At 42.3% G+C, this 144,179-nt stretch overlaps 1 protein-coding gene across 3 annotated transcripts; it reads left to right on the forward strand.

Annotated features, from left to right (window-relative positions):
- The first annotated feature begins 4,716 nt into the window (after window positions 1–4,716).
- SLC1A3 (solute carrier family 1 member 3) lies at window positions 4,717–82,693 on the forward strand. Of its 3 annotated transcripts, XM_055325119.1 has the most exons (10): window positions 4,717–4,822; window positions 6,540–6,812; window positions 25,927–26,064; window positions 65,062–65,266; window positions 67,996–68,038; window positions 71,524–71,816; window positions 74,305–74,538; window positions 75,093–75,287; window positions 78,471–78,605; window positions 80,427–82,693. In XM_055325119.1, exons 2-10 carry the CDS (start codon window positions 6,632–6,634, stop codon window positions 80,629–80,631), a joined length of 1,629 nt encoding a protein of 542 aa, XP_055181094.1. In that variant the 5' UTR covers window positions 4,717–4,822; window positions 6,540–6,631; the 3' UTR covers window positions 80,632–82,693. The 3 variants fall into 3 exon arrangements, with proteins under 3 accessions (XP_055181094.1, XP_055181095.1, XP_055181096.1); XM_055325120.1 differs by lacking the exons at window positions 4,717–4,822; window positions 6,540–6,812; window positions 25,927–26,064 and adding an exon at window positions 26,430–26,508; XM_055325121.1 differs by lacking the exons at window positions 4,717–4,822; window positions 6,540–6,812; window positions 25,927–26,064 and adding an exon at window positions 62,992–64,360.
- Window positions 82,694–144,179: the final 61,486 nt, after the last annotated feature.

A 144,179-nucleotide genomic window follows, 5' to 3' on the forward strand; every position in this document is an offset into this window, starting at 1 on the left:
TACTTTCTTCTCTGTGCATCTTTAATAAAAGCTACCAGGAACTCCTTTTGGAAAAAAAAGAGAAACCAGAGTTCTTTTCTTTCTTTTTTAAAAAGATAACATTTTTAAAGTAGGCTCCACATCTAACCTGGGGCTCAAACTCATGATCCCAAGATCAAGAGTTGCATGCTCTACCAACTGAGCCAGCCAGCCACCCCAAGAAACTAAAGTTTTCAGAATTGTGAACCCTTGTCACTTGCTGACTGTAATAATGGGCAAACTGCTTAATCCCTATGAAACTCCATATCAACAGCTGGATATACAGAACTAGTGATCATAGAATGTACCTTAAAGCTTGGTCACAAAGATTAAATTAGATAACATGTGTGAAAAATCCTTATAAAACTATAAAGCACTATATAAATGTTCACTGTTATTCTTACTAGCACTTAGCTAAAGACTCTAATTCCAACTAACTTACATGATTTTTCTCAACTAAACCAAGATTTTGGTCTTTCGGAGGTTTGGCAACTGGGAGCAACTGGGAAAAAAAGCCATTTCACAATATGTCACAATTAACAGCAATGGCAGTCATGAAATCTTCACTAAAAAGTGGGTTGTCTTTAGTTTGAGGATGAAGAAAATGTATTCAATTTCTTAAACCACCATTATATCCAGTCCTTAGCTACCTTGTGATTAAATGGTTGGTATCATTTCTCACTGTTTGGGGATCTATTTTAAGGGCTCCTCTTTTTCTTATTTCCCCTTAGGTTGGGATTCTCCAGGCCTCTGCTCAACCCACTTGCTAAGATCAAAACCTCAGAGTATGTTTAAGGAAACTAAAACAAGTGGACAGGCCAGTGACATGGGTAGTACACACCTCATCTGATGCAGGTGGTCTCACTCGAGGCCAGCCTATCCCTCAATATTGTGAGATGGTATTTTTCAACAGAAAATGTTCTTTTTAATGTGAGTGTGAGCTATGCCAATTGCTAAATTCTCCTCTGCCCCCTCCACTTCCTAACTCAAGTCCTCTTCACTTAAAGGATTTGCATCAACCCAAAATTTAAAATCATTCCTGTGCTTAAATCCTGTGCCACTGTCCTGCTTGGGAGTAGAGTTCAGGTTCTTTAATTTGGTGTTTTGGATCCTCTGTATATACAAATGTGAAGCCAGGGGACACCTGGGTGGCTCAGTGGTTGAGGATCTGCTTTGGCTCAGGGCGTGATCCTGGGGTCCTGGGATCAAGTCCCACATCAGGCTCCCCACAGGGAGCCTGCTTCTCCCTCTGCCCATGTCTCTGGCTCTCTCTGTGTGTCTCTTATGAATAAATAAATAAAATCTTAAAAAAAAAAAAAGAAACAAAAAACAAGTCTGAAGCCAGGCATAGCTCCTTCAAGGAGCTCTCAGTCTCATAGAGAGACCTGGTAAACTGGCCCCAGTACAGAGTTCCCATAACTCTCTGTAGGGTTCTCCCCTTACCCACTGCATAATAATTACAAATGTGTGTTTGTGAGCTCCTTGAGGAAAGGGACTGGCATTTGGAGCACAATGCTTGCTCAAGGTTTGTTGAATGAATGAATGAATATGATAAAAGTTCATTATCATCTACCCCTAGAGCTGGGTTTTTCAGGCTTCATCTGGGTTTAAAATAAACCCAGTCGGTTAAAAAAATCCAACCAACCAGAATTCACTACAGATTTTTGCTGTTATTGTTCTGTTTTTTACATTCAAGCTTGAGAAAAAAAATTCAAGACAAAATGAAAGACCAACCACCATAAGTTTTACTTCTTACTACATCTCTAGCATTTCCACCCAGGTTAAATCAGTTCCTGTTCATGTCCTCACATTCTATAATTTCCAAATTATAAAAGAGTTGACACTCCACATGATGATCCTAAAATGTGAGCTATTTGAATAAAGAATAACAAAATCTCTCATGAAACATGAAATTAAAAATGAAAGTAGAAGACATTTGGTAAAGGTTAAAATATTTTCTAATCCATTTTCTTCTTCTAATTCCAGATGGCCTTATCTTGAATGCTGAAATTTAACTGTTCCGTATTATGTTCTAGCACTTACTCGTTAATCACAATCCTTCATACTTCAGACTAATGAATGGCAACAGTCCATTTAAGAATAGGTTAGATTTGGTAGTTGTTACAGTGACATTTTTTTCTCAAAAAATACAAAAGAATGTATGTACGGCATTCTTTATAATAATATGTTCATAGAAGAGTCTTGGAAGATTTTTCAAAAGGAGAAGCATTTGCCCCACGTGGTTTTTGGTTTTGTTTTTGTTTTTTCACTCTGGCTTACCAGAATTAATATGATTGCCTGGCTCTGTGTCTCCTCCCCAGAGTAGCTTTAAATGCAATCCGGCCTCTAGAGGCCTGTTCATAACGTCTTGATCTTTCACTTATTTTGTATTTCTATGAAGGAAAAAATGTTTTAACGCTTAAGGGTCTTATTTATGAAGTAAGGGAAAAGGTAGAAATGTGTGTTGAGTAAACCTAGGTTGCCCCAAGGGCATTATGTTATAGCTTTCCCAAAGACAAAGTGGTCCTTGAAAAAAGGAATTCCCAATATTTCCTCCCAGACTAAAACCTTGTAATTCAGATGAACTCTGAACTGAGACTCTTTGCATCTCATTTTCTTATTAGGTTTTATTACAGCCAACAAAACTTTTAGTGGTGAATTAGTTCCATTCTCAAGGGTACCCCAGACTCCCATAATGTCTGTGCAAACTAAAATAATGAAATGGTTTTTAACCAAGCCCTTGGGATTAGAAAAAGGAAAAAAGAAAGGCCGGGGTGGGGGTGGGGGGGCCTTCTCATCTCTATGCTAACCAACATGTGGTTTTCTAGTCCTTTCTCTTGCCTGTGAAAAAACAGAATTTAAAAACGGAAATGCCACTTGGCTTGAAACTCCATTTAAAATCATTTAAAGATTTCTCTCTTAAGCTCTCATAAAATACAACTCACTTCCACAAGAAATATGGACAAATTAGTCTTAAGCCCATGGCTCAGATAGGATTTAGGGGAGTAAATAGATGCTTTCAAAGGTCCTCATGGTGTTAAGAAATGACATCTGCTCCACACACCTAGGTCAGAAGCACCAACATAAAAACAAATAGTTTTAACACAGAAGGGTGAAAAGCATTCTGTTTCATACTTTTATATTACGCCATTCATTTATAAGGGCTACTTAATGTCTACTACGTATCAGGCATAGGACTGGCTCTTGCCCTCAAAGAACTTATAATTCAGTCGAGAAGCCAAAACTTAACATGATTTTGAAAAGACAGGATTAGCAGAAGACAGAGTGTAATTAAGTGTGAAACGATGTGGCACAGATGCTAAGTGACCTAGCAGATCACAGAAAGAGAAAGATCGCTGAGGGCTGGGACTGTCAAGAGTAAATATTTTCAACAAACTCTTAAATACACCAAATTTTAAGGTTGGTATGATTTGTTAAACAAATGCTGCTCGTTTGTAATTTTAAATCATTTTGGTGATTCGCCATTCCTCTCCAACCAGTTGGGAAGGGCAGACACCAAACAGCTGAGGCTGGCAGGAGACCTACATCTTTAGACTCTCCCTGGGTTTGCTAATGAGGAAAGAAATATACTGTCTTGTTGGATGACAGAGAGAAGAGCTAAACAGATTTTGCATGGAGAATAGGAATTTAATGAACAGGAAATACAGAATTCTGGCTGTAACTTTTGGTATGGGTTTTTGTTTCCATCCAACTTACCTCTTCATGCTAAGCAAGTTCTAAGTTTTGAAGCGGAGTCAGGCTTTTTAAAAAAAAATTTTTTTTCTTTCATTTTTAAAAATCTATGTTCACCATCTATTTTCCTTTATAAGAAAAGTGGACTAAAAAGAGCAGTGAGAAGTTTCTAATTCCTAAAAAACGATGGTGTGGGGGCTGCGGGGGGGGCGATATTTAGCATCCTTTAAAGCTGCAGCGTCTCTCTGTACAGCAACTTCTCTTTTGAAATCGCAAACCTTCGACTGTGCAGTTACCCTCTTGATCTTAAAATGCGTTTCTACTTTATAGCTCAGCCAAGATCCCGGTGTCTGTGTGTGTCTTACCTTTCTAGTCTTTACGGTGAAGGCGCTTGGAGCCCAGTGAGATTTGTTCTAAGAGTTTGAGCTGCTAACACAGAGGGCATGTCTCATCTTGTGTTTTGAGTAACTTTGGGCAAAGTTTGGGGAGTTGTAGTAAGCGTTCCTTTTTCTCCATACTTGTTGCGTTCTGAGTCTTCCCCCCTCAAAAAAAAAAAAAAAGTCACTGAACCACCCTCCCCACACCCCCCCACCCCAAGCCCCCAATTCTAAAGAGCAGGATTCCTTCTAGCAGCTGTACAACCGGCCAAAAGAGCACACTCTGGTGTTTCCCCGCAATAACGTGAGATCGTTAAATCTAGTCTTAGAAAGGTCTCCTTTGAGACGTCCTCATCAAGACTTCCAGCTTTCTGGGGGTGCGTGCGCTTAATATTTTGCCACTTCTGCCTTCCCGATGAAAGTGGACCGACAAAGCGTGGAAGCGGTCTCTAAGGAGCAAAACACAAAGCCTGCAAGCGCGCTCCCGGCGAGCCGAGGTTCATCAATATTCCGGAGGCCTCGGGTTCGCCCCCTCCCGCCCCGCGGGGGTTTCGCGTCTCCCCACGCCCCCTTTCCCGGGCGCAGGCTCCGCCCCTTTCCTTAAGCCGCGCGGGCGGCAGGTCGCGGGTGCAGAGCGCTTGCACGGCCCGAGGGCGGCGGGGCCCGGCCGTCCCTGCAGCGCGGCGTCCGCCTCGCACCGCCGGGGCCCGAACACCGGGGCACAGTCGGGGAAGGTGAGTCTGACGCGCTGCGTGCCCGCGGGGCTGCCCCGCCCGCTGCGCCTGTCCGCCAAGTGGGGGTGCGGGGGCCGGGGGGGGGGGTCCCTGGGCGAGCCGAGGGGTGGCGGGAGCGAAAAGCTATAGCCGCGTGGCTGAAGTCCCCGTCGGTGACCCGAGGCGGCGAGCGCGCGGTGTCTGTGCCGCGTCCGCTCTGCGCTCGGGGTGGAGTCGTTGAGGCTGGATGCGGGGTAGGTGGTGTGGTTCCGGAGCCCGCAAGGAACCGAGGCTGAGCGGTTTTAAAAAGTGACTGGAAAGGGACCCAGAGGTCAGTGAAAAAGAAAACAGAAAAAGAACCAAAAAAAAAAAAAAAAAATCTGGTCTCTCGTGTCACTCCTCCTTCACCCCCTCCCCCCCACTCCAAGCTTCTAATCTGCGGGGAAGTCTTAAGCAAGCTGTGGGTCGTGTGGTCGCTGACACCCCCCCCCCACACACACACACACACAACCTGCAAGTTTATCGGAGTCGGAACTGCTAAGATGAGTGTTGTTTTCCACCCTTGGACTCGTCTTCTGCTTCGCAGTTGCCTCCCCCGCAGACGCACACGCTGGCTGCTGGCGCTGCCATCCACACGCGTCCACAGGCATCACTGACTTTTACTTGGATTGATCACGGGAAAGATTATGGATCACGAATCTTATTAAAACGGGAGGAATCCTTTGGCTTTTTTTTTTTTTTTTTTTCAGAACAACTCCTCTCCCCCAAGGAGAGATAGACGTAGTAGAGTAACCTAGGAGGACTTTAAAGAAACTAGAGACCCCACACTGTAATGTTTGGAATGAAAATTGGATTCATCTCATCGGTTGTAGAGCAACATCCTAAATTTCGCAAAGTCCTAAACTTTGAAATAGCCAGAAAGTCGCTGATGGTTTCTTCAGAAGGCTCTGATGCGGTTGCCACAAAGACGAGTACTTACTTTCTACTTGTAATAAAAATGGGGATGAATTACAATCCGGATAATGTATAGATGGGCTCGGGGGAACTTTGCTTATTTCAGGGAAAACCATTTACAAGGGACCCTGCCAGGTAATCAAATATATTTCCGAAGCCCTGTGCATATATTCTTCTCATTGCACTCTTTTCACGACTATACTTATTAACGGATATTACCATGTCTTTTCCTTAATGAGGAAAATCATTACTTTACTATTATATAACAGAAAGCACTGACGGTGAAATATCAATATCTTAATTCATTTTATTGACCTGGTTAATGCCTTCACCATGTACACGACACAAGCCATCAAGTAATTATTGAGCGCTTCCTGTGCATTCAATTCAATTAGACATTTATTGAGAGTGAACATTGTGCAAAAAGCACTTGGCTAGATTCGGGGGAAACGAGGGGGTGGGAGCTGCTCAGTCACGCTGGGCTCTGATGAACCCTTTTATAGGCTCCTTGGAATGGGAAAGGCAAATTTTTTTAAATAGAACACACGTTTCTGCTCGTAGATTCTTTTTTTAATTGCTCATATATTCTGAATTTATGCACACTTTTCACACATGGTCCAGTAAAATGTGCACATCCCGGCCTTGAAACCTGGCATTGCGGGCTCTCTAGCCCTTGAGTCCTACTCAGGTTATGCAGTGTGCCAACAGCTCGCCCTGCTGTGGGGCAGCACGGACTTCTCACCCCTGCAGGCTGTAATTCTTGTCTCTTCTCTCTCTGTCCTAGTTGTGTTCTCTAACACCAAAGACATCTGGCTTTCCGGGGGTGATTCCGAGACATAGAAGTGCAAAGAAGAGACTCTCCCAGAGAAATAAAATATGACTAAAAGTAATGAAGAAGAGCCCAGGACGGGGGGCAGGATGGAGAGGTTCCAGCGAGGAGTTCGTAAGCGCACACTCTTGGCCAAGAGGAAGGTGCAGAACATCACAAAGGAGGATGTTAAAAGTTACCTATTTCGGAATGCTTTTGTGCTGCTCACTGTCACTGCAGTCATTGTGGGTAAGTCACTTGATAACAACCAAAAAAAAAAAAAAAAAGAGTCTTGTTTTCTCTGGGGCATCTGACTGCCTAGGCATATTATCAGATGGACTGATTGTAGTATTCAAAATAACAGTCCCGGCTTTCATCTGAAGTGGAAGATTCTTTCCTCCCATTAAATGACAGTCTGTTGGCATGTTTGAAGCAATATATACGGTAAACACATGGGAATCTGAAAGAAGCATCATTAGGCATTATGCAAATCAATTGTGCGGAGAAGGGAAGCAAATCAAATGTTATCTTGTCTGGAGTAAGGATAAAAGAGTGATAATTTAATCATTAGGCCTGAGCAGTTAAGTAACAGTAAAAACAAGCAGGCATGCTAGATTTGGCCCAAATGTAATCATTATGCGATGTCACTTTTACTTAAAACTAATTTATACAATTAGTACATCCAAAATGAGGTACAGGTTCCTAATAGTAATGTTGAAGTTGAACATCATGCCAGAGGAAGAGGCTGAGCCTTTTATATGTTTGCACTCCCCCACCCAGTGACTAGGAAAGGTAAATTGAGAAAAATGTTGACACAGATCTTTTTCATTCATTTCTTGCCATAAATAGCTACCCCTTTTCCTGAAACTTTTCAGCCTCTTACAAATGTAGCATTGTTAACAGCAATCTGTACTAATAAAACATTGTTTTGTTTGATTTATTGGTATCTGAAATCATCGTTTATTACCTATGGGTGGCATTAATCCTACTTTAAAATATAGCTGAAGAAACTACTTACTTGCAATTTTTTACTGAACCAATATAGAAACCATTAGGCCAATAAACGTATAAGCAAGCCAATGCCATGTTCTAAAAATTGTCTAACTTAACTTTCCAGTAATGTGACCCAAAAGGGGAAGGGGGGGCATTTGTGTACAGTTTGAATTTGGAATTTGCCAAGATCTCCATCAAATATAAAGAGGTAATAACAATAAAAACTAAGAAAATTTTGTAGCCCATAACTATAATAACTTTATCCGAAAAACAATAGGGTTCCTAAAGTGTAGGCAAATAGAAATACAACAGGAGAATAGTTTGTCACAGGACTTTAAACATATTCCATTTCAACATCTTTTGCTCCTTTTTAGTAATTGTTGGTGATTGATGATTGCTCAACTAATTTTACAGATGTTCAAAGAGAAAAGGTTCTGATTGACTCAGAGAAGCAACGGGCTTTTTTAGTAGGTTCCCAGGTTGGCTTTTTTTTTTTTTAAGATTTTATTTATTTGTGAGAGAGGAGAGAGAGAGAGAGAAAGTGCACGTTTTAAAGATTTTATTTATTTAAGAGAGAGAGAGAAAGTGCACATGCAGGTTGGGGGAGAGGCAGAGGAAGAAGCTGACTCCCCACTGAGCAGCGAGCTCTTGCAGGGCTCAATCCCAGGCTCAATCCCAGGACCCCAGGATCATGACCTGAGCCAAAGGCAGATGCTTAACCAACTGAGCCACCCAGGCACCCCAGATTCCCAGGTTTAAATACATTCCTGGGAAAAGTATTTCAGTGCTGTGTCATTGTCTTGGAAGTTGATATAAAATGCTTGGATGACCGTCAAGCCAAACAGTAGCTGCTGCCACATAATAATAGCAAATATTTATATAGTACTATTCCAACTACTTTCTAGGTGTTTTGCCTATATTAGTTTACTTAATCCTCAGGCCTGTGCGTGAGTGGGTAGATATGATTCATACGATCTTAATTTTATGTCTGAGAATAGTGAACATGGAGAGATCAAGCAACTTGTCCAAAGTCATGCAGATAGTAAATGTTACAGCTGAAAGTCAACTCAGGCTATCCAGGCCAGAGGCCATTCTCTTAACCAATTTGCCATCCTGTCTTTCTGCTCTGTGAACTAGTTGGCATCTTCTGAGAGGTACCAGGAAGAGAAATGCTGCGTCTTGGTAGAGGCCAATTAGTAAGCAATGCTAGATGCATTCACATAGCATTGTAATTTTACTATATGATTTACCTAGTTAAATAAGCAGAAAACTTATAATTCTCCTACAAATGATTAAGCCACATCCCTCTCATTCATTTGACAAATACTCATTTATTCTGCAGTCCTACCCCCATAATAATAGAGCTCAGTGCTCCTAGAGTATGTTTGGAAAAGATGCCGAAACGCTTATTCAAGATGGTGTTCTAAACACAAGAAGAGTTCCATTTCTAGAACAGAAATGTTTCAAAGAATAGAGGAAGGGGAAGTAATGAAACCTGCACATGGGAGGCAAACTGATGGAGAAGCAAGCTCTTAAGTGATTACAAAGACATCTCTAATAGAAGGAAGATAACGCCAAGATTTAATAGTCCATTTTCTCTATGAGTTCTGAGATCATTTCCTAGCCCAGTGAGGACTTTCCTAACATTTGAGAGAACTGCAGTGAGTTGGCTGAGCCGGGGTAGATAACTTGGCCGGATGTCCTCATGGTTGGCTTTACTAATGGAAACTGAAGAGGTAGAAGTAACAAGAAGTCACTAACAAAGAAGCACATAAAAAGAGCTCATTGACAGTCAGGGAGACCACTGCGTCTACACCAAAGACTTGGAATGGCAAATAGACAACTCAGGAACAGACTGAGAGAAAGAAGAACCCTCCAGTTATCTCTTGATAGGTCTTCCATTGAGGGCCCAATGGAAACAAAGGCCCCATTTAGCTTGTCACTGGGTACCGTGTCTACATTAGCCCTAAAAGAATAATAAGAACATGTCTGGACTTCACCTCTCAAATCTGTTTGCTGCAGCATAGGAAAAAAGCTGAAAAAATTCTAGCAATGAAGGAGAAAAGTTAGTTTCCCCAAAAAGGAACTGAGAAGAACCAAATTCTTAGGTTGTAATCTCTTTTAATAAAAAATATATATAAGTAAAAAAAAAACTATATATTGGGTGGATTTTTGGTTCAATCTGTTGTTTGGTCTCTTTGAAATAAAATCAATGTGCGTTTAGTATGTGGAAGTAGAAACTAGAAAAGTATTACAGAGGAGGAGTAGAAACACATGAATCCATATATTCAGATTAAAGTAGAGAACTGTAAATATTTCAGTACCAATTCCTCTTCAAGCACAGGCCTGGAGCCACTTGTGCAATTTGATGTCAGTTTCGTGACATTCTAATGTCATGTGTAAGCAAAGTCAAAGTCTGAATGTGCCATGCTGTGACAAAGCCACCTAACGGGGGCAAATTAGCAACCTAAGAGAAAGCATGGCCAAGTGTTAAGTCCCTTTAAGAGGGTTCATTATTAAAGCCGTTAGATAAAGTGTCTCCCAGGGCTGTTGGAGGCATCTGTCTGACAAAAACCACACTGGGGAGAGTAGTTACTATCTTTCTCCCTCCAGGAAGCACTTTCTCGTTTCAGACTGTGGTAAGTGGGATGAGGGTGACCTTAGACATGTCGCTGAAAGAAAGGGAAAGTCCTTCATCGTGGTCAAGTCACAGAATGCCCATCTTTCCATATCCAGGAAACAAATTGCACAATAAAATGAAAAATGAAATCTCAGGCTAAAAATTTTTGAAGAAATGGGTCATAAGACCAGCTGCAAGGGGAAGGAAACTACAAAGCATTGCGATAGAATTATTGATGGAGTTCACAAACACTGCAACTAGCATCTCTCTCTGCTGTGTGTCTACACACACACACACACAACTTTTATGTTTGGGCTGTCCTTTATATGAGTTTGAGAAAAATTGGTGACTTCTCAGAAAGGAAAACATAGCAACTGGGGCACCTGGTGGCTCAGTGCTTGAGCATCTGCCTTTGGCTCAGGTCATGATCCCGGGGTCCTGGGATCGAGTCTTGAGTCAGGCTCCCCTGCAGGGAGCCTGCTTCTCCCTCTGCCTATGTCTCTGCCTCTCTGTGTGTGTCTTTCGTGAATAAATAAATAAAATATTTAAGAAGAAAGAAAGAAAGCATACTGACAACATGTGTATAAGGCATTTCCCATCATTCCCTAATACTCTTCAGCAATGAATGTAAATTGTGCTATAATATAATGCATTCAACAACATGAAGGAGATACGAGAAAGTGGCCACTGTGGCTGCCCCTGGGATAGGAGCTGGGGATCTGGTAATGGGATAGAAGGAATATGACTTTCCTCTAAATAAAGTTTTTATATGGTTTGAAGGCTTTTTACCACATTCATATATTACCTACTATTATCTATTGTCTGCTCAATAAATGTGTGGTTTTATTTAAAGATTCAGTGCTATTCAGCAGTTTAACAAATACTAAATGTTGGGTGTCTGGCCTGTGCTCTGCAACGGGGAGTCTCTGCCCTCAGGTAGTTTTTAGTAGGAAAGATGAATAAAATGAGATGACAAGGGAGTAGACAAGGTTCAGAATAGACAAATGGTAATAGGGAGTTTCTAAATTATCTCTAACCTTTTTTAAGTGAGATCATATTATCCATACTGTTCTATATAATATACGATTTTTGTGTTGATACTTTAGAAGTTCTGCTTTCTTAACAGCCATGTGGGCCCTAGATGTACCATGTGGGGAAAAAAGAGTGTGGCTTCTGACAAAGGGTAGACGTGGATTTATATGCCAACCATATGATTTAATAGCGGTGTGCTCCTGGAGGAGGCGTTTAACTGCTCTGAGCCTCGGTCTTCTCATCTATCATTACACATATAATATACATTACAAACACTTAGACTGTGTGCCAAGCACTGTTGTAAGTGTTGTTAACACATTAGCCTTATTTAATTCTTGGAACAAGCCAGGGAGAGAGGTATTCTTATTCTCATTTCACAGATAAGGAACCAGCTCAGATACTTACCTACATCTGATGCATATTGACTGGGATTCAAATCCACCATTCTGGCCCTATGTTTATTCTCTCACCCACTGCACTCTTCCGAGTGCTGGTTCCTGCCCTCGGGGCATATCCATTCCCGTTTTATGACATCAATTAGCTAAGGGTGTACACTGACCCAACAACAGGAGTGATGGAAAGGAGGCGTGAAGTTGAGACCTCAGTACCAGAAGTACTCCTGCACCCTGACAATTGATTGCATGTGAGCATTAGCAGAAGAGCTGGACTGCAGGCCGCCGGTCCAGTTTCTGACTCGGGTGCCTGCGGGTGGAGGTGCTATGGGTAAAGGTACAAAAGAAGAAGAAGATTGGGACAAGAATGGGAGGTGTGATTTCCGTTTTCTGGATGTGTTGATTTTGAGATGCAAATGCTACAACAGAGCTAGAGTGCAAGAGGCTCACTGTACATATCTTGAAGGTATTTGGATGTTTAGACTGAACAATAATCAATGAATCAGATTATCCTCCTGCATAAGCTACTCTGTAAGTAGACTATTCTCAGAACGCTTTTAACTCTAGGCCCTTCTTTATGCATGAAGCAAGGCCATAGTGGTATTCTGTGCCTTGCACACATACACAGTATCTAGCTGAGTCAGTTCAGTCAAGAAGTTTATTGATGTGGTTAGCCATCGGCTGCTGCACTGAAATGATTGGCCATGGGACCAAAGGAGCCAATGGCTTGCGTTGGTGGTGCGGGCACTGTGTGCACCCATGCGGGCGGCTTCTCAGCTAACCAAGAGATGGGCATCTCACCCGTTGGACAACAGGAATCCAAAGAATGGTGAACAATTTCCACACTGGGATTTACGGTTTCTTCAGCACTTCCCAGAAATGAGAAGAGAGAGGGAGCTTCAGGAAGCTATGAGAAAAGGTGGCTTCTGGGATAGGCCCTCCCCTGGTGCTGTGGAGCTCAGCTCTTCAGAGAGGCTTCTGGAGACAGAGAGCTGGGAGGGAAGGGATGAGGCCTAATGAGCTCAGAAACAGTGGATTCACCATGCCCTGCTCTGGAGAAGGGACACAGAGGTAGGATGTAGGGACTAGTGACTTTCCTCTGCTTTGTCTTCACCCCCGCAGGGAGCAGAAATACAGAAAAATTGTCAGGGACAGCAGTCACTACTACCTGATGTGTGCTCACAGCCCACTTGGATCCTGGCCCTCAATTTCATTCTCCAAAAGCATTCCAGGGAGCTGCCTCCTACTGTGGGGATTTCGTCCAGTACAGTATTGGGGAGTGGATCAGAGGTATAGATTCTGGAAGCAGGCATTTTAGGTTTTATGTCCCAGTTCTGGAACTGAACCTCTGTTCCTCCATGTGTAAAATAGAATAATTGTAACACCTCTCTGCCAAGACTTATATCCCAGTTCTGCCGCTTACAACCATGTAACTTTTAATAGTTTCCTTAAGGGCTTGGCAGGTAGGATATCCATAGACCCTATATACCCCTCGTCTTTTGCTTGCGTCTTTGCTGGGGGCACCAAACGAAAATACACACTGATTTGATGATGCTGTCTGCTAGAGAATGGAGACCCAGGGATGTGGGGAGGCCAGGCCAGGAAGGGGAGAAGATGGTCACCTGGTTTAGGTCTAGGGTTTCGTTGGCTAGAGAAGAGAGCCAAGAAGACTTGTAGGAAGAGATTTAGTGGTTGTAAAGGGCTTTGAGAGGCAGAGATGAAAGGCTCCGAGTAAGAGATACCGTCATTATCTGTCCCTCACCCACCTGGCCTCCTGAGCCGAAGCAGAAAGTAATCCCCCAGCGCAGCCCTTATCTCAATCCAGAATGCTCAATGGAGGGTGCGCCTGACGGGAGACATCTCTCTTGGGCAGAGGGTTGCTGAGAAAATGTTGTCAATAAATGTTTTAACCTGCTCACTAGTGCATTTTTGTTTATACCATGTGGGGCCAATCTGAGTTTGCAACCTCCCTGGTTTCTCCTTTTCTCCAGCATTTTGGGCTCTACTGCCCATTACCTGCCGGAGGGGTTCTGGAAACCTAGGAGGAGTGCTGCTGGTTTCTAAGAGAGTTGAAGCCCAGGTAGAGGGCTTGAGGTATGGGGTACATCAAATACAGGGTAGAGGCTTGATATCATTCTAAGATGATCTCTGGATTTTATTTTGCTGTTTTCCTCCTGTTCATTCAGATAATGAGAAAAGTAAGCAGGCAACTCCAAATTTGTTTCTCTTTTGAGTAGGTTATCAAATCAGCAGGTGTGTTTGGAACAACGACCTGCAGTAATAATACCTTCCCGTGTTGCCCTGTTCCGGTTCACAGAGCCTTTGCCCGCCCAGTGCACTCTCTAGCAATGCGAGTCCAGGGCCAGCCAGCCCTCCTTCTGAGTAGGATCCGCACATATCTGGAGTGCAGCTGAGAAAGCCCTGAGAGTCTAAAGGTCCTGGTTATAGACCCAGCTCTGCCATCAACTCACTTTATGATTCAGGACAAATGTCTGGGCCTCAACATTTCCTCATGAGCAAATCACATTTGGACTAATGTCTGCTTCCACCTCCAAAATTCTATCATTTGAAGTCTGATTTGCCTTTCCCCTAAAGCAGAATGTATGGAATAAAACACACTAGTGTTTTCTTTCTACCCCTTGACACAGTACAATTGCAGGCACCTTTATCCTATACAGTTAATCCAACCCATTCTAGCCAGGCTTTCCCATCAACAAGCAGCCACCTTCTCTCACATTCAATTCTTGAGGACCATCGTGTTCCCAAACTCTGGGTGCGATCGCCAGTGTTGGAGCATACAAATGAGGCATGCCTCTGCAGAAGCCACCTCCGCCCTGCAGCCTTCTGCCCATCTCTCATAAATCTGAGGAGGAAAGCTGTGAGTCTCTGTTTTTGCTATAGAGCCAACAAGGCAGCGAAGAGCCTACATTTTCTGGAAAAGGCAACTGGAATTTAAGCACTGTCTTTTCCAAGTTGTGCATTCCAGGTGTTAGAGTACTTGATATTTATGGAACACTGGGGTGCTATCATTCATCAACTATTTGGTCTGGCAGCGAGGTGAGCTGTGTCATTGCTGTGAGGTGAGGAAACACACGGAGCATTTCAGGGCACAAAGTTTAGCCACCGTGTGTCTGCCGAGTATAAAAATGAAGAGCTGTAGGTCAAAGCTTCAGTGCTATCGGAGTTGCTCAGCACTTACTCCCCAACCCCAGAATGTTTCCATCACTATGCCCAATCAGGAAAGGTCCCTGAGTGGTTTTGAACCCCAAAAAGAGAAGAATAAAACCCCCCAAAACTAGATAAAGGAAGATATGCCCTAGACAAATTAAGACAAGAGGGAGTAAGGCACTCCTTTTTTCCCTTCTGTGTATCATATCAAGGAGTCAAAGGTAAATTTAGGAGCAGCAAGTTAAAAGGCACCCTTAAGTTTTGAGTTTCAAGACTGAGTGCCTATCTCCAGAAACGGCAGCTCCATTCTTCTTGTGCCCAAAGAGACTTCTCCGGTTCTCCGACAATGATTCCAGGCCACGGACTGCTTCTGCTTCCCAGAGAGAAAACAATGGGCTATTAGCGAGAGACTTTCTATTCAGGATCTTGTAAGATGAAGCTCATTTGTCCCTAATGAGAGATGGACAATCGCTGCCCTTCTCATCGTGAAAAGACGGCCCCTGCTTTGAGACGCATCCCATCCCTTGAAATTTCATCTTAAAAGCAAGTGAGCCAAAACCCCAGGGATACATGTGCTTGCTGGTGCCTTCAGCTTGTTGATGAACGATGAATCAGGAAGGAAATTGTGAGTCTTTTAACAAAACCGCCTATGATCAGGGCTGTCTTCTTCTTCTTCTTCTTTCTTCTTCTTCTTCTTCTTCTTCTTCTTCTTCTTCTTCTTCTTCTTCTTCTTCTTCAATCTATTTTTGTCCTCTTGAGTTTGCTTTTTTTAAGGCAAATGAAACAGTCGTATGAAAAAGCTGTGATTCCATAAACTTCCCAGGGCTTTGTCAGTTCTGCCTTTGCGATGCTTTACGCAGTATGATGGATGATGGAAGAGCATGTTACCCTTGCCTAGAGGTTTACAAGGTGGCTTCGGCGCTTTGGTGCACTGGTAACCCCAGAGGCTGATGCGTTGAAGCATATGTGATCCTATAATGATTGAGTTCAGAGTTTTTTCAGATTCACTTCCTTGTCTCCAGAAAAAAGAGAGGGGTTTGGTGAGAAAGTGATCCACTCACTAGAAATCTGAGCACGACTAGTGACTTTCCCCTCCATGACCCAAATTAAGTAAACTTATTGTTAAAGCAAATCAAAGCAAGACTGAGGAGAAACTAACCCAGACCCAAGGGGACTTTTTAGAAAGATCTAAGCATCTAGCAGAAATAATGTGGATGGGAATTCAGTCAGATTTTTTTTTCAAGTTTTATTTTTATTTATTTAAGTAATTTCTACACCCATCGTGGGGCTTGAATTCACAACCCGGAGACCAAGAGTCACACACTCTTCTGACTGAGCCAGCCAGGCGCCCCAAATTCAGTCAGACTTAAAAAAAAAAAGTGAGTCCTTTTTTTTTTTTTTGCTTTATTTTATTTTATTTTTGAAGTACATTTACATTGCCCAAAATTTTAAAAAGTACTAAAGGATATTGTTGTCAGTTTCTTGTGTGCCTTGAGAATTATTTTATGAGTATAAAATAAATACATGTCTATCCCTTTTTATGCCTTTTGTATATAAATGCTGGCCTAGTCTGTATAACCTGCTTTACACCTTACCTTTTTAACTTTACGATAAACCTTAGACATCATTCCTTATTACCACATAAAGAGCCTCCTCGTTCTCTCTTGAGGGTACAGTATATGGGTGTACCATCATCTACTGAAGCAATTCCCAATTGAAGGGCACATAGATTGTTTCCGACTTTTAGATATATTTGTTAAACAGTATAATGAATAATCCTGTGTGAAAGTTATTTCCCCTAGGTAAAGTGTATCTGTGGGATACATCCCCAGAATTGAAACTGCATTGACAGTTTCTACTCAATCATACAATATTTTATTTTTTACCAGAAAGGAATGCAACAGGTGCTAATGATTTTAGTAGAATATTTTTTAAATGACAATGGATTGGACATTGAAAAGATTAAATTTGCCAATTTAATTGCCATCCCGCATAGCTTACACTAGTAGTGCAGTCTTAAGAAGAAAGCACCAGGCTTTTCAGAACTCCTAGGGTTCTTCTGATAGAGTTGTCTCCCAGAGTTGCATGCCATGTGGACTGGTTTGCATCAGTTACCCAGGGCTGGTTCTTCTGGGCACCACTGGTGGAAGGAGACTGGAGCAGGTATTTCCCACCTCCAGCAACAGGAAATACCAAAGGACAAAAGAGTGAGCCAAGCCAGGGCCCAAATCTCTGAAGGATGTGGGAACAGAGGAGTGGGGGAGGGTTGAAAGATCGCCTCACACAGTAGCTTCTCACCAGGAAATGCCTGGAAGTTTGGGGTGAAACCAAAGGGCAGGAGCAGCAGACCCCTTGGGCAGGTAAATTCACCATAACGCCTTGCCCTTCTTGTAAAAATAAACTAATGGAACTTATGTCCACCGGCTTCATCAGGCTTGCATGAGACAGACTTATGACTTCTCCAACTTGGGCTACAAGCTAGCCAAGTTCTAAAATAGAAACTTGTATTTGATCTCTCAAATAATTATGTATTGCCTACCTGCCGTAATAACTGTAATGGCCAAGTTGACGTATTAAAAATGCTTTCATATGCCTTATCAAGGACTTTAGAATTCATGAGAAGAAACAAGATGAATTCATAATAAAGCAGCTAAGATTTATAATGCTTTGGGTTTACATGGTTCTTTTAAACTCAGAACCTTTAGGCAAGAACATTAAAGTTCAAGAGGATTTTAGATATTCCCCATTCTGATCTATATCTTCCATTTTGTGGACCGAAAAAAGAAAAGAAGAAAAGAAAGAAAAGAAAAGAAGAAAAGAAAGAAAAGAAAAGAAAAAAGAAAAGAGTCCCAAAGAAATTATATGATTTGAAGACGTGTGCTGTGGAAATGGGCAGACCTCGGTTTGAAACCCCATTCCACCAACATCAGTCACTGGCCCTGTCACCTGGAAAAAGTGGCTTCCTCTTTCAAGGGTTCATCCTCCTCATCTGTAAGATGGTGATATTAAATCCTGTAGGTTTGATATGAAGATTCAGTCTTTAAGTAAAGTACCTACTGGCATCATTTGCTGGCAACGTCAGACCCAGAACCTCATCTTGGAAATTTTGTTCCATGATCTTTCTATAGCCTCACACCCACTGTCCCTCATACTCAAAAAAAATCAAGCCTTCTGGGAGAAACAGGAAATCAGGAGCTATCACTTCTAGTCTGGGAATCTAAAAGGCTAAGCAGTATGAGAAATCGTAGTTCAGTTGAGATCCAGCTTCACAGATCAGGAGAGAGAAATCAGGGTTTGGAAGAAGGGGTGTTCCTGGGGGTAAGCTGCTGTGCTCACAGAACACGGTGGGGAACAGGATTTACTGTCAAGCACAGAGCAAAGTGATTCCTCCATTTGGTAAATGGGTAAATGTGTTCAACAGCAGCGGGGGGCCAGGCACTGCTGGGCACGGGTCATCTGAAAGAGAATTCACTCATTCTGTTTGGTCACTCATTCAGCAATATACTGAGCACCTACTATGTGTCAGGAACAATTTCTGGGGCTTAATACATATCAACAACAAAAAAAAAAACACCTCAGGAAAAAAAAAGTCTTCATCTCCTGGAACTTTTATTTGAGGAGGCAAAGACAACAATAAACAGCAAGCACAAGAAATTAGAAAATTATGTTGTATTTTGGAAGGTGATAAGAACTCCTGAAACAAAGCCAGCTAAGGGAGAAGAAGTTCAAGGTAGGTTTCAATAAGAAGATGACATTTGAGCTAAGCCTGGAAGGAAACCTGGGCATCTCTGGGAAGAGTGTCCCAGGCAGAAAGCAGAGCCAGCACCAGGACCATAAAGCGGGGTCATGTCTGATGGTGAAATAACATCAAGGAGGCAAATATTGAAACAGAGCAGATGGCGGAGTAGGGGGTAAGTTCGAAATATGGTGAGGCTAGGGAAGCAGGCCAGGTGCAGCCCTCACGTGACTTTGGGCTTTTGCTCCAGGTGACATGAAGAGCTGTGAGGGGTCAGAGAAGAACAACACTCTGGGTTTTTTTAAAGTGCCCCTCTGGGTATCATGTCGGGAGGAGGCTGTAGGTTACGGCAAAGTAGAATCAGGGAAACCAGTAGGAAGACCATGCAAAAGGCCCAGGGTGACATAATGAATGTTCGAGCAGCCTTCCTTTATAAATTAGCAGAAAAAAAAAATAGTGAGGCATAGGAAAGGTCATATGAAGAGTTCAAGGCAGGGCTAGGACTACAATCCCAACACCATTCATTTGCCAAACATCTACAGAGCATCTTCTCTATGCATGTGTCTTCACCGCACTAGAAGCAGCTTGATAAAGAGGCCTAGAGACCTTTGCATGTTAGACCCCAGCTGCCCAGCGCAGCTCACTTGTTGAGTGTGAGTGGGACCCGTGACCTGCTTCTAACCAATAGAATGTGGCAAAGGCAGTGGATTCATTCCTGTGATTTTGTTGCCTAATTGGATCATTGTAGCCTTGAGACAAAGTAGTGTTGGTCTTTTATTGTCATTATTGTTGCTACATAAATGAAAAGATCATACCTGGGAAATAGTATTTTGTCAAGTAAAACCAGTATATGCTGTCAATGAAAATTTTGAAATCATTGTTTTCTTTGAGCCATCTTGCATATGAGTAGACAGCATGGTACCCTTTCTAGCTAAAGATGTGCAGGCCAAGCTCATTCTGGGTAGGAGTTTGAATGTCCTCTGACTGGTTTGCAGTGTCAATGTTTGCAGAGCTAGTTGGCTCATCCTGGTGGACGTTGGTGGTCCCAAAATGTAAAGTTTTCCTTTCAAGACCAGTGCCACTATTACTCTTAGATTCCCTCTTGGCATCTGAGCATTTTGGGGGCATGATCTCCCTTTCTGGAGAATTTTGCATTGTGAGTAATAATTCTAGAAAGCTTTGGTCTGCATATCTGTTCATGACAGTTTGGAGAGAGGGTGGGGAACTTGGGTAAAATTTTACTATTTCAAACTCCTAACATTTATCAAAAGTCCAAATTTTACTTCAACTTGTACTTCATTTTTCTACTTTTAAATATTTTCTGGCTTCTTGATATTTTCCATAATTTTATCAGATTAAATATGGGCCAAATTCTCAAAATAGGTCTTTAGCTTTTAACTTGCTACGCATGTCTGGCTTTCAAAAGGAAGCCTTTGGTGGTGTGTTCTTACTGAGGCCCTAGTGTACAAGTTGTGTCTTCGTCTAGAAAAGCGAAGTGATATTTAATCTTCCAAAGAAGTGTTTGTTGTATAGACTCTCTAGGGGAAACAGTGAACCCTGAAGGACTCATTTCTTGAGCTTTTTGTACTAGGAGAAAGTCTTTAAACAAAAATGCATCTTTGTTTATAGCATTCAACACAGTTCATTTTGATCACTTTAAATGTTCTAGCTAAAATATTTCCTAGATTCCAAAAATCCTGTAAAATACCAAAACAGGAATGATTTAAGACTGTTGGCTTAGACTGAACAATCCAGATTGAATCGTGACATCTGTGTATCATATAATGTCACCGAGATGCAAACTACAAAGTTTGCTTCAACTGTAACAAACCCCATGGGGAGGTTATTCTGATTTTTATCGCTGTTTTTGCAGAGTAATCAGTAATAAAAGATCTGTTCTTTTGCATTAAAGATCTGGTGGCCATAAAGCCACCAGATCTTTTTTATTAGCTCTAGGAACCTCAATCAATGCGCATCAAGAACATGCAGAGTCCTCAGCTCTGCAGAGCTCCTGAGTGAGCAGCTTTACCAACAGTGAAGAAGGCCACCCCCCGCCCTGTTGCCTCTAATGGGTCTGAAGGGCAGAGTAGAGGGCTCTGAGATGTGAGGATGTTTCAGGGAACACTGTTTTCATTGCTGGGCTGTGTAATCAGAAACCTGAACTGCTTACCCCAAAAAAGCAGTCTTCGCATTCAGAGCATTTGCTCCTCTTGATTTGACACTGACAGCTGGCTGACCTTACCACACTGGCCTCACCTCTAATGCTGTCTGGCAGAGCAAAAGCCAAAGAAAAATGTCTCTTGTTTATTCATTCAACAAATGAATTGGAAAGAAAAGCTGGATATTGACTTCATTAAGTAAAATCAACAAAACCTTTGCCCCACTCAGACTCTATATTAAACTAATTCGAAATGGAATGAACAGGTAGGCAAAATATAGTATATTGACTTGGGATCTTCAGATTAGTACCATGACTGTTGAGAGGCCAGAAGTACAGCATAGGAGGTGAGGGTCCAGGCTCTGGAGCTGGACAGCCTGAGTGTGAAGTCGACCTCAGCCATTCACCAGGCATTAAGGGAAGCGGCTTGACCCTTCTCTGCATTGACCGTGGCCACAACCTGTACCAAGCTGTGACGTTTTGGCACACCTGGTACCTACCTACTTTTTCAATGATTCCGGTTCTTCATCTCTGAGATGTAGGCGATACTAGTCCTGGCTTCCATGGTTCTGTGAGGCAATGTGCTCATGAGGCCTTAGCATCTTGCGAATACTCAATGACTGCTGGCTATTGTCATTAAACATGAGAACCTGAAGCATATTTTCCCTTAATGTCCTTTCTGGCTTTGCTACTGATTGTTTCCAAGGATTAAAACGTGTGAAGTGGGGTGAAGAGGCAAGCTATTTTAATTGATAAGTTTTGTTTAAGTTTAGGTAAGTCATTCCATCAGAAGGGAATTGGTGGAACCGTTTTTAAACAGTGACTTAGGACTATGATAAACATATTGTGAGATCCTCAACAAGTAAAGGAACCTGTGAGGGGTTCCAACATTGATGGGTGCCTCTAGGACATCTCTAGAAGATCCAAGATTATTACTCAAGTGCTTCCAGAGTTCAGGGGTTAAATATGCTGAAGACTCAGGAGCCTAGTTTATTTGAGAACTGTCCTCAGGCCCAGACAACAAGGCCATGTCTGTGTTTGAGACACATTAGAATGTGGTAGAAAGAGCTCTGGGTTTTCTTTAAAATTCCCAACTCAACTCCTTACTAATTCTGTAGATTTGAGCAAGTTAACTAGCTTCTGAGCATCCATCAGTGTATTAGTTTTTTAAAATAGACATGGTAATATCTACCTCATAAAGTAGTGATAAGGATCATGCCACCATTTAGCCCATTAAAGGCTCAATAAATATTCCCCTTCCCAACATAATTTCCTCTGTCCTAGTAGTAGAAATGGCTTACTTGGTAAACCCAGAGAAAGGAAAGAGACCGAAGCTTCATCAGGGGCAAAACTGATTCAAAGAGTAGTTGCAATGTGCTATCCCTCTAAATAACTCTTCCCTTCAAAGCTTTTGATCTGAAACTATACCTTATGAAGAAATAAATGACTCCTGTCTACTGTTCTACTATAAAGAATAGTTTTAAGAAAATGTGGGCTCCATATTGGAGAATGTAAAGAAACTGAGACATTCTAGAGTAGCTGATGCCAGGATTATGCTTCCAAGCAAGAAGCTTGTTGACTGGAAAAAAAACGAAGAAAACTATCACCACCTGTTTAGACTTTGCCTCCTGGCTGTTTTTCTGCTGCTCTGTTAGACATCTACCTGGTGAACTGGAATCAAGAGACATCACTCACTACTAGGCTGGCCCACTTACCTTCCTAAGACCTAGATGAAAATTGGTGGCACTTAGTAAATAAGGGATTTGATGGAGGGAGAGGAGATACATGGAGCTCCCAAAGAGAGTCTGGATACAGCTGTGTGGCTGTAGAGAGAAGAACAAAGTCAGTGTTGGCAAGGATTAGACTTTGGGAAACGGGATCTAATGCACCTAGTATTTAGAAAGAACAATCCCTTCCTTCATATACACTGGCTTGTCTCTTGCTCCTAGAACCTGTATCATTGGATGAGCAGCTATTCTACCTTTTTTTAAATGATAACTTAAATAATTTAAATATCTTAAACAACTTAAGAAATTTAATTAACAAATAGCTTCTGAACTACCCAGGATCCCACCCATCCTTGGAAACAGTGTTGTATTTGAGTAAATACATTTTTATCAACAAACAACCATCTTAGAAATGAACTCTTGAAACCAAGCCTGGTCTTAAATTGTTATTTGGGAGATATCTAAAATTCCCAATATCTTGATATGGTCAAATTCCAGATGGCCAAAATTAGTTTCTTGTGTTTATTGTACACATTTTATTTTGTAATTGAATGATAAGTATTTAAATACATTTAAATAAAGATCAGAAGACAATTCCAGTGAAATTATATTTGATTAGTAGTAAGGTTTATAATTATTTATTTACTTACTCATTATAAGATGAAGCAGTTATTTCAGTTGGGACTTGGCCTTTATACAACAAGCAAGAAAGAACTAGATATTACCAGCACCTTTTATAATTCCCATGTGCTGAGGATGATGCTGTGTTGAATAATGCACACTGAAAATTAGAATTAAATGCCTTCCAGCAAGATTAAAGCTTCAGTATTTTAAAACAAAACAAGCAAAGAAAGAAAAATGAATTAAAGATGTATCAAACTTGGGAGGAGGAGGGAAATTAAAGTTTATAACTTAAAGAAATCGCCTAATAAAAAAAGAGGCGCAGACCTTATTTTATAAAAATGCAAAACACCTATATATTTTAGAGTACTAACATATGGCCAGAAAATTAGAAAAATAGAGCAACTATTTTACTTATAGGCAAAGGGTAATTATCTTTATTATGCAAAGAATTTATAACCAAATACATACCCCCCCACACACACACACACATAAACTCTTCAAATTATTAGGAGGTAGTAAATGCTTGGAGAGTATACAATTAGCAGAAATGGTCAACATCATTAGATGTTAAGTAAATTGAAAGAAATAAAAAATACGCACTATTAACTCATCACATTCACAGATTGTTTTAACGATTTTTTATGTTAATTCTCTCAGGTCCTAGAGGTAGAGAGAATACTAAAGCCTTCTCATCCACTAACAAAGCATTAAATTGAGGGGCCAAACCACTGGGAAGACAATTTAATAGCATCAATCATGGTAGTCAGAGTCTTCAATGCACTAGTTTCCTTTCTCTAAATTGGACTAAAAAAATATTCCTAGTTATAAAACAACCTTCATACATTCATCATGGTGTTCATCATGAAAGTGAAAAAATGCTAACCAACCTAACTGTTCAAGAATAAAGGAAGTGGAAAAAAAAGAATAAAGGAAGTGTTCAGTAAATTGGTACAATCATTGGATCTGATATCATGAGGCTAAAAGTAATGCTTATGGAGAAATTTGGAAATATGGAAATATGGAAAAGTATATTCTGGGCGATTTCCGTGTGTTTAGCTCTGCGTGAGAACATTCTGAAAAGAAACTCACAGAAGCGCTCACAGTGGTTGGCCTGGCTCTACTGGAGAGGTAGGAAGTTTGTGAGATCCTCAAGAATGTGAGCTCTGAGCCTAAATGCCTAGGTTTAAATCCCAGCTCCGTCACTCGAGTTGCTTTTTGACTGTGGTGTTTGAATAGTTGCTGGAATCTGGCAAGTTCGAAGTTCACCGTAATTAGATTTCTCCATCAGTACATTGTGGTAAAATAGTACGTACCTCCAGGGGGTTTTGTGAGGATTAAATATACCAACACAAGTAAAGCACTGACAAGGCTTGGCATATGATAAGAGCTCAGTAAGCATTAGCTATTTGCTGTTTAAGTGATAAAACCAATAGAGGCAGGCTCTTGCCTCTTTTCTGTGTTTTCCAAATCACCTTTTCTCTCGAGCATAGTATTGTTGCATTGGAGAAAAGCGATAAATATTTTCCTAAAGGTCCTAAAAACTGGATCAGCCAGATTTTCTAGTCACATAGATTCAGGCTCTTAGTTTGAATATCACAGTATATAATCAAAGAATGGATACTTCATGGTTACTGAGACCTAAGATATGAAATTGGGTTTGCTGTGACAACTGACATGAACTTTGTGTCTCATTTCCTAAGAGAAGAAACCTATTTCATGAGAAGTTAGGCTACTCGGTTTTCTTAAAGAACTGCTTGGGATCCCTGGGTGGCACAGCGGTTTAGCGCCTGCCTTTGGCCCAGGGCGCGATCCCGGAGACCCGGGATCAAATCCCACGTCGGGCTCTTCTCCCTCTGCCTATGTCTCTGCCTCTCTCTCTCTCTGTGTGTGACTATCATAAAAAAAAAAAAAAATACCTGCTTGCTTCCTCTGGAAAAAGTTATGTCTACCCAGCATTCTCTCCCTCTTCCCCAAACTCTAGCTTCTAAATAGCTCAGTATTTCTCTCTTAACTTCTTAACTCACGTGTTTTAAGTAATAGCGGAGGTAGAAATTTTGAAAATATTTACAGTAATGTAATAAGTAAATTTTCTTGGGCAAGGAAAGCAAATTAGGGAAAGGAAAGAAGGAGTCTGTTTATTTAATATTTTTGTTGGCTGCCAAACACTCCAAAAGCTATCGTGCATAATTTAATTTATACATGAAGTTATTTTTTAAAATATATTTTAAAGTTCCAGGAGCAGGAGGAAAATTAAGAGGGGAAAAATTTTTGGTAAAAAAAGTCTCTGCTCCTCTTGGAGTCTTCTTTTGCCAGCAACTAACAAGTCTGTACAATACAGTTGCCAAGGTAATATCAAGACCATGTAGACAGAACACATGGTGTGCAGACAGGGGGATGATGAAAATGGATTAACAATGTGAGCAAGAGGAATTTTTTTAATAGGAAAAAAATAAAATTACGCTCCCTGAATAAGTGGTTATGCTAGTAGTCCTAATATCTGTTGTTACAAAGGAAATCCATTACAATAAGAATGGTTTTTTTTTTCTATCTTGTCTTGCTCGTGGAGACATGATTTGTCTCCTAGGTGTGCCCCTATCTTTATAACTCTGTACTGAGCCATGTCAGAATGGGTTCTACTGCTTTCAAGTTAGACACAGAAAATTTTCATTTGCTGAAGCCAGTAAGGTTTTTTTCTGAGTCCTTCTGAAAGCCCTGATTCAATCAGACCCTTCCAGACAATGACCAAAGTGAGACGCACACCCCTTTGCTCCTAAAGCAGCACAAATATTTGCTGCTTAAATAAATATACTCATGTCAGGCAGGAGAGACTACCCGCCAAATACTTCTTCATTTTCCTAGGATTATTCAGTCTTTAAAAAGACTCCATTTCTCTCCTTTTTGTTCTCCCTTCAGGTACAATCCTTGGATTTACCCTCCGACCATACAAAATGAGCTACCGGGAGGTCAAGTACTTCTCTTTTCCTGGGGAACTCCTGATGAGGATGTTACAGATGCTGGTGTTACCACTTATCATCTCCAGTCTTGTTACAGGTACCACATGCAGATGGGTTTTTTTTAATGTGTGCTTATTGCAAAAGATCGCTTAGAAAAGCAAATGCTTTAGGTTTCTGCTGGATGCATGCTCTGTTCTAGAAAAAAAAAAGTCTCTTCAAAATGATGGAAAGGAGGCTTTAGTAATGCATGAATGATTATGACTCTCATATTTGACCAATCACAAGAGGAAACGGATTTAAACCGCCACGTAATCTGGTCTGCCTCACTACGAAAGAGGCACTCTGCTAAACACTACACAACCAGCCTTCTCTGACCACAGCGATACAGTTGACAACAGCGTACAACAGGTCTGTTTTCTCACCCTCTTATCCCACCCAGATAACATCTGGTTGGACAGCCTATTAGCTATTGATGCAAGAATGCTTGTTCTCAGAGCCACCAGGACTTGAGCGGGAGCCTTCCTGGAAGCCTCAGCAAGAGGTAATGCCCACAACACACTCACCAACTCTGCTGCCACCAACACTTTATCTTTTCCTGGTGAACCCGCATGACTTCATTTCCTTCTCCAGTTGTCCCCCACCCCCGTTACCTTTTACGCTGGTGGGAAAAGGGGGAGGGGGAGGGGGATTTCCCCATCTGGATATTTTGTCAGTTGACACTTGGATTCTCAACGAGCGGAAGCTTTGCAGGGTAGGATCTATTTTCTGTGACAGTAAGGTTGCAGTTGACTCCTGCCCGGGGAAATGCTTCAGGAGTCCTTGGTACATGTGACTGGTGAATACAAATGGAGCCAAGAAGTTGCAAAAAATAAAAACATTTAAAAAGTTACTATACCTTCCTTCCTGCCCACTCTTCTCTTTCCCGACAGCACACCTCTGACATGAAGGAAGAATGTCCATAGACACTGTCCCAGCAGGATGGTTTCTGGGTTTGTAGCTAAAGCCCAGAATTCAGGTACTACTGACCCTGTTCTTTTTCCAGCCTTGTCTCAGTGTCCCTCCTTGGACACATCACTCCACCTCTATGGGAGCTGGCTCTGAGCATCTTTTCCCCTCCCAGGGAGTTCTCAAGGATACTTATAATCTCTTTGCAAGATCTCTGTGTAGTAAGAACTTCATAGCACAACTCAAAAGTCATGGGGCAAGATTCTGACTACTGCATGCCTGGGTGGGGTGGGTAGCCTTACCTGGACAGGAACTATTTCAGCCTTTCCCTCCAATGCCTTGCGGATCTCTACTGGCTTCCACTTGTTCAGGTCTTTAAACAAGTGATTGCCTGCACACGAGTCTCCCATTGGAGGAGGAATTACCCATAAAACCATCATGTAGGCAGGATGATTGGGGTGCTTGTTTCTGAAGTGTCCTGGCCGATTGCTGACCAGGGGTAATCATAGCAGCCCCAGCTCTTATCACAGAAGCTAGGTTAATGCTGATGTGAGCTTACATTCTCATTTTATTATCCTCATGTTAACATTTTTCTGGGAAGCAAATTCTTGCAATAGCTCTGAGAGGACAGAACTGACGCCCATGCGCCATTTTATTTAGTGGGGCAGGACAGCCCTCATCCCCATCCCTACTGGCTGGCATTTGACTTGAGCCACTGCAGTCTTCCCTGGGAAGAAACTTGAGGGGTTCTGGATTCATTTATACTGTCTCTTCAAGGGTGGCAGGGGTTAGGTTTCTGCCTCCTGGGAATTGTGCTAAAAACCCACCGTGTCACTCTTTCTAAGAGGAAAGCCCTCATTTGGTACAATTAGAGAAAATATTACTTCCCCCTAATACTTACTTGACAATTACTTCAACATCAGGCTTTTCATGATGTTTTCTAATACTTAGTACACCAACTATTTTGAAGGAAAACAAGCTTTCATTGAATAATTTTGCAGGAAAAAAAAAACCACTATCCCTTCTCATGGTTGAAAAGAAATTTGTGGGTAAACTGTGGGAAAACTAGCAATATTTACAATATTGAAAGGAATTATAAGCTGCAAGCAACCAATATAAAATGAACTTTTAAAATGTCACCTAATTACAAGTTGGGGATGCTGCCGCTTAGGACCATGAAAAGAGTCTCAGCCCTTTCCCGGGACTGTGTTGAGACAAGGGGCATCATTTAGTTTGCCAAAGATCTTGGTGTTGATCTCAAAGGAGTGATTTCCAAGTTACAAGGTAATTTGGATACTTGTGATCAATAACAATGAATGATTGATTTGATAAGACTTTCCTTTAGGCTTTTAAATACAATGAATCCAAACCAATAAGGGGCCAGGGGTATGAGCCAAAGGGAATGAGGAGAGGGAACCTCTGCAGATTACATACATCCCTGGAGGACCTCCATGTGCGTTGGGAGATGTTAGAGGATGTGGAGAACGCATTGGAGAATGTGTTGCCTAGGGAGGGAACAAAGTTAGGTCCATTATTTTAGAATGGAAAGGCAAACTCAAATACCTCTTGTGGCCAGGCAAGTGATGGTGATACATGAAGCTGCCCTTTCACGCTATTTGTTGTTTTCTTACTTTGATAGAGGTGTGGATACAGAGAAATAGTTTTCTTTTTTTTTTAAGAGATTTTATTTATTTATTTATTTATTTATTTATTTATTTATTTATTTATTTATTCATGAGAGACACAGAGAGATAGAAAGAGAGGCAGGGACACAGGCAGAGGGAGAAGCAGGCTCCAAGCAGGGAGCCTGACGTGGGACTCGATCCTGGGTGTCCAGGATCAGGCCCCGAGCTGAAGGCGGCGATAAACCATTGAGCCACCCAGGCTGCCCAAGAAATAGTTTTTTTTGACGAGAGAAGTAACAGGAAGAAGTGTGATGATAGGTGGAAAGTGACCCAGCTACAGAGCAGTGTAGACAAGAGACGCAATTTTTGCCATGTGTCCATGAGGCCTAAATCTGATGTTTCAAGAGAGTCCAGGAACCTAAAAATTTTCAAGAACCTCAGGGCTCTTCAATGTTGTTACAATTGGCTGAGCAAAACACTACAAGCCAGACAAAGCTGATCTGTAGACCAGGAGGGCTACCAACATAGGAACACAGGTTTGAATGTGGGTGCTATTAATTGTAAGGGACGCACGGCCAACTAGGTCCACCCATAGAGCTATCACTGGGTTCCCCTTTTGGCCTATTCAAATGTTGACAGCTCCATGCATGCCAAAAGCCCACTCAGCATGATATTACTGAACACCACATTTATTGCCACTTAAGCAAATAGCCATTGGAAACTTCTCTCCATCTTCTGGACCACACTGTGTCATAGCTGTGCTGATCTTTCCTGCACCCGATGGGAACACGAGCATCAGAACTCTGGGGTCATGCTCCCCTAGAAATAGTTCTCAGTGGGAAAATATTTGACAGGCTTAATGCTTTTAAGGCAGAAGGCCCAGAATTTCTACAGACAGAAAACTGAAATGCCTGAAGCCCTTTGTGCATTTGTTGGGTGAGGTATTTTGTTTTAAAAGATTCTGTACATTTAATTGTATTAAAGTCATATTTAAACTCAGAAATCTGAGGCACCTGGGTGGCTCAGGTCGTGATCCTAGGGTCCTGGGATTGAGTCTCCCATCAGGCTCCTCGCAGGGAACTTGCTTTTCCCTCTGCCTATGCCTCTGCCTCTTTCTCTGTGTGTCTCTCATAAACAAATAAATGAATAAAATCTTTTAAAAACTAAAAATAAAGTTCAGAAATCTAAGTTAGGTTTTCTTCCTTGAAACATCCACGTTTGTGAATTGTGGCTTTAAAGCTCCAATAAGCCGTGTCTCCTCTTCCCAAATTTGATAATTCCAATCTTTCCAAATATCCTTGGTGTGTATTAGCATTCCAGAGCTGCCAGAGAGAAGCTGGGAGCAAGCCTAATGGCTGGATTTGTACTCAAGTACCTGCGTTTTTGAACAAGAAGAGCAAGTCTGTGCCAACACACCACACAATAAAATAAAGGTTTGGCGCCAATTTCTATTGATTTGGTCAGCATAGGCAGCCAAACTAGATATTTCATGCCAGAAATATGAGTTGGTTTGGCTGGCTTAGCCTGATTAAGTTCACTAGATAATAATTAAACTCCATTTCAGGTTGTGCTTTGTAGACATAACTATCACGTCCCCCTTCATCTTTTCAGAAAACTAGTACTTTCTTCTTTTCTCATCTAACTGTGCATTCCTCCTCAATCGCTTACCTCAAACTGTGTCTCCTGGTTTCTGAAAGTGGGGAGCATCACTTTACAAATGATCTCTGTGGAGTTGAGTATAGTGTAAATAAAAGGGGAGTGGTGAGGGAATGTCAACAGCAAGAAAGTGGCATCAGTGTGTAAGGCCTATGGTAGAGCACGCTCGAGCTGAATCATAAAATGGATGAAGTTTATCTTCTAACATTCATTTATTCATTAACAGCTATTTTTGAGCTCTTGCTTTGTCAGACACTGAGCTAGGCACAAGAGATACATGAATGCAAAGATATGGCCCTCAAGAAGATGTATATTGTGTAGAGAGAAAGAGCTTCCCTGCATCTCTGAAATCACACAATATTTTAAGCAAATCCTAATTCCAATGATGAGAGAGTAAGGCTGGCCCTCTGTTCGGTGACCTCTTGTTAGATGACCACAGGCTGAACTCCTCTGGGCCAATGGTTTGTTGCAGTTAATACAATAGCTGGCCCAAATCCAGCCAGTAGGAGCAGAGCATTGGGTCCAGGTCACTGTTCATACCCTGTCATATGACATCTGGGGGACTGGGTTCAATTCTGGGAGTGGGGTACAAGGAAGGGCATGATTTCACATCTGACTTTTCAACTCATGGCATCTCCATCCCAAAGTTATATGGATACTGCCCCATTCTCATTTACTTAGAATGTTCTTGAAATCAACATACTTTTCTTCCAATGCTTTAAATCATTACGAAAGTTCCTGTTACTTGTCTGGTGAAGGAGATAATAAATCACAATGTAATAAAATTCTGGATTGCTACTATTGCCTGGGAAAGGTTTTGAGAGCCTGAGACCTGTGCTGTCATTTAGAAAGGTGCCTAATTGGGGGGGACAGGGTGTTAGTGAGGTGTTAAATGCATTTTAGTACCATAGTAAGACTTATCTTTCCTGTAATACAAGAACTGAAAGAGAATTGAAGAGAATGACTTTCTCGCTCTGTGACTTAATATTAATTGAGAAGCGGCATCTGTCCCACCAGAATAAGTAAATACCACTGTATTGACCCCACTTTGGAAACACTGCTCTGCTCCAATTAGCCTTACAATTTCTCCTCCAAGTCATCGTCTAGCTTCTACCTAAACATTCCCAAGGGCAAAAGATCTTTGGATGCCATCTGTCCTTGAAAAACTAACAATTCTTTCTGTATCCAAAATCAATCAAACAATTGTTTTTAAACCCAGAAACATAACATTACCTGCCTCCTCCATGTGACAAGCTCTGTGACACGCCCCATATTCTTTAGGCAGCTTCCTTCCAAATCTGTTGGCCAATGTATTTGGTGGGATGTAGAACTTGACTATAGTTAAAGCCAGTAAGCTGCCATCACCAACAAGGGGTCTTTTGCCTGAGAAAATAAAAACGATAAATGTTGTACCTTGAAGTATATCCCTTTGGCTTCAGGAAATGGCAGTTACAATAAGAATAATCTAAAGTTTTGTCATTTCTTTTAACATGAAAAGGCAAAAATGAGCTAGGCAATTCCTAATCAATTACTTGGACATGTGAAGGGCTTATTAAGGGCTTGCAAAAATGAAAGCCAAAATCACTTAAGAAAATTTTAATATTTTTGGACGCCTGGGTGGCTCAGCAGTTGAGTGTCTGCCTTTGGCCCAGGGCATGATCCTGGAGTCCTGGGATGGAGTCCCACATCTGGTTCCCTGCATGGAGCCTGCTTCTCCGCCTATGTCTCTGCCTCTCTCTCTCAATCTGCGTCTCTCATGAATAAATAAAATCTTTTAAAACTTTTTTTTTAATATTTTAAGCTATTGATTGTCATGGCTCTGGGGTATAGCTAAGGCCTATTTGAAATACTCCAGGCATTTATGTATGATAAAAGGGACTACAGATTTTCCCCTTTACCCCATGCATACATTTTATAGAAGAAACATAAGTATCTATCTTAGAGGGGGAGGAGGTTTTCTGGGCCTCCCTTCCATTGTCTGTAAAATGAAGGTGATACATATGTTGTGAGGCTATATGCCTGGCACATAGCATGTGCTCAATTAGTGGAAGCTTCGTGCAGTAACGTAACATCAGTAAGAGCTGTCCTGGTGATCCACTCTGTATAAAGCAGAGTTCTAGAGCGAGAGGAGACAGCTTCAGTTCAGAGGTATGGCACTAAGCCTCCAGATTGCCCCTGTCTCGTGTGTCTGTGATCCTCGAAGCGATCACTTTTCCTATCAAAGGTAAATTTAAGAAACCATGAAGTTAATCAAATGACAACATGGGAGCCAAAGAGAATTCCTTCCTTACCACTGGAGGGGATTGGTTTCTTCCCCTGGAGCATGGGATGGGATTACCTTATCACAGCTGCATATTTCTAAATATTTTCCTTGGTTATACAACTCCACAGCCTTTCCTGAGAAACTCAGGCCCAGTGTGTGGGACCCTGGAATCCCCAAGGCTGCGGATTCCACGGGCTGTTAGCAGAGCCTTTCCCGCAACCAAAACTTTAGACAAACACAGTCTGTCTCAACACGCAGTCTTCATGGTGGCCTGGAAACAAGCCAGCCAGAAAGAAGTTTCAACCCCGCTCATTTGAAGCCAATAGGCTGGTCCTGCTTTATTTTCTCTCTCAAGCTGCTCAGAAACATGGAAAGGGAGGCAAGTTATGTCCATCTGGGGAAGGAGGTGGAAGGATATACTGGGAAGACCCATCTATGGGGTAGAGATCACCTGGCTTTTCTTTTTTTACTTCTCTCTCTCTCTCTCTCTCTCTTTTATCATATTGAAAGAAAATCTGGGTAATGTTTGTTTTTTATTATTTAAAAAAAATTTTAGCGGATTTTGGGTTTTGTTGACATGTAGACAAAATCTTTTAAATCTAGCTACCTCAAAGTCTGCCTTTCTGTTACAGACAACTTCATTCAGGAAATATTTGTAGAGACTTTTCATGGGCCAGCCACTTTTCTAGGAGCTGAGGACACCACAGTGAGGAAGACAAGAACCCCTGACCTCAAGGAATTCCAAGTCTGATTGGCAGAAAGGCCTGTGACTGCAGTAGGACAGAGTAGTGGTGACCCAGGCAGGATGAGCCCAGTGGGAAACAAAATATGCAAGGAGCGATGTGACCGTCCCTCTTCCGGACCCTCCAGTGTTCAGGAAACTAGTGCTCCCTAGCAGGAAACAGCTCTATTAGCAGGATAGAAGGAGCATCTGTTGTGGTTGTTCCTCATTGTTTTCCTCACACCTGACTCTTTCCCTGTTAAATGCAGTAAGAGCCAGCCCAGGGGTAGGGCCCTGTGAGTTTCCCAGCAAAAATCACACACACACACACACACACACACACACACACACACACACACACCAGGAAATATAGCCTCACAGATGGGAAGTCTGAGAGAAGAGTCTCCTGAGAAGGTTTCCCACCATGGAAACTTCCACTTTCACAAAGAGAGCGAGGACAAGACTTGAGGCTCTCCTAGCTGGAAAGCACGCAGAGGTGAAACAGTGCAGCCTGGCACCCACAGCAGGAACCCCTCCCTCCACACCCCTGGAAGGTGACTGCCACCTGAAGACATTCCACTCTGGGATGGCCCAAACTGTTGAGAAGTTTGTCTTCCGGCAAGGCCCTACCAGTGATCCTAATTGTGCCATCTGGAGCAAAGGAGGATGATGGTTTTTCCAGAGATTCAAAAGACACCTAAACACAAGCTAAGTGTCCCCATTCTTCTGGGCCCCTCACCACCCTGATTGCCCTCCCTTGCACCGCACTCCCAGAACTGAACCCAGTGCTCCAAATGTCACATGATGGGATAGGGACAGTGATCTGGACCCAACTCTCTACTCACACTGGCTGGGTTTGGGCCAGCTGTTGTATCAGCTACAACAAACCATCGGCCCAGAGGAATTCAGCCCATGGTCACCTAACCCCTCGGAAGTGAATGTTTGTGAAAACATGTTTGTGGTAAAAATGGAACAGTTCTTGAGCTGAAAGATCAGAGGCCACAATCTCAAGGATCTCTGTCAGATGCAACTTTCCAAAAGGGTTGGGCCTGCACGAGTTGGGAACTCTTATCTGTAAATTGCAGAAGCTTCAAGTTAGCCTGCCTGTGGTTTTGATCAGTTCTGGTTTGTAGGAAATTTTTGAAAGTTCCATTTTAAAAAAAAAAAATTAAAGAAAGAAATTTTAAAGTCTTCCTTAAAAATTAAATCATTCACTCAGAAAGATAAATCCCTCCCCCCTTAGACTACCAATTTGATAATTTCCTTCAAACCACTGTGGAACTATAGGTCTGAGGGAGGTGTTGGGAATAGAGGGTTTTTTTATGTTGATGCCATAATAGCTTCCAGGAGAGTAAGTTACCTGATGAATTCTGACTGGAGGTTTATGCTCAAGGACTGGGTGCAGGCTGAGGGTAGAGGGTGCTTCTACAGTGAGATACCATCTTATGCACCTCTCACTTCTGGAGTTCACATTGTGAGAGTCTGTACTGTCCCATTCATGTTAATTACATGACATGGGACATAGTGCTGAGGCATCACCTCTCCTCCCCCCTCCCTAAATTCTTCAGTCAATTGGTCCGAAATGGGGGCTTAGGAATTGATGTTTCTCTGTAGTTCTCCAGGTGATTTTACTGTGCACCAAGGTTAAGGACCACCACCTTACAGTTTTTCTAGAATCGTTCTTTGGTCAGATCCTTATTAGTTCAGATACCTCCTCTTCCAGAAAGCTTTCTCTGGCTTTTCCCTCACCCCTACTAATACATACTCTCGAAGGCATAGCATTATTTATTCCACATGATTTTAGTAAAAATCATTAAAAAAAATGAATGCTTACCATTTGTATGAGCAAAACAATATAGAAATATGTAGAGCAAAACATGAGTGCACCCAGTCTATTGATTCTGATTTGAATGGACTTCTGCTAGGAGAACCACTTACCCTGAAAATGATTGGGAACCTGTAGCCATTAGAAAACATTTGTCTGGGAATGCCTGTGTGGCTCAGTCAGTTAAGCATCCAACTCTTGATTTTGGCTCGGGTCATGATCTCAGGGTCATGAGATCAAGCCCCATGTGGGGCTCCATGCTGGGCGTGGAGTCTGCTTGTCCCTCTTCTTCCGCTCCTCCCCTCGCTCTCACTCGCTCTTGCCCTCTCTAAACAAATAAGTAAATAAAACGAGTTTTACCAACAGAAAGCCTCATACATGTACACATACACACATACTTAGAGAAAGGGAGAGTTTCTATAGCCAGACAAGGCTTTCTGTGACAAGGCATGGATTGTATGTCCCCAGGGCATACTGAGTATCCCGTCATCCCTCTGCTCAGTGTTTAGAGAGCATCTCATGATAAGCAGAAGGGAGGTTTTGGGGTGGTATTACTTTCTGTTGGAGGACTGACCTGCTGGGAAATCCAGCGACTTCTGAATCTGGGTAGAATCTAGGTTTTTAGGTTTTAAACTTCTTTTTAGCTTCCTCCTGAAGAAGATGTTTGTATCATGTCAGATCCCCAGGCTACCAGCCAGTGCACTACCCATGATGCACTTATTTTATGAACCCATCAATATCTACAATACCAGTGTAACACTGTTTTCAAATGTTCATTTTTAAAACTTCCTTATGTGGGGAAACCTCATGTGGTTTTGCCATCTGTGTATCATGTATGTATGTATGTGTTTACATATTTACTTATTTATTTTAAACAATTGCTTGAGTTTCTACCTGAGTTTTTCTCAGAGAAAATTCCCTTAAATTACTAAGGGGTTTACCTTTCATAAGGTGTTGGAGGAAAGGTGGCCAGTGTCTGAGTTCTTTGATTCTGGAGATAAGCAAACAAGTCAGAAAGGATTATTGGCTAATGTTTTAGGAAGTATTTCATAAGACAATCAAGATGACTGTAGGTCTCTTAGATCCAGCCTGCTAAAACATCCATATTACCAGAACTTATCAGTACTTTCCAGCAAAAATATCTGTATATATACACACACATAGTCTTGTTTCATCTGTAGTATCTCTACGCTGCCTCCCTGACCTACACTCTGTCCCACTACTGGATTATTTTGAGGCAAATGCCAGATACTTCATTATATTTCTAAAGGCAAAGGAAACATAAGAGAGGTATAATATTTTAAATGATTTTGACATATTTTATGTTTCTTTAATGTCCTATGCCACCTACCAACACATACACACATACCCCAAGAGCTGTCAATTACTTGAAGAAAGTTTTGTCAACCAAGCTCTTTACTTTATTTCCATTTATGGTACAAACTTCTCTATCTGTGCTTTTACATTGATTACTGAAGCTCTTCCGTAGCTAGAGCATGGTATGTCTTTAATAGGAGATGATGCAATAGATGTTTATGCTATGAAATTTGGGGGCACAATTTTCATGATAGCATAATATGAGTGCGTGTATGTGCACACATAGCTCTGTTTGTTTATTCTTTTTTTCAAGGTCCTTCTACCTCAGAAAAGTCTGTTAGTGCCACAACTGTTGGTAACTCTTTTAATTTACAACTTTTCCAGAATTTGCTTCTATTCTGGATTATTTCTAGGTAAGCTGTAATATGAATGCAATGTTCTCAAGGGTGTTTGTGCTAAGAGGCAAAGTTTCATTATTTTAAAGCTATCTACCAAAAAGTATGTCATAGAATTTTCCCCAGTTATAACATAGGGTTACATACAAGAAAAAACATCCTTCATATCAGGAGACCTAACCTACACACTAAGTATTTAAGAAAAAAATGGAAGCATTAGCAGCTTCTATACTGGAATCTTGGCATTTATTTTTTTAATTTTAGAATTGAATTTGGGAGTCTTTTCTTGGGATGTATGCTTAATATCTGCAAGCATTCGTTTGGCATGGTCCCCGAACACATTTTTAGAGCCAGGCAATGTAGTAGTTCTTAGTCATATTTAGAAATAACAAAACAAAAATTCTTAACACTTTTATGGGTACGTTAAAAAATGTGTACATATTAAATTATGTATGATATAGGAGCACATTTACTATAGGACAATATGGCTCTCATGCAGTGTAAAGGCAAAACTAGAAACATATTTCCATGTATAAGCTATTAACCTAAGCATGATTGGCGATTTTAAGTTCTCTAATATCATTTAGGTATAGTGCAAGCCTACTTATCTGCTAGCATTCAGATCAGTATTAGTTTAAGAAGTTTCTTAAAAGGCCTTAAGAAAAATTTATAGTGGAGACATCTGGGTGCTTTAGTCAGTTAAGTGTCCAACTCTCAATTTCAGCTCAGGTCATGATCTCAGGGTCATGAGATCAAGTCCCACATGGGGCTCTGTGCTGGGCATAGAGCCTGCTTTAAGATTCTCTCTCCCTTTCCCTCCACCCCTACCCCTACCCCACGTGCACTCTCTTAAAAAAAATTATGATGGAAAATTTTTAAATTGAGAGAATTCAATCTGTTGACTTCATTCATTGCTTTTCCCTCTGAATTGAGCAGCCAGTATCATTTGATTTTAGCAGTAAACATTTGGGTTTGGGTTTAGCTTACAGAACACACATGTTCAATGGGAACATGGCTTGAAGTCTGTATATAACTTCCTATTAAATAAGCATCTCAACAGTAGCTTAACAACTACCAAGTGAGATCAAGTGTCTGGGAAGGGCTGCACACATCACAAAAGCATGCTTTCCTTATGTGAAAGAGTGTTATGTAACAACATATATCAGACTTTCAACTGCTAGAGACCCTTGCTGAAAAACGTGGCCATCCACCACTTTGTTCCTTAGAATGATAGACATCAGGGGCCCCTGATTGGCTCAGTTGTTCAGTTGGTGGAGTATGCAACTCTTGATCTTGGGATCATGAGTTTGAGCCCCACTTTGGGTACAGGGATTCATAAATAAATAAATAAATAAATAATAAATAAATAAATAAAATTATAGAAGCCATTTTACTGTAGAGGGAGGGGTTATTTTATTTCTATGAAGCCTCTAAAATTATTCATTGGTATTGATAGATTTAGGTTTATTTCAAGATAGCACCTTTTTTTAAGATTTTATCAAGTAATTTCTTTAATTTTTTAGGTAATTTCTACACCCACCATGGGGTTCAAACTCACAAACCCAAGATCAGCAGGCACATGTTTTACTGACTGAGCCAGCCAGGCACCCTTATAAAGGTGGTTTGTTTTGATTTACTGGGATTTTCTGTTTATTTGTTTCTAAGTAAACTCTATACCCGACACAGGGCTTGAACTCATGACCCCCAAGATCAAGAGTCACTACCAACTGAGCCAGCCAGGTACCCCCTTCAAGAAGGCACTTATTTTTTAATAGTTTTATTGAGATATAATTGACATGCATGCAATTTACCCATATTATATGCATAATTCAATGGCTTTTGGTGCATTCAGAGTTGTGCATCCACCACCACAATCCATTTTAAAACATTTCACCGCCCCAGGAAGAAACCCAAGACTCCTTTGCGATCATTCCCTAATTACCTCATTTCCCTAGTCCTAGGAAACATCAATCTATTTTCTTTCTCTATAATCTGTCTATGCAAGACATTTCATATACTGGAATTTTACAATATATGGTCCTTTGTGACAGGTTTCTCTCACTTGGCATGTTTTCAAGGTTCATCCATGTTGTCATACATCTTAGTATTTCATTCCCTTTTAATGGCCATGTAATATTCCATCATATGGATATACCACTTTGTATTTATCCATTTATTAGTTGGTGGATATTTGAGTTGTTCACTTTTTTTTGCTATAATGAGTAATTTTGCTATGAAAATTTATGGGAATATGTTTTTTATCTTTCTCGGGTACATACCTTGAAGCGGAATTGTTGAATCATATGGTAACTCTGCTTAATCTTTTGAAGAACTACCAGACTGCTTCCCGGAGTAGTTGCACTATTTTAAAGCCCCTCCAGCAGTATATGAGGTTTCAAATTACTCCACATTCTTTTCAGCACTTGCTGTTGTCCTCTTCTTCCTCTTCTTCTTCTTTTTTTTTTTTTTGCTTTTGCTTTTACCTGTAAAAATCTATTTTTTAGCTACAACGTTTCAAGTCATAAGATATGTAGTCTATAATTGTGCATTTTCATCTCAAAAATAGTAAAATTCAACTATTCAGTCTTTGGCTATATTAAAATATTATTGAAATACTTTAAAACATATGTACGCTAATCAATTATAACTTTTTGCAACATTAAAATATAATGTGTTAATTTCTTGAGTTATAGTGAATAAAAAATAAGGTTAATTTAAAAAATAAACCAGGGGCTCCTGAGTGGCTCAGTCAGTTAAGCATCTGCCTTTGGCTCAGGTCATGATCTCAGGTCCTGGGATCAAGCCCCACATTGAGCTCTCTGCTCAGCAGGGAGCCTGCTTCTCCCTCTCCCTCTGTCTGATGCTCTACCTACTTGGGCATGTGCGCATTCTCTCTGTGTCAAATGAATAAATAAATCTAAAGTTCATTTTTAAATAAATAAATAAAAATAAAAAATAAGCCAGGCGACACAACAATGTGAATATACTTAACACTACTGAACTGTACATTTAAAAGAGTTAAGGTGGTAAATTTTATGTCATATGATTTTTAACACAATTTTAAAAATTTTTTTAGATAAGGGAGGTGTAACATTTTAATGTCAATTTTTTTTGGAAGAGGCATTCTGTACCATTGCTCATCATTCTAACCTATCACAGAAATTTTACACAGAGTTTCAACAAACATCATACACTGCTTGAATCATAGAGCTTTCACCTGATGCCTGGATTTCATTTTTGGAAATGTGTGGTATAGATACTTGGGTTAGCCAGAACCCAAGTTCTCAGGGCAGTAGTCAGATGATCTCTCTAACTTGACACATTCTTCAGCTATCCTTGTGGTTGGCTTGAGAGGTCACTGGGGGTAAGGCTGGGGAAGACACAGACTGAAGCAAGAAAACCTCTAGATGGATATAGCCAGGCTCCCCAAATCAAGGAACGTGGATGCCAAGACTGGAGTGTTGATACTGGAGTGGGAAGTAGATTTTATGAGCTGCCTCAGTGGCCTGGTACATCTTGATTTATGGAATGGCCCCGTGCCCCAGTGGTGAAAATTCTGTTCAGATCTTTTACAATACTATTGGATTATGTATTTCCTATAATTCTTTTTTTCATGAGCTATAATTCCAGGTCAATTATTTTCAATTCAGAAAGTAAATGTTTGCTTTCCTTAGGTGTCTGCATTTGGATGATTACAAGAGCCCCTCAAGTTGTGTTTTTAGGACACTCCCTTTTTTAAAGCACTAGTAAGTCATCAAATCCAAATCTTAACTCTGCATCTTTGAAGAATGACTTCTCCTGCCTTTTGACCACCAGTGAGAGCCAAAGTAAAGTTTGCCAACTGGCCATTCTGTTAATTTGAGGACTGTTTCATTCAGTTTCCATCTCATTTCTTGAATTCCCAGCAGCAAGTTTTACTTTTACTTGATGAGCTAATTTGTCATGATCCTGATTATTGCTAACTTTTATGCCTGAATGGGACTATGACCCAAACAATTTCTTGTGTTGATGCTGACATCCTTTTACAGAAGTAGACATAATGTACTAATTATGTCATTCCTTTGTGTTCATTAAGGAAAACCCCAAAGACTCTTTGGTATAAGTTAAATTTAAGCCATTGAACACTTCTTTAAAACAAAACTAAATTATTAAGGGAAAACTAAAGATGGTTGGGTCTTTTGAAGATGCTATCAAGGAGGGCAACATGGGTGCTGCTGCCAGACACAGGATAGATTTTTGGTCTAACCAAGGGAACTCTGGAATTTTAAAGAACACCAATAGAGTATTACATGAAGTATCCTTGATAACAAGGGCTGGATTTTTTCTACTAAAATTGGCTTCCTCTGTTTATTTTACTGTTTCAGATTATCCTGTTTTGAAATCCCCACAAGGGGCATGAGATTAAAACCCTCAGAAAAATAAACAAAATATCCCAAGCTTTTTGGAAATCTAAATGTGAGACATTGTGCAGTAGTGTCTGCCCCCTGTGGTTGGACAAAACCACACGCTGGTATGTGGGTCGGCTGTATTCTTCAGCCCCGTGATTTGCTTTTGGTGGCTCAGAGCCAGAGTGTCCTCTCCAAATGCAAGCTGCATGAAGGGAGACAGTGTGTCTCCACTTTGATTAGGCTTTGCAGTCAAGGTCCCAGGAGGTGCCCCTGGCATAATGCTGTGCAGCAGTTTGACCATGTTGACAAAGACCACTTAACCTCCCTAGTGGGAAAGGGGAATTGGATGTTAGAAGTAAAACAATTTGTGGCTTCATATTTGTGGTCTCTTTAAGGACAAAATTCCACCGAGTGGTTCTGAAGTCTTTGAAAGCTTTGGATTTCAATATTTCTTCTTGGCCAGAAATAGAAGTTACATTACTCACAGATAATGTTCGAAGAGGGATTTTTGAGGAAGGAAAGAAAGATTCCTTGAAACTTTGCAGGTACAAGTAATTCCTGCCTCAGTGGAGTAAAAATAATGTCTATGGGGGAATTAGAGAAAAGGGCAGAAATTTGAAAGTACGATATATCCTCTCCATGTCATGGTACTGTTGGGATATAAGAGTTAGGGATAGAATTGGTCCCATGGGATGTTTCTTGTTGAAATCATCTCTGTCCACAGCCCAAAAATGTATCTCTTCTAATAAAATACACATCCCATATGACACCGCGTTCTAGAATACATATTTGTGAGAGTTATAATAGAATTAGACTTCCCCAAATCATACTCACACGGGAGATGCAAAGAAAGCTTCATGATTCTGCTTGACTATGCTTTAATTTTCATTTGTCTTCAATTATCCCATTGGAAATGTGTAGTTCTTCCTTGGTCATTTCAAGTAAGAATCTAATTTGATCATTTTCCTCTTAAAATATTTTATGAGTCCTGTGAGTACTCAGAAAACACTCACTGTTAACCAATTTCTATTTTCAGCCACATGCTGGTCATTATGCAACTTATCAAGAGGACCTGAATAAAATAATTTAATTATTTTTAATGTACAAAAGGCAAAAATTCGCTGCCATGAATTTCTCTGGAGCAAAACATACTAGATATTTCCAAATAATTTTTTTCATTTTTGACATTCAGTCAAGATACACTCAAATGCAAATGTATCTTTGTTAAGTAAACATTTTCTTTGGCATTTGGAATTCCCAGCTTTGCTCAAAAAAGAGTGAGAGAGAGGAACAGAGATCAAATATATTAAAGTGAATTTAATCAATTTTACTTTGGTACATTATTCCTGCCAATCTACCCATTGGTCTACTTAACACGAAAGAATACATATAAAAGTTAAGATTAAACCAACGATTCTTTCATGGAAAGAGGTTTTTGTCAGCACCAGAAAAAGGCAGATTGTGGTCAAATTTTCTAACAAACGTCCAAAATCTAATCATCCATTTTATTTTATTTTTACAACTGAAATCATTTTTTGAGAAAAGGCAGCAGTGACAACCATTATATGCTTTAGAAGAGAGGAGTTTCTTTTATCACAATTTATCACAGAATTTCGTTCTTTTTAATTTATCCCAACCGTTACGTGGAGGAGGATAAACTGGGCTCTGAGAGCTCTAAGTTTGTAGTGAGCATTTAGAGTCCTGTTATTTGAATCACTATTATTTTCTATAGCATTATAGAATTAGGATTAAACTAATTTCTGTGTGATCACTTAGAATTTTCTTTTAATTAAGGCATTAATCCACTTCAAATTTACCATTTGGTTTGTATTTGTCCTTTTTTTATGTTGAGGACCAAATGCATAGATGTGCAAGAATAGTACTTTATTCTTGTAAATACCATCCCATTATTAAGCTTTTAAAGAGTATTGTACCGCCTCCATGTTGAAATAAAGTTTAAAAGATTTGTACGTTTGATTTTTTTTTACCTACACGTAGAACTATGCCACTCTGAACAATACATTTTTTTAAGTTTCAAAAATTTAACTCAGAAACTTTTCAAGGAATTTTTAGATTTGTGTCAATAAGATGTTTTTATGATGACTAAAATAATTTGGAACACGATTCTTAAACTAATTTGAGCCTGCAAAATCTACCATTGTTGGTGCCATAATTAATCAGGTCTTTGAACAACCTCCAGTTGTATTCTGTACCATATCTCATCTCTTACTGTCTCCCCTTCTGTACAGTATGAGAGTTTGGCTTTTACAACCTTTGGTTACCCTTGGAAGGTATTTACAGGTTCTACAGTTTCTACAGGCTTTGTTCACAATCACAGTGTTCTTGGATGAACCCCTTGTCCTTCTTATGACACAGAGCTACTGATACCAGCTTCCCACATGTACAGTTAGTTGAAATGCACATTCATAAAGTGCAGCCTCATCAGGAAAGCAGCTTGTAAAGAATTTCTTTAAGGATGAGCCTGCCCAGCATGTTACTGGTCTTTTACAGATGGTGATTCTCTCTCTTTTTCCTTTCAACTGCATACATTGTCGAAAGACTCAATGTCAAAAGTGCAAGATTTGAGCTCATGACTCCAACTACATAAATGACCTGTGGTTCAAAGGTTCCTAAGATTTCAGTAGAAGAAAAAATATATGAAAACAAAAAAACCATTCAAAAGAAGCACCGCAAATCTACACTTTTATACTACATACAGTGAACGGCCCTGATTGTACAGTTCAGTTATTATAGTCTTTATGCATGTTTAAAAGTCACCAAGTCAATCCTAACTGAATGAGTTTGTCTGATTAGGTCATGGGTAAAGTAGTCTCTGGTATTTTGTTATCTCTATCATGAAAAATAGGCAATGGGCTTAAATTCCTATTTGAGGGATTCTCAAAGAAAAAAAACAATCCTATCTCTTCTATTGGTTCGTAAGATCAAGATTGAAAAGTGACATAAGGAGCAGGGCTCTCGTCTTCCTGTAGCATGTTATTTGTTAAAAAGAAAGATATTCCTATCTCTTGCAAGAACTTCATTCCAACAGATTTGTACTAAAACAATTTCTAACTGTTGAAAGATCAAGGTATAGTTCACTTTGAGAAAATAACCCAAAGAAAAGTCCAGATCAAAGGTCTTCAAAATTTGTCCAGTCCCAACATGCTTGAGGGATAAAAAATCACTCTTCTTAGTAATTAATAGTAAGTAATATAATGTGTTTTTCTTTTTTCTTTCTTTTTTTTTCTTTTGGTGTGAGGAGAGCAGAAGGAGCTATATAAACTTGTGGAATTTAAAAAGAACCTAAAGACTATGAGGGAGAGGAGAGAAACTGAGTGAGGAAAAATTAGAGAGGAAGAAAACCCATGAGAAACTCCTAACTGGGAAACAAACAAAGGGTTGGGGAAGGGGAGAAGAGTGGGGTGACTAAGGATGGGGCACTAAGGAGGGCACTTGGGATGAGAACTGGATGTTATACTACATGTTGGCAAATTGAATTTAAGTAAAAAAAAAAAATTGTAAAAAACTGAAATAAAAATTACCAAAAAAAATAAAAGGACCCTGAAGATTTTCTGATACCCCAATACTCCTTTCCCTCCCATCCCAACCCTTGAGAAAGCTATGCCTTTCCAATTGAGAATAACTGTGCATTTTCCAAAAGTAATGAAGTATAAAATGCTCCACTGTGGATTGCTTTAGAGCATTTAAAATTTAACTTAAACTTTTAGGATCATTGATTTTACTTTCGATTTCTTTTCAGAAATAAACTGCTAGGCAAACGTGGAAGTCGAGTCCAGGAATATCAGTCTACCTTACTGTATTTATCTGGGGCATACAACTCTTAGTGTAGAGGCAGGTGGGGAAATAATATTAAATAAATGTTAGGGGAACTTGTTCTTTCTTTCTACCTTGACCTCTAGCTCTGGGATGAGAGTAGGAAAGCCTTCTCTCCTTGATACAGCATCAGGACTGTCCATAGTGTAAGGTAAAGTCTGGTTTCTATTGGAGTCATTTATCTCCTAAAAAGAGAATTCTTTTCCCTAAACATAGCCATAATGCTCATTATCGTTTGTTTAAAAATTAACAATAATCATCCGATCGGTTTTCAAATATCCCCATTTCTTTTCTCCTTTTTTAGTTTGTTGATTTGAACCAAGCCACATCATACATTGGATTTGCTTTGTGTTTTTAAATCTCTTAATCGGTTCTTTCTCTCTCACTCTCTCTCTCTCTCTCTCTCTGACACTTTTTTTTTACAATTTGTTGAAGAGACCAGATTGTTTGTCATGTAAAATTAGCTTTCCATGATCTGAATTTTGCTGATAATATCTCGCTGGTGTTGTTTGACATCTTTCTGTGTCCCTCAAACCCTGGTTTCAGGTCAAGAGATTCACAAACAGATAAAAGCACTAGAAGTCTGTAGCAGAAAGAGGGGTTGAAGGGAATTAGTGACCACAACTTTTAGGAGCTGTAAAACTCAGTTGGCCAGAGAACATTGAGTTAGGCAGGGCTACCCTTTGAGGATGCAATTCTTTCATTCCTTTCAAAATGGACATGAGCAATAGAATGAGTCACAACTACATAACTACAACTATATGCAAAATAAGCTTAAAGGCCCAAGTTAAGACTTCATAATTCTAAGTTCTCCTCCTAGCCTTAAAAAGGCCCACGGGTGCCTTCCAAGTTACTAATATAGAGAGAGAGTGGGGAGGGGGGGTCAAAGAGAGAGGGAGAGAGAGAATCCCAAGCAGGTTCCACCCACCCCCATCAGGGAGCCCAACAAAGGTCTTGATCAGGCAACCCTGAGATTATGACCTGAGCTGAAATCAAGAGTGGACACTTAACCAACTGAGCCACTTGGACATCCCAAGTTATCATGATTTAAAAGAGCTGGTTCATTATTAGGAACATAGTGAGTTCATATAGAATAAATTTACTCCTGGTGAAAGAATATAAATACAGAAGGGGAACTGAGCGATTTTAATTTGGAAAGAGCAGAAAACTATTATAAAGGGCTCTTGTTCTTATTGTTTTATCAAAATGAAATGTAGAAACCAGAAGCTAAGCCAGAAACTAAGTCTTCTCCTTCGGCTCCTCCTCCCAGCCCCAGGCCTGTTGATTCTACTTCCTTAACTCTGACTTTTGACCCAGACCTCTGTCCCCACCCTAGTCCAACAGTCTTCATCTAATCTACAGGAACAGTCCTCCTGCTTAATCCCGTACCTACTTTTTTACGTGAAGACCCTACAGTCTAACTAGGATTCAACTCTGAACTTACCCCTCACATTGCTTTTGGGATAAAGATCAAACTTGTGAGTGTCTTTTGTGGCTCCTGCTTATCCGTGCCGTCTCATTCTCACGCCTGATTGACTCCTCTCTGGCCTCTTCACCTGAGACTCTCCCTCACCTTCAGGCCTTACCTGGGATGTCACTTCCTCCAGGAAACCTCTCGTGCCCTGGCAGTGTAACCAGGTGGCCCCACTGCCATCGCTCACTGTTAAGTTTGGTGCGAGCAAGGAACCGTTTAGTTTGGTACTCCAACCCCAGAGGCTGGCAACAATCATTTTCTGAGATCCCAGAGTGTTTTCTCTTATTTTAGAAAGTCTCATGGAAGCCTCTACTTTCGTGTAAAACAGGATTATGCACTGCATAACATTTTTTGGAGATGTTGACATAGGAGGGAAGAAGGGTCAAAATTCCAAGGTGACCGAGCTGTTCCTGAAACTTATAGACACTCAAGGAAGCAGTGTCAGAACAGAAACGCCAACATTTGGACTCTGGACAGAGAAATATTGTACCCTACTGCCAACTTTTCCAGTTGGCTTTTTTTCGTTCTTTCTTTCCTTTTAAACAGGCAGAGTGTTTTGCCATGCCATTCCTGGAAAGATTCACTGATTCAATCTTTCAGTGAACGTTTAGTGGAGTGCCTGCTAAAGTCATGACATGCCACATTCTGCCCTAGGACATGAGAGTGTGTGTCGTTAAAACAGTGAGCATTACGTGAGAGTTTTCTGGTTGCCAGCTAGTTTGCTTCCCTGATAGGCATTTCCGGCTGTGAGGAAAAGATTTATTTTGGCACCCCCAGCTCCAACTGGCATGCACACACACGCGCACACACACACACTGCATATTCTCTCCCTCAGTACTTAAGATCATCTATTTTGAAAGCTGGGAAATTAAGTTTACGCTACAGCAGAATAGCTGGCTCTGGCAACTTCCAAGGGGAGAAAGGGCATCTTTCCCTCCCCTGGAACTGAGTACAACGGCTTAAAAATAGAACAATGTGTGTTTGGTGTTTTCTTTTCATCCTCTGCATCAATAACAGGTGTCCAGTTGCAGACACAAAGAGCTAGATTCACGTCTTCTGCACGCCTCTGGAGTGTTCCCAGAGTTACCCAGGGTGCAAAACGGGGCCTGAAATACTCACTGAAAAGAAAGTAACTCAATATAGCTACGTGTTACCAACACTGCTGGGTCACATGGCTTCATTATTCTCCTCCCAGAGTGACTCTGTGAGTAAACGCACAGTGGGAAAAACTGTCACCAAAAACTATTCTCAGGACCTGGCAAACGAAACAAAGTCAAAAAACCTCTGCAAGCTGAACCAGAGAAACTGACACCGCTACTGCGAGTTGCGGCCTTGGAAATGGATAGGGTCCCGAAAATTGCGGTGCTTCCACGAGGCTCAGCCTCATAAACCGAATGTGACAAGCCAGACTGGTGTGCGAGCTTAGGTTTCGGGCCCTTTCTGAGATGGACTGCCTAAACTGTTTTATGAGGCCTCGGAAGCGCTGACCTCAGGGGCGCTGTCGACTGGCTGCGTGCTGGGGGTCGCGGCGAGTCCGTGGTCGGGAACCGTGTTGCCCAGTGAATAGGTCACACCCAGACTCACGGCCTGAGCGTGGCATCCCCCGCAAGCCCACTTCTTGGCAGCTGCTTGCAGTTCTTTCACGGTCTCTCTCCCTGAGCGAATGGTTCATAATAGATTTGAACAGATGCTAGGTGTTTGGCAGCGTGGTGAGGGGTACTGGTTTTCAAAATTCGGGTTATTTCATGTCTCATAATTAGAATTTCAACAGCCCGTATGCCTTCGATGTGTTCCAGCGTTCACATAAACTAACCCCTGACTCCACGTTTACCCCTCACGAGTTCTCCTAACCCGTTTATTGGTTCTGACAATGTAACCGCTAAAGCCTTGGCTCCCGAAGGCCCATCTGCTCAGCGTGTACAGGCAGCTCCGATCGGGCGCTGAAATTGCTCCTTTTCTCAAAATGTGCTTTTCAGGTTGTCCCTGACAGCAAAGTTAAGTGTTGCCAGGACTCCCCGAGTCCCCTTCCCCGGGGCTCCTCTCTTCTTCTGCCGCCCACCCATCCCTTCTTTCAGCCCCTGTCTGAGGCCCCCCCAGCACTGCCCTGCCTGCCCTGGGAGCACGGAGCGCAAGCACGAGGTTGTATTCCCATCTGTCGTCCTGGGCCTGGCATACAGTAAGTGTTCAATCAATTTTTTTAAAGATTTTATTTATTCACGAGAGACATACAGACAGAGGCAGAGACACAGACAGAGGGAGAAGCAGGCCCCATGCGGGACTCGATCCTGGCGCCCCAGGATCGTGACCTGAGCCGCAGGCAGACGTTCAAGCACCGAGCCACCCAGGCGTCCCAGTGTTCAGTGACTTTACCTCAGGAGAGTCAAGGATGGTCAGCTCAGACAAGGGAAAATGTTGCGGTTTTCTTATCAATCTGCGTTCAGGGTAGCCTCTGCCCCTGCAGGGAGGTGCGGGTGGGGGGCTCGTGTGCGCCTGCAGGGGCCACTAGGGGCACACGGAAAATCGTGCATAGGGAAAGTCCACAGTGAGTGGGGCAGGCCGGTGGAGACGGTCTCGGGCTTCTGAACACCGGGGGGTGGAGGAAGGGGCGTGTGTGTCTCCTGGGCACGGATTCCCGGGGGACGGTTTGTGCCACGTGCCCTGCATCTTTGCATAGGGTATCTCCCTACTTGAGCTGTGTTACATTTCTACTCATTGGAGAGTCACTCCTCAGGTGTTCTGGAGGCATCCACACCTGCTGCGGGCTCGGTGGGGCCATCGGGATGCTCCCCCGGGGGGCGCGCACTGCCCCGTGTCCCCTAGTCCCGGGCCAGTCGTGCCCAGATTCCAGACCCTGGCTCTCCTCCTCTGCAAAGACGCAGTGTTTACACTCAAGACTTGAAGAGGAGCCACCTGAGTAGCGCAGGGCCTCTGATCCAAGAAGAGGGGGCCCCCTCTGGCTCTCGATTCTAGCGCTGATTGCTGTTTGGTTCGAACACACACTCTGGAGCTACCCGACTCGTTTCTGTACCGGTGGTGGTACTGACAGCAGTGGGGGGGGATGGGGAGCTGCTTTGGCCTTAACTGCTTATTCATGGAGTGGAAACAGTGGCAGTGATTGTAATAGAAGTATTTGCTGCCTGTGTCACACGGGGGGCCCCAAAGGTCGTGGAGAGGTGGTTGTGGGCATGCCTCATGGGAATTGTAGACCCTCGGCTAATGTTAGTGACTGCGGCCACACCGATTCTGCTGCAATACTACGACCATCAACTTCGAAGCCTTTCTGGCTTCCTTGCTGGGGAGTGCCAGGTTCAAGGCCCTTCCTTGCTTGTGCATGTAGGGCCTGCCCAGAGAGGATCATTTCCTCAGTGTTGGCCCAAACTGCGCCCCTCCTTTGTCACTGGTATAGCCAGTTTCAGAGTCCCGTGGCATGTAACCTCACCTCCTTTCAACTGACTTGCTGCTTCCTACATCCCGCCCACTGCAGCTTATCCATGTTTCTGAATAAGAAAAACTGCTTGTGAGTGAGCCTGAGTAAGCAACTGAAGTCACTATATTTTCTATGTTAGAATAAAAAGCCCGCTTGTCGAGAAGTTCCCGACCTTCCAAGATTGGGAAAACGTGACTTGTTATAAACTTAGTTTCACATTGGTGTGCTATAGCAAAGCTTTAGACTGTGTTGCGTTAGCAGAAGGCCTGGTGAAGCTCTCATTCTGCTTTAGCCTCACCACTAACCAGTGGTGTCATTTTGTACCTCACATGTACAAATCTTGGTTTCTTGGCCTCACTCTCCAAACCTGGAGGTCCTTAAGCCATGACTTAGCCCCAGTTTTAGACATTTAATTTTGGCTCTTTTGATAATACACTTGGTTTCCAAGGTTGTTTGCAGATTCCCTGTGGGATTATGTTCTCTACAATCAAGTTTCCATAATATTAAGATGTGTGCAAATTACAGGCATTGCTACATGGCTTACTCAGCCTGGGACGGAGCCTGGCACATGGTAACTCCTCAATAATTAGCTAAATAATGTGTGGCTTACATCTGAAAGCTGAAAATGTATGAGATCATTGGCATCATCATTCAAATCATGTTTACTCTCACCATGAAGTGATAAAATGATCATCTGGATTGCAGATTTATTTATTCTTTGATTGGTCAGTGACTTTTTTAATTTTACCTGCCATAATAATGGCTGGCAGTTTATAGTGAGTATAAAAGCCATGTTAAGCATTGAACACACATGCTTGGTATCCCTTCCTACAGAATCGTTCTTACTGTCTCCATTTCATAGACAAGGAACTTCCTCAAGGTTTCCTTGCTAGCAAGGACCTGACACTGTGTTCAAATCCAGATCTGTTTGTCACTAAAGCTCTCTGCAGTGCCATGCAGCCCCTAATGTAGTAGCGCAGACTCTAGGTTTGCCCTGGATCGGCTTATAATGCTAAAGTGCACCTATTGCCTTAATTTTATTGCTTAGGGTAAAGTCTTCTCTCCACAAGAACTAAATATTTTCCACAATTTTCCCATTCTTGTGCACTTAACTTTTTATGTCATGTGTGGTTGAACATTTGATTATTTGCTGAGAATATGACTTGTCTCCTCCACAAGAGAGCTCCTTGGGACTAGGAACTACTTTTCACGTGTCTGCATCCCAGCACTGCCTGCAGCGATGAGTTTGTGTTGTAGTAGATGTTACATAAATAACTCATTGATTTGCGGGTTCACTACACGTGCTTAGTCTCACCTGCTGAATTTGCAGACTATGTCAGTCATCATTCAACAAGTATCTATTGAGTCCCTACTGCGATAGCCACTGGGCATATAGCAATCAATATGGGCCATCATGTATATTTATAACTGAAGGACTATAACCTGCAAAATCACAAGCTGATGTGTTATCGTGGAAGTAGTAAAAGCAAAGATGTGAATTAAAGGCATATCCTGAAATAAGGAACTTTTCAATGATCAGTAGAGCGCAACCATAATTTTTTCCAGTGAACTCTCCCATGAAATTCTCTGAAGCTTAAAATATTTATTATGTTATTTCCTTCTCATATGAATAACTTACGTTTGTATTAATTCTTGATGCGTTTATGTCTTTACTCAAATGACACTCCTTTCCCGTTTAGTAGAAAAAGATGTTTATCAGTGTATACCTTTCTGGACTGATAAACACTGATTCTTTTAGGAAGAGAGTTATTTCCAAAAGTTATGAAGTCGGGCTGCTTACTGTAGTCCCACAAAACAGTTTGTTCTGTGTACTACAAGGAATCTTTATATTGTGAAAATACTCCCTTCCTGTTATAACATTTAGCTGTGGAATTCCTGTTACTATTTGTTTGGGTTATTCTCAGAAGTTTTGAGTCTTCTGTGATACTTTTGACAATAAAATAGGACCTAATAAAACAGCAAAGTCAATTTGAAACTGACTGAACATTTACATCTAAAGAGTGTTTAAGGCACCTAGTGACATACACTGTTGTGCTTTTTAAAAGCCTTGTCCTGTTCATATTTTTATCAAAAAACTTACAGACCTAGAAGGCACCTACATCAGATTTTCAAATGACATAAGCCCCAAAAGAATGGCTTCTACCACATATGCCTAAGATCATGATTCAAAATGACTTCAATTGGCTGCAGTGCTGGATGGAAACCAACAAAATGAAGATGAGTGGGGATAAATGTATATTTCTGCTTTTAGACTCAAAAGGCAATTGCGCAATTACAGGATGGGGAGAGACTGAGCTTGGCACAAGTTCATGTGACTAAAAGCTTAATATGAACCAACAGAAGGATGTGGTGGCTAAAAAAAAAAAAAGGATGAATATAGTCAGTTATAATTATTAATAGTTCACTGTACTCCACACTGGTCACACAGCATCGGGAGTAGTTTGTTAATTCCAAGCACATTCAGGAGTGACTTTGACAAAGCTAAGTATAGCTACTAAGAGAGTGTTGAATCCAATCCAAGACACATTTCCTGGGCTCCTGTTTGGGGCATACAACATGCTAACTGATGTGGGGAATAAAGATATGAAGAGACATTGCCAGTCTATCACCTCAGGGGGTTGAACATGTAGACGGAGAGCCAGACAGGTACGTACATGACTATAAAACAAAGCAGACTATGAAGCCAAGAAGCACAAAGAAAGGGCTATGGAAATGCAAGGGCTGGACCAAGGGTAAGATTTCCACAGGAGATGAGAATGAGGGCAGAGGAAACCTTAAAAACAAGGATGTAGAGACAGGAAAACTCAACGCTCAGCTAGGGAATACTGAGTATACCAAGTCACCTAGAAGAATGGAGTAGGCCTTAGCAGGCAATAAAGCTGGACAAAGAAGGTTTGGACCAAAACAAGAGGGTACTGGCTGGTAAGCAGTGGGAGGGATTACAGGTTGGCCAACATCTGGAAATAACAATGCATGAGGATCAGTCGAAGAAATGTTGAGTCTTTAGTCTGGAGAAAAGAAGACCAATGTCTCTGGTAAACGTGAACCAGACTCACTTTGTGTTCTTCCAGAAGGAAAATTTTATCTCAGGAGAAGAGGGTTTTAAGGAACCAAATTTTGCTTCTTTCTGAGCACCATATTTTATTTTATTTTTTTAAAGATATTATTTAATTATTAGAGACGGGGGCGGTGGGGAGGCAGAGACACAGGCGGGGGGAGAAGCAGGCTCCATGCAGAGAGCCTGACGTGGGACTCCATCCTGGGTCTCCAGGATCACACCCTGGGCTGAAGGTGGCGCTAAACGGCTAAGCCACCAGGGCTGCCCAGCACCATGTTTTAAAATTCAAAGCACCCCAACAATGACGAGCTGGCCGAGGAGGCAGTGAGTGCCATCTTGGGCTCAGAGAAAGTTTGATAACAGATACTCTAAAGGGAATGGGCATGGGGCAAGGAAGTGCTTGCAACTTCACCGAGAGACATGTGAGTTCTGGGAATTAGCCAAGGCCTTTGCAATGTGAAACTATCCATGGCTGAGTGTTCTTTCTTTCTCCTTTGATTTAAGATATCCAATAGTATATCAACTTCTGAATAAAGCCCACATGTTAAAACTCACCAGGTCATTAAGATGTCAGACTAATTCTAGCACAGACTGCTCAGTGCTTTGACAGTAGCCACTCATCATCAGTGCTTTGCTTTTCAACACATGCATGATTCTCTTTGGCTGGGATGGATAGCATCCTTTCAAATAATGAATTTGACAGATTTTGGTCGGAATTCCCCATTAGGTGAATCAAATGCAAGTGAACAATTGATATAAGTCCAGGCAAAGACTTTATTTTACAGGGAATCTCCAGTGCTGTCAATGTAGGGATTAAGCAGGAGTTCTGGGGGCAGAAAGACTTGAGTTCACATACCAGCAATGCCACTTATGAGCTGTGTGATCCTGAGCAAGTGATTTAATCTACCTGTTTCCTAATCTGTAAATGGAGGTTGAACATTGTTACCCAACCTTGCAGGTTATCTGGGAAGATTTAATGAGATAGTGTGCCCAGCAGGGTGCCTAGGTGGGTGGAGTCTGATTTTACTGATTGAGTCCTCATGTTTTACAGTCGTGTTCCTAGGACCCCTTCAGAGCTAAAAATATATTTATAAAAAAAAAAAAAAACACCGTCATCCTCGTGGCTAACTTACAAGTGCCAGATATTATACTCAGGCATCACATGTTAAACTCATTTAATCCTCAGAACGACCCTTTGAAGGGTTATTATTATTATCCCTCATTTCCTGAGACACTGAGAGGTTACATATCTTGACCAAGCTAATTAGCTTGACAAGCTAATAAGTGAGGAAGCCAGGATTCAAACTCAGCAAACTCTAGAGTTTATTACAACTATTTCTTTCCAATACGTCATACCACCAAATGTCCTTGTTTTCCTCCCAATTCCATTCCAAATCACTCTGCTGGATTATCTTAGGCATTTTATTTGTTCAGTAGTATTACACAAAAATATACGTTAAAATCTTACATATTCTACTGAATACATGAGGGCCCTATCAATCATGTCTTTGGCCAGAGCGTTGAGAAATTCCTTCAAAGAAGTTGAATGAATGTGTGAATAAGTGAAACAATTGTAATTATGGAAGCCGTGACTATAGCCACTTTTAAAAGAAGCAAGTTACCCGTAATACAACTTCACTACCTTGCTGCCTCTTTCCATGATTTGTGATGGGGCTGTGGTGGCCGTTTGAATCATTCACTTGAAATCATCCATTTGAATTCAGTTTTACACTCTGTTTTCATTTATTTTATTTATAAATCTTTTTTTTAAGATTTTATTTATTTATTCACAAGAGACACAGAGAGAGGGAGGCAGAGACATAGAAGGAGAAACAGGCTCCACGCAGGAAGCCCGATGTGGGACTCGATCCTGGGACTCCGGGATCACGCCCTGAGCCAAAGGCAGACACTCAACTGCTGAGCCATCCAGGTGTCCCTATTTATAAATCTTTTATCTCATATCCCTTTTTGACAACAATGTCCCTAGATCATCCCTTCTCTCTCTCTCTCCTTCTCTCTCTCTTTTCTTTTCTTTTTTGCCATCTGATGTTAATAGATTTACTCAAGACCCATCCAGTAGTTGTGTTTTTTCTGAACGCTGGTGACTACATTGTTATCCACCGTATCCCCATTTTCCAAGGTAAAGAATAATTTTTGCAATCCAGTCCATGCAACATCAGTCTCGATTCAACCAAACACCATTTGCACTTCCTGTCTCTGCCACTTTCCTGGATCCCTGAAGTCTATTCAGGATAAGTAGAATTAGATGGAAGGGACTGCCCATAATTTTCTTTGGAGAACTTATGGGAATTTCTAAATACCCCTTGAAATAAAGCATCAAAATATGAAACTGGGAAACACATAGAACCTATGTACGTAGGTATTACAAAACTAAGGTCGGATAGGCAGAAACAGCTCCCTTCTGGAGAAGGGAAAAGCAGCAAAAGTCTTGCACCGCTACTGGTGGAATATACCAGGCATAACTCAGTTCCATTGTCACCCTTGGCCCCAGAGGGCAAAAATGCAACTTTTCCTGTTTCAGGGAGAGAATGTTCTCTTACTACCCTTCAGGCAGAGGTAAAGGAAGCCAACCAAGTCTAGAGTTTGCGACAGTCTCTTTCACTCAGTGAAGTGATACAGCTTTATTGTTCGGGCCAGGTAGCTGGGAGCATAATCTCCCACTCCCTGGGTGCGACTATTCCTTTATAGATTAGATAAGAACAACTGATGAAGTTTTAAATGCTGAGAAAATTAATCAGAACTGAAAAGGGGTGTGTTGGCCACAGCCCAAGAAATATGCTGACTGAGATAAAAGCACCCACTTAACTTTTCTCTGTTCCATGCTTCTCTGCTTGGTGGTCTCCCTTCCTTGTCTTTCCCTCTTCCCTCTCCTCCTGTCATTCTCTCAACCCCAGCTCTGACCCCAGAGACTTCATTGGCATGCTCTCCTAACTGGCTAGAACCGTGGACTGAAATTTTTTAAAATTTGTTCTTGTATATTGTATATAAGATCCTATATCCTGGATTTAATTTAAGGAATAGCCAAAGTGAACACAGTTTATTCTCAGTTATTTCTTTTTTTATGTAAGAAGTATATCTTTTTTATTTCTTTGAAGAAGATACATATTCAGTAATTCCATTTTTTTGAAAGAGTTTATTTATTTGAGAGAGAGTGCAGAGTGAGGGGAAAGAGTATGAAGAGGGGAAAGGAGAAGGCGAAACAGGCTCCCTGACGTGAGACTCCACCCCAGGACCCTGGGATCATGGCCTGAGCCAAAAGCAGACGCTTAACCCACTGAGCCACCCCAGGTGCCCCAGATCTTTTTAAAATATGTTAATTTCAATTTCAAGCAACAAACTTAACCTCAGTCCATTTCCAAGTTCTCAGATTGGCTTATGGATCCAGAATCTCTGAATGGCAAGCAGTCGGGGTGGGTGTTGGGTCGCAACCACGGGTATGGTTCCTTTGGTCACGTAGGAATCTCTGCTGCTTCTCAGCCTCATTTCAGGACAGACTCCTGTCTCAGCTGTTCTTCTGGGAATCGGGGTCAGATTGAATTGGTTTTTAATGTCCATATGTTGCTTTCAATTTCTATGAGGCTTTCAATTCCTTTTCTTCTGTGAGGGACAGGCCTTCCTTGGGAAGAAAGGGAACCCCTTGAGTCTGACATGTTCTGTAGTCAGCTTGAGATGCCTTTTCATTAACTTTGGACAAGTCTGGCCCAGTTGTGGAATTCAGTCCTGCTCAGCCTTCTGCCAGCTGGGAAACGTGCCGTCTCGACCATCATCTTCCTAAGAAAGTCGCGTGGGACCCAGAACGTAGAGATGCTTCCCACCGCAAGTAACTCAATCCAAAGTAGAGGGCTGCTCGAGAAATTGCAAACTACTCATCCAGTGGTTGGTTGTAAATCACAATTCTTTGGGGGAAAAGACAGAGGCAGCTGGAGCTCTGGTCCTCAAAGAACTTCTTCACCTTAAACTGAAGCATTTTGCTGCTCCCCACACACTCTTTCTGCCATGAGTGATGTCACCTACTTTCCCCAGTCACATGGGTGGTCCTGGTGGGTGCTGGCTGATGGCCAACTGCATGTTGGCACATCTTTCCACGTGACAAAGGTCTCTCTTCTCAAAGCCAAGCCTCACAGGTATAACAAGAGTGGCTCTGAACAGCCCCTCATCTCCATGGCCCAGCCCACGCTTTTTCTTTTAGCCACTGTTTTCTATGGTCCTGGGTTTCTAAATCTTGGCGAGAGGACAGTCATTCCTTTGTGCTCTGCTGTTACAATGAGGTAACCGAAGAAAGGGTCTTGGTCTGAGGCTGTCAGCTGTTACTAATCACTACTCCCCAGCTCATCATGGGTCCCGCTCGCCTCTCCCTCTTGCTCTGCTTAGCACACATAAAGAAGATGAATTACTCCCTGGTTCCTCTTCAGAAAAGCATATTGTGCAGCACATTCCAATACCGTGAGCAAAGGATGGGCTAATGTGAAGGGTAAATGGGTATCTAAATCACCTCTCAGTGGGTCTTGCGCCGGCAGCTGTGTGCCTGTGAGAAGTGAATCTCAGAGCTGGCTCCTTGGAGGTCTTCTTGAGACCTTGCTGAGAGAGAGGAAGTCCCCATGCTGGGTCCCCTGGCAGATCACATCACTGGAACGGTTGCAAGGCTGTGCTGGGCTGTAATGAGAGTCTGTTGGATAGTTAAGACCAGCGTAGAGAAAAGCAAACTTGACCACTCAGAGGACCTCACCAGCTGGTAACCCAAGGGAAACATTCTCCACCCCAAAGGTCAAGGAGGCCACTGGATGTGACTTTTTCTGCCACTAATAATATTGTCTGCTCCCCAGGGATGTTTCTATTTAACAGTCTTTCAAAATAGAATGTTTCCCTTTTGCCTTTCCACACTTCATTTTACTAGTGAACAGTAGAACTCAAAGAAAGACTTCTGTTGACAGTTTTAAGGTCAAATTAAAAAATCAATTTGCCTGACAAATTATACACTATCACAAGCAATAAATTCATAAAGAAGCTTCCTTGTCATTCTCATGCAATATAACCTCATAAAACTAAATGGTATTATAGGCGAATGAAATATCAAGTTTTGTGACATCATAAATAGCTATACGGGAAGGAAATTTTCACCGAGGTGAAAACCCCTGTGAAGATACTTGTGATTTAATTGACTGTGAATTCCACAAAATTGTTCTCAGCTGCTTATGGAAATTGTTTAACTCTTCTTCGCTAAGAATCACTGATTAAAGTAAATGCCTCTTTGCTCAAAATTGCATGAAGAGAATCTGTTCTCAAACTTTTTCCCTTGTTACAGTGTCTGCAGAATTTCTGTTCAACTCAACTGACCAGATATTAGACATCAGCACCCTTATTTCGTTGGTTTCCACTAGCAAAATGAAATAAATTCTTGGGTGCTGTGAGCAGCTCAAGGTCCTAGGAAGAAGCAAGGATGAAAAGGAGAGACCATAGCTCAGGGTTCCTTTTTAAAGCCCCTACTATTAACTGAATGCAGCTATCTACCACTGTTTGCAGACTTTTTTTTTTTTTTTTTTTGCTAGAACCTACAAATAAAATACAAATGTATTCCTATTTGGATACCCCCTCCAAAAAAAGGAAAAAGAAAGAAAGGGGAAAAAATACAAATGTATTTTACATTGTGACCCATACACATATATACACACAGCTGAAAAAAGTTTCACGAAATAATACTTAAGCCTTGCCACAGGTGATAGATACCCTTTAATATTTTCTATTTTGTTATCTTTCGTTAATAGAAAAAATATCAGTCATAACCCACTGAAGTGATTTCATGACCTGCATCATAAGCACGTGCTAGACCCCATCCCTCTCTTCCATTCCCTTCTGCGTGTTAGCTTTCTACTTATTCAGTCATTGTTCTGTTAACAGGTGGACAGATAAGACTTTAGCAGTTACTTATATAGGCTCATCTACAAGAGTGCATCATGGTAGTAAAAGAGGGAAGATAATACAGGAGTGGGAGAGAAGAATGGGAAGGAGGGAAGGTGCTCCTGGTGGTGAATAGTAGAGGCGTACAAGCCTTCTGTCTTCCGGACCATACCAGGGACACCCTGCTGTGAGTGATGGGTGAGGTGGAGGGCGGGACCAGTTCTGGAAATGAAGCTCAAAGTGATGCTGAGTCACTCTTTCCCGCTAGAGCTATCTCATTCTTCAAGAGAATGAACTTCACAATTTTGGATTAATTGGGGGAAGAGCAACTAAAACTGGTGAATTAGAATTTCAGAGTATCTTAAGCAAAAGCAACTTTACTACTTGTAATTCGCAGTAGCCTAATCTAAATGTTAAAAAAAAAATGTGGCCTCTCCCCAGCATAACAAAAACAGTGATAAGAATGACTATTCTGCATATATTTATGGGGTCCCTTCCTGCACAGGTGCCAGTCTAGCCACTGAGGCTACATCAGTGAATAAAGTACATGGTTCTGCAATTTTGGCTTTAAAATTCTAGTAGGAGGAGACATATAATGATCATAACTAGCATTTATCAAGAATTTGCTTTGTCTAGATTCTTTAAGTTTTCCCTAAGCAGTATAAATATTATTAGCTTCTTGTCTGGATGAAATGGAGGCTTACAGAAGGCAAATAGTACTTAGTGAATAGCTTATTACTCTTCTGCTTCATTAATAATGACAGCTAACATTTGTGGAATCCTTACCATGTGCCAAGCACTATGCTAAGTGCTTGCTGTACGGAAGTCCCTTTAATGCCAGTGAAAAGCCGGTGAGGGAGCTGTCAGTATTCCCATACTACAGATGAGGAAACAGGCTTACAGAGAAGTGGAATCCAGGTAGTCTTAGCTCAGAGCCTAAACTCTCAATCACTGAGCTGTAATTAAAAAAAAAAAAAAAGGAATATGTTTCCAAAAATGGCTGAGACCGTAAATAGTTTGAACTGTTGTCATTTAGATTAAGTTCTGAGGCTATCTCCTGCTTCAAAATTGTGGTTCAAAATTGTGACACAATCATTAGCAACCGTTTCTATCTAACCTTTTAAAGATTCTTCTGTTCCAGAACCCATAGAATTATAAAACTGTACTTTTTTTTTTTTTTTTACAATCTAGTCTATAAAGGGGCTGGAAGAAAACATTTTAGTGAAGGAAAACATAATATAGTTTTAGATAGATTTAAAATGATTTATTTTATGCTCTCACACACACACCCCACCTCCCTCCCATTCCTCTGAGCTTTTTGACCCTCTTTCGCTCTCCCCTTTCTGAGGATTTCAGGGTGCCCTGGCTCCAGCAGTGGCAGTAGCTTTAGGATACGAGAGATCATTTTTCAATCTGTAAATAAGAAGATTATTGTATTTTTAGAATTCAACTTCCCTTAAAAAAAATCAGCACTTATAGTCAAATGAATATGGTACATGCTGGAACCCATCCTTGATTTCCTTGTTGTAAGTTTGCCCATCTTGAAATTCTAGGAGGATGGAGAACAGGCGGCTTTCATTACATGAGTATTTGAGAAGGCCATTGTGGAGAAGGAGTGCCTCTAAAATAAAACAAAAACTGAAACAGACAGTATTCTTGAGTCAGAGTTGCCATCTCCCCTTTTCTATTCTTTCTGGGCCTAGTCCAGTGGCCCTGGAAGAACAATGAAACACCATGAGAATGAGTAGAAAAACAATTCATCACAGAAGGCTTCTTCTTTAAATTTCAATTTTCAAAACCAGAGACAGGAATTATTGGGGGAGAGTATAGTCAGACGCATGAATGAATAAGACATAGATTTTTAGCAGACAGGAGAATAAAGTCCATGCAAATAATAGAGCCTTGAGAACCTGATCTTATTTATGTTTCCTTTTATACTTGGCTGAATACATATTTCATTTATCCAAGAAGTCATACCAAATATTGTACCAAAAGAAATCTAATTTACAATACAGACTTATAGAGATCCGCATACATATTTATGAAACGCTCCCTCCCCACTCCATCCCTACAAAAAAAAAAAAAAACCACAGATGTGGTGCATATTTGTTAATGCCACACTGATTACCAAAAGACTGTTTTTATAAATAAAGAAGTAAATGCATATTTACCTATTTGCATTAAGAAACTCTCTTCCTTCCTCTCTCTTCAGAGTGAGTGCTGCCTAAAATAACCAGGTTTCCTGAGCAAAGTCTTCATCTTTTACATTCTAAAAATGTCTGTTTAATCTCTTTTACATGCTTAACTCATTGGTGAATATGTAATAGGTTTACAGAAATGATGGGTGGATTGCTTTCTTGTTGACTGGTTCTTCATGGGTTGGTTTTTAGAAAGGAAAATAAGATTCATATACATACAGCCAGCAAGTGTCCATGATCCTCCATGTTCCATTAGAACATGCTCTCGGCTGTTTTTCTAGAAATGATGAGAAATTTGTACTAATTGATTAATACTCTAGCTAATCCTTCCGCTGACCAGTGTAATGCACTTCCTCTTAAGGTAGAGAATGCTGAGTAAAGTGCTAGAGTTTTTCCAGTTACCTACCTCCATGGAATTTTCTTCCAGCCAGTTGGCTTATCTCAACATCAAACCCAAATGGAGGAGAGTTAGAGCAAGCTAGCATGAATAACAAGGAAATGAAATGTGGGTGACTCCTAGCTTGTCCGTTAAAAGAGAGGTATACGGAAACGGATGATCCCTTTGGAGTGTGGGTTCAAAATCTGCCACTGCCGTTATGAGCTGTGCAACACTGGACAAGTTACTTAACTTCTCTGACTTTCTGTTTATTCACCTTCAAAATGGTATCAATGACATCTACAACCTACAGTTGTCATGAAATTAGATGAATATGTGTCCCTGATTGGGGGTAGGATTTTGTGAGTTAGTGAACTAGCACAAAAGTTAACTCAAAATATATAAAACATATAAATACAACAAACTTGTCATTATGATTGGAAGACCAGTCGTGGTACTTGTAGCAATTGTACAATATAGTATTTCTTGGGTTTCAAGAGGGTCTCAATTCTGATGGCAGCTTATTTTCATAATAAAGATGTCAAGATGTCTTGAATGGATCTGGTTTAGCTAAACCTAGATTAAATGAAGAGAAAGAGACCAGTCGAGATCATTATCTTTACTGCTTGCTCTGGAATGTGTTTCTCAAATTTATGTTTAGACAAACGTGTAGTTGTGGTAACACCCTCCCATCAGTACCTACATACCCAAGTAACTTCATGTCTCCCTTGCTCTGATGCCCTTTTCTTCCATGTATTTTGAAGTGACAAGGCTCACTTAAAATTTTCCCTTCCCTGTATTTAGAGCACCTCCTGACAAAATTCCCTTTTCTACAGTGATTTAGTACTTTACCCTTGTCCCTGGACACTCCGACATTTGTGTGTACTCTGTGGTGTAGAGCTTTGTCTTGGATTTTATGAGTCTGGGGAACAGAAATGGTCACTAAGTTTGGGAAAGGGACAGGATTATTAGATTGTGTCTTCTGAGCTGATCCTCCATTTTCCTGGTTCTACCAGTATCAGGGCCATTCTCTTTCAGGTCCTGTGTCTGGCAGATTATCCACAGCCATCCTGCTCTTACCCTGTGACAGTCCATGACCTTGTTCCTGGTGGGTCCCTTTGGTTTTACTAGCCTGTCTCAGAGAAAAGGGGAGTTGTCAGAGTTGGCAGGTGGTGAGGAGGGGATGGAGGACCAGGAGCGGAGGTGGGCAGGCAGCTCATGTGGGACACCAGGACCCCTTCTTGGGAAAGGACCTATGTGGAGAATTGACTCACGAAGATACTCCACCCCCACCACCCACATCCCCACACCCCTCCTTCCTTGGGTGAAATAATAGCAGCTGTTGCTTTCTTCTTTTCCAAAGAAAAAGGGTCAATATGTAGAGGTTGGTGAGGCCTCTCATTTGACTATCAAGTCTCTTCTTGGGCTCACTGCTAAAAAAAAAAAAAAAAAGCCTTGGTGGTTGTCTTCAGCTATTCCAGAATTTAAAAGTATAGAGAAAATACTTTCACCTTGGTTTTCATTTTTTAAATTAAAAAAAAAAGAAATCCTATAAGTAAGACTCTTCATTTCTTCCAGTTGATAGTCTTGTAGCTGTGGACCGAGATAACCCCCCTCATCCCTGCCTGCCCCTGTGGTGGGAGGGAGGGAGATTTAAGCCTCCTCCTTTGTTTGCCACATTGGTTTCCAGTGCTCTGCCTTGACCACTTAGCGCTCTCTCTGAATAGCTATAGGTCGGGAGTAGTGGGCAGGAGCATCAGAGAAGAGTTGGCGTGAGAACGGAACAGAACCACAGAATAGAAGGCAAGAGGGAAAGAAAGCATCTCGGAGGAAGAAAATACTGCTGCCTGGTACCCCCCAGCAGAGATATCCGCCTATTGTGCCCACACCACTCGTCGCCGAAGAATTTCAGGCTTCAGTGGTGACAAGCTCAGGCAATAATGGGAAAGAGAGTGGGCCCCTTCTGAGAGAAATTATTGCAAGTGCAGAAAGCCAAGATATTTGAGATGTGATTCAGACCTGAGGATGAAAATGGGGGGTTGGGACATTTGACTGCAAACAGATTAGCACATTTTTAAGGTTGGACAAGTGTTGAAGTGGCACCATCCCAATAAATGGATACTTAGCCCTGGGTTTCAAGGGTAAAAGAAGCTAAGTTCATGCATGAAAGCCAAAATTGGCCTCCTTGCTTGTGGGAACTGCATTTGGTCCCCTCAGGGGCAGAAAGTATTGGAAAATTAGTAGCATAAGAGCAAAGTTCAGGTTCCCACTCCATTCTACTTGGTATTGACTAAGACCTGAGACAATCACTTAAGTGTTTTTTAATCTGCATTATGGGTTGTTAAAATAAGAACATGGCAGGTACTAAGTAAGTGCTTATTATGAAAATTATGAATGATATGATTCAAATACAAATGAAATTATGGGAATTACCATTATATCACATTTTTTGGGCAAACCTAGCCCAATCATGGATACTATTTTTTTCAATACTATACCTTATTCTAAATATGTTGGTTATGAGTAGTCACTACCTAAAGATTAAATCACTATTAGAATCTGATATTGATCACTGGAATACAGTATAACCTTTTAATACATTTGTAAAAACACAATTCTAAATAAAGAAAATAGTCCCCTTTGTTATGACTGGATTATACTATAATCAGATTTTGGTGTTTTCATGAGATTAGGGAGGAGAAAGAAGAAAAGTGAAGAAATAACTAATGAAGCAGAAGAGCCCATATTATTATAATTTAATCTTTTAAAGGTTTTGTATCCTTTTCCAATTTTTTACCATCCCAAGAGACATTAAGATATGTTCCATTTGCTAGAGCAGGAAGGGAAATCTTGAAAGTCACACCTCCTTTTTTACCTAGGATAACACCTCGCCTGAGGTAGACTTTGAAGATGTCCTGAAAACGAGGGGGCGAAGATGTTTAACATGAGATGAGGTACTCCATGCCCAGGGGAGAAGGTGGGAAGATGAGAAGAATCCCACCAAAAAAGAGAATTTTTTTTTAATTTAGTTGAGAGGAAACAAAACCACAGAGGAACTATTTGAGAACTTTGGCTTTATAACCAATGTCTAACTTAAATGCAAATTGAAGATAAAGTTGTGAGATGATCCGAATAATGGCTTAAATTTTGCCTACAAACATAAAAAAAAAAGACTCACAAGCACACGTATAAAATAATAGGTCTTTTAACAATTTAATGCCAGTTAATCCATGTGAATCACCACAGTGACTTGAGATATGCTCAGGTTACCTTGCCAGAAATTTTTCTTAAGTATCTCTTCATCTACAGATACATACACACCACTCACTATTTACACTCATAGCTTCCCCAACCAGTAAGAATTTGATTGCCCTTTCAAATCATTAGAGAGCCATGTGAACTCTCGAGGCAGGAAACAAGTGATCAGGTGTTTGCTGACACACAGCTGTTGACTAGCCATTCTTTGGCTTTTTCCCTTCACCTCTTATGATGCCCTGATGAAATCTGATGCCAAGTTCTCGTAACTTGTGTAAATTCCCATTGCTGGGTGGAATGAGGGTAGGGGGGTGTAGAAGGAATTACTTTCCCTTTACCTTTCTCTGGAGAATTCCTTGAACTGACTTCCTGAAAATTTCCTTCTGTTTGCCTTCACCAGGGATGGCGGCCCTAGATAGTAAGGCATCAGGGAAGATGGGAATGCGAGCGGTAGTCTATTACATGACTACGACCATCATTGCCGTGGTGATTGGCATAATCATTGTCATCATCATCCATCCCGGGAAGGGCACAAAAGAAAACATGCACAGAGAAGGCAAAATTGTACAAGTGACAGCTGCAGACGCCTTCCTGGACTTGATCAGGTATGTCCTTGCAAGCCCATCCCTTTGGGTATATGTTGACCACTCAGCCCCTCTCTTTGGGGAGCTCATCAAACTGCAGAACAGGTGTCTAACTGAACCAGCCTCACTGGGCTTGAAACGAAGTTTCATCTTAACTTTTTCTAGCAGAAATTAAAGGTTTTATTTTCTGATCTACTGGGAAAGAGGTGAGAAGAGCAAAGAGAGGATATAGATTTTGAGTGCCTTGCTTTTAGGATTCAGAATCTGACCCACTCAGTTCTCTCAGCTATGCAGCTTACCTTGGAATATTAATAAGTCTTATCCTACTGTTCTCAAGTCTTGCTGTTTAAAGCTAGTTTTTATTCAACTATAGCCTGTTGATTGGACTCTTCTAATTTAAAACCTGTCATTTGTATCATCATCTGTTATACACAATTTCTGTCCAGTAAGGACTTTAAAGATCATCTGGTCATTCCTGTCCTAAGGTTTTCCTTTTATATTCTTTATGAAGAAAGGATTTGACAAACCAGCAGTAAAAGATTAAAGGATGACTTCTTTAGCATTGTTTTGGGTATAAACCATACACTGATGTCAAATGAGTTTTATCCAATACTTGAAACAGACTTGACTGTAGAGTCATCTCACACGGAACTATGAAGGAAACCAAGGTTTGATCCTGGCACCTTCCTGCTTGCTCTCTCTTCACACCTACCCTTGCATCAGTCAGGTCCTGGCAGGAAGCGTATCACATATACCAAAGGATCAGTAAAAAGGGTTTGTAAAGGTACAGGCGGGGTTAAGGGAACCTACAAGGGATGGTGAGGCACCACCAGCATAGGAAGCTGTTTTGTTGTCATCCCAAGTTCTGAGGGGCAAAGGAAGGAATGCAGGAAGAGCTGTGGTCTTGGGAAAAAGCCATATGATAACAACAACAGCTCTAATTTAGATGGAGAGAGTGTGTGTCCACCCTGTCAAAGAGAGAGGTGAAGAGTACATACAACCACTTCTCTCTCTCTCTTGCTACCCTGTGATCTGCTAATACATCCCACTGGACAAACCCAAAAAGGAAGCCAGAAGGCAAGAAATCCCACATGCTACAACCTAAGGGATCAGCCTCCCAGTGCAAAGAGCAGGCTAGAGAGTGCATCTAGAAGGGCAAATGGAATATATCCCAGCACACAGGCCTCTAGATTTCTCACCTGCTCAGCATTCCTCCACCATGTAGCCTTCCCAGCCTGTCCTCCCAAAACCAAGTCCTTCCCTCCCTTCTGTACAATTTCCTTACAAAGTGACTGGTTTGCCAATCCTAGATGCCTACTCTAGATGTTCCCCCATTGATCATCTGAAAGAAACTACCCCTAGGGACTTGATTTCACATGCCATCTCAAGGGACGGGTCTGTGGCAAGTAGATTCAAGAGAGATTTGAGGAAAAAGGCTGTCTTCAGCAGCACTTCTGTTTCTACCATGAATGACTTTGTCTCATCTGTATAGAATAAGCACAACCCAGCCCTGTAGAGCCTCTTCTTGAAAACCCTTTTTAAGGAGTTAATCACAATTACCTGATGGTAAGAAGCCACCCTATAACATTATTTCATATCAAGTTGTTCCCCCAATAGCTATGATTTTATTTAGTTCATAAAATTAATTAAGGCTTTTCACCATTTTTTCATGAACTTTACCATCAGCTAGGTTAGGTTAGGAGTATCTTATTAAATTCTCTTTCTGTATAATTTCTACTCTTTGCTTGAAGAATCGGGATCTTGTCATTCTAAGTCCAGTTTATCCATCAGAGTGCTATGTATTTCTGCCTCTCCTTGCTCTAGTGGTAGGTGTATGAATAGCCTATCCCTACCAGTCAGTTGGCTTGAGCATTTTTCCTGTAATCTCCTGAACTCACATTTCTATCAGGATTTATGGAAACAGACCCATAGAGCATAGATAGGAAGGAAAAGGAAACAGGACGGTCTAGGCAGTAAGAAGAAAGGGACAGACAAGAGTTGATGACTTAAAAATATGACTTGGATAGCACACAACTGCTGGATAGTTTAATCCCAATCTTTTCAAGAGATAAATCAGCAAAGACCTAAATGGGTATAGTGACTTGGCCAAGATCACACAGCTATTTAGAGACTCCTCAGCTAGATTGTGGCCCCTTGAACCCTGTCATGAACTCAAACACTGCTCTGAGAGAGTGACAAACCTTGCCACATGGACCACAAGTTTAAATTTTGTAGGACATTTCCCCATTGGTCACCGAAGAGGCTCAAAATCTCCAGCAATTCCAAGTCAATATCTCATCCCCCATGTGGCCTTTGGGAAGATTTTGTGGAGAACAAAATTCCACAGTCTGACCTTGACATTTGATTCAAAACATTTGGTCCCTAGACATGGAACAATATCAAACTGGCCACTATTAAATAATGCCTCAGTTAACCAGAATGTTTATAACCAAAGGTCTTTCCATTCTCACTCTGGTTATTCCTAGGATCAGGATTTGATGATATACTGACAAATTTTTTAATCCCACTGTCTGACAGAAGGACAGACTTCTCTGAAAAAATATGAACTACGTGGGCCCCACAGAAGGATGACCATATGTCCCATTTCAAGTTGTAAAATCTACCAAAATCTTTTTATCCATTTGCCACTTAGTTCAATACAATCTTTACCTTAGACACAATGAAAAAGTATTTAAGAAGCAAATTTATTATTTGAGAAACTTTTCAAGTGACCATTATTTTCTTTGCAGGAATATGTTCCCTCCAAATCTGGTGGAAGCTTGCTTTAAACAGGTAAACACTCTATAGCCACTAATGCATTTTTGAAATTCCTCTTTGGCATACCAAACAGAGTGGGACCCTCTTGTTTATTCTATTTTTTTTTTCCATTTCTCTGCAATAGGAAACACTCTTTTGCCAACCAGATGGAAAGCACTAGGGTTTTCTGGAGAATTTGCAGCGGGTGGGGAGGTCTTACCTTATATTAAAGGCTTATTAGTTGCCAGATACTATGTAAGTCTTGCATACAAATAGCCCCTTGAGTCTCTGTTAATAATTAAGAAGGCCAATCAGGACACTCCCTCCCTCTCTGTGCCCCCACATTCCACACACAAGAGCCCACCAAGCAAACAAACTCCAGTATAAGACATATTTACAACTTGTTTTAAAGATTAGGGAGAGGATTCAAGTTTCTGGGTTTAATTTTAAAAAATCAGTGGATTGGTTTTGAAAAGTCTACTAAGAGCCTTGTGGATTCTAAAGGATGAACCATATCAGAAATGGCATCATCATTTCTTGAATGCCTACTATATGCCAAACACTAATGTTATATCTGGTCCTCACATGAATGGGATGGGTATAATTGTCTTCATTTCTTTTTTTTTTAAGATTTTATTTATTTATTTATTTATTTATTTATTTATTTGAGAGAGAGAGTGAGAGAGAGCATAAGCTGAGGGGCAGCAGACAGAGAGATAGGAGCAGACTTCCCACTGAACAGGGAGCTGGACACAGGACTTGATCCTTGATCCCAGGACTCCAGGATCATGATCTGAGCTGAAGGCAGACACTCAACTGACTGAGTCACCCAGGTGCCCCATTGTCTTTATTTCATTGATGAGGCAACTCATATATTATAATTCAGAAGGCATATTTAATAGGCACAAGATTTCATGAGTAATAAATGGTAGATCCAGAATTCAGATCCATTGTGTTGACTCCAAATTGTATCTTCTTTCTGCTCTCTGCTTCCTGGAGAGGGATGAGACACCCGCCTAAAGGCTATAGTGATCTCCAGTTTCTTTTAGCCCTCATCCAGGCAATTCTTGGCTCTCTGTTATGAGTACAAATATACTTTACGGTTGGGGGGTAAAGTTCATTCTAACTTCATCTGAATAAAAAAGCTTTGTTGCCCAAAAGATTAAAAGGAAAACAGTTAGACATTCTAGGTTAAATAATGGTGTCACTTCATTCTAGTTATAAATCCCTAACCCTTCTGCTTACAATCTGTAAAACAAACAAAATAAAACCCCAACCCTGTGGAGGACTAAGTTTTACACATACAAGTCGCCCTTTGGTTTCCCTCCTCTCTTTTTTAAATTTTTATTGACTATTTTTAATAGCTAATGCATGCACACACTGCAAAATTCAAACAGAATCCCTTCTTTAAAAAAAAAAGTCTAAGAAGCCAAAATCGAACTTTCTTTATTCAAAACCAGCAGTAACCATAAATAATAAACCCCTTTCAATCCAACCAGCCAACCCCAGCACCATGGGGCTGACTATTCCAGTTAGTCAGCTGGCACTGGGCAACATCAAAAATGCTGATTTCTAGCAGCACTGGGAAAAGTGCTGACTCGAGCAGATTTATTGTATTTGGTTTTGGATTGCATTTACAGGATTTTGAAAGGGAAGCAAATGTATCTTCCCAGATCTATTTGTCTTAGACCAGAATGCAAATGAGGTTTCAATTTCTGTAGGCTACAAACCATGTCCAAGGGGAAAGAGTTGAAGCCATAGGAAAGGCTAATCAGGATTGGAAATCTACCCTAGATAATCCATAAAATGCATAAGCATCCCAATGGAATAGAGATTTGAGAATTGATTGGAACAGGGGACCAAAAGAGGCCAATTTCTTTGTTACTTAGAACTACCAACGGTATCAACGATTCTTCAGGGATGTGTCCACATTACTGACAGCTGGCTATATTTGAAACTAGTGGTTTCCCATCAGACAAAAAAGTCTCCCATTTGCTCTTGGTCGAGAAATGGCCCAGCACTTTGTGTACAGCTGTGCTTTCTTCCCCTAGACTGTAGGTCCAGTCAATATCCGTACATTATTACTCCCTGATCCTTTACCACTATCAACATAAAGGCCAGGAATTCTGCTCTCATTAAAATCATAGATGGATGGGCTTAATTGTTTTATATGGTCACAGTCATATACACGGCATCTTCTGTCTGGGACATCTATACAGAAGTTGTTGGGAAAAGACCCTACCTTGAATAAGAAGAGAAATTCCTTTATTGACTTGAGAATTGGCTTGTCATCCTCAACTATTAATCAAGCATCTATTCTTAAGAAGTGATACAAAAAAAAAAGAATACTATCAGAAATGCCTTAAAACTATTGTTTTGGGATTTTTAAATTTTTTTGTAAATATAATTAAGTTTTTTGTTTTAATTCCAGTATAGTTAATATACAGTGTTATATTAATTTCAGGTATACCATATAGTGACACAACAGTTCTATGTGTTATTCAGTGCTCATCATAAGTGTGCTGTTTAATCCCCATCATCTATTGACCCCCCCCACCTCTCATCCCCCCACCCCTCCTCTGGTCCAACTGTTTGTTCTCTATAACTAAGAGTCTATTTATTGATTAATCTCTCTCTCTTTCTCTTTTTCCTTTGTTGTGTTTCTTAAATTTCACATAAGTAAAATCATATAGTATCTTTCTCTGCCTGACTTTTTTCACCTACCATTGTACTCTTTAGATCCATTCATGTCATTGCAAATGGCAAGATTTCATTCTTTTTATGACTGAATAATATTCCGTTGTATAATATACCACATCTTCTATTGATGGACACTTGGGCTGCTTCCATAATTTGGTTATTGTAAATAATGCTGCTATAAACACAGGGGTGCATAGGGGATTTTTAAATGTTTAGTATTCACTGAAATCTCCAGTTAAGTCTAGTCTCCACAGGCCTTTGTTACTGAGCACCATTAGCCAACCTTAGTATACTTTACAATTTTTAAAATTTACTTTAAAATTTATAAGATTTTCTCATATATTCTGCTTAATTTGGTCACTACAACAGCCCTGTGAGGTAGAACCACTGTGGCCATTTCTGCTTCACCAACGTAAATAAGACCAAAATGATGTTTGGTGATTTGTCCATGATCCTATAGCATGATCCTATAGAAAGTAAAGGGACTGTTGTGAATATTTAGATTTACACTTTTTTAAAAGCCCATTATAACCATTTTATTAGGGTTTCAGAAGAAAGCAAAAGCACATGCGTACGTTTAGTTCAGCACCTTCAACCACATACCTCTTTCTTGTTATGATTTGTTTTGTATTTGAATGTATGTGTGTCCCTGCTGAAGAAGTAGTAGAGGTTTGTCACAGATTAGATAGATGATAGATACCTTCTATAATACTATCCTCTGAATACAAGGTAATGTATGTAATTATAGAAAATTTGGACAATAGAAAAGTAGAAGAAAGCAAACATCACCTTTAATCCTTGTTGTGCCTTTTCTTTTTAAGTTTAAAACCAACTATGAGAAGAGAAGCTTTAAAGTGCCCATCCAGTCCAATGAGACGCTCATGGCTGCCGTGATAAACAATGTGTCGGAAGCCATGGAGACTCTTACAAGGATCACGGAGGAGTTGATCCCAGTTCCAGGGTCTGTGAATGGGGTCAATGCCCTGGGACTAGTTGTCTTCTCCATGTGCTTTGGACTTGTGATTGGAAACATGAAAGAGCAAGGGCAAGCCTTGAGAGAATTCTTTGATTCTCTTAATGAAGCCATCATGAGATTGGTAGCCGTGATAATGTGGTACGTATTTCTATTTGCTATATGTGCTGTATACAGATGCTTATTGCCATCAACATGTGTTCTGTACTGAGGGAGATGCCACCAGGCAGGATGGCCAATTGCAACCATCCCACTTGGGTAAGCGCAAGAAAATCAATGATTTTCTGGGCCTGTAGTGGCCTTGAACCCATCTGCAAGCCACTCTCAATAATTTTCCTCCTTGTTTTTGAAACGTGTCCACTTCTTTTTTACTCCAGTGCTGGTGGGATCCCATTCCTTAGTCCTTCATTTTATAACTATTTAGTTATTCATTCAATATCTATTTATTAGGTGCCAACTGTATATGGAGCACACAATGGCACACACTCTGGACGTAGCAGTGAAGAAAACAGACAAGGATGTCCTAGAACTTATATTCTTTTAAGGGACATAGAAAATAAACAAATCAACCCAAATGCCTTAGTAACAAGTATTGTGAAGAAATAGACAGCGGCAGATTTTATTTTATGTGATGTGATAAAAAGTGACTATTAAGGAAATGCAAAATTTGCCTGGAATGATGCACAAAGGCCTCTGAGGAGGTGACTTTTTTTTGCTAAGATCTGTGACCAGGAGAAACTAGCAACACGCAGTGCCAAGGGAAGAGAATTCGCAGTAGAGGGAAAAGCAAATGTAGAGGCCCCTTGACCATCAGAAGAAGTGAGATCTCCTCTCGTCCGCTAGGAAAAAAATGTAAAATGGCAGTCCTGCTGCCTGCCTGAAGGACTCGTGGGAAGTGTTAAAGAATGCCAATCCACAATTTATAACAAAACTTCCCTGAAATAAAGCTGAGAGTAGGACACAAAGGAAAAGATTAAATCTGCAGAAGAACATTGATTGACCTTGGAAAGTAAATTCTCACCAGCTGGGAGAGAACCCTTTGATTGGTTTAGGCCTCGTGTGGGGGTTACTTTCCCTTTATCCTTTCTTTCTAACCCAGACTCCTTCTTGGCCCTGGAGGGAGGAAGGCATCCATTTCTAAGAAAAGCACCCCCCAACGTGATTAAAAATGTCCTTTGTCTTTATTGCCACCAAAGTCCAGAGAAATCCATTTTTCAGGAGCTTGTACGAGGTGGATATGAACTTGGGCTTGAAGACTGATCAGAATGTGGTCTCCACAGGAACCCTGGGTTGAAGTCCTGGGGCCTCTCCTTTGAAATCCTGGCAGAGCTGAAAGTGGACATTTATCTTCATATTATTAAAATGCCTCCACCTTTCACCCCTTTTATGAAAGAAGCCCATTCAAGGCTGCTGAATGAACCTCACATGTAGCTTTCAAACTGTACATTCGCCTGCACATTCAACATTGAGTTATTACTTTTCTGAAAACAGGTACTTTTATAATTTCCTGGCCTGTGTTTGAAAGGACTTTTAAAAGAAGCATTGTATTTTTCAACTTGAAATAAGACCTGCACAGTTCCCAGCAGACCCTTCCTAAGGGCGATTGGCCCCTCTGTTTTTAGGAACGTGAGTTTGGTTGTAGTTTACGGAGCCCATCAGACAAAGAGTTGAAAATGGGGCAGAGGGACCTTTATGCAACAAAGTTGTTATACGTATGAGTTATTTTGTGTCTCAGTTGTTCATTCTTGCCAGCCTGCAGGGGGAAGATCACAAATGTCAGCAGCAGCCTGTGAGTGATAATTACTTAATTAGAGCACCTATAACCTGATTGTGGTAGTACATACCTGCACATTATTAATTTTAATAGCTTTGAATTTATTATTTGGTTGACTTTAGTCTATGGCAAATGATACTAGTTTTCCATTCGCACTGTAACATAAAATTTATTCTCAGGGTAAATATTATTTATTATTAATAAATGAATAATTATATTCATTTATTAAATGAGACAGTCTCATTTATTTAAGAGTTGATTTGAGAACTAATACTAAGTAATACTGTAAGTGGTGCATAATGTAGGAAAAAATAATTAAAAATGGACTTTGGTTAAGAGAGATGACTAGAAATCTAAAACACTGAAATGGCATTGTGTGCATCTTGCTTTAACTTGGAAAGTAGACCCTGACATGGGAGATGCTCCCAAAACTCTGGATATTATTCATTGGATTCCAGCTGTTCAGAGTCCTTAGAAGGAGAACTAAAGGCAGGGGGAGTTGGGTGGCATCTGAGGACCACAGAAGTGACCCAAGTGGGGTGAAAGGAGGGTGATCTAAAAAAAGAGGTGGGTAAAAAAAAAAAAATCTCTGTACCTGTCTTTTTTTCATAGGTTCAGGAGGAAAAAAAATGTGACCTAGAGAAATTCTGAGAGGAAAGCCTTATTGTGTGTTCTTTATATTAAAAAAAAAAAAAGAAAAAAAAACTTGACCGTTCTACAAGTTCTAATGGTATCCTGGACACAGAAAGTTTGGAAATCAACTCTCTTGTCGTGTTTTCTTGTCACTTGATAGTTTCTGTGGAGTAGCTCATTGGCAATCAGACTTCCAACTGTGCATGTGTTGCTTCTACATAGGTACGCCCCTCTGGGCATCCTCTTCCTGATTGCAGGGAAAATTGTTGAGATGGAAGACATGGGAGTGATTGGGGGGCAGCTTGCCATGTACACAGTGACAGTCATTGTCGGCCTGCTCATTCATGCGGTCATCGTCCTGCCCCTCCTCTACTTCTTGGTAACACGGAAAAACCCTTGGGTTTTTATTGGAGGGTTGCTGCAAGCACTCATCACAGCTCTCGGAACCTCCTCCAGGTACGTATGTACATATATGTGGCTTACTCCTATCAGAAAATGTATCTCGAACTTAACTCTGATCCAGTGTCTTGGTATGGGTGGTGAGGAGGGGGGTGGTCCTGGGTTTTAAACTTCCGGGCATGTGAATTGGCATTCTCAGGTGCTAATTAGACCTTGTTGGGATTCAAGGAATGGTTAGCTATAGACCCTCTTGGGAGACAAGTGGAAATCAGCTGTTCCTTTCCTTCCCACCGTCATCTTTCTCTTCCAGTTGACCTGTGCCTGAGGGAAACATGGCGAAGTCCTCAGCACAGGCTGTGGAGATAGGGGGATAATCACAAGTGATGCCTCACAGAACAACCCAGCAGCGGGAGAGCTACCAAATAACCCAGTGACGGGACCCACGCTGTTTTAGCCCTGTTTCCCTTTTTATACAAGTGCTCACTTAGTTCTCTTTAAATTAGGACAAAGGAGAGGAAGGAACTCTGTCCAAAATACCAAAGACAGAGTCATGGTCTAAAGGATCTGGATGGTCAGCTGACACACTTTTTTTTTTTTTTTAACATTGTCAGTTCTGCTACCCTACCCATCACATTCAAGTGCTTGGAAGAGAACAATGGCGTGGACAAACGTGTCACCAGATTCGTGCTCCCAGTGGGTGCCACCATTAACATGGATGGGACCGCACTCTATGAGGCTTTGGCTGCCATTTTCATCGCTCAAGTTAACAATTTTGAACTGAACTTTGGACAGATTATTACAATCAGGTATGAAGAAAATTCTGCACAACGGTTTCTTAAGAATGCCTTTAAATGATGAGTCGGTGATCAAGGAGTGGCTGAAGAAACCGGTGGGAAAGGGGATCAACCATAAGCAGGAGGTTGGGGTTTGTGGCGGTAGCTTTATTCTTTATATTTAGATATTTTTATTCATTTTTTTAAAATTACAGATGTATGCATTTATTAATAATAAAATTCTTAATAATATGGAAATGTAGAAGGTAAAAAATGTAACTTCCCTGCCACCATCATCCCCCATCTTTCTATAGGTCACCACTGTTATTGTTTGGGGTATAAAGATCTTTTCCTATCCCTAGGAAGTACACACACTTTTTTTTGTAATTAATGGAATCATGCCATACATACTGCTTGTCAGTGGATTGACTTATTTATCAATATACCATCAATAAAACATTTAGCTCTTTCCTTTTAAAATCTACAGAATACATAGTATGGATATCTCTTTTTTAAAAATGTTAGATTAGGGGTGCCTGGGTGGCTCATTTGGTAAAGTGTCTGCCTTTGGCTCAGGTCGTGATCCCAGGGTCCTGGGATAGAGCCCTGCATCTTGCTCTCTGCTTAACAAGGAGCCTGCTTCTCCCTCTCCTTCTCTCTGCCACTCTGCCTACTTGTGCTTTGTCAAATAAATAAAATGTTTTAAAAAAATGTTAGATTATACTTCAGTTTTAAAATGTTAGCTTTTAGGATTCCTGGGTGACTCAGCGGTTGAGTGTCTGCCTTGGGCCCAGGGTATGATCCTGGAGACCCATTATCGAGTCCCACATCAGTCTCCCTGCATGGAGCCTGCTTCTCCCTCTGCCTGTGTCTCTGCCTCTCTCTCTCTCTCTCTCCTTCTGTGTCTCTCATGAATAAATAAATAAAATCTTTTAAAATTTTAAAAAAATAAAATGTTAGCTTTTATTGTCAATATTAAAAAATTTAAATACACTTGAAAAACTGGATTAATGTGTTCTCTTGGGTTAATTTTTAGGCAGTATAAAGTAGAGGAAAGACCGTGTTGACAAATAGGTTGAATATTTTATTTCTGTGGACTATTTTTTTAACTATTTTATTTGAGGTGTCTAGTGAAAGGTAATTATCCTTTCTATACCCTCCCCTAATTTTTTACTTTCCTTCCCCAGAAGCAACCACTGTTGCTGGCTAATTTCTTTTATATTCTTCTGGAGATAGCCAGCACATATCCATGTGTATATGCTATTATAATCCTGTTTTTGCTTGCTGAAAGTCCATTATGCACAACAGACCAATACGTGTGTAAGGGAGAATTTAAGCCTCACAAACCAGCAAACCAGATCAGACTCTGCTCTTCATTGTGTGTGTGTGTGTGTGTGTGTGTGTGTGTTTTAATTATTATTAACAATTTATTTTGGATATCAAAATAAGTCAGATTTTTTTCACTTTTTATTATAAAAATTATCTTACAAACGGGAAAGTTCAATAGGACAACAAATATCGACCTAGATCCAACAATTATTAACATTTTACCATTTTTGCTTCTTTCTTTCTCGGCCTTCATTACATTTTACATACTTAGTCCAGCATGCATCTCCTGAGAATAAGGATCATTTTTTACATAACCACAATAGTAAGAATCTTTAAAATACTTCCAGAATATCTCATCTATACCCAAATTTCCCCCAGTTGCCCCCAAAAATGTCTTTTATAACTTTTTCCCCTAGACCAAGATAAAATCCAGATTTATGGCTTGCATTTGGTTTTTATGTCACTTTAGTCTATTTTTAATCTCCATCAGTTCCCCTACTTTGTGTGTGTGTGTGTACATATATGTTTATCTAGAAATAAGTTATCTTAGACTCCATGTATATGTTTTGAGTTATTGGAAAATAATAATAGCTATAGGATTCATTACGATTAAAAAAAATGAAACTGATCACAGCCAGATGTGACTGGCCTGGGGGTTCTGGGAGCCCTGAGCACAGTCTATCTCTGGGGCTGGGAGAGCAATATTTTAGCTCACCATAACCTATTCTTGGGCATACCTTGGAATACTGGTTGAAAAGCTCTGAGTTATGAAAAAGGCTCTGTTGTATGTAAGTCAGTAAAATATTATAATAATGATAAGAGTGACTCTGTTTCTCATGTGGAGCAGTTCTGCTCCACAAAACCCTCAAGGCTGGTAGGTGTTTTATATGGTGTAAGGGACCAAGGCTTTGATTCCACCATCCCTGAGTATTACCCCCATCCACACGGTCCAGGATGGCCTATCAGCACCTTCAAATCTTAGCCAGTGGGAAGCAGAGGGGGGCATAGCCTGCAAGGTGCTTGATCACCTTCATCCATAGCTCATTGGCAGAACTTAGTCTAAGCTCCAAGGGAGCCCGGGAAATGTGGTCTTCACTCTGGACAGCCAGATAAACATTCTAACCATAGAAGAGGAACAATATAAGGGAACCATAACAGTCTCTTCTACAGACCTACTTTTATTAACTCCACTTTATATCTAGGTAATATTTTACTATGTATAAAACATTTTCACAATCTCGTATCAGCCTATATCAAATAGGTATTTAACAGAGTCCTAGACTGGTTGTGTGCCTTACAAATTGGGTCTATACTACCTCCATAAAAAATGTTTATAGTGGTACAGAACTTTATTCATAAATCCTTTTGCTTTGGAATTAATAAATTTGATTTTTTTTCTGACCACACTAATCATACAAGTTCAGTATCTTTACAATCTTCTACTTGCATAGAAGAATTGTAGGAAACAAATTGTTATTGTAACTATACAGTATTTTAGACTTTATAAAATGATTTCACGTATGTGAAAAATATCTGTAGCCATCAATTTTTTCATTTAAAAACAGCTATGTATAAAAAAATAAATAAATAAAATAAATAAAAACAGCTATAATAATAGGACCAATTTCCTAAGGGTATCATGAGGATCAAATGAGAAGAGCCATGCTTGGTATATCAGATGGCACCTAATAAGCCCCTGGGAAATATTAGTTAATATTATTGTTAGCTCAGTGGGTTTTTTACAGCCTCATTTAAATTTGTCTAAAGCATAGCCTCTTCTGTTAACTTGTCCAGTCAGACATCACCGCCCCCGTGCATAGTGTGCAGGGAATACTCTCTGGGGGGAACGTGTACAAATGTTTTATGTTTTGGAACTCCTTTTAACAGCATCACAGCCACAGCTGCCAGTATTGGAGCAGCTGGGATTCCTCAGGCTGGCCTGGTCACCATGGTCATTGTGCTGACGTCTGTGGGCCTGCCCACCGATGACATCACGCTCATTATCGCCGTGGACTGGTTCCTGTGAGTATGCTTGGACTGCCTTCCGGCTCGCTGTCACAAGCCCCCCCTCTGTTATTCCAGGGTACCAGCTTGGCACACCTGCCAAAAGGGCTCCACCAAGAGGGGCAGCGTGGCCTGTGATTAAATTGTCCTCACTGCCTAAGCCCTGCCCTTATCTAGAAATCAAGCCCAAAACACCAAGTGCACTCAGGCCCTTATCAGCCAGGGGGGTGGGGGGAAAGGGGCACATCTGGCAACTACACTTCTCACCCCATAAAGCCATTCAGCGATTGGGAAACTGTCTGTCTGCAAAGCCAACATAAGTCAGCAAGGCATTTTCTGAATTGCACAACACATCCCCACAGAGGCCAGAACAGAGCTACAGGCCTCACATGCTGGCTCAGGCCCTCCTTGTGCTTCCCATTCCAATGGCGTAATGCAGTGCACATGTTCCCATCTGAGCCCCGCAGGGAGAAGGGCAGACATGCAGGGGGAAGAAAACTAGTATCATTAAGAAGAATTGACTTTTGGCTCTGGGGAAAGTTCCAAGAGAGGTACCCTCTGTACCCTCAGACCCTAATTTCAGGGGTTCATCCCTCTTCCATGGTCCCCTTGCCCCTCTAGCTGACATCTCTTCTCTCATAAATCCCCTTTCACTTGCAAAAAAGTTTTCCCCAGGATGCCCAAAGTGAATGCCTAGAAGGATACAGAGGGTGCTGCAGTCAACTGTATGTTGCCTTCACTAGAAGGATGATGAAGAGTTGATGGGTGTGCTTGAGGCACAGTAAGCGGGAGGAGGGTAATCAGTTGAGAGCATGAGTCTCACAGTCAGTGGGATCTGTGTTTGCGTCCCAGCCCTGTGTGACATTGGCCCTGTTCCCCAGCCATCCTGGTTTCCTCCTCTGTAAAATGGAGATGAGAATGCCATCCACCTCCCGGTGGTGCCACGGGGATTATGTGCAATGATACATGACAAACAGCCCACTCTTGGGTCCCACAGTCAGCACTCAACTACCATGAGCACTTTTATAGTATAAAGCTGTGGGTCTCAAAGCTTTTAGCCTAAGGATTCCTCTACACTTAAAAATTATTGAGGGCCCTAAAAGCATTTATCCACATGAATTGTATCTATCAATATTTATCATATTAGGAAAACAGAAATTTTTTAAATGTTAAATTCATTAGAGGTTACAATAACAGATTCATCACATCTTAACATATATAAGAGTTTTGTGAAAATAAAAATCATTTGCCAAACCAAAAACTTAGGGGAAAGTGATGCCATTTTACATTTTTGGGTATCTCCTTAGTGTCTGGCTTAATACAAGACAGCTGGGGTCTCCTAGTGGCTTCTGCACCCCATCTGTCCTGGTACCTTCTGTGTTGTGTTGTAGTCTTTGCAGAACCCTGCCCAGGCATTCATGAAAAAATGAGAATGAAAAGGGCCAATACCATCTTAGCATTATTATGAAAATAGTTTTGATCTCAGGGGTCTCTGGATCACGCTTTGAGAACTACTGGTATAAAAGAAGGTGAATTGTAGGAAGGAGAGGCAAACAGAAATTTTAAATGGAAGGAGAAAGGGAGGGATCATTGCCCACGGTGGGTAGGCACCCGGACCAGTAACCAACAGTGGTCATCTCTGCGTCCGTAGAACTTTTAGTAACAACTGTTATGAGCATTATGTGACCATTATGTGGTGTTGCACCCAGCCGAATTTTAAAAGCTGCCTCTAAAATTTAGCAGCCGGTTCAAAATAGGAGTTGACATTGCATGATGTTCACAGGAGCCCCGTGTTTCTGCCCCCCACACCCCCACCCCCGCCCGCACCCCCAACCGCAGGGACCGCCTCCGCACCACCACCAACGTGCTGGGAGACTCCCTCGGAGCTGGCATCGTGGAGCACTTGTCCCGGCACGAACTGAAGAACCGGGACATCGAGATGGGTAATTCCGTGATCGAAGAGAATGAAATGAAGAAACCCTATCAGCTGATTGCCCAGGAAAGCGAGACTGAGAAACCCACTGACAGTGAAACCAAGATGTAGACTAGCACCAGAAAGGTTTTCTGGAGCAGCAGGTGTTCGCAAACCACTGTAAAATGTTTCCAGCTGTTACAACTCATTCTCTCCGGGAAGCCCCTTACCTCCCTTTTCCTGTACTCTGATAGGATTGGGAAGTAATCGTCCAAAACCAAGGGGGGATTTTGCGAGTCAGATCAGATCTTGCGAGTTTACGTGGCACACAGAACTGCAAATGTGATTTTTTTTTTTAATAAGCTAAAGAGTCAAACGAATAGTAGGCTTAAAGCGTGCTTTTAAATCAACTTTCAAAATTTAAAAATCCTTCAGAATGCAATTCAGTTTTAGTATCAAAACAACTTGATAAACTACAATCAGTTATCAATGGAAGAGTAGAAGGGTTTTTTTTCCCGTCTCTCTTCTGATTTGTGTCCTGATACAAATACTAGCAGGCCACTATGAATACACACCTAGCACAGCTGTGAGGAGCCACATGAAGTGAAATTTCCATGTGGCCGGGGGCAACTTAATCTCATTTCTAGGCCTCAGTGTTCTCATCTGTAAAGTGGGTGAGTTCCCTGGATGCCTTTATGGTCTCTTCTAGCCCAAACATCCTGTGACACCATAGAAGAGCCTGCCCTCTATTCCCCCTTGGAACATCCTGTAGCAAGTATCATTCCATGGAACATGGGACTTTCAAAAAGGACACTTACTGGGAATGAACTTTTCTAAGTAGGGGAGGGATGGCTGTATGGTTTACCAGGTCCTGTGTCCAATGTCAGTTATGCGAGTCACCAAGCTGGAGGCCATTCCAGGAGTGGAATTATTCATGAAACTCTGCTGAGTTCTTCCCAACGGGGGGGGGGGGGGGGGAGTATTCCCTTCTTTCCTGCCCTTCCCAAACGGAAGGGACTGCTCTGGGAAGGATGTCTCCCACCACTCCTCAACTGACCATAGACTTTTAGAAAGTAAAATATAAGACTAGCAACTAGCAAGGGTGCTCGTAGTCTTACTACAGAACACTAAGTCTTACTACAGAGCCAGGTAGGAAAGAGTGGAGCATGGTTGACATTACAGAGAGGATTTTTAAAACACCACGATTATAGATCATCTTTAAGGAAGAATTTAAAATGGAGAGGTTCATTTTGTTTAACCTGAAATACCTTTTGTCTTCAGTTCAAAATCATCCCCCAAGGAAGTCTGCTTATCAAAATAGAAGGTCACTTCTCATATCTATTTTGAAGAAGCCAAATGAATGAGCTCTCTCTCTCTCTCTCTCAATAGAGGTCCAGGAGCTGGGTGGGTGGTCTCTTATTTGAAAAGGTTTTTGACTATAATCAAAAGTTCTTAGGATGAGAGAAACAAGATATTTCTTTGTGTTGGAATTCCACTTCCCAAATCATTGAAAGCCTTTAGCTGAACTGGGTTCAGTTTTATTTTGTTTGTGTCCCTGAGAGAAATGGTAGAAGATGAATCAGTATAGAGACGCTGTCAATGTGGTTCCAAGAGAAAACCAGCAGGGGCATTAGTTTCAGGCGAGGCAGCTCCCAGGTTTAGAGGAGATTAATTTTTTTACCCCCTAAGGAGTATTCACTCAAAGACATGGAGTGGGAGCTGTCAGTACCAGCTGTGCTTGAGTTTCTGACTGAAAATGGTGAAGAATGGACTTAATTATGCTAACAGATTGAAAACCTAGACATACACTCTCCAATACACAATTAGAGATGTTTTCTATATAGATCATGAGCGTTACGTGTGTACAAAAAAAGTTAACGTTAGGCTGTGGTGAAGTAACCGTTTAATGCCAAGGCTCTATTTGGGAAATACATTACAAAAGTTAATATCCGTGGCTGTCATCTCATGACACCAGTAGAGCAAAAATTAATCACGTCAAATTAATTCTGTTATATACAGTGTGATCTTTTTTTTTTTATATACTAACCATTTCTTATGGAAAGCAAGTCCTCTTGGACGATCCTCTCTCCAGCCCATCACAGGCTCTGTATACTCATGCACCCAGTGTGGACTGAGAAGCATTACTTTGTAGATGTATTTTCAATAAAGAAAAGAAATTAGTTTTACATTATAATTTTGTACGTTGTTATTCTTCTCCCTGAAGGAAAATCAATTTTCCACTCGTGGAAGTGTTGTAGTGAGCTCAGGGCAATGCTGGGGAAGGATGCCACACCGATGTGTTTAGATGGTACGAGGTGAAATCTTGGAAGGACCAGCGGGGGGAGCCAGTCACAAGAAAATAAGTAAGGACACGTGCTCTCCCCGCCCAACTAGAAGGGGAGCCAGGAGACTGGAGTTGGTGAGGGAAGCACTTTGCTCTAATGGCTGCACTTACTTGTCCACATAAATTTCTCAGATAAATTGAATCATTTCCATGTGGGGATTAGAAGTGGAATGCCACCATTGGTTCTTCCAAAAAAAAAGTAATTTCCTGTCTGGCCTTCAAATTAGGTAGATTTATCTAGGTGATTACTACTGCCATTTGTAGAAAGAGCTGAACAAGATCTCAAGGGATGTTTCAGAAGCAGCCCCGGTGCTAGTGGACCCTTCTTTCTATTCATAAAGAACAACTTTTGGACTACTGCTTTCTCCCCTCAGGCTTTTTAATAAAGAATTGACAGATGATAATATGGAATGCCCAGGTTGAAGTTGTGTCTCGAGACTCTTTAATCTGACCCCTCTACCTGTCACCTGTAGGTAACAGTCGAGGAGAGACCCCAAAGTAGAATCTGTAACCTCTTAGGTCATCCATGTGAAGACTTCAATGAGTTTGCGTGGCCCTTGAAATTGGAGGCAAAGATTTTGTGCATTTGCTTTTCTCCGGGGGTAGAAATTTTAATTTCTGTTTCTCTGAAGGAATTTTTAATTTTATTAACTTTTCTTACTGGAAAAAAAATATACAACTTTATCGCAGGACTGTGAGAGACCTAGATGAATGGAGATACGTGCAATATTCTTGGATAGAAAGATTTCGTTATCATAATGAAAGTAATTCTCACCAAAATGATCTTTAGATTCACTCATATACTCTTCAGGTTCCGAAAATACTGTTCAGAGAAACATGCAAAAGGAAAACGACTGGGAAGGGGAAAGTTAACACAAATGTCAGGGTAGCCTGAAGGATCTTTGGACCAAAAAATTCACAAATCACTGTTTGATCAGTACAGCCTTAACTTTTTTTCAAGGCATCTGTGATATTCAAATTAGTTGACTGGGGAAGTGGAAGGACACCGCTCACAGCCTGAGGGAACCAAACTAGCTCTGGCCACCTTGAGGGGACCCATATCTGGACACCTGTGGGACATTCTGGACACAGAAGCATTCAGGGAAGTGGCACAAAAGATCAGCCCACCGTTAGGAAGTGCGTCCTAGAGCAGTCACCAAGCTTTTCCTCACTTCTGCAGCCTCAGCTGGAGTTTGCACCTCCCCCGTACCCCCCGCACCCCCCGCCCCCCGTGCGGGCCTGAGAAGCTGGCCTGCGGCCTGTGGGAGGTCTGCGGAGATGGAGATGCCGTTGCATCATCTCGGTTGAGGGCAGAGCAACTGGGTCAAGGTGTCACCGCGTGGCCTGTTTTGGAGGTGGGCGGGGGGGGGGGGTGCGGCGCAGAAGATGATGGCGAAGGGAACGGAGCTGCTCACGAACTTAAGATTTTCCAGACGTTTTAAAAACGTCTCTTTTAAGTAAATACATTTCTAACCAAATTGCACAAAATCGTTCGCTCCTGCGCTTTGAGGAGCTGGGGGCCTGCGCGCTGCCGGCCTCCGAGTCATCCCTTCAGCACCACAGGCTCCCCCCAGCGGGACCCCCTTGCCCCGAGTTAAATAGTTTCAGGCTCCAAATAAAATGCTTTTCCTGCAAGCCTTTATTCACGCACACCGTGTCGAAAACAGAGATTCTGGGGCTAATTGCGCGGGTCTGAAGGGAGCTCGGAGGAAGCCCTCCCGCTGGACGGGCGGGGCGCGCGGGGCGGGGCGCTCCTTCCGGGCCGCGGGGCCCCGGACCCGGGGCTGCTGTCAATCATGCGGCCTCCGCTCCCGCGCGGGTGGTCCCGGCCGCGGGCGACAATGCGCAGCTCTGTGCGGTCCGCTCCCGGGGGCCGGGGGGGAGCGGGGGGGCCCGAATGAATGAGCCGACGGCCGGGGAGCGAGGCGGGCGGACGCAAGCCGCCGGGAGGAGGGAGCGCGGGGGCGCGACACCTGCGCCCGCCGCCAGGGGGCGCCCGAGCGGTCGGCGGGCCCGGGGCGCGACCCGACGCCCCCGCGGGGAGGAGGCGCGGGGCCGAGCGCGCGGGGCCGAGCGCGCGGGGCGCGGGGCGTGCAGAGCCGAGGGCCCGGCCCCCACCCCCACGTGCCTTTCCCGCCGTCATCCTGCGCTGCGCCGCCCCGGCCCCCGAGACCCCTGCCCCCCGGGGCTGTGCGGTCCGAGCCCCACCCGCCCCGGCCGCCGCCGCGCAGCAGCTCCGCGCGATGCTAACGGCCCAGCCCCGGCCCGCGCCGCCGCCGCGCTACCCCGGGCTTGCAAGTCACGTTTTCCTGAACCTGCACACACAAGGAGGGGGGCCCGAGGAAACCCGGGGCACCCAGGCAAATCTGAGTTCCGGATGGGTGCCCACGTTTCAGTGGGAGCACCGAATGACCGTGTTGCAGTCTGGGTTCATCCCGGGCGGGGTTGCTGGTCCACCCACCTTGAGGAGGTCAAGACCGTTTATGCTTCCGTCAGTGATACCGTAGGTGAGGGCGTGTGTGATTTCATGGAAAATAATCATCCTGACTTGTAACTTCTCCCTACGAACAAAAACACTGCCTCGAAAGGTAGTCCAGATCTGGGACGTTTCCCGCTGTGTGTTTGCTCTGGGGACGTTAGCATTCATTACGTGCTTGTAAATCTTGTGGCTCCACTTAAGAGCCTGATCAATCACTTTTAAGATTTCACAGACCCGCCCCCCCCCCCCCCCCCCGTGGCTCAGTGGTTGAGCATCTGCCTTTGGCTCAGGTTGTGGTCCTGGGGTCCTGGGATGGAGTCCTGCATGGGGTTCCCCGTGGGGAGCCTGCTTCTCCCTCTCCCTCTGCCTATGTCTCTGCCTGCCTCTCTATATCTCTCATGAATGAATAAAAAATATCTTTTAAAAAAAAGAAGAAGAAGATTTCACAGATCAATCTTGGGGTGCCTGGGTGGCTCAGTCAGTTGAGTGTCCGACTTTTTTTTTTTTAAGATTTTATTTATTTATTCATGAGAGACACAGAGAGAGAGGGAGGCAGAGACACAGGCAGAGGGAGAAGCAGGCTCCATGCAGGGAGCCCCACGTGGGACTCGATCCCCACCCCGGGTCTCCAGGATCATGCCCTGCACCGAAGGTGGTGATAAACCACGGAGCCACCGGGGTGCCCCGAGTGTCCAACTCTTGATATCAGCTCAAGTCATCATCTCAGGATGGTAAATCAAGCCCCCTTTCAGGCTCCAGGATCAGCAGGGAGTCTATTTGGGATTCCTTCCCTCTGCCCTTAGTCCCCCTACCCCCCAACTCTCTCAAAAAAAGAAAAAAGAAAAGACTTCACAGAACAGTCTTAAATAAATTAAACAGCATTTCAGATATCTACCCTTGAAATATTTTAAGATTCACATCTGTTTTTCTTTTCTTCTCATTCCTTTTTTTTTTTTTTTTTTTTTTACTTTTTCTCACTCCTTCCTCCTGACCACCACCCCCCTGCCCCAACATAAAATATTTTCTGTAATCCATTACAGGGCTGAAAATTTTTTTCCAATGGTGAACACATTTTTTTCATTTGGGGTGCTCCTTTCAGGAAAGTGCCCATATTTTTTTCATATTGAGCTATTCAAAGACCACCACTTTCCAGTCATTGTAAAGTTGGGAATGAGGCATTCTTCAAAGCTTCTTCAGGGAACTCCAGCCTCTATGGATGGGCATCCTTCCCACAAAAGCCCCTTCTTTAAACCACAGCTGAAGAATATGAAAAACAGGGCCCAAGGGACACTGCAGAAGGACAAAATATGCCCCTAAAAACCATAAACTCTTTCCCAATCATTGCATATGCGCATGTTACAGATAGCAGTGAGCCTCCCAGAAGATGGTGTCAGATGACATCTTTTGAATTGCTTTTTCAACTCAGTAGGTTGGGGGGGGGGGATCACAAAATGCCTGAAGGCAGCCAGCCAGAAGCTTGCAGACATGGCAGGAGAAAATAAAGACCATCCAGGGATCAGCTAAGCCATGAAAGGAGCTGATGATGGGTCTGCTCTGGGGAGAACTTAGCACTCACAGATTCCATCAGCAGCGCAACCCTGACAAGTGTCACCAAATCCCACTGCCTTGGCACCGCAGGGCCTCTGCGATGCTTTGTCTCATGGAAGCTGATGCCAAAGAAGTAGAAAACAAACTAGAGAAAGTCCATGTGTGAGTTAGAAAAGTAACACAACTAGACCACAGGTAGCTTCATGTCTGCTAAAACCTAAAGGCCTTCAGCTCTAGAGTGGTGGTTGCACCCAAACGTGTCCATGGGTCCTGGGTCATCTCGGTTGACCCTAGAACATAACCTATGGACTTCTTGGTCATGGTTGTTCTCCAAGAGCTTCACTGGGCAGGCGGAATGGAAAGCAGACTTAGGACAAAGGAGTTGTAGTCTCTCACGTGCTTTCAACCAACTGTGGAACCTTGACCCCATCCTCCAGGGCCCTCGTCCGCACAGGTGGGGGGTTGGAGGAAACCCAAAATCTTCAAAGCAGTGTTCACATCAAGTTTCCAAAAGTTGGCAGAGGTGTCCAAGTGGGGTCCTGTGGTCAACTAAGCTGGACAAATGGTAGATTACACTTCGACGTCCTCATCCCAGGTGCATATGATGATACCTCGTTCATGAGGGTGTGAGGAGAATTAAACGGATGGTAATAACCCTCCCAGCGCGGTTTCTGGCGCTTAGAAAGATTCTTAAGATGGTTAGAAGGGAACTGGCTCAGCGAAGGAGGAGGAGGAGGGTGCGGGGATGCTGGGCAGCGGGGAGTGTTTCCTGGCGCCCTGCGGGCCCAGGGCGAGCAGGACGGAACTTCCCCGAGGCCAGGAGGCCGGGAGGCCACAGACCGACATCTTCTGGGAGGGGGGCTGTGCGGAGGCCTGTCACCCCTGGAAACGGGCACCGGGAGGGCCCCGCTGGCCTCCTCAGGAGGGGCCGGCCTGTGTGCGGCCTGTGCGGCGGGCGGCCCTGCCAGTCTCCTCCCAGGGCCTTTGTTAGGCCCTGGCTCTCCCAGCAGCACCGCCCTGCGAGCTGGTTTTGTGAAGGCCACAATCTGACACTCTGACGAGACCACCCAGCTTCCTCCTGAGGCTCGCAGGGAACAAAACCGCCCCTCGGTGTGCCAGTGACCTCCCCTCCTGCCAGGCCCCCTTCCATCCTCCGCCTCCCTGCCTCCCTGCCAAGGGGAAGTGGAGAGGCAGTCGGGCCCTGGCCCTGTGGGAACCCAGGGGAGGGGTGTGCTCATGAGCTGTCCCCAGCAAGGACAGGCACGGTACCCGCGGTGCTGCTGCCACCCTGTGGCACAGGGCTTTCTCTGGGCTCCTCGTGGCCCCTCCAGACCAGGCCACGTGGAAACAGCATTTACCGCAACTCATTACTGATTAACTCAAGCAAAGGCCACAGAGACAAAAAAAATAGTTGGGAAGTCTGAAGCAAAAGGGAACTTGAAGCATTCTGTGTCTCCAGCAGTGATCCCCCAAGTGTGGTCCCCAGACCAGAGGTATCAGCATCCCCTCAGAACTTACCAGAAACGCAAATTCTCATCCTACACTTTCCTAATCAGAAACTGGGAGGGTAGAACGCTGCCATCTGTCTTAATGGCCCTCCAAGTGGTTCTGATGCACACCAAAGTTTGGGAGCCGCTGGTCCAGAGTCCAAAAGGAAACAGACTTTTGTGTTGACAGGTTATCCTAATCCTGGCTTTGCTTATGAGCTATGTGAACCTTGGGTGAGTCATTTAACCTCTCTGTGCTTCAAGTTGCTCAATAATCATTCTTATTTTCTAGGGTTGTTGAAGGTTAGATAAGAAACAAAGGCCAAGTCACCGACAGGTAGACATGCTCGATAAATGGTGCTAGTTTAGGGTGTTATTATAACGGGGTCATAAATTTGTTCACATTACCACTAAAATACCCAGAGAACATGGAGTGCTTTCCTCTTTTTAATACACATTGATATAGTGCCAGCCATAGTAATGGGGGTTAGAGACATAGGGAAGTACAAATAAAGCCCCTCCGTTTGTATGGTTACGTTCCAATAAACGTGCGCTATAATGGACTAAATAGTGTACCCTCCAAAGTCACGTGTTGAAACCCTGATTTCCAATGTGACTGTATTCGGAGATAGGGCTTTTAGGAGGTCATTAAGGTTAAATGAGGTGATAAGGGTAGGGACTTAATTCAACAGGCTTGGTGGCCCTCTCTCTCTCTGAGCACATATACCGAGGAAAGGCCCCATGGACACATGGGGGAGAAGGCTGCCATCTGCAAGCCAGGAAGAGAGCCCTCACCGGAACCCGACCCCACGGGCACCCTGAGCTTGGACTTCCAGCCTCCAGAGCTGTGATAAAATAAATCTCAGCTGTTTAAGCCACTCACTCGGTGTGTTTCGTTATGGCGGCCCAAGCTGACTAACACAGTGGGTCAAGTTGTAATCACTGTTATGAAGAATAAAAAAGTTGGAAAGGGCCTGGAGAGGGATTGGAGCAGTATTTCAGTAGGGTGGTCAGGGAAGGCGTCCTGAGGAGGCTCTGTTTTAGGAAAGACCTAAACAGAGCAAGAGATCAGGACTGGGGCTCTCCAGTGTGTTGTGCCAGCTGTGCAGCAGGAAGAGCCAGGAGGCCAGGAGGGCCGGACAAAGAGGAGGAGTCAGAGAGGGGCTGAGGGAGAGCCCTCTGATAGGATCTTTTTTTAAAAGATTTTATTTATTTATTAATGAGAGACACACAGAGAGAGAGGCAGAGACACAGGCAGAGGGAGAAGCAGGGTCCCTTCAGGGAGCCTAATGCAGGACTCAATTCCAGGACCACGGGATCATGACCTGAGCCAAAGGCAGATGCTCAACCACTGAGCCACCTAGCAGGCATCCCTCTGGTAGGGTCTTGCAACCTGCAGTGAGGACTGTGGGTTTTATTCTAGGCGTGATGAGGTGCTACTTAGGGTTTGAGAGGCAGGAGATGGTTATTTTAACTCTAACTCCTCTTTGTCCTCTAGGATTAACAATCCTAGTTCCTGCCCATCTAAATAGTTTCCTTTGGATAACTCAGATACCTTCTATTTAAATGCTTGGCATCTTTTGGGGCAGTGCTCTGGACTCCCCATTCCCTCCCCTCTTCTCCACGTTCTTCACCCAACTCTGGAACTCACTCCCACTAAGGCGGGGTCCCTGTCAGACCTGATGGCTCTCAGCCTGACACCCACACCATGCAGGCAACGAGAGAGGTCTCAGGTATGCAAACCACACCCTCTGTTGGTGCAGAGCAGCCCAGAGCAGTGAAGAGGGGATTATCCTCAGCTTCTGGAACACCTGCCCTGGTGGCCTCCCTTCTTTTTCCAGTCACTCTATGGATGGAAGAGATGGGCTCTCTGCACCCAATTCTCTTTCTGAATGAACCTCCCAAGTGAAAACCCTACAGTCTTGTTCACTGGCCTGGGTCTTGATAAGCAAAGAAAGGAAATGGGGGAATTTAGAAAATCTGTCTTCATAATGCCTGTTCTCAAGTCTATTGCCTTGAAATAAGACCCTATTTTGAAAATCAGAACCTGAATACTATCAATTTCTTTCCGTAGTAATTTCCCTAATTTCTTGAAGCAGATGAGGACCCTTGGCTGCATTGACAGAAATGTATTGAGAAAAGCAAAAGAGAAAATCATGTCAATTTTTCCCATCAAAATATTAGGTAATCACCATCATCATTATTATTACAGAAAAATGAGGCCTGGGGGCAGGGAAGTCCTCACTGGGGTTCTTTATCATTTGATGGATTTTTCCAGTGTCTTTTCAAAGACTGATTTTTTTTTTTACTGCTACTTAAGAAATCCTTATTTCTCTCTCTGAGATTTATTCATTTATGAAATTACAAAATTACAACTTCTTTGGGCCTTTGTGTCTGGCCTCGGTTTTTCTTCCATTTTATCCTCTATTTTCTCCATTTGTCTTTCTCATGAGGTTGGGACTTGCCCCAGGTCACACTGCCAGGTCACCCTGGACCTCTTCACTGTACTTTAGAGGCCCCATGAGACCCCGTGGGAGAAAGACTAAGGAACTGTGCTTTGGAGAAAAAGCTGAGGAGTTAGAGAGCTCGGACACCATAAAGGAGCCCACCTTGTGGCTCCTTGTCCCTGTGGGGAGAACCTAAGTCAAGTCCAGAGATTTCCCTCAGGCAAGAGCCCTTTAGGAAGTGGAGAGAAGCCTTGAAGTAAAAATAATGGAAATGTTTCCCAAATCTACTCCCCCTCCCCCCAAAATCAAGGAAAACTTCGACATTGGAAAGAGGTTACCATTAACTAGGTGTTTCCTGCCCTAATGGAAATCAGAGCCCAGGATGGCAATACCATCTCTCAGAGGCCCCTGTTGGAAGAAATCCAGGAGTCATCCCAGAACAGCAAAGGCTCCCTTCCCACCCGTCTCAAACTCCCACAGTCCAAGCGGATGCCCCCTTGCTCCTGCCTTGCCCCAGCTACGTGCTTATAAGACAGCGAGTCACCCCAGAGTGGCTAAGCCTGAGCGTGAGCTTTGCCATCAGGAGCTGCCAGTGCAGGCCACACACCCCCACTTAGGTATCGGGGATCCTTGGGGCAATAATACCACTCCTCTAAACCTAACGTCTCCTCTGGTAGAGTATCATCAGCCCTGTAGGGCTTTATGGGTATTTAATTAGGCAATGCTTAGCTGATGGACAGCACGACACATGGTCCGTAGGCTGCGGCTGAGAACCCGTGCACGGGGACAGACAGACCCGCTGTGCACTCCTGTGTCACTTCTGATTGGCCAGCATCCGTGCTTCAGCAATGCTAACGTAGTTTTACTATCACCTTTGGCTACTGATGTTATTATTACTTTTGTTTCACGCAGTGTGTGTAGGGTGGCTTTATGTGAAAAGAGAGACAGAGAGACACAGAGAGAGGATCCTGCCACAGGATGGCAGCAAATAATCTCCAAAGTCTTTTCCAGCTCTGAAGTTTTGTGAAACCGCTCTATAGCTGGAATGGAGTCAGGACAATAGGATTGGGTTGTAACACAAGCCCGTCGTTGGAGCCAGAAGCTTCGTTCTCTGCTCCTTCCCATCCAGGCAGGAATCCGCAGGAGTCTGGGGCTCTGTTCCGGAGGCTCGGAGGCTCGGATGATTTGTCCACATCATCATTGTCTTCCTTCTCTTTTAATCCTCTTTAATCCGCTGCCCTCCCTGGATTGCATGCAAGCTCGGTGTTTCTCTGTGCTCTGAAGCAATGCCCCACAGGCCAGGCTCAGGATTCTGGAATGCTCTGTCCCAACCTGGACTTGGCATTTCAGGCTCCCACTTGTCTGTGGAGAATCAGATCACAAATTCTCAGTCTATCAACTGACCAACCATCCATCCGTATATATTGAGTGCAAGCATGTTGAGGCCATGAAGGAGGGAGGTGCTGAGAGTGCTGTGGATACGCGCCACACCTCGGTCCTTACAGGACTAAGTTTGTGTTATGCTATATGTTGGCAATTTGAACTCCAATAAAAAAAAAAAAGGAGTAAGTTTAAATCCTGGCACTGTTATTTCCTAACTGTGTGACCTTGGGGAAGTTTTATACCTTCTCTGAGCATCATCCCTGTCCTCTGTGAAATGGGGCTATAACATCTACCTTGCTGTAGTAGCTGCGAGGGCAGGTGATCCCGCACTCATGGACCAGGTGCTCACCAAACAATAGGTGTCATCATAAAGCAGATTCAAGGAATTTGCAGTCCAGTGGGGGAGGAGAGATAGAAACACATCACGAGAAAACAATGTCAATGGATTCTTATGCAGGGGGGTTCTGTGTCTCTTCCTCAGTCTGAGGAAGGTTTAAAAAACCTATCTGAGCAGCTCCATTATTAAACAAATCACAGCACCCTAGTGATGAGTATTTGGTACCCTGAAAATTAAAAATTCAGTCTTTCCAGCTCCTCCCTCAGTACCTCACAGGGGTTCATGGATAAAATTCTCCACATGATGGGGTGCCTCTGCCTTTGGCTCAGGGCATGATCCTGGGGTCCTGGGATCGAGTACCGCATCGGGCTCCCCACAGGGAGCCTGCTTCTCCTTCTGCCTATGTCTCTGGCTCTCTGTCTGTGCGTGTGTCTCTCATAAATAAATAAATAAAATGTTTAAAAAAATATTCTCCACATGAGATTTCTGACCTGTAGTCCCATGCTCATTCATAATTGTGCAGTAATTCAGCAACATTTTGGGCACGTACCATTTACCAGTCAAGCACACTTCCTAGCAGGGAAAATCATTAAATGAGTAATAATATCCACATAGTAAGTACTAAAAGAGGGTCAGATAGAAGAATTCCAGTGAATGCATCATTGTAAGGTGGACATTTCTTCCTCTCCCCAAACCTCCAAGAGGCTTCCCTCACTCTGCCTCTGAATGCAATTATGCCTGAACTCATCTCTATCACTAAATCACTGCTCTTAGCATTAATCCCCCTTCCACACCAGAATACCCTCATTTAGCTTAACCACAAAGTTCTCTAACCACATAGAATGTAAAACCCTGCAAGTACAGAAGAGGAAGGTGTGTGTTGGAAACCTGTTATGTACCAGGCACCTCACAACAGTCCTGTGAGACACCATTATTACATCCATTTATATACAAGAAAGGTGAGCTTTCAGCAAATAAATAACATTTTTTTTTAGAGAGAGAGAGAGATGATTGAGAGGGGTAGAAGGAGAGGGAGAGAGAGAAAATCTTAAGCAGACCCCATGCCCAGGGCAGAGCCTGTCATGGGGCTGGAGCTCACAACCCTGAGATCAGGATCTGAGCCAAAATCAAGAGTCAGAGGTTAACCAACTGAGCCCCCTAGGCACTCAGCAAATACGTAACTTAAAGCAAAGTTGCAGTTGGAGTCTGAGCCCATATCCAAAGCAGTGGCTTTCTCCCTTAGAACATTCCAAGCTCAGAAATTAACTCTGATGGAGCATTGCAAGCCCAGGGCTTCATCTGAGACATACTGGGAGATAATCTCCTAGGTCACTGGTTTTTCAAACTGTGAGTCATCAGTTGGTGGGTCCCAACTAGCATTTTTTAGTGAAAGAATAGAAAAGAATAGAAAATATCAGAGTGCCTCACTCATTGGGTTGTTTCAGGAAATTTTTATTTTAATCGTGTATGTGTGTATAGGCTTGCATCCTACATAATTACATTTCGTGATTTAAAAGTTCAAAGCTACATTTCTAAGACTTGGCTAATGAATAACCAATCGAAACTTTTTATCTCATAAACTCAAGGTTTTAAGTGTCTTTTGGCTTCCACTGCTGACCCCTCTCAAGGAACTTTTATTTTCCAAATATAAATTTTTCCTTAGGAAGTGATGATTTGGACTTTTATCTTAAAGATCCAAGTGTCCTACCACCACCCGTTTTCCAAATTCAGTTCTGTGGGCTCTGCTAATATATGTTCCTCTGACCCAGTTCTCCAAAATCACTCAACACGTGGATGAACTTAAAGATGGATTCCACAACCAGGTTAAATTTCTGTTAGAGACGTATCTGATGGTGCTTCTTGCCAAATGAAGAATTAAGTCTACTCTAGCCCTTAGCTCCGGACCCAGAACGAAGGGGAGAAATTCCTTGTTAGCACTGACATCTGGTGGTCATCATGAGGCCGGCACCTCAGTATCTTGAACTTAAAAGCATTAACCTGGGAACCAGGTAACAATCCTAACTGTAGCCACACACACACACACACACACACACACACACACACACCTGCATCACTTTCCTTCTTGTAGCTGGACACAGCAGGGAGGAGGGAAACAACAGAGACTGAGAGGCAAACAGAACCAAGGTCCATTGCCCATCATGAGATCCTGGGTAAAACTCTATAAGCCTTGGCTGCAAAATTGGGATAAGAAATCAAGCCCCCACCTACCCCCCACCATGGGCATGGCAGTGTCTTATTTTATTCAACGCTCAAAACAACTCCTTTGATGTTAAGTTCCAGGCACTCATTAAGCATTCAAAAAAATTGGTTCTCTTGCCCCTTTCATCATTTTATATAAGGCACTCACTAATTGTCCTTTAAAACCTAGATTCCTATTTCCTTCCTATCATTGCTTGCCTGCCTTATTCCATTAAAATAATAGCAAAGATTTATGGAGAGCTTACCGGGTGCCAGGCATTGTCCTAAGAGATTTACATGGTTAAAATCAAATCATATAGGCCCTCTGAAAAAGAGGCTATTATTCTCCATTTTACTGATGAGAAAATGAGGTGTGGGGAGTTTAAGTAGGTTTCCCAAGGCCACAAGCTGTAGGACTAATGTGTTTGTTTGTTTGGGGGGGAGGGGCAGAGGAAGAGAGAATCCTCAAGTAGATCCCTGCTGAGCCCCATGTAGGGCTCAATCTCAGGACCCTGAGATCATGACCTAAGCCAAAATCAAAAGTCAGACACTTAACCAACTGAGCCACCCGGGTGCCCCCTGGAACTAACATTGTTAATTCAACAGTGTGGGTCCAGCAAGAATACTCTTAACCTGTCAGCCAAACTTGCCTCCTTTATTTTATTTTTTAAACTAAATTATTTTTTTAATTTATTTATTCATGAGAGAGAGAGAGAGAGAGAGAGAGAGAGGCAGAGATACAGGCAGAGGGAGAAGCAGGTCCCATGCAGGGAGCCCGACGTGGGACACGATCCCGGGACTCGATCCGGGACTCGATCCGGGGACTCCAGGATCGCCTTGGGCCAAAGGCAGGCGCTAAACGGCTGAGCCACCCAGGGATCCCAAATTTGCCTCCTTTATAATGATAGCCAACATTTAGTGAGTGCTTGTTATGTGCTGAGCTCTCTATATACATCATCTCTTCTAATCTTTATTAAAACTCTGTAAGATAATGATTATCATTACTCCCATTCTACAAATGAGAAAACTAGGTCAAATAACTTTCCCAAGGTCACAAAATTAACAAACAGTGAAGTTGGAATTCCAACTAAAATGATGTGATTCTAGAGTCTTTGGTCTTAACCACACTTCTCCTTTAGATTTTCATGTAGTTCCAGTCTCCCAAACTGCTTGTGATTTCAAAGGCAGAGTAGTCTCTGCCTGCAGAAGATACTCCCTCACCAGGTGGTTGATGATGGTGGTAGTGATCATGGCCAAGTGCGTAAAGGAGTCCAGTCCAGCCTTCGTGACTGCACAGTAATGCAACCACAGGAGAGATAAAGAGAGAAAGGCCAGATGACTCTCAGTGTCTTTCCTGTCCAGTGTCTGAAGGCAGGGTGACAGCAAAACCAACATTCAGTTCAATGGCATCATCTTTAACTTGATGAATTCCAAATGGCCAGTGTTAGCACCTGTTGGAGTACTATCCCCTTCCCCTTTCAGGGTCTCTCTGTAGACATGCTATTGTCATTTTCGGTGAGACAATTTATCAGAGACTGCCCTGAGAACTACAAGCATCAGGCATCCTGGATTCCTGACACTAAATGTTGGTTGTGTCCCCACCCCTGGACTTTCTCCACTCCCAGTCTCCATCTCCCACCCTCCCATCCCTGTTGTTATGGTAACCAAAAATGCCCTCACACATTTCTAAATGTCCCTTGAGAAGAACCTTCTCTAGGTCAAGAACCAGTATAGCTAAAAGGTCATGTTACTCTAGATAGAATATAATTTCCTTGAATTAGGCACTCACAATATTTATGGAATTTTGGTATTCTACCTCTATGACCCTTGCTTGTCAGTTACCTATCACTGTAAGCTCCTCCCAGCCTGGACATGTAAGATACATGATATTGTGGAAAACCCCATTTTCCTTTATGAAATCACAGAAACCAAACTCTTAATTTTATACCACCTCCTAGGTCTTTCAGCACTGCAGTTGATTCGGTGTGTATATATTTGTATACATATGTGTGTGTGTGTGTATATATATATATATATATATATATATATAATACAAACACATACAAAACAAAAATTTCAATGACTTTTTTAAAAATTGAGAACTTTATGATTCTTTGGATGCACGAGGTCCCCCCGCCCATCTGAGTGTTATGCAGAAAAGAAAGGGCAAGGGGAGCAATTACTGGCTCCAATGAATGAGGACAGCAGTCAGTCAACCCAATCCTTGGGTGGTTGTTTTCTCTTTGTCCTTTTTTTTTTAAGATTTTATTCATTTATTTATGAGAAATACAGAGAGGAGAGAGAGAGAGGCGGAGACACAGGCAGAGGGAGAAGCAGACTCCATGCAGGGAGCCCGATATGGGACTCAATCCTGGGTCTCCTGGGCTGAAGGCAGCACTAAACCGTTGAGCCACTGGGGCTGCCCTGTTTTCTCTTTGTTAATAAGCTATATTATTTTCCTCTTGCTGCTGCAACGACCTACCATGAACTTAATGGCATAAAACAATACAAATGTATTCTCTTACAGTTCTAGAGGTGAAAAGTCTAAAATCAAGGTGCTAACTGGGCTACATTCCTTCTAGGGGCTGCTAGACAGAACCTATGTTCTTGCTTTTTTCAGTTTCTAGTGCCATCCACATTCCCTGGCTGGTGGCCCCTTTCTGCATCTGTTCAACCTCTTACCTCTGTTGTCACATCTCCTCCTGCTCACTCTAATCTTGCCTCCCTCTTGGAAGGACACTTGTGATTACACTGGGTCTACCCAGACAATCCAGCATAATTTCCTCATCTCAAGATCGTTAACAAGGTTCCTTCTACCATGTTAGGTGACATATTTGTAGGCTGCGGGGATTGGATATGGACCTCCCTGGGTGACCATGACTCAGCCTGCCATAGACACCTAGACCAGGTTTCTTCCCATGAGAGGTTTTCCAGTTTAAGGCTCTTCTTCTCTAACAGAATGGGAAGCTCCATGAGGCCCAGGCTCCACAGTCATGAAATGAACCGTTATTCTCTACAGTGAAGCAGGATGGTTGGTGCCTTAGGATCAAAGGATAAGACTACTGAGGTGCCTTTGTCACCTTTTTTCAGCTGGATCATGGACAACTCACTGCACCTCAATAAGCTTCAGTTTCCTTCTGTGTGAAGTAGAAACACCACTGGCTTTCAGGGTTGACATGACGACTGAAGACCAGCTCTAAAAAAAGGGCCCAGAACATAGTAGGACCTCCAGGACACCCTCCTGGGGGACAGTGCACTAGAGCTACCCAGCAACAGCATTGTCTTGATGAATCAATCTGCCCCTGATAGCGATGAAGGGTGAGGCGAGGAGGAAGAACCTGGAGAAACGAAAATGTTGGCCACAGGGCAAGAATGAGGTCATCCTATCCTTCTTTTTCTACTTGACCTACCTTGTGAAGACACACCAGGTCTGTGTTGGGAGCAAATGGCTAGCCTCAAGAGGAATGCCTTCTGTGCTTTGAAGATGGTACTGGGACTTAGGAGCCTTAAAAATTATGTTGCATATTCAACATTGCTCATACCCAGTTGGGTTGAAAAAGCAAAAATCTTTACATGATTGGTGGTCTCAGTTTCCTTCTCTGCAAATGAGGATTTTGGGGGGAAAAAATCGTCTCTCCCTAACTGGATAGAGCATGGAGAAACCTCAGAAAATTTCATTAATAGATATGCCTTTCATCTTTATATTTTGAAGGATAATCATGGCTTAATTCAGGACTTGTGTCTTAGAAATCGGTGTCAGTGTGGCCAACAAGCACATGAAAAAAATATTACATATCACTTGTCAGCAGGGAAATACCAATCAAAACCACAATGAGATCCCGCTTTATACCAGTGAGAATGGCTAAAATTAACAAGACAGGAAACAACAAATATTGGCAAGGATGTGGAGAAAGGGGACCCCTCTTGCGCTATTAGTGGGAATGCAACCTGGTGCAGCCACGCTGGAAGACAGTGTGGAGGTTCTTCAAGAAGTTAAAAACAGAGCTACCCCACAATCTAGCAATGGCACTACTTGGGTAAATACCCCAAAGATAGAGATGTAGTGAAACGATGGGATACCTGCACTCCAATGTTCATAGCAGCAATGTCCACAATAGTCAAACTGTGGAAGGAGCCACAATGTCCTTCAACAGATGCATGGATAAAGAAGATGTTGTATAGGGGCCCTTGGGTGGCTCAGTGGTTGAATGTCTTCCTTTGGCTCAGGTCATGATCCCAGGGTCCTAGGATCGAGCCCTGCATCAGGCTCCCTGAAGGGAGTCTGCTTTTTCCTCTATGTCTCTGCTTCTCTGTGTGTCTCTCATGAACAATTAAAAATCTTTTTTTAAAAAAGGAAGCTGTGGTATATATATATACACAATGGAATATTTACTCAACCATCAGAAAGGACAAATACATCCCATTTACATAGACATGGATGGAACTGCAGTGTATTATGCTGAATGAAATAATTGGAGATGGACAATTATCATACAGTTTCATTCATGTGTGGAATATAAAAAACAATGAAAGGGATCAAAAGGGAAGGGGGGAATCTGAGTGGGAAAAAACTAGAGAGGAAGACAAACCATGAGAGACTCCTAACTGGGAAAAAAACAAAGGGTTGCAGAAGGAGAAACAGGTAGGGGGGATGGGGTAACTAGGTGATGGGCCCTAAGGAGGGCACATGTTGTGATGAGCACGGGATATTATACTATATTTTGGCAATTAGATTTAAATAAAATTAAATTTTAATAAAAACTTTATTATTAATAAATTTTTAAATAAAATTTAAAAAAAATTTAAATCAGTGTCTGCACATGAGTTAAGTATGGGATTCTGTTATGAAAAAGACTTGGGAAATTCTACTATTGTTTCTTTTATACTCTTAGGCACTGTTATTTTAATCAGTGATAAGACACCTTGTTTAAAACAATTAGCTTTGGCAATACACAGATACACAGAACATTAAATTTGAAAAGTGTTCGTTTTCTTCTTCTCTGCCACACATATGAGATAATAGAGATAAGAAAAGTAGGTGAAAGATGATGCTAAGTAATTTCAGGGCATTATTACAGAGTGAGGCTGGTGAGATTTTTGTCCTTTTGACAAATTGAAAGAAGCCAGCAGAACAAATCTTGTTTCAGGAGTGCATTTTCACTTAGCTGTCCTCTAAGTGGAAATGCATTACCCCTAGAAAGAAAAATCAAAGTTCTTCAACTGACGAAGATAAAATGGCAAATTTGGCTCCCAGCAATACATGCTTGACAGCTACTAGAGTTCCAGGAAAAGAAAACAAAAAAATTAAATTTGACAGAAATGAAGAGGAGGGAAAAAGAATTTTTTCCAGTTAGTGTCTCAATGCCTTTGAAGAGATTTTAGGGCAATTCAATAACAGGCCTCTTAGACATCTCCCCCATTTTATCCTATAGATATAACGCTATTTCAATGGAGCTGCCACCCTATATACAACAGGCGATGTCTACACGTGTAGTCATGGGTTGATGGCACGATGACTTGCTCAAGACAACCTAAGAACAAACGTGAGCAATGACCTGCTTGGAAATGAATTGTACAGCTTTCCATCAGCTCTCATTTCTGGGCTCAGGAATGCACTTCTGCTGAATTCTTGCAAAAGCCTGTTCTCCAGTCTGAGCTTCAGATTTAGGAGTTCGTTTGTTCCATGTTTAGAGAACTGTGCTATCTAGTAGGTACGGTTGTGGCTATTTTAATTTAAATTAATTTAAATACATTTTTTAAGTCAATCATTTAAATTCATTAGCTGATCTTACTTAAAATTAAATGAAATTCAAAATTCCGTTCTTCAGTTACACTAGCCACATTCTGAGCATTCAATAGCCACATGTGGCTAGTGGCTATCGTGCTGGACAGCACATATGACAGGACATGGCCATCAGGGCAGAAAGTCTTATTCTTTGAGTTATCTTTGAGCTCAAAATGTGGTTGATTGATAGGGAAGAGTGGGGAGTGGAGAGGTGGTGCAAAAAGAGTATGGTTGGAGAGGAGGGATTGCCATGGACTTCTACTAGCAACCAGAGGGGATTTCAAGTAAAGAAATAATTGTTGAATACTTATTCCATGAGCACCACACCTGAGAGAAACAAAGATAAATAAGTGAGATGTAGTTCCTGTCCTCAGGAAATTCAAAGTAAAACCAAAGAAACAAAAACACATTATGAAACCAAGTTATAGTGCCAAAAGGGACATATCATGAGAAAGCTATGGGGGCACTCAGGGAGTTCTTAACAGAAATTAAAGATGAGAATACTAAAGTGGCTGAAGGGTGGAAGAAAAAGGAGACCACAGGGTAGGAGAGGACCCCCAGAAGAGAGAGAACAGCGATTGGAGAGAAATGTGGAATTGCTGACTAACACAAACCTGATATGGAGCCAGGCCAGTAGAAGGGGTAGATTCCCAACATCACCAAACACCATTTTTTTTTATTCATCCACTATGTTTTGAAAGATGTTTATCATTATTACCTGCCCTTTTTCTTTTTAAGATTTTATTTATTCATGAGAGACATACAGAGAGAGGCAGAGACATAGGCAGAGGGGGCTCCCATAGGGAGCCTGATATGGATCCTGATAGGATCCCAGGACCCTAGGATCACGACCTGAGCCAAAGGCAGATGCTCAACCACTTAGCCACCCAGGCGTGCTAACCTGTGTTTCTTCTTGAAGCAATTTCTAATATAGTATATCCCTATACTATGTTTTGGGTTTGAACTCCTGCTGGATCAATGATTTCATAATTTTATAATTAAGAAGCAGCAATTAGATATATTCCTTCATCTAATAAATATTTACTGGAGATCTACTCTAAGCAGTGGGGATATAGTGATAGATTAAACACACAGTGCTACCTTCACTTGTCACTGACATACAGATTCTAAGAACTCTCCTTGGAAAGGGCATTTGGGAGGGGATGTTGGGATGGAGCTGGATGGCACGAAGCTGGGGAGCAGATGGAAAGGAGGACAGAAAACCATATTGCTGTGATTTTGTAAAATTTTGCTATGAAAAAAAGGCTCATGATGGGATCATTTGTGGAAGTAGCAGAACAAGGAAAGATTCATTTCAGCATGAGAAGAGCCTGTAAATTTATGTAAGAAATATTTTGAACATCTACCACGCCCAGGCACTGGGCATACATTCTACAAGATTGTGTCTCTATGTTCATTCAACAAATGTGCAATGAGTTCCTTTACCATTGGCTGGACACAGTGGAGGGTACAAGCATCTGTAAAATAACCACTGTCCATATATGAGCATGACCACCATGTTTGAAGGCAAAAGCGAGGGGAAAATCAAGCCCTAGAGTGAGAAGAGTTGATCAAAGGGGCCAGTTCCAGCGAGATAGTAGGACGATGACTTATGTGCCCAGTTGGGAAGAGTTTTTTTGGATTGTGGGGGGCACATCTTTTCTTTTCATAGGAGGAAATGGCCAAGTGGTCCAAATTTTCTATAAAATAATTGGGAATAATATATCAAAAGCCTTAAAAATGTCCGTAGCCATTGACTCAGTAATTCCTCTTTTAGAAATCTTCTTTAAGGAAATCATTAGTACATGGTCAAAGATGAGAAGGCTACAGTGGTGGCTATAGAATATGGACCCTAAGTTCAAATGCTGGGCACTCCACTTACCAATAATAGAACCTTGAGCAAATTCCTTAACTTCACTTTCCACGTTTTAAAATAGGAAACTAACCTTTATCTATAAGACTATTGTGAGGCTTAAATGAATTAATGTGTAAAACACTTGACACTTGGTAAGTACAAAAATGTTAAAGATTTACCATTAAAGCAAAAGAAAATGGAAATATCTGGACACCTGAGTAGCTCAGTGGCTGAGTGTCTACCTTCGGCTCAGGTCGTGATCCCGGGGTCCTGGAATTGAGTCCTACATTGGGCTCCCTGCAGGGAGCCTGCTTCTTCCTCTGCCTACATCTCTGCCTCTCTGTGTGTGCCTCTCATGAGTAAATAAATATTTTATTTTTTTTAATTTTTATTTATTTATGATAGTCACACAGAGAGAGAGAGAGGCAGAGACACAGGCAGAGGGAGAAGCAGGCTCCACGCACCAGGAGCCCGACGTGGGATTCGATCCCGGGTCTCCAGGATCGCGCCCCGGGCCAAAGGCAGGTGCCAAACCGCTGCGCCACCCAGGGATCCCGTAAATAAATATTTTAAAATAAATAAAAGTAAATGTTAAAAAAGAAGAAGAAAATGGAAACGTCAAAAGTCTCTGGCAATAGCTTGTGGTTCCTAGAAGCAGTATGTGGCCATACAAAGTGTGACAGAAACTGCTAGTTGACCCTCAATATCTCCCTTCTCCTAAAGAAAGAGAAACTAAAGAAGTAGAAACACTGGTCTTAGTAGACAGATAGTCACCTAGAATAAACACATTTCCCATCCTTCCTTGGAGCTAGTTGGAGCCACAGGACTAGTCTGGTCAAGGGGATGTGAGCAGAAGTGACAGGCACACTTTGTGGGCTGTGTCTTTAAAGATTAGGGGTAGGTCTTCTCTATCTTCTTTTCCTTCCTTCTCATTTTCACATAAATGTGGTTGAGACATCTCGGATCCTGCAGATGGGGGCCACACCTGGAGATGGCAAAGCACAGCCATAAAGGAGACTGAGCTTCTGAGCCACTGGTGCAGAAGACCACAACAGAGAAACAAATTCCTGTCTTGTTGAAACCACTTTTATCTTGCATCTCTTTCACAACAGTCAAACCTCTTTCCTATTTGCACACAGAAATATTATGCAACTATTTTAAATGATACTTTAAGGAGCAGTTTGAGGGTCACAAAAGAATGTTTATGATACAGTAGGTGAAAAAAACTGGACACTAAATTGTATATATCCTATGATCTCAGGAATTCTTTGCAAAAATTCATGGTTAAAAACAGTGGAAGGAGCTATACCCAAATAGAATGAAGATTGAATATTTTCCTTCTACTTGTTTATGCTTTTTAAAGTTTTCTGCAGTATATATAAAAATACTGATAATGAAGAAAAGATAAAGATTCTAGCCACCTGTATTTCTGACAAAGCTGCCCCATCTGCCAGAAATACCCCTTCTTCTTCTGCACTCACGGGCCATTTCATTCCTGCTCCTGTTGTATTGTAAGCAAGCACTGTGTCTTATGTAACTTTGTGTTACACAGAATTTCACCTCTAGCAGACAAGTATTTGATGGATAAATCACAATTAGGAAGGCTGAGATGTTTATAAATACAGCTGACTTAAAGCAGTAACTTGGCTGGGGTGCCTGGGTGGCTCAGTCAGTTAAGTGTCTGACTCTTGATTTCTGCTCAGGTCATGATCTCAGGGTCATGAGACTGAGCCTCCTGTCCATTCCCAAGCTCAGTGGGAAGTCTGCTTAAGGACTCTCCCTCTGCTCTTCCCCCCACTCATTCCCTCTCTCTCTCTCTAATAAATAAATACATACATAAACATTAAAAAAAACAGGCAAATTATTCACCACCCATTGTATTTAATTGATCTTCCAATATTAAATTTAAAAACACACAAAATTTATTGTAGCATTTAAATTTTACACATTTTTTGAATATTTATGACCACCCTATTAAGTATGTACTATTACCCCCATTTTACAGATTTCAAAACTGAGGCTTAAAAAGTTATTTGCCCCAGATTACAGAACTAGCAAGTGATAGGGCTGAGATTGTAACATAGATCTTTCTGACGTTACCACACTGTCCTACATAACATTTTTTTTATCCAAACATTTATTTTAACCTTTTAACCTCATTATAGCAGTACTGGTAATAGATAATATCCAGACAGTGTATACCAAGTGCTAAATAATATCCTAAACAATATTTGTATGTATACACATACATACAAACTCTTTTAACTCTCACAATCTACAGAAGTATTTATATTGTACTTATATTCCTTTTTTTATTAGCTAGTTTGTAACTGAAAAAGGAAAATATGCCCTAGTCTAATCATGAGAAAAACATCAGATAAATCCCAATTAAGAGATACTGACTAGTAGCCAGTACTGACTAGTATTTATTGAAACTGTCAAGGTCATCAAAAACAAGGAAAATCTGAGAAACCATCACAGCCAAGAGGAGCCAAAGGAAACAGGACAACTAAATGTAATATGAGATACTGGATGGAATCTTGGAACAGGATCCCTGGGTGGCGCAGCGGTTTGGCGCCTGCCTTTGGCCCAGGGCGCGATCCTGGAGACCCGGGATCGAATCCCACGTCAGGCTCCCGGTGCATGGAGCCTGCTTCTCCCTCTGCCTGTGTCTCTGCCTCTCTCTCTCTCTCTCTCTCTCTCTCTCTGTGACTATCATAAATAAATAATAAAAAAAAAATTTAAAAAAAGGAAAATTAAATTAAGTAAAAAAAAAAAAAGGAAATTCAAAAGAAGCCTGTAAACAGCACATCAATATTGGTTCATTGTGACAAATTGTGAAAAATGTATCGTACTAATAATACAAGATGCTAATAATAGGGGAAATTGGATGTAGGTATATGGAAACTCTCTGTACGATATTCGTAATTTTTCTGTAAATTTAAAACTCTCCTAAATTTAAAAGTTTTTTTGACATACCTTATCTGTGCATTTATTTATTTACTTATTTACTTATTTGTAATTCCAGTATACTTAATATACAGTGTTATATTAGTTTCAAATATACCATATAGTGATTCAACATTTCCATACATGGTGTTCATCATGATAAGTGTGTTCTTAATCTCCTTCACCTGTTTCACCCAGACGCCCACCCCTCTCCCCTCTAGTAACCATCTGTTTGTTCTCTATAGTTTAGAATCTGGATTTGGTTTGTCTCTTTTCTCCTCTTTGGTTGCTTTGTTTCTTAAATTCCACATGAGTGAAATCATATGATGTTTGTCTTTCTCTGACTTATTTCACTTAGCATAATACCCTCTAGGTCCATCCATGTTGCTGCAAATGGCAAGATTTCTCATTTTTTTAAAAGATTTAATTGATTTATTCATGAGAGACACACACAGAGAGAGAGAGAGAGGCAGAGACACAGACAGAGAGAGAAGCAGGCTCCATGCAGGGAGCCCGATGTGGGACTCGATCCCGGGACTCCAGGATCACGCCCTGGGCCAAAGGCAGGCGCTAAACCACTGAGCCACCCAGTAATCCCCAAGATTTCACATTTTTATGGCTAATATTCCATGGCATATACATATACCTTATCTTCTTTATTCATTCATCTATTGATGGACAGTTGGATTACTTTCATAATTTGCCTATTGAAAGCAATGTTGCAATAAACATAGGGGTGCACATATCCTTATGAATTAGTGTTTTCATATTCTTTGGGTAAATACCCAGTAGTATGATTGCTAGATCATATGGTAATTCTATTTTTAACTTTTTGAGGAACCTCCATACTATGCTCCACAGTGGCTGCACCAGTTTGCATTTCTACCAACAGTGCATAAGGGTTGCTTCTTCTCCACATCCTCCCTAACACTTGTTTTCTTGTGTTTTTGATTTTAATCACTCTGACAGATGTGAGGCGATATCTCATTGTGGTTTTGATTTGCATTTCCCTGATGATGAGTGATGTTGAACATCTTTTCAAGTGTCTGTTGACCATCAGATGTCTTCTTTGGAGAAATGTCTATTCCTGCCTCTGCCCATTTTTTAGTTGAACTATCTGCTTTTCTGAATGTTGAGTTGTATAAGTTTTGTATGTTTTGGATACTAACCCTTTATTGGATGTCAGCTGCAAATACCTTCTCCCATTCCATAGTTGTCTTTTAGTTTTGTTGAGAGATTCGTTTGCTGTGTAGAAGCTTTTTATTTCAATGGAGTCCCAATAGTTTAGTTTTGCTCTTGTTTTCCTTGCCTTGGGAGACATATCTAGAAAAATATTACTACAGCCAATGTCACAAAAGCTACTGTCTATGCTCTCTTCTAGGATTTTTATGGTTTCAGGTCCATAATTAATTTTGAGGGGTTTTTTTTTTTTTTGTGCATGGTGTAAGAAAGTGTCCCGCTTCATTCTTTTTGCATGTTGCTGTCCGGTTTTCCCAACACCATTTGTTGAAGAGACTTTTTCCCATTGCATATTTTTGCCTGCTTTGTCAAAGATTAATTGACCATATAACTGTGGGTTTATTTCTGGGCTTTCTATTCTGTTCCATTGATTTATGTTTCTATAAAAAGTTTATTTTTTAAAAAAAGGAATACATGAATTTGGAAAAAAAATCTCACACAGAACCAGAATATATAAAATGCAACAACAGTAAGTCTGCCTCTTATTTTAGACTCTATTCTCTTGGTTCCCCTTCCCAGAAGCAAGCATGGCTGCCAATTTCTTGTGTCTCCTTCTCTGTAAGCACATATTGGTTCTGACATATTTTTCAATAGAGAGATCTACATTTATGACTTAAGAATCTAACTAGGTTCAAGGTAGGCAAGTGCAGTAGGGTTCTATGACTGCTATAACAAATTACTACAGACTCGGTGGCTTAAAACAACAAAATTTATTCCCTCACTTTTCTGGAGGCAAGAAATCTGAAATCAGTATCACTGGGCCAAAATCGATGTGTCACCAGGGCCATGCTCCCTCCTTAGGCTCAAGAGCAGATTCTGTTCCTTGCTTCTTTCAGCATCTGGTGGCTGCCAGCATTACTTGGCTTGTGGCTACATCCCTCCAATCTCTGTATTCATAGTTACCTTGCTTTCTCTTGTTCCTTTGTGTATGTCACATCTTGGCCTATTGCCTTCTTAAAAGATTACACTATAATTATTTGGGGCCCAATGAGTAATCCAAGATAAGCTCTCCTTCTCAAGAGCACTAACTCAAATCACACCTGTGAAGACAATCTTTCAAAAAATAAAGAAACAGTTACAGGTTCTAGATATTAGGACCAATTCTCTTTGGTGGCTTTTATTCAGCCCACTACGGTACGTTATGGATTTTTTAACATTAAAGCTTTCGTTCACAAATTAATAACAATAACAAGAATCAAACTGTTCTTTTTCAGGTTAACAAAAGTAAGAAAGGTGAATTATATGATGATCTCTAGCATCCCTACCCCTTGCCCTCTGAGGGACTTAACTATATTCCCTTTAAGCTCATCTCAAAGGATGTGGGATGGTCTCCAGTGATATGCAGCTGGTAATTTAAATTCAGGGCCTCAAGATATTGTTTTCAACTTCCCTTCCCATCTTCCCTTTTGCAAGGGCAACTTAACTCCCAGTGCTTTGGGCCCCTTCCGCCCTGTTGCATCACTTTCCAGCTGTGGTTGTTCCACCCTCATTGTCAGAGCAACGTGATGAAAGATCTGCAGTGTCTGATGCAAGACTATGCTCCCTTGGTGTCCTCTCGCCCAACTAGCTGGCTCTGTCCCCCGTGTGAGAACACTGCTGCCTGACTGGGGAACATGTGCCAGTCCCCAGAGCTCTAGATTCTGACTTTGAACGCAGCCTTAGGTCTTTATATGTGAAGCAGAAGAACTCTGGAGAACTCTGTACACAGGTGGGTTCACTAGGAGAGTGAGGAAGGTAGGAAAATGAAGTACACACCAGGAAAAGGAAAAAAAAAAAAACCAGCCTCAGTGGACCTGCCATGCTTTCCTGATTCATTGGCTCCAACCCAAAAGGTCAGACCTTCCAGAGACAGCCTGAAATGTCTTGCCTATGAAATACCCAGTAGAGAGATGAGGTACTTCTGTTTTCTCGTATGGTTAAGCATTGACAATAACAGTTAATAATGAGCCTACTAGGAAAGTTTAAGTTGAAACTTAATACTTTCCTACACGATAGGTTCTGATGCATCCCCACCAGTATTAAAACAAGTGCGGGCAAGGAAGCAGTTATACTTCAGTATAAAACAGAGTTCCCAGGATTTTCATTTACCACTAGTGATTACTGCTCAGGGAAAGGATTAAGAGCATAAAGCCTAATTCCGATTCCTCACAGTCCACCTGCTAGCTCCTTTCTGTAACCAGCATCATATTTACCAATATATTTTAAGCCAAGCATGAAAAAGCCAAGAAGACCAATAACTTTGTTATATGGAATGCTGACCAAGGACATAATGGAGGAATTAACCACCACGTCTGACCTGGCTCATGACATGAACATGCCCACCCTCCTGGAGGGCTGCTGGGAGGGACAGCTGAGGTCATGTATCTGGGGTACTTCGCACAGCGCCTGGCAAGTGGCAAAGGCTTGATAAATAGCAGCTACCTCTATTATTAGCACAACCCTGGGGCCCGCCGGGAAACTCCATCCAGTATTAGGCACAGGGAGGAAGGGGAAAAAAATAAGAAAGGCACAGTAAGAGGTGGAGGGGCGGGGAGAAAGGGAAGAGGAAAAGAGAGACCAAGAATCCGACAGACAAGTTTTACAAGTTTTCCTCAGCATAGCTTCTACCCTAGATGCACAATCCAAAGTGACTTAAAAAAAAAAAAAAAACCTGATTGTCAGATGCTGCCAATTGAACTAAAATTGTATATTTTAAATTTATGCCAGAAAACATTTTTCACGATTGGAAATTCAGTTAACTATATTTAGTTTCTTTCTTTTTTTCCCCCCACAAAAAAATGAAAGACCCAGGTGATACTGTTTTCCACCTACTCAGTCCTGAGATTAAATCCTGGTGTGTGGTAGTTTCATGGACAATTTGCCTATCGGAACTACCTAAAAATGTGCCTGGTTGGGTAAAGCTCCCCTCACCTGACCGAGGCAGGCAACCTTTCCTTGATCAACATAGTGAAATGGCTAATGTTTGTATCATCCCCACTGCTCTTTCAACGTATAGGAATGAGACACAATTGATGTTCATCACCAGCCTCAATGGGGGAGAGGAACACGAGTGTCACTACTCTGTACTGATCTGTATCCTGGATTAATGCTTGGAGGTTTTGAAGAGCTTTTCAGCAAGAACCCGCACAATAATATTATGACATAATGTAAAGTAGAATAAGGAATCAGCAGGAACAAAATAAACAAAAATAGAAAAATGGAGACGGAGAAAAGCCTAAGACAGCTTAGAGAGAACCTAGAATTGTGCCTTAGATTTAGCTAGAGAGACGTTTCCAGGCAGCCGGAGCAGCAACCTAGGAGCCAGGGCCCATGGGGCCAACCTCAGGCCTGGAAAGGAAGGAATGGTAGGAGCTGCAGGAATCACAAGGAGGAGCATAGGGCAAGAGTCCTATGAGTCTGGACTGGGGACAGCCAGTGAGCCAGAAATATCCAATTTTATTTCCACTATTGCAAACTAACTCCACCCCATCCCCTTTTAGTACGGCCCCAGAGAAACACAGATAACTAGTTTCCAAAGACCCAGTGTGTAGGTAGTCCAAGATGCTGGTTAAGGGTGCTTCCCTGCTTTGAAGATCAGATGAATAAGCAGTAAAATAAGCATCTGCTGGATACCTGTGGCAAAGCCAGCAATTTCCTCAAGAGACTGGGCCTACTCTAGCATGGCAACAAATAAATGCTAAGGTTACGGCATTCTATGTGGTGGATTGTGGCTCTGATGCTCTTGGCATGGTCTCCGCTTAAAGCAGGTGCTACCAATCATTCTGCAAGGTCAAAAAAAAAATCCTCAGAAATCCTCTCAGGAGCAAAAGCTTCCCAATGAACCTGCCTGGATGAATTAACTGCACAATGTGCCTCTGTAGAAACTACATGAATTAGCCCTACAGCCGCAGTACTCGACACAGAGCAGTCTATTTTGGAGGACATCTGCCAAAAGAATACTTTTGTTTAAGAATGGCTAATGTCAAATGGCTCTTAAAAAGAGAAAAACAAGTAGCTGGCAGGCCCACCTGTTTGTGGTAGGTCCCTCCTGGTGCCTAACAAAAGGCCACAGATCAGTAAACCGGAAGGTTGGCATGTTTGCATTCCACCATTATCTATAGCCAGGCATCCAGGTGATTGCACAGAAGTTCCAAATCCCTGAAATATAATTTTGCATATGGGTGAAAAGTAACAAAACTAAACAATCCCAAATTACTATCTAATCTCTAAGCAATCCATTCTGGCTAACGCTGCTTCTTACAGAATTATGAATATACAGTATACCAGGCTTCCCATCACATCTGAATTAAGGGTATAATAGTTTCTGAGTGATTTGGCCACTCCAATTGACTCTTCTGATTCAAATTGTGTGAGTAAGGAATCCCTAGGTTGTCTCTTCTCCAGTGTCCTTGTCCCTTATTTCGTTATGATAAGCAAATTAATGCCCATCCCACCCACCCCCTGCAAAAATATCTGCATTTTAACCTGCAGAAACTTTGAATATGTTGGGTTACATAGCAAGCAGGAATTAAGGCTGGAGGTGGAATTAAGCTGCTGGTCAACTGACTTTGAGAGGGAAAGACTAATATGGATGATTTTAATGGGCCCATTACAGGGTCTGTAATACTGGAAGAGAGAGACAGTCAAAACCAGGAAGAGGGCATCATGAGAAAGTTTCAGTCTTTGCTAGCTTTGAGGATGGAAGAGGGTCAAGAACCAAGGAATACAGACAATATCCAGAAGCTGGAAAAGGCAAGAATAACAGATTCTCCCTTAGAGTCTTCAGGAAGGAACCCGACACTATAGACGATTTGATTTTAGCCCCATGAGACCCATTTTGGATTTCTGACTGTGAGATGGTAAATTTACTACTTTACTACTATTTTATTTCTCCCCAACTGCAACTCCTATAAAAGCTGAAAATTCACCTCTCTTTCTTCCCAGACTTAACTGGTTCTTCAACCTTGCAAACACACTGGAATCACCTGGGGAGCTTTCAAAAATAATGAATCCTGAGTCTCACACCCAGAAATTCTGATTTCATTGATCTGGGTTCAGCCCAGGAATCAGGAATTTTTAAAACTCCCCAGATGATTCTGATGTGCAGCTGAGTTTGAGAACCACTGTCATAGAGGGTGTGATATATGTTTTCATTAACCCCTCTTCATACTCTTCAGACCATGCTGTTTCTTATTAGAATCAAAAGCAGATGAAAGAGCAATAAAAGGCATAAGCGGACATGTAATTTTTGACAGATTTCTCTCCAGAATAAATAGGGAGCATAACCAGCAGTAGCAGAGAAGCCACCCCTGAACTTTGCTTGCTCCTCATGGAAAGTATTGGCACAGGATAGTGGGCTCCCAAACCCCTATGTGTAGAGACTGGGGTTTACTGGCAAAGAATTGAATCCATCGTAGCTAGTTTAAGCAGGAAAAGTACTTATTACAGGCTACTGTCAAGGCTTACCGAATCATTGGGAAAGTCAAAGAAATAGCCTCCAAGTCAAGCTTTCAGGAACAAAAAGCCACAATGCAGAAATGAGCCACCAAAGGAGTTTCTGCCTCCGCTGTGATGAGGAAGCAGCTACAACCAGGAGGCTGTCCCATCAGAAAGTTGCACCAGGCCTGCATACATACCAGCAGATGGGAGGGCCCAATGCTCTGCCTCTTAGTACTCAAACCAAGCTACTAACTGCTGGTAGCTATGTTAAAGCTGCCACAGGAAAAAAATAAAAATTAAAAATCCCCAACTCCCCTGTGATTGTGCTTTTTAGAAAAAAACAAGCACAGCAGAACATAGCGTCCACTCCACTTCTACCTTCTAAATCTTACACAAGTGTGTTCGATTGGCCCAGACTCTATGACATCCAAAATTTTAGCTACAGGAGAATCTGGGTAAAATAAATTTTTTACTAACTTCTGCAGATCATGAAAGTTCACAGAAGAAAGCCTGAATGGGTATTGAGCTCCAATCCACCATAAATGCCATTCACTGTTCCCCCAGCTCATCAACATCCATACTCACATTCTCTCCGTATTTAACCCTCCAAATGATAATAACATAACTGTCCCTGTACTAAAAAAATGTACTCCCCTTCCCTGAAGACACCCAAACTTCCATGAGTCTCTGTCTTTGGATGATATTTATTCCTTCTCCAGTTCAGTTTCAATTCCACCAGGATGTTCATTGTATATCAATTAATTTATAAAATTAGCCACCATCAGTAGACTATACATAAAACTGCCAGAAGAAGGGAAATGGCTAATTATATAAACTGTACTTCAGGGCAATGAAGAGATCAGTGGTGGTTATGGTAGTTCCAGTTTCAGGTGCAAGCCTATCGACGTTATTTACAACTCTTGTCCTCCCTCCGCAGCCCGTTGTAGGTTACTTTCGTTCTCAGCATCACAGCTGGGCCAAGTTTTTTAGCTGGTGGAGTCACCCAGATCTTCATTCCTAGTGAATCTGAGCACTAGGGGATCCTGAATATACTCAATTTCTGTACTCTTCCATGTAAGGTATATGTTTAATATACACATTAAATATAGAATTTAATATCACTTTTCCGCTGGGCACAAAATCCCCTCCATTCCAAAAATGCTTCTCCCTGCTTCCATTGTATAATAACCATCCTATTTCCTCTTGATAACCACACTCAATCACCCAGCTGACCTGATGATGATCCCTCTTTTGCCTGTTGGTCTTATTTGCATGTGGTGCCCAAGTGGTGAGGGGCAATCTCAAATTTCAGTTTTATGGGACTAACTGATATCATGTGCCTCCTGGTGTTTTCACTGAGGACCCGATATTAGTTACGTGACATTCCTGCCAAAAATGCATAACCTGAATCTAATTATGAGGAAACACTGTCAGGCTGTGGAAAGCGGGCTTACAGACATCCACAAGGCAGGTGAGTGCGTCCAACTTACTTTTTAGCAACTAGTCCTCAAAACATGCCCTATCGTAAACAAATGTGAAGATAGGTGTGACCCTCCTAAGGGTTCATTCACATACCTCTTCCTCAGTCCTTGACACCAGTCCTCCTATCTATTTCCTTCCAAATCTCTAACCATCCAGCAATTCTACTGACCATTAACTATATCCAATGGGAATGCCTGGGTGGCTCAGCAATTAAGCGTCTGCCTTCAGCTCAGGGAATGATCCTAGAGTCCTGGGATAGAGTCCCACATTGGGCTCCCAGCATGGAGCCTGCTTCTCCCTCTGCCTGTCTCTGCCTCTCTGTGTGTGTGTGTGTCTCTCTCATGAATAAATAAATAAAATCTTCTTTTAAAAAAGCCATAACCAATGTATCTGTGTCAGCCTGGACCTCTGGCCACCTTTATTTTCAGATCACATTGATAAATTCAAATCACTGATTTTTTTCCCCCTACTATCCTTCAAAGTTACCACTGGGTGGGGCTATAATGGTGCAGAAGTCGACTTCCACTAACACAAGCATATCTTGTGGAACACATCCTAAACCAGTCTTGATTCCCCCTCCCCCAGTTAATGTTCATTGGGCTCACCCCAAGAATCTATGGGTATTGGCTAAGGAAGAGGACAATGCAGCAGTAGGTGATACCTGGGAGTATGAGCTTTCCAGCAATGTACTTATGCCTTCAAGACCACTTAATGATGAAGTGTTAAAGAATTAAGAATTAAAAGACCCATTCTGGGATCCCTGGGTGGCGCAGCAGTTTAGCGCCTGCCTTTGGCCCAGAGCCGGATCCTGGAGACCCGGATCGAATCCCACATCAGGATCCCAGTGCAGGGAGCCTGCTTCTCCCTCTGCCTATGTCTCTGCCCCTCTCCCTCTCTCTCTCTCTCTCTCTCTCTCTCTCTCTCTCTCTCTCTGACTATCATAAATAAAAATTTAAAAAAAAATAAAAGACCCATTCTTACAACTTGATTCATAAGATAACACCAAGCCCATGGACAGCCATGAAAAGTAAGCCAGGACTATTTCTCAGAGGGAGTATTTTTTATTAGGTATATCAAGTGGGATCCTGATAGATCAGCCATCTATTCATTCCTGGAAACCTCATGATCAATTAACTACTCATGATCAATCAACTTCCCAATGAACTTTTCCAGCTCTATTACCAGAAGCTGCTTTAACTTTGCATCTGCATTTAAGTGTTGCTACTTGTCCTTCGCCACTCCAAGACCTCAACAGATCCACTGCAATCAACATACCCATTTCAAGAGCAGCATCTCTCACCTTTACCCCTGACCTAGAGAGGACTTCACTGCAATACTTTTCAAGGATATATTTCTCACAAGTTTGTTTTTCAATGTCTTGGTGAAAAGAGCATCCTCTGGGTCTCGTGAGTTACCGGGTCATACATGAAATAGTCCTTTCTCTTAAGAATTTAGATTCCTGCCCCTATATTATACCATGGATTTCGGACACCTGAATTTCCTTCCATGTAGACCTTCACTAAGTCCCATTTCCAGTCATTCAACCAGGCCTAGAATTACAACTATTACCAGCTGAACTCACTAGAACAATGAACCCAGAATCTTTGGGAAATGCACCCACACCAAATAATTAAGCCATATTTAAAATTGTTTCTTTCTCTCTGGCCTAGATTCTCCTAATGCATTCCTACACCTGTTCCCTAGGGTTTTGCTGATATAAATGAGCAAAATATTGCAAATCCTTGGGTATGTAAACATTTGTCTCATAATATAAACATTGTACTTGTCCTTCTAGAGACATACTGGTGTTTGACTTCCAATAGAGAACAATGAGTGGTTGGAAATAGGGGCAGGAAGAAAACTGACATCCCATTGCAAGGAAACTACCTTAGTAAAGCCATTATAGTCTCTAGCAAGGGTGGACCAGCCTTATGAGACAGGGAAGGACAAGATGCTTCTACTGGCAATGGAGGCCCAATGGAATACTGGAGATCTTGGAAGGCTGGACTGAACCCGCCCAAGTAGTTCCAATTCTCAGGGTCCCACTCTTTCCCAATCAATACGCAAAGTTTTACATAAAAGACCTACTGGTTCTATGAGTTTAGATTATCTTTTAATCATCAACCCACAGGATCAAATGGTATTTGATATTAGAATGCATAAGCCTTGCAACTACATGAAATAAATGGTTCTTCTAGAAAGCCAAAGAAGCTCCTTGGTCCTCTGATCATGCCTCATGCCAATAACTTTAAAATTCTGAGCATATCATTTTCTTTCTTGAAGTTCTCCAACGTAGGTAAAACAGCCACCCAACTCCACAGACCTTGTATTCCTTATTCTCACCATGATGGTCGGCAGGCACTCTACCAAAATCTTTGCCTTCACTGAGCTCTTCATTCTAAGTAATCAATATTTTAAGTCACTATTGCACCACTCCATGTCATATACTGCCAATATTCCATATTCTAATATTTCATATTCCATATTTTTTAATTCCATATTCCATAATCATTGCTACTTTCAAACCCAATAGTCAGGAAAAATGAATCCAAATTTCCAATTTTTTAAGAGTCTGTTGCCTATAACTCTCCTAGTACCAATTATAGGCATAGATAGGTTTAGTTCCAGAGAACATAAGCCATTCTAGCAAGTTGAAGAATGAAAAAAAAATTATTATAGGGCATTGAAAAGCTCACTGAATCTTTAGAAGAGTCAAAATTTAGGTTGACATTTCAGAAATGACTCCCAAAACTACATGAAGAACTGGATCACCAAGGGATCTTTGTTCTCCCCAGATGAGGAAACTGCCATCTCCTAAACAATATGACTGCCAAAGTCCAGAAGCCACCGCAGTGGGGTAGGCCTCAAGGACAGGAAGGTGGTGCCATGTGAAACCAGACATGCCTTAGTCCTCACTTGCAAAATGAGCTGTGACCACCTCTTAATACCCACAAACTTCTGCTAATGCTGCTACAGAAATTCAAATACCTCCATGACTAAACTTTTAAAAGAAAAAACAGAAGCAGCAAAAGCATGGCCTCTGCCTCGTTTTACCCTCCAAACATTGCACTAGTGCAACTTAATGGCAGGACTTAAATCACATTCAGAGCCCTGAGGGTAGGGTAGTCTAGGAAATGTGGTGTTTGGTTCACCAGCCACTACAATGCAAGAAGGCATATTAGAAGTCAGGTAAAGTAGACAGTGGGGGCAGAGCTAGCAAACCCATCACAAACCCCAAGTACTAAGTTCGAGTCTTAAACTCTGACAAGAACTTTTGTAGATGTAATTTTGTTTGAAACCAGTGAGACCATTGCTTACATTTTCTTTATATGCTCCACATACCTATATAATCCCTCAACAGTTGTAGATAAACTATAAATTCCAATTGATTGAATGATTGGTTTAGAATATATTGTAACAGAGAAAGGCACTTATTTTTTATTTTCCTGACTCATTGCTAGAAGTCACTGGGTAATGCCTTCTCCACGCAGCTGCAGCACAAAATATTTGCTGTTTATCTTGATGAGATACCAGGTCTTCTGAATCATCTGAGTAACAATAAATTATATTTGGAAGCATTGTAGATGAACTACATTGTACAATATACTCATTTCTGGAAACTGATATAGGGAACCAATGCACCCCTTTTTTTCCATTCACTTGAGAAAACAGAGAGTTTACTGTCTTAAGGAAAGTCACACTTTCATGGCCTCTTGCCTTGAAGTCAATAATGTGCCTTACAGAAGAATCCCAGGAGAGATAGACAGTCTATCTTCTCCAAGATATCCCCTTTCTTATCGTACATTCAGTTGTCCTGAAACTCCCAAAGTCTCTGGAGTAATTGTTTTGCCTGAAACAGAGAACATCTTTGTGAGTGTTTCTTAGAGGAACAACTGACCCAGAGAACCATAGCCCCCTCCTTCAAATTCTGCTCTCAGCACCAAGACCCATTGGTTTGTAGTGTATAAATACCCAATTCACGCAGTGTGTCAAGTGTTGGCCAGAACCCAAACCTTGCACAGCCCCCCTGGCCTGCTCAGAATTTGGGAGGGCAAAGGTCATCGTGCCCATTTCCCCCTGGCTTCAGTCAGGACTATACAAAATTAATCTTGGCCCACAAGAAACTGATTGTAACCTGGGAATGACATGAAATAGCCACTTTCTTCTCAAATCTCCCCTGTTACTTCCTAAACCATTGATTGAAAGGAAAAAGTAGCTCATGAAAGGTGAAAAGGTTTCATTTCAGAAGCACCAAGGAGACCTTGACAAGACCCACAGAGGCCTCTAAATGATTTTTGAATGATTACTGTGTTGTTTTACTCAAAAAGTTAAGGATTTGGGAGGGGGTCCATAGCAAGCAACGTGGAACACGTTGACATGAGCAGACCAGATCTCTCTCTCTCTCTCTCTCTCTCTGTCTCTCTCCTCTCTCTCTTTCTGCAAACAAAAAAGGAAAGAAAGGAAATGGAGATCATTATTATAGTAATTCAATAGCTCCCCTACCTCCTGAAATACTAGAATAATTGCCTCAACCTGTAGTGGAGACCAATTACAGCTTAGTCGCTGCTCTGGGCATGGACCTTCAGAGAGTTGTTCAGAGTAGAAGAGTCTTCCATTCCACATCCCTGCTACACACTCTGTGTTCCTCAGCAATGTAGGTACAACCCCCTCCATTTTCTTTTGTTAAACATAGTCAGAGCCACACTTTCCTATCTAACCCTAAATTCTCAAGGCTTCCCTATAAAGGTACGTGAGCCCTCCCTGGAGGAACTGGCACAGGATAGAAGAAAATGGCTCCAAAGGAAGGTTTTTAGTTTGGCTTATTTTTAAAAGGAACTGAAGACAATTAGATGTCATTTATACTCCTTTTTAAGAAGTCAGAGAGGAGTAAGAATAACCCCTCAGGATTTCTTGCTAGACTCTAGCCCTCAAGGAAAGCCCAGCTTTCCCTTTGTGGCATCTGCCTGTCATTGCTTCTGACTCCCTCCCTCAACATGCAACAGTGGAGGTTTCTGCATATGCTTGCCTTTCTGACAGGATTTGTGCATTGCATTCTCCCTTATATTTTTTCTTAAGGATTTTATTTATTTATTTGAGAGAAAGTGCATGAGTGGGGGAGGGGTAGAGGGAGAAGCAAGCTCCCAGCTGAGCAAAGAGCCCAAAGTGCAGCTCAATCCTAGGACTCCAGGATTATGACTTGAACCAAAGGCAGATACTTAAACAATTGAGCCACCCAGGCACCCCGCATTCTCCCTCTTATAACTGTTCTACCCCCAACACACACAAACGCATACACACACACACAATCTTCTTTCATGACTCAAAAATAGTCATAAAAAGCAAAAGCAACGGCTTCAGGGGCACCTGGATGGCAGATGATAGATAGATGATGATAGATAGATAGATAGATAGATAGATAGATAGATAGAGATAAAGATATATCCCCCTTAAAAAAAAAAAGCAATGGCTTCAGAGCTAAATTGTGTGAGCTTCAATTGTGGCTGCACCATATACAAAGTGTTGGACAAGTTCTATGCCTCAATTTCTTAGTCTATAAAATGAAGATAATAATAGCATCTACCACGAAAAGTTGCTTTTGAAGGTTAAATTATGAATGCTATTCAAATGCTTAGAAAAACATCTGGCATAAGGTCATATTCAATACATATTTGCTCCTATTATTACGGGACATGGCAACTAGATGGTGTATTGAGTATTTATATTCCCTTCCTGTCCTGATAAACAGTGAAGTACTACACGTTGGCTATGCCCACATCTCCATTCAGAGGAGAGTGGTCATGAGTAGTTCTTTCTTCATTAAGATACTATAGCTGATAGTCACTGATCCAAAAATGAGTGCCCAGGACTGAAGTGACCACATGTACATAAGATGAACACGAGCAAGACTTATCGTCAAGGAGATGACTTGGCATGCTACCTAATCGGAGCACTCCATACTGAGTGGTGACAACCCAGCCCAATCAGAACTTCTCTCCTGGAAAGTTGGAATGTAAAAGCACACAGGGAAGAAAGCAATAGAGGCCTCTTTGAAAGACATTGAAAAGATGACCAGATCACTATCAGGGCAACCATCTTCTGAATGGCAAATAAGCAGAGGATCCAGTGATGGCATAGGTGCTGACATAATTCCCCATCTTACCTTCTTTCTAGTACATCTTTCTGTTAAAATCTATCTCCTAAGCTGTGATTTTCAAACTTGAGCATTAATAGAAGCCTGTGAAATTTGTTAAAATGTAGATTCCTGAGTCCCTTCCCTAGAGATTCTGATGCAGAACTAGGGTGGAGCCTCAGACAGAGAGAGCCATGATTTGCGCACACAGGTTATCCACTGTACTCCACCAGGCACACACTCGTATTGATGATGATGTGAATGCCTCCTGAGAGTTGTGCGGTGCACAACCTGCCCAGCTAAATGCACCAGCCATGAATGGTCCTCATGTACGTGGCTCCAAGCTCACACTAAGAAACACTGAAAGTAACTTGGATACGTTTCTTTTTTGCCATCTATAAGAATTTAACAAATACTAGTTTCCTGCTGATCCGCCAGGGTGCTAGTTACTGTGCATACTTACAAGATATCGATAGCTGGGCAGAACTGAAGCAGAGAGGAAAATGATAGGTAGAGAAAGGACCAGTGCATTGCTGTTTCATTATACACAGAAAACTTCGACAAGAGACTTGAAGTCTAGTCTAAATATATGTCCCTTCTGAGTGCTACTGGCTGTGAAGCAATTGGAATGAAACCAGATACAAAGAGTGCAGAATGAATTGCTGATGGAAACCTTACAACACCCCGAGGCACTGGCATTGTGCTCCCAGCTCCCTGCCCCTCCTTATACACATTGCTTTCCAAGCTCCATTAGTTGGTGAGGGTCTCAATGTAGTTAGGGAGTAGGAAGATGCCACAAGCCCCTGCAAAAACGGATTGGGCTCCTAGAGAAAGGATTTTTTTCCTAAGTTTTATTTAAATTCCAGTTAGTTAACATACAGGGTAATATCAGTTTCAGGTGTGCAATATAGTAATTCAACACCTCCAGGCATCACCCAGCACTCATCACAAGTACACTCCTACATCCCTATCACCTGTTTAACCCACTCCCCTCACCCACCTCCCCTCTGGTAACCATCAGTTTGTTCTCTATAGTTAAGAGTCTCTTTCTTGAGATGCCTGGGTGGCTCAGTGGTTGAGTGTCTGTCTTTGGCATAGGTCATGATCCCGGGGTCCTGGGATAGAGTCCTGCATCAGGCTCCCCGTGGGAGCCTGCTCCTCCCTCTGCCTATGTTTCTGCCTCTTTGTGTCCTCAAGAATAGATGAATAAAATCTTTAAAAAAAAAAAAGTCTCTTTCTTGGTTTGCCTCTTTTTTTACCCCCTTGGCTCATTTGTTTTGTTTCTTATATCCAATATATGAGTGAAATCATGTGTCTTTCTCTGACTTATTTCACTTAGCATATTACCTCTAGCTCCAGCCATGTCATTGTATATGGCAAGATTTCATTCTTCTTTATGGCTGAGTAATATTCCTTTGTGTATATGTGTGTGTGTGTGTGTGTGTGTGTGTATAGAGAGAGAGAGAAAGAGAGAGAGAGGAGGAGGCAAATAAGCAGAGGTATGTATATAGTATATATAGATATCCCACCTCTTCTTTATCCGTTCATCAGTCTATGGACACTTGGGCTCTTTCCATAACTTGGCTCTTTCCATAACTTGGTAAATAATGCTGCAATAAATATTGGGGTGTATGATCCCTTTGAATTAGGATTTTTGTATTCTTTGGGTAAATACTGAGTAGTGTGATTGCTGGATTGTAGGGTAGCCCTATTTTTAACTTTTTGGGGAAACTCCATACTGTTTTCCAGAATGCCTGTGCCAGTTTGCATTCCCACCAACAGTGCATGAGGGTTCTTTTTCACCACATCCTGCCAACATTTTTGTTTCTTGTGTTGTTGACTTTAGACTTTCTCATAGGTGTGAGGTAATATCTCATTGTAGTTTTGATTTGCATTTCCCTGATGATGAGTGATGTTGAGCATCTTTTCATGTGTCTGTTGGCCACCGGTCTGTCTTTTTTGGAGAAATGTCTATTCATGTCCATGTCTTCTGCCCATTTCTTAATTGGATTAATTGGTTTTGGGGTGTTGAGTTTTATAAATTCTTTTTACATTTTGGATATTAATGACCCTCTACCAGATATGTCATTTGCAAATATCTTCTCCCGTTCCAGAGGCTGTCTTTTAGTTTGGTTGATTATTTCCTTTGCTCTGCAGAACCTTTTTATTTCAATGTCCCAATAGTTTATTTTTTATTTTGTTTCCCTTGCCTCAGGAGAAATACATAGAAAGAAGTTGCTATGGCTGATGTCAAAGAAGTTACTGCCTATTCACTAAAGAAAGGATTTATCATCTATCAAATGAGTTCAAGTCAACAGGTTTTGTTGAGCACAGTTAAGTACTGATGGAATTAAAAAAAAAAATTAGAAGACTCCATCCCAAGCTACTCATGGAGAGAAGTGTCTCTTGTGAGAAGGGGGGGCATAAGTAAAACATGTAAAGAAACTGGAGGACAACCAAGAGAACATGTCATCAAGTACAAAGTACTAAGATTGTACGTGGATTAGAGTTCAGGAAACCAGGAGACCAATGAGGCTGCGTAATGCCACATGGAGGCAATTGAAAAATATTCTAGCAGCTACTTTTGTAAAGGTATCTGAGGTATCTGAGATTTAAAAGGAGAAACACACTTGCTCATTTTCCTGTTGATCCCAATGTTGGACATGGTCATGTCCACTTCACATGCTCTGAACCTCACATTTTACTCTGATTTTCCTGGGGCACCTCGCTTCTGCTGCATGCTTACCTCAGCTACTCAGACATCTGGTCTAACACTTTGGTAACCACCCAACACTTGCTCAAAGCTGGCAATATGAGGGAGATAGCACATGGGGGCAATCCTTGACCAGTCAGGGATGGCAGCGTGCAGACACCTGCCACACTTGTATCCCTTGAGTGGACAATTCCGAGAGGCATTTTTCCTGGTTCTCAGTCCCAGAAGGGGCAGGCCACAGTTTCCCACAGCTGTGACCAAACTTGATAACAAACCTTTGTGTGAACTGGCTTCCCCTCTTGTCTTTTTTCCTTTTCCCTATCCCCCACTCCAGTTCCCTGAGCTCACTTCCCAAAGGACCTGCATACAATCCCTTGTCCTAGGCCCTCTTCTGGAAGGAACTCTGGTTTTAAACAATCTCTTAGAGAGATAATGGTTTCTGGTTTCTGGTATTTAACACTCAATTTGCAGAGAACTCTGACACAGGCCTTCTCTCCCAAGCACACTCATCTCAGAAAAGTCCAAACCAAAATGTACTGTGTATTTGATCCAAAGTTTTGCCAAGTCTCAGGATATGAGGACAAGGAGCAGAACAGAGTGTTTTATATTTCCCAAGTCCCTGTTATGTGCCCCTACTGTGCTATATGTGCTTGTATATTATTGTTACACAAACCTGATGAGGTAGGTAGAATTTTTTTTTTTTAAGATAAGGAAACTGATTGGAGAGAACAAGAAGTGACAGTATCAGGATCTGAATTCAAGTCTAAGGATCCTAAAGTCCATATTTTGCACATTTGCCTCATATTTGCTCCCACATACTACTTAACACATGGGGTTAGGTGCCTCTTTCTCAAGTGTGTCAGTGGTTTTCATTTTTTGTTTTTGTTTTTTCAGTTTTGGAACTAGAAATTAGTGATCTGCAGCAAGGAGTTGGCATTTTAATCTCTCCAGGTTGTGGGACAGAGTTGGCCCTTTAAGCAAGAGTGAAAGCTCAGAATATTGAAAGCTTCTTATGTCTGTGTGCTACACCCAGGGATTTCAAGCCAGCTTCAGTTTGGCTCTGAGAAATACAAGGCAGCTGTCTGGCTGGTAATGAACACAGAACAAGAGTCAGGCCTATCATGGCTCTGGGCTCAATGCTGAGCACTCAGTAGGTACACATGAAACATGCGCCAAACTACCTGTAAGGTCTGAAAGCCAAGGCTCGATTTCCCTCCAAGTGCCTGCCCAAAGTAAATAGTTGGGGGGCACGTAACACATTTCTATGCTCTCTACACTGAGCCCCACTTGTACCTTTTACATGTCAGACCCCAGAATAACAGGTATCTAAATAGCTTTATGAAAGCCACACAGTAGCATTTTGAGACTGAGAACCCCCCTCCTTCGTGATCACATCCCTTTTGAAACATAATTCAGGGCTCTTTGAGCTGTCACTCTTAATAGTGCTCCTACAGGTCGAACTAGATCCCCACTGCTTTATGTCATCCTCTGTGCTCTTTCTGTTTTTGTGTTTATTTACTAATCAGCTGACTCTGGTTGTTTCTTATTGATTTACCAGTCAACTCAGAAAAAGTGATTCAAGTGTAAGGTTATTGAAGGCTTGGATCTAGATTCTCAAACTGCTTCTTTGGTCACTGAGGCCATGTCATCTCTGGGGATATCTACTCACCTCGCTCTCCCCACCTTGGTAAGGAAGGGATCAGAATCATTAAGCCTCCTGGAGTAGACAAGGCCACATTTGTTCATTCACTGATTGAGACAGAACTACATTATTTCTACACAAAGAAAAGTTTAGGGACACCTGACTGGCTCAGTTGTTACAGCATGCAACTCTTAATCTCAGGGTCATGAGTTTAAGCCCCACACTGAGTGTGGAGCCTACCTAATTTCTTTAAAAAATAAAGAAAAGTAGTGACTTTAGTAACTGTAATCAATTTTCTTGAGCATGAGGGTGCCATGGAGTTAGGACTCTGTGCAGTGTTTCTCAAACTGCAGTCCTTTCAACCACCTGCAGCAGAATTCCCTAGAATGATTATAAATATAGATTCCTGGACTCCATCCCAGACTTAATGTAATAGAATCTGGTTTTGGGGTTTTTTTTAAGGTATTGTTAACCAGGAAACTTTCATCTCACTAAAGTTGAAGGGCCCCCCCACCCTGCCAAGATCTACAAAGACTCACATGCCCTACATTGCCAAGCAAAGATTTCATTGGTGGACATCACCTCCACCTTGTCCAGTTCAGAGCCCTCAGGCCAGTTCTGACACTGTATCATACTGTGTCATCCTCTTTCAGTATGTGAACTCAAATCAATATATTGGTGAGGGAGAAAAGAAACTGAGAAGAGAAGAGAAGTCAAGGAATTACAGTCCAAGAAACTCACTGATGAACTCAGGAGGAAATTGCTCCAAGAATAAACCGTGACAGTTAAGTCACTGCAAACACATATTTCCAACCATTCCCCACATCTGTGTATGGCCCTTAATAACCTCCAGTGGGTATCACATTTTGGTTCCAAAACTATAGTCATTCAACTTACACTATGGAAGCAGGGAAGCGGTAACCCAATTGTCTAATTTCCACTGGGAACGTAGGAGACATCTGGCATCATAGCAAAACTGTGTGTTATAATTGTACCACCTTACATTTGCAGATTGATTTATGGTTTCTAACATCCTTTAAGGACAATATATCCCATTTAAACTTTGCATTGTTGGAGATACCAAAATTAATATAGAGACTAATAAGGTTAACAGCAAGCCAGGATTTGGTTATCTCCTCAAATAGTTTCTTTTAAACACCATGAGGTCTTGAAAACAAGATCAAAAGACACTCTTCAGCAAGAATGGAGAAACATGCAGACTCTGACTCACAAACTGAGTTTTCCCAGACAGTCCTGATCTCCAGGCATGTACTCAATGGCTAAGGAAAAAAAAAATCATGATTTGCCAGAATGAAAATTAGCTTCTCTGATTCACTGGGTTTGAGTGTATAAATTTTGTTAATAAAAGTACCTGCTATAGATCAGATTCCAGGAGACATATTATGTCTTAAATCACTTCCTGAATTTATTCAAATCTGCCTGTTGAAGAAAGGTTCACTCTCATACATAATGCCTTTGACCACAAATAAAGTCTCTGCCATCTGTTTTCACACTAGGAAAACACTATTTGGATTCAGTGATGAAATAAAAAAAAATCCTATTCACATAAATCCAAGTTTTGTTCTCTTACCCTGGGATCTCTCCTGCTGAAATTACAAGAAAAAGGACTTTGTTAATTAAAAAGATGAAGTATGAACATGTGTTATTCAAGAATATTGATACCTCCACCAACATCTCCAAATTATTAATATTCACATAGCCCATGGTTTTTATTTGTTTAGTGGCAATGTGAGCTTTTTAAAATTAGAGCTTCAGATATATCATTTTATCAGGCCCTCACAATACTTCAGAGGGTAAAGGGAGATGCCTTTACTTTTGCAGCTCCTTTTAGCTCTTTGAACCAAATATTTCAAGGATATTTATCACTACCAGGTATCTTATTGAAATGGGTATACATAAGCAGATTAGGTCACTAAAGAACTAGAGATGGGAATTTAAACTGGTAAGACAGGTTGCCTGGGTGGCTCAGTGGCTGGCATTTGCCTTCGGCTCAGGGCGTAATCCCGGTCTGGGGATGGAATCCCGAATAGGTTTCCTTGTGGGAAGTCTGCTTCTCCCTCTGCCTATGTCTCTGCCTCGCTTTGTGTCTCATGAATAAATAAATAAAATCTTTAAAAAAGTAAAAAAAAAAATACACTGGTTAAACAAAGAAGGTATCCTTATCATGGTTGATAAAGATGGATACCGCATCCTTAAATTCCACCCCATTGACGACTGCTGCTCTGGATTATGGAGGACTGATCAAGGGCCAATACAGTCTGCAATGCAGCCTGGAATTTCAGTATCAAATTCCTAGCCCTATCCTGGGGAACTGAGTTTTGAAGACATTCCCCACCCCCTTTAGGACCAGACCTAGGAGTAAGGCAGGCTGAAGAGGCTGTTACTTGGTTCATTTCCCCCAGACTTCAACACGTTCCTGAGTCTCACATTTGACCACTTCCCCTCCAGAGAAGGAAGTATGAGAATGCGTGAAAATGTGAGCACACCTTACCTCTGAGCTACACCTCCAGGCGTTCCAGGCATCTTTTCCCTAGCCTCACCCCTCAGAGGGTTTGGGGATCTCAGGCCTGGAAATACCTGAAACCCAACTTTCCATCATCCTGGGAAAGACAAGGGGTACAGGGTGGTTCTATTTATAATCTTTTCACTCTTCCCACCGAGAGCCCCGCCTTCCAGCATGCTGGCCCCCTTGAGGGTAACTAATCCACATCAGCATCCCTCCTTTCAGGGATGGAATATGGGAAGGTGGGGGGATGCTTCATCCCTACAGCTTGGAAACCTTATCAACCCAGTATCTCAGGGCCACACAAGTCAGAGGCTCTTTCTGCCACCTCTTCTTCCAACCATGATCCCATCATTCTCTCTGAGAAGAACATTCCAGGCCATGCTCTACCGTTTGTGTCCCAAATTAGTTCAAATAAATCCTTCATGCTATCTCTTACATCTATAGGTTTCCATAGTCAACTGCTTTGACTCTAATTCAGACTTTAATATTTGTATACCAGGATATAGTAGACAAGGCTCTTATCAGACTCCTTGGCTCATCTATCTCTCTTGTTCCAAAAGACTCTTCCCAAGCATCATGGTTTTTATACCATGTCTATTTGTCAACCTTCTGTAGCTCCCTATTTTCTACAAGTTAGGGTATAGGAAAATATTGAGGGGCATGGATGCTGACAAGAGTCTTTCTGGGCTCCAATCCTGAATCTACCAGATATTAACTGTGGGTTTGGGCAAGTTACTTAAGCACCCTGTGCCACAATATCCTCCGCCTGAAATAGGGATAATATAGTACATATCTCATAGGATTAATCTGAAGATTAATTAATATAGAAAAGGGTCTGATATTTAATAAACACCAGTAAGCAGCAGCTATTATTACTATTATTATGGAATATGGCTCACTCTTGGCTCAGCATCCACTGGTTTATACAATCTGTACTGTGGAACTTCATTTTTAGGACAGTGGATACTATCCTGGAGCTCCCTATAGCTTCCCAAACAAATTAGAAACCCAGTTAAGGTGATAGGCATGGTGGCCAATGAACAAATATTTAATTTGAGCCAAGAGCCTAGAAGAAGTACAGAAAGCTGGGGAGAAGTGGTTTTCTCTCCTCTGCTGCTCCCAGGGACACATGCTATGCTCTGAGAAGTCAGAAGGAAGATTTGAGCTGATTATAATCTAATGAGGCTGCCAAATCAGTTTTACTTTCCAATACAGCATAATGACTGGTGAGTCCCATGGGCCCTGAGTGAGGGTTATTTTAACTGGTAGCATTATCTGGGTCAGACTGGTCAGCCTCTATGGGAGAACGCTCTGGGAAATGTCATCTTCCAAAGCAGAGTGGAAGCAGCCCTTAACCACTGAATAGATGGTGATACCCATGATATTTGGAGGGCAATTTCTGAGTTCATGAGATCCAGCAAGGGAGCACTGGATGGAAAAAAAAATGAAAGAGAAAGGAGACAGAAGAAGGGCAAAGACACGGCATAATGTGGGGGGAAGAATGATACAAGTGGAATAAAAGCTAAGGGGTAGCAAGAAAGTGATTTTAAAAAAAAGAAGAAACGGGCACTGAGGAGGGCACTTGATGGGATGAGCACTGGGTGTTATACTATATGTTCGAAAAAATTTAAATTTTAAAAAGAAAATCTTAAAAACTTTGAAAAAGCAGAAAAGAAACGAAGAAGAAGAAGAAGAAGAAGAAGAAGAAGAAGAAGAAGAAGAGGAGGAGGAGGAGGAGAGGGGAAAAAGAAGAAAATAAAAAAACAAAAAGTGTAGAGATTAAAAGAACTGAATGTTGAGGGACGGGAGCATGTCTGCAACTAGAAGAACTAAAACCACCAAGGGGGCTTGAGTGCCTGATGGATTCTGAAGAGCTAAAAGACACGAAGACGAAGAAACAAGCCCACAAACAAAACATGGGACACCCCTTTGCAGCCCAAGCAGTGTCATCTGTAAATATTTCTTAATAGGCTTGGTGAAGTGCTAAATGAAAGAATGGTCTGGCAAATTCGCACCCGCTGGCTGGATTCTCGAAGCCTCAGACCTCGCTCCTTCCGCGGTAGCAGGTGGCCAGGGTGAGTTACCGCTCCCCCCACCCCACCCCCAGCTCTAGTTCCTTCTAGAACTTTCCCCGCCGGGGAAACAAGGCTGGTTCAAGAGGCAGCCCCGGGGCTGCTGCTGAGAGGAAGTGGGGTCCCTGCGGGGTTTGCCCCAAAGTCAGCAGCGCGGGCCCTGCCCCTCCCCCCATCCACCGACTGCGGAGGAGGGAGCCTTGGGCAGCATCGCATATGCTTTGGGGTAACGATTTAGCCCATCCCAAACTACGGGTCTACACAAAACGGTCACTGTCTTCACGCCCTGCATTGCGGAGAGATGGTGAAAAGAGCTCGGTATTTCTGAGCTATCTTTGCCTCGTAGGTAAAGAATTTCATGGGACATACACGCAAAACCACCACCTAGAGAATCAGAAGTGGAGACCAGATCCACAGGCCAGTTGGTCCTTGAGAATACCCCACGGGAACAGAGTCACGGGGGGACGGGGAACCGCCGAGGGCAACATTCTTCGCAAGCCGAGAAACCCTCCTCTCGTACAAGCTCCAAACAGGAGGTGGACGCGTTGCACCCAAGGAAGGCGGGGAGAGTTTTAAGATCATCACTAGACTGGGGGGGGGGGGGCGCTCCTTGGTGTACTTTGCTGCTCCGAAGGTTTCCCAATCGCAATGGGGTTTTCCTGGTCTTCCTCTTGTTTTGGTGTCGCCCCCTGCCCCCCGGGCTATGATGGGGGCGAGCGAGGCCCTTAGAAGGTCTCGGAGTCTTTCCCGCCTTTCTCTGCCTGCAGCCCCGGAAGCCACCACCAACCGGAAGCCGCCACCACCGGAAGCCGCCACCACCGGAAGCCGCCACCACCTCTCACCCGCTCCCCTGCCGCGCCCTGCGCTGCGGGCCCCTCCACTCCGCGCTCCGCACAAGGCAGCCCCCCGGGGAGCACAGCACCGCCCCTCCACGCCCCCTCCCATCCCACGTACCGCACCCTGCGGCTCTCCCGTCTTGGCACCGTCCACAGGCTGTAAACGTGAGCAGGTGACCAGCCACGTGGCCGACCACTCTCTCCACTTGACGGTAAGCCCAGGCGGGCAGGACCAGCTCAGGGCCTGCGGCCATGGCCGCCCCGGCGGGCACTGCGCCGAGGGGCGGGCTTGGTCAGATCACGTGGGAGTGGGGGGAGGAAGGGAATGGAGGAGAAGCTGCCAATCAAAAGCTGCCGCGGCCACGTGACCTTAGCTGGCCAATCAGAATTCTTTACCCGGTTCTTGGAAAAACTGGAGCTGTGGGCGGGGTTTTCCCAGAAGTCGGCCTGGCATCTGTTTCGGGTGCAGGTATAGTTTTGAGGCAGGGCTCCCCCCAGAAGCCTCGCAGAGGAAACTAGGGAGGGGGTGGGGGAGGCAGGTTAGGGAAGAGGCCAAGCGATGGGGCAGGCATCAGGAAGGAGTACGAGGTGACCCTGGAGCCCTCTTCTGGGCTGTGAGGTGAGGGTAGGTCCGACAGGAAGGCTGCTCCAGGTAGCTCCAGGTTCTCCTCTCGCATCTCCTCGTCTCTTCCTGGAGCCATGCACTCTAGATAAGAAGCTGCCCAGCCACCTGCCTGGGCTCTGGTCCTGGCTCACTTTTCACCCACTTTCTCCAACCCTTTCTTGCCTTGGCTTCGCTCAGCTGAACCCACTGATTTTGCATTCTGTTCTTTCCCATCTGCGCGGGTAACCGAGCTCCAGATGTTGGAACCACGCAGATTCTCTGCTTGGCGCCACGTGCCGCGTCCCAGACATGAGTGAGGTGACCTCCGCGATTTCGATGCACCTTCCTGGGAGGGAGACCTGAGGCTCCAAGACCCTGTGCTTTTTCGATCTTTTAAAAAAAGTAAATTGTCTTATTGAAGGAAAAACCCGGAATCTACTAAAATCTCTTGGTGTTTTTAAATTAACTGGAAATGTGGTGGGGTTTTCCCCAATATTTTCATCTAAAGCAGCCTAAATGAATGAGTATGATGGGGGAAACCGCCTTTTTTAGAATTCACTGCTCCATTTCTTTTGTCCATCTCCATCATTGATAACATAAGCTACCACATTTAATGGCACATTTAATGCCAGGCTTTATATATTCACACACAAATTTCATTCTCAAGCTTGGAGAGGATAATTTCCCCAAAGTCTCACAGCTGGTATGTGGAAAGGCTTAGGTTCCAACTTGGGTCTCTTTGACTCCAAACCCATGCTCTTAACTGTTTCACTCAACTTTTGCCAGCAATCATATCTCCTGGGCTGAATGCCAAGACCTAAATCCATAGGGATTTGGGAGTGGAAGGAGGAGAAAGAAAGTAGGTCTTTGGAAATGCTTTGGAAATGGTTTCTGCATATCTGGGCAGCATTCCATGACCAAAAGGATCCCAAGTCCTTTACCACTTGTACTACAGTGTGTTCATTCATTCAACAAATACAGAACAGTCCTTGTGTTAGGCACTGTTCTAGGCACCAAATGTTTCTCAACGAACAAAACAGACCATTAAAACAAAACAAAGCAAAAACCTTCCACTAGGGGCGCCTGGGTGGCTCAGCGGTTGAGCACCTGCCTTCCACTCAGGGCGTGATCCTGGAGTCCCAGGATTGAGTCCCACGTAGGTCTCCCTGCATGGAGCCTGCTTCTCCCTCTGCCTGTGTCTCTGCCCCCCCCCCGAATAAATAAATAAATAAACATCTTTAAAAACAAAAACAAAACCTTCCACTATGCTTGCTCATGAAGTCTACATTCTGGGAAGCAGGAAGGAAGCTGAGAAGGGTGGTAGTCAATAAACATCAAAATGAGTAAATTTTGCAATGATCACTTTGGTGGGGAGGGGAGCAAAGGAAAGGAAATTTAAAGTGCAATCTAAAAATAGGGTGGTCAGATTAGGCATCCCTGAGAAAGTAACTTTTGAGCAGCCTTGAAGGAGGTGCGGAAGTGAGGAACGTAGCTATCTTGGGAAAAAATAGTCCTAGCATAGAGAAGAATCAGTGCAAAGGCCCTGGGGCACATCCAAGGAACAGTGAGAAGGTCAGAGTGGCTGGAAGCAAGGGCGATTGGAGATGATGACAGAGAAAAAAAACAGTCACCAGAAAGGCCGGAAATTCAGGGCAGTATTTCATGTGCTAGTCTCTTAAAATATCAGTGATGTGATGGTTTTTCCAATTCTCACTAGGCCCTCAAGATCTTTATATACTCACCATTTTCAGGATTCCAAATGAAAAGAAGAATGTAGTCCTGGTGCTGTATGGCAGCTTCAGTTGCTCATTAAGCCATTCCTGCCCCACCTACCCACCCCAACACCTACACTCAACTCAGTTTTTTCAAGAAAACTTTTTCAAGAAGCTGGGGTAATTGGAAACCAGAAGAGGCAAAATTCCCCACCTCTGAGGCCACCTGCAGCTGCCACTTCTGCATACCTTCTCTCCCCACAGAGCCCGAGCTCCTCCTTTCCCTACATGCCCAGGGCCAGCCCCAACCCCAGATCTGACTGACTCTGATCTTCCACAAGAAGACTCTTAGAGAAACTCTGCTTTGTTCTGGAGACCCTTCCTCGCCCTACGGCCCATTCTGGGTAACTTCGTTCCTTGTACCTGATTTTTAGCTATTGACCTGGTAGCCCACACCCCCCCGGGGACTCAGATCGTGCCTGGTATTGTCAGCCCCCAGCCTGACACATGTTCAGCACATCCCTGATGCCTCCCACCAACCCGCTGGGAAATCACAGTGATCTGTCAACCTATGGGAACCAGCCTTTCTCTAGGGGCTGGGGCTCCCCCCTGAGGTCTGGGGAGTCTTCCACAAGCTTCTTCCAGTTTGCCAAGCTGGTCATCCACTATGCCTTCTAACTAATTACTGCACGTATCCAGGCCATATCACCTTCCTTCTTCACTGTGAACTCCCATTCATGATGATATCCCCGACAGGCCCACAGCAAAGTTAGGGGGAGGGGTCCAAGTTGCAGCAGAGAGCAGCTGCTTGCTAACACTGCCCACTATCCAGCTGCCACACACTCTGGGGCTCGGGCCCACCTATGGCAAGCTCGAGGGGCATTGGCCAAGGTAAATCTGAGACATGTGAGTGGAATAGGGAGTCCTGGGAGCACTAGATCAAATGGACCTCAAGTGCTGCATGTTGTCTCCATTCAGGACAGAATTACCCATTGTTAACAGTTTGGTGTATATCATTCCATATATTTTTCCTATGAAGATGCAAAATCATATAGTTTTTCTATGATATACACAAGTTCTGCAACTCGTTTTTTGAATTGAACAGCATATTGTAGAACCATCTCTGGCCATATTTTGGGGGAACACTAACACATATATCCATGTCATTTTTTTAAACAGCTGCCTGATTCTATAGTATAAACATATTATGGAATTGAGTAGCCTTTATTTGTTTAATTGGTATCCTACTGATGGCTATTAGAAGGGTTTTCCATTTATTTATTTACTTACTTACTTATTTGCTATCACAAACAATACTGCAATGCACACTCTTATAAATGTATCCTTGAACATATGCATGAGTAGTTACATAGAATAAATTCCTAGAAGTGAAATTACGGGATAGCTACTGCCAAATTGCCTTCCAAAGAGTCTATTTACCCTCCTGCCAACAGTGTATCAGTGAGTGAGAAGATTAGGATTGTAAATATTTTTTACAAAGTACTTTTTTCCAAGAAAGGGAGGCAGGATTGCTGTTGGGAGCTAACGTCATTAAGCGGAAAAGCATCAAAGTGTATCAAATCTCAGGGATAGGATTAGCCCACGATGAGCAAATGAGTAGCAAAGTCAAGGACCAAGAGACATAACAGGTAAGGTGCACAAGTTTGGATTGGGTCTAGTTTCTTGAGGGCAATAGGGAATTCCAATTTGTGCTAGAGAGGTAGCTACTGTGTTTAAAGGAGTCTTGCCAGGCTGGACAGGTGTGGCTCTGTGCAAATCTCACCATACTGACTGCAGGTCATCCACGTTATTGATTGTAACTTCTTGGTAGGGGGCAAAGCAGAACTTTCTGTTTCCTGTGGTTCCGTAGAGGTGACATTGCCATGTGTCAGCCTACATCGTTTACACAAACACATCAGCCCCACTGCGACTCTCCCCTGAGGGAGCATAACACACAGCCAAGCTCAGAGCTGCAGTTTGGGGTTTGAGCTGCCTACGAACACGACCCAACATATGGGTTCCTACACAGGAAGAAAGCAAAGCCATAAAATGAGAGGTCACAGATTTGAGGTTGAGTCCCAGACCTGCCACTTACCAGCTGGGTGGCAAGTTACTTAAGTTCTCTGAGTCCCTTTCTTATAGGAAAATGAGGCTATAATCAGATCTCAAAGGAGTGTGAAGATTAAACAGCATGTACAACACCTGACACAATGGCTGGCCAGTAGCACCTGCTCCTATCACCTGTTTTGGAGGAACACCATTCAGGATATCCTTTGGACCACAGAATTAGATGCCACATTTGAGAATCTAAGAGAAAAATATGGAAATTTCAATAATACTCCCTACGATTTACTTTCAACTCCAACCCTAGAATCCTGACCATCTGGGGAAAAGTAGGATATTCAACCTTGAACCAAAGGCTTTGAAACAACAATGACTCCAAACAAGCCCAAGCAAAATCCAACTTGGATGTCTCTTTTATTTGCTTGTCTTAGTGGATTTTATGGAGAAAAAGATATAAATAAATGAAGAGCTTTATTCCAGGACAACATTCTCTAAAATGACTCTATGGGAAAGGCAGCAAGTAAAAATCTTTAGGCAATATTTACTTTCTTTGCCATTAATTCACATAACATGAAATAGTGGTTTTCAAAATATTTTCCTAAATATTTACCCAAATCATGAAAGGCAAACACAGCCAATGTTTGTGCAAAAAGTAACCTCATTCCTTATTATTTTGGACCTTAATAAAGATATTTTATAGGAAAATAAAGATGCCAGGGTTGACTGGCTAATATTTTAGCCAGAGTCAGAGAGATGGAACCTGAATTCGGGAATTATTCCCCTTTTAGTTCTTGCACTCTGTTAAGAAGTAAATGATTTCCAAGGTTGACCACCAGAGGGCACTGATGCAAAAGTGAGTCACAGATTCCCATACAGAGTATTCGGTCTTGTATCACCAAAATGTTGCCCTTTAAACAAAATACCCCTTTTATTTGAGCAAAACTTGGAATACAAAGAGCTCAAGCTAGACTGAGAGCAGAATGTCCAAGAACATGCAAACACTGGTTTAAACACAAACTATTCCCGAATAATATTCTTAAGTGTTGTTATTGTCTCGTTAAAAGTAGAAGTGTGTAACATTAAAAATAAGGTGGAAGCAAGCACATGTTCCGAATAACCAGGCACTCATCTCTTGGGCTCATTTCTGCATTCCTCCAATTCTCACTGTGTATACTATTCCTTTGGGCTCAGTGCCCAATAAGCTCCAGTGTAGTGTCTACAAGATCTGTGTTTGAATCCCAGCTTTACCACATGATAGGTTTTGTGACTGACCTTAAGAATATCTCTAGGCCTCAGTTTTCTCACCTGGAAAATGGGAATAGTAATACTTATTTTGCAGAGCTGTAGTACGGTGTAGGAGATTATGCTTATAATAAAGTCCGTAGTACATTTTGGGAGCCTAATTCTTTTACTGGATGATACATAGGATTCACACACATGAACAACTACTATTATTATTCCTATATTACAGACATGAAAACTAATGTTGAATAACATGACAAAGATCACAGAGCTTGTAAGTAGCAAAGAAGTGGACGAAGCTCATATTATCTTTACTTTCCACGCTGCTTCCCCTTGGAGGGTAGAGGATGGGTGGATGGATGTTGTATATTATGCTTCTTTTGATGTCCAAGGCTGACAAACATAGTTGCTACTCACATGCCTGGTAGAGATGATGAATATGCATAGATAGCAGCTTCTTTTAAAAATGAGATAAAAATACAGTTTGCTCTGAAAAGTCAAGAAAACTTTACCAAAGCAATGTATTGTTATCATTATTATTATTATCATCATTATCAGTATGATTAAATGCATGACTAGTTTGGCAGATGGTAGGGTAATGATACAAAGAGACTGTAATTCAGTCTAAAAGATGCTACATTTTCAGGAAAGAGGAGGAAAGGGAGGCCAGGCTGGGGACCAGATAGATAGTTCAGAGATTTTGAGCAGAGACAGAAGCTAAGCCCATGCGGGACAGAGACTCAGGGGAGCCCTGGGACTCTCACAGGTAAACTGGTCTAGGGCCCAGCAGGTAGCCACACCTGGCTCAGCAAGCCCCGAAGAAGAACGGTGTGAATCTGGAGAGGCCTCATCTTTTGCTCCTGGTCTCCGCGTGCCCATCTCTGCCTCTGCCCCCATCATGATTCCTAGTGATCAAAGACCATGTCTAGCCTGTCTTTATATTCCCAGTGCTAGGCCTAATGGCTTGCTCAGGAACTCCCTACAGCCTGAAAAATTAAAGGCCCCACACTCACCACCACCACAGGAAGAGGCTTTCGCCAGCGTCCATCTGAAGCATCAGAATCAAGTGCTTTTAGCCACAGCACCCTCAGAGCTCTGGGACCAGAGTTTTCTTGCAGTGAGAAGCACGGGCCTGCAAGCAAGCCAGACAGAAGCTAATTAGAACAACTCCAACCTGCCATGACTAACGTGCTTATTTAATTTCAAATGTTTATTTGTTGACCTACAGAAATCAAATACAGCAGCCTCACAGGCCAGGCCGCCACTGGGGCCCCAGGAGCCATGTCTGTGTGCACAGCAATTATGTAGGCCCCACCTGGGCAGGGGTTGGCTTGCCTGGTGAAACCTGGAGCAGAATCCACTCTGGGATGGTGTCAGTTCTTTAGGGAATGTTGTCCAACTTCAGCAGCAAATGAAAGGCATGAAGTTGGTCCCAGAAGGCCTCTGACCAGCAAGGGCTCTCCAGCATGAAGGCTAATAATAAAATAGTTAATTCTTTATCAGGATTCTACTATCCATCATGCCCTTTATGTACATGATCACATCTGTTCGTCAATCTTTATGAGACATATATAACTATTCCAATCTTACAGGTGAAAAAATTGAGTCTCTGAGAGGTTAAATGGCTTATGTATGGCCATATATGAAAATAACACCAGTGACAAATATTTATTGGGTATTCACCATGATTCTGAGCTGAGCACTTAATGTAGTACCATTTTGTCCTCAGACTAACCCTACAAGGTAAAGATTATTATTAACCCCATTTTTCAGATGAGGACACTGAGGCTCGGGGAGATTTAAGTAATTCATCCAGGGAACAAGGATTTCAACATACACAGTCATACCCTACGACCCAAGCCTGAAATCACTGTGCTATGCCTGCTCCTTGGGCTAGACTTCCTCAGATCATAAGATGTGAAACTAAGATTCAAACTCAGTGTATCTGGCTTCAAAGCCCATACTACCTTCTGGCTCAAGATTACACAATTCTGCAAGTGAGGCTCTTGTCTGTGAAGCAGCAATGGCCATTGAAATCCAAACATATTGGCACAGGCTACTCCTATCGAAGGGCAGTCAAAGAGAATTGAAAATGGAAGCATCTAGGGCAGCCCGGGTGGCCCAGCAGTTTAGCAGTTTAGCGCCGCCTTCAGCCCAGGGCATGATCCTGGAGACCATGGAGCCTGCTTCTTCCTCTGCCTGTGTCATGAATAAATAAACAGAATCTTTAAAAAAAGAAAAAGAAAATGGAGGCATCTAGAAGGAGACTGAAATCAGAAGGGAAAGATTGAAGTTGGAAGTTAAAGCCCATTGCCCAGATTAGCAGCCAAGCATCCCTGTTGCAGCCAGAGGCAGGTGTAGTCGACACTGGCAAGGAGACTCCAGCTGTGCATGGGAACTGGGATGGGGCTTGTAATCACGCTACTGACCGCTAACATTTACTGAGCCCCCGCTAGGTACCAGACATGGTTCAAGGCCCTACGGTTACAAGGTAACTGAGGCTCAGACCTAGAAGACTTGCCCAAGGTGAATCATGTAGGAAGGGGCAGTCAGCACTTAGATCCAGATCTCACCCTACAGCCCCCAACCAAAGCTTTCTGCCACTAACATCGCTAGGGGTTGAACTAACTTAATGCCTCAGTTAACTAGGTTTCATCATCTACAAAATGAGCTCATAAGTTCCTCTCTTTTTTAATAGGGAGGGAGTGTTTTAAGGTGGTTTAAAAAAAAATCTGCCGAAAGCTTTAAAATTTTTCAAGCTGTCACTAAATGGATATACCTGCCACAGAAAGGATGCCAAATCCTTTTTTTTTCACCTTTTATTTATTATTTATTTAGATTTTATTTATTTATTCATGAGAGACAGAGAGAGAGAGAGAGGCAGAGACACAGGCAGAGGGAGAAGCAGGCTCCATGCAGGGAGCCCGATGTGGGACTCGATCCCGGGACTCCAGGATGACACCCTGGGCTGAAGGCAGGCGCTAAACCACTGAGCCATGCAGGGGTCCCCAGGATGCAAGATCCTTAAAAAAGATAGTGACAACATCAAAACAAGATCCATTTCTAATGTTGATGGTAATCAGTTAAACCCACAAAGATGGAAATGGAACTGTATCCCATCTCATTAAAACACGAGTCACAAAAAAAAAAAAAAAACTAGTCACACACACACACACCTTTACTAGCCTATAATTAATGTCAATTCCTTTCTACAAGGCAGTAGGCAGGTCTGTATGGACTGAGCAGTATGAAGTTAAATTCCAGGGTATGATTAGTTCATCTTAACTCCTCTACCTCCATAAGTTGCTTCTGCCCAGTGTATTAGAGTTTCTAAGGAAATCCCTAGGGTCACCTGGGTGGCTCAGTGGTTGAGCATCTACCTTTGGCTCAGGTCGTGATCCCAAGGTCCTAGGATCGAGTCCCACATCAGGCTCCCAGAGGGGAGCCTGTTTCTCCCTCTGCCTATGTCTCTTCCTCTGTGTGTGTGTGTGTCTCTCATGAATAAATAAATAAAATCTTGAAAAGAAAAGAAAAAAGAAAAGAAATTCCTTAAAGAGTCAACAGGATTAGGGACAGATCTCACTGCTTTGTTGAATATCTCCAACCTAGTCATCAGTCATGAATCACACAGAACAATGTAGAAGTTGTCCTAGAAGTTCCCCATCACAAGATGGAAAGGACTCTTTCTAAGCAGCTTCTCCCCCATCGTAAGAAAAACCACAAAAGGTTCATGTTGATTTGATACTTTCACTTGAACTCGGGCAACCCATTTTAATTCATGTTTGCCTAGCTCCGAGTCACAATATCAAGACCAAAAAAAAAACACTAGCAAGTATTTCTTCAAAAATATTCATTTCCGCATGTTTTCATATACCACTAGAATCTTACCATGACTGTCACAAATTAGCACTGAAGTCCACATATTTAGCAGTTCTGTGTGATGGGTTTATTACTCTATATACTGCTAACTCCCTAGAGAGTGTCACTTAATTAAATGCAGAGAAGTCTTCATGGATAGATTTCTAATTTACCGTTTCTATGCCAAGTCTCAGAGGTCTCATTTCCTTTCAGAAAATTCTACTGCCACAAAAAGAGAGATTAATGAAATCAAATGGCTATTATGTCTCCTAAGACTGAGACCCGCCTGTATCTGAACTCTGGATTTAGGGCAGAAGTCAAAAGAACATGCTGCCAAAAGGGAAAACCTCTTTCTTCCTTCGACTTGAGCATCTCTCACAAGTCAGTAGTTGCCCAACCTGTGAGCATTCTTTGATTTGAAAATTCCATATAGATATTGCAGGACTATTGCAACTGTAGTATTCAAAATCCTTGCCAACGCATTTCTCCACCATCTTAGCAGAAATTCTCATAAAACTGATGAAAAAAGTCAGGTTGAGACCTCATGAAAACATTTAGGCTTGTCGTAGAAGAATGTATGTGGCCTGGTTGAGTTGTGGGGACAGTTCCAGCTCTGGTCCTCCTGTCGGGTTTCCTCCTCTTTTGAGCGAGCTAACAGGAATGTCTAATCTCTGGGGTGTGGTGTTGGACAGCTTAACACAGACCATAAGCAGGGCCCCTGGGTGGCTTAGTTGGTTAAGCATCTGTCTTTGGCTCAGGTCAAGATCTCAGGGTCCTGGGATGGAGCCCTGCATTCGGCTCCCTACTCAACAGGGAGCCTGCTTCTCTCTCTGCCTCTCTCTCATGAATAAATAAATAAAATCTTTAAAAAAAAAAAACAGAACAGAACATGAGCCCTGGTCCCTGTCTCACCCACAACCATTCTGCCCCAGACACAGCTTACTTTACTCCGAGGAAATGAAGGATTCTGCTTTCGAAAAGACATCTTTAATAGAACAAGTTTGTCTACTGAGCATCTTATCGCCAGAGCGCTTTAGGACAACCAGCCTATCTCCAAATGTAGAATGATCATTACTATTTACAGTGACAATTGGGGGGCGCCTGGGTGGCCCGGTCTGCTGGGCGGCTGCCTTCGGCTCAGGCCATGATTCCAGGGTCTTGGGATCAAGCCCCACATCGGGCTCCCTGAGGATGGGCAGCCTGTTTCTCCCTCTCCACTTGTGCTCTCTCTTGCACACACTCTCTCTCTCTTTCTCTCAAATTAATAGATAAAATCTTTAAGAATAATAATAAAAAATAAAATGACAATTCTGAGGCCCTATGATGAGCATCAGCCAGCAGTCACTCAGTGTCTGTGTCCCGTGGTTTCTATTTCCACAGTAACTCTGACTCTCATCCTTTCTGTTCTCACTGCCCTTCCTCAGAGGAGGGCTTCATTCCCTCTCACTGGGTCAGCCATCCTCATCTCCTAACTGAGGTTCTCACTCATCTGTCCCACGCATCACACGCTGCCCTATTATTCATCCTCAAGAACAGGCCCAGCTTTTGTCATGCTCTGCTCAAAAGCCCTCAGTAGCCCCCTGCTGCCCACTGCTCTGTGATCTGCCATTGAGTCCCCTCCAAAAGATGGTCCCCAACATCCACCTTTTCAAACTTATCCTCCAGTACTCTCCTTTATCTAGCTCCCTGTGACTTCCTACCTTCCACCTTTACTCCTGAGATTTCAAATCACCTTCCAGCACCTGCATCTTCCTGTCAGAATCCCACTCCTCCCACCAAATACACACCAGAGATGATCTCATCTTCCTCTGAATCCCTATTGCCCTTTGCCCTTTTCTGAAGAAGACACACCCTGCCCATCAGGTGAGCTCGTAGTGAACTTGGCCTAACCACAAATACCTTATAGCGTTCCGTACAAATTTGTATTCTTACAATGCTTAGCACAGTGCACTAAACACACACCAAATTTTTGGGAAATATCAGTGGGTGCTATGGATTTATAATGCCCCTAAAATCCATTTGCTGAAGCCTCAATCATCAGGGTGATGGTACTTGGAGGTGGAACCTTTGGGGGGTGATAAGGTCATGAGGGTGGAGGCCTTATGAATGGGATTACTGCTCTTATAAGAAGAGATACCACAAGAGAGGTGACTGCTCTGTGCCTACCATGTGAAGACACAGCAAGAAGGCAGACCAGGAAGAGAGTTCTCGCCACACACCATCTCGTGTCTTGATCTTGGACTTCTCAGACTCCAGAACTGTGAGAAATAAATTTCTGTTGTTTAAGCCACTTAATCTATTGTATTTTGTTATAGCAGCCCAAACTGGCTACAACAGAGGGTGCATCCATGCTAGTAGACTATATACATTCAATTCCCTTTCAAAAATATTTAGATTTTAAAAATTCTCACACTTGTTAATAAAGAATTTAAAAACAAAGCAATGTGCTAAAAGACTTAATAGTACATGATACCATGCAAAATAAATACAATGTTTGGATCAACTGAGCCACCTTGTGCATAAGTGAGCGTGATCCTGTAGATTTGACAGATCTAATGTATAATATTGTGAATACTGATATTTAATACATCCCAATGATCCAAAGCCAGCCTTATGTCTCCATCTCCAATCCTTGTCCTTTTCCTCTGTGTAGTTTCTTTATCGTTTTTTTTTTTTTAATGCAAGTTGGTACTGAATTTTTGGCACTTACAAACCTATCACTTTAAAAAGGGAGCTCAGAAAGTAATAAGCAGGCCCAGATTTGGGTTCAGTGCCCAAAATAAAATGCAATTTCTCCACTTTAATCAGATCCAACCAAATGGCCAGTCCAATATGCAACATATGTCCAGCCAACTGGTTGAGGTCCATGCATTTGGTTCCTTCTGCAGATTAATGAGATTATGGCATTGTTTAAAAGAGGCAGAAAATGCTAATTTGACATCTACCATGATATACTTTACAGTTTAGGGGGTTTCTGCATTTTAAGACATTTTTAATTACTTTGGTATGCCGTGCCAATGAGGACCATATGCCCGTTCTTGTGCCTCCACGGCTGTCTCCATAGTCACCTGCACATTCCCAGGCAGTGCAGACTGTCGAGAACTTGTTTATCACAGCCTCTATCTAGAAGAATCAAAGGGCAGCCTTCTCCCTTCACTTATGCATGCACTTTCTAGTTAAAGCTGTTTCAGAAGAAAATAAAAGTCACTTCATTTTCAGAACGAAAGAATTAACTGACCTGTGACAAAAACTTTGTTCAAAACAATAGGAGTTCACGTGGTTTTAAAAGCACAAACCACACACAGATAGAGGCACTCTCCAAAGGCACATTCCTCTGTGACTTGGGAAAATTTTTGGAATTTTACTCATACAATGAACATTATTTACATTTTAAAAAATCATTTGTGGTTCTGCAATTTGTTACTGGGCTGTGTGCTATATGCTGCCCCAGAAGTTGGCTGGGAATGATTGATGTGACATGTGTTAACATATAGGATGTTATTTCATCCTTTGCAAATGCTTCTGAACACTCTCAGAAGCTTTAGGAAAGCAGAATTGTACCTCCCGCTTTCAATCTTCAGGGGAGCCTGATGATCTCATAATCACCTCCTTGTATACTGGTGGACTTCACATGGAGAGGGTGCTCAGCACTACTTATCTCTCCAAAGGCTTTCCTAAAAGCATATTTGGATCTGAGGATTAGAATAAAAAAATTATGCAAGCTAGTTAATAAAAAACAATGGTAGCTTGACACTATGAAGAACCTACTATGTGCCAAATATTCTGATTGACTCATTCAACCCTCATAATCATACTGTGAGACAAATCACATTATTATTTCTTTCTTACAGATAAGGAAAGGGAGGCACAGAAATGTGAAGTAATTTGCCCAAGGTTGCCTAGCCAGAAAGTATTAGATTCAGGATGCAAACTCTGAGAGAGACTGCACATTTACCCAGTACACTATACTAAAAGGAAAAAAAAATGAACAAAGGCAAGTATCCTGCTGAAAAGATAAAGATGGAGAGAACAAGCCTACTTTTCCAAATTCTCTTGAGCAATTATTGAAAACATTTTGTTTACCATGAAAGCATTTTAACATTTTGGGGTTCCAAAATATGAAATAATGGCATGCAGATTTAGTTAAACATTGGCAAGATGGCAGCCCTCCACTGAGGAGGTACACAAAAACAATGCAAAACAATGCACAAGCATATGTACCTCGAATGCACTCGACAAGAACACAAATGGCGGTGAAGAGAACATGGGCATCTTGTCTTCATCCCACCCAAAAACTGTTCCTCTTACAAGGTGGGAACCTGCTTCTTTTTCTTCTCATGTTTTAGGAAGGCAGCAAAAGCCTTCCAGGTGCAGCTTCCCCACCCTCTGGAGGCAGCCAGGTTGTTTCTTGCACTGATGTGGAATGCACAGAAATGTCAACCCCAGGGGAAGGGGTGGACAGCAGTGGAAGGCTGTGAGAGAACTGTTCCTTGGTGACAGCATCGCCCACCTGTCCCCAGGCTGAGACACACCCTCTTCTGGGCTACTGCAGGTCCTGGGGAAATAAAAAATGGAAAGATACGGGGGCTGGGAGTAGGAGGGAGAGATTGGTAGAAAACCACAAGTGAGTCTCCACCTTTTCTTCTCTAGTTTGTAGACTGCTTTCTGGAAATGTGGGCCAGTGGCCATGGGATGAGCTTCTGAATTTCCAATCCCAAATTACCTCTTTCTGGTCATGAGACGTTGGACACGTCATTTAACCTGCTCCGACTTTATTCAGGCCACCACCACCTTCATCCTCTGGTTGCCTTAAAATCAAGTCCAAGCTTTTTATGATAATGCTTAATATTTGGCCACTGCTTGCCTCTCCAGCCTTATTTCTAATTCCAGATCTATATTCCAGCTGGAATTAACTTTCAAGGATCATGGTGGTTCTTACTTTTGGCCTCTGCATATTCTGTTCCCTAGAAACATTTTCCTTCCCCTCCCCGCCACTCTCTGCTTTTTTTGTAACCTAGCCAACTCCTATTCATTGCTTCCTCTAAGAAGCCTCTCTGACTGTCTTCTGTGTGCTCACCTAGCACCTAGTACTTACTCTATGGAACACTTCTAACTAAACCCATTGTAATGGGTTGTTTGCTCCCCCATATCTCACTCTACAGAGAGCTCCTTCCTACTGGGCTCCCTCCTGCTATAAACTTCAACAGCACCGTTTAAACAATATCTCTTTCCTCTTTTATGTTTCTCTCTCTTGCTAGATTGTAAACACACTAGGATGACTACTCTATTTGTCGTCGATGTTGTATCCCTAGAGCCAGTCACAGTGTT

The sequence above is a fragment of the Nyctereutes procyonoides genome, unplaced genomic scaffold (genome assembly GCF_905146905.1).
Source record: "Nyctereutes procyonoides isolate TBG_1078 unplaced genomic scaffold, NYPRO_anot_genome, whole genome shotgun sequence".
In the NCBI taxonomy this organism is placed as follows: Eukaryota; Metazoa; Chordata; class Mammalia; order Carnivora; family Canidae; genus Nyctereutes; species Nyctereutes procyonoides.

Bases quoted from the DNA above. Each gene is read 5' to 3' on its own strand.
- SLC1A3 (XM_055325119.1), top strand. From the start codon at position 6,632: ATGACTAAAAGTAATGAAGAAGAGCCCAGGACGGGGGGCAGGATGGAG. The intron at 68,039-71,523 runs GTAAACACTCTA...TTTCTTTTTAAG, and splicing joins TGGAAGCTTGCTTTAAACAG to TTTAAAACCAACTATGAGAA. The intron at 78,606-80,426 runs GTGAGTATGCTT...CCCCAACCGCAG, and splicing joins ATCGCCGTGGACTGGTTCCT to GGACCGCCTCCGCACCACCA.